At 43.3% G+C, this 142,146-nt stretch overlaps 2 protein-coding genes across 5 annotated transcripts; one reads left to right on the top strand and one right to left on the bottom strand.

Annotated features, from left to right (window-relative positions):
* Positions 1-66,039: 66,039 nt before the first annotated feature.
* Positions 66,040-117,221, bottom strand: LOC147446377 (uncharacterized). Of its 4 annotated transcripts, none has more exons than XM_086525610.1 (11): positions 117,064-117,221; positions 71,637-71,746; positions 71,343-71,492; positions 71,172-71,253; positions 70,989-71,091; positions 70,818-70,928; positions 70,659-70,727; positions 70,177-70,430; positions 66,903-66,975; positions 66,644-66,716; positions 66,040-66,537 (listed from the first exon to the last, which is right to left on the bottom strand). In XM_086525610.1, exons 1-8 carry the CDS (start codon positions 117,161-117,163, stop codon positions 70,286-70,288), a joined length of 870 nt encoding a protein of 289 aa, XP_086381736.1. In that variant the 5' UTR covers positions 117,164-117,221; the 3' UTR covers positions 66,040-66,537; positions 66,644-66,716; positions 66,903-66,975; positions 70,177-70,285. The 4 variants fall into 4 exon arrangements, with proteins under 4 accessions (XP_086381736.1, XP_086381738.1, XP_086381739.1 ...); XM_086525612.1 differs by having other exon boundaries at positions 70,338-70,430; XM_086525613.1 differs by lacking the exon at positions 70,177-70,430.
* Positions 96,789-97,467, top strand: LOC147446378 (uncharacterized). The gene is made up of 4 exons (XM_086526222.1): positions 96,789-96,838; positions 96,935-96,984; positions 97,224-97,283; positions 97,391-97,467. Exons 1-4 carry the CDS (start codon positions 96,789-96,791, stop codon positions 97,465-97,467), a joined length of 237 nt encoding a protein of 78 aa, XP_086382348.1.
* Positions 117,222-142,146: the final 24,925 nt, after the last annotated feature.

The following is a 142,146-nucleotide window of genomic DNA, read 5'->3' as shown; positions in this document are numbered from 1 at the left end:
AGGGAACGCAAACACACGTATTCATCCATTGAAACTCTTGCACATTTGGGTGGAGCACGCAAACGACGAGTGACAGCCACAAGGTGATTTGGTCTTTACTTGCATGATGCACTCTTACTTATTTTCTAACATTTATTTTTTATTGGTTGCTAGAAACTTCATCCAGGATGCATGAGGTGGAACAAGCCAAGATGATCAAGTCAACCTTCTCACTAGTTGTCTCAATATCCATGATCTGATTTCTATCTTACAATCACCTAGAGGTAACACATTAAGAATGCAGTCACCAAGGACCTTATGTGTAAATTGACAAGTGTGGTTAGTGATGATGACGTGCAGAAAGCTTGTGATGAGGCTAGAATCAGTACAAAAGCATATCAGGCTATTTTCCAACTTCTAAAGGATGCCCTCAAAGAGCATGGCATTGTGGAAAACCTATTTCCCATTCCTCACAAGGTCAACCTTCTTTGTAAGGAAAAAAAGTAAGAAACAATTCATAAGACCTTCAAAGAAGGGCTTCCCTTACACAATGTGGAACAATAATTTTGTGGACCTTAGAAAACTTCAACAAACCATGCTTAGATTTTACGAGTTACTTGAAGATGGTGACACACTATACTTTTTTATTTTGGTTGTGTTCTTATCATAGAATTTGAAGTATAAGGTCTTGGCACTACTTATTTTGTAGTGCTTGGCACAAAGGTCGCTTTTGTGTTGAAACTCGATGAGTGTCAAATAGTGAAAGGTTGAAGGGTACAGAGGCTAAGTGTCACCCTAATGAATGAGGCCCTTTTGCAAACCAAGCGAAGGGATTTAGTCGAGCCATCTCCCACCCCATATTTTAGCGTGCAATCAGAGAAAGACATTTGGTGGTTGGGTGCTATTGAGGTGCCCAAAGAGACCAATGGAGTACTTTCATGGATTTTTAAGAGAACTCCATGGATCATAGAAGTAATACACTCCCAAATTGCAGGTCAAAAGTTAGAGGTTGAGGGTTTTGGTAGCTATGATGTGGAGTGGCACTTAGGTGGGGACTTGAAGACCATAAAGTGTTTGCGCAAACAAGGGGCTTCTTCTCTCATGCCTTGCCCATTTTTCACTCGAGGGTACAAACCTAACGGAAAAAAATCACACAAGAGCATTGTAAAGGTCGATTTCATGCTTCCTTTGGCAAGGGCATGGAGAACATGCTACATACGGATGTGTGGTTGCCCTGCAAAATATCCAAAATAACACAATAAAAAGCATAAAATAGACTAATCGGCATACCTGGCACTATCACGTGATCGCAAGATACACGAATAGAGAGAGACAGAGAGCGAGAGCGATTGAGGGAGCACGTGCAGGTGCACCTCCTAGAGTGGAGTGCTATGCCGGCATGGCGAGAGAAGGGAGGAGAGATGAGAAGAGAAACACAGACACTGGATGCAATCTCCCCCCGTGCAAGAGTGAGCATTTTCCTCTTGCACGTATTTATTTATAGATTTCTTGAATGCCCAAAATGAGTACAAACTGGCCGGCCGGACATAATTGGCCAAACCTCATAAAGAGCACTTGAATAATCAGATATACATAAAATGTAACATCCTTCTGCATAATCCATTATCTGCTGATGCTTTTACTGTTAGGAAATAAGACGTAGCTAAATAGATATTTGAGTAGATTACTTAATGGAGAGAGATGGATTTCACACACAAGAGATTATAGAGTAGAGAGAGAGAGAGAGTACACATGATATACGTGGTTCACCCAATGTGGGCTACGTCCACGGGAAAGCAGCCACTCAATGGCTTTAGCACTTCAAAACAAGAAGTAGTTTACAAAGGGATTATACCCTTAATGGAGCTCCCGCCTTGCTTCACTCTCACCACCTCACACTCACCTTGTTGCATCAACTTCACACTATGAAATGTGTGTAGAAATGGCCTCCTTTTATAGGCCAACAGGCCTGCCCTCTCTTATGAGAGACAGCCATGTGTAGCCGCCCTTGTGCGAATAAGTCCAAATCGGACCCTCCAATCCGCCCATGTGTGGCCGCCCTTGAGAAGACAAGTCCGCTTTTGAATTCGGCCACCGGCCACTGGCCATTGACTTCCGACCACCGGCCATTGACTACCGGCCACCGGCCAACCGACCGGTTGTTTTCCGACCACTTTTCGGTTGCTGTCCGGCCATAATATTCCAGCGAAAAGAAATATTCCGGCGAGAAAAAAATCTCGGGGGCGGAGGCCCCCGAGGCCTCTAAAGTTGCCCCTTATTCTTGTCTGTGAGAATTTTGGTTTCCGGTGAGTGATTTTCCTTCACGCACGATGGCTTCTCCTCATAATGGGGGCCTTACAAATGTGCGCTTTTACCACAGAAAATTACAAGGGTAAATCAAGCTCCATACTTAACATTTGCCACCTGTCAGCTGCAATAGATAATAAAATATCAATTCTATAACATACCTCTCCATTGAAAAGCAATTGTCCGCAGTTGCGAAAAAATCTGCAAACAATACTTGTAAAAAACAATGATTAGAAATTTGTATCAAATAGTAAGAAATTCATAAAATTAGACAACATTGCTTATGCCTGCCGTCATCCACATACTACCTATTCTAGTGTCCCATTCCACTAGAATAAGCAGTATATATCATACCCTGATGAATCAGGATATCATTGGTCACACTTATCATCAATCTCATAATGTCAAGTCTCATCACATAAAACACTGCGGTGATAAAGTAACCATCTGATACCAATTCCCAACCCAATTCCAATTCCACAGTATAAGTCCAAATCCAAATCACTTTCATTATGTACCCGGGTAACAAAATCATACCAGTTACAGTGGTGGCCAGCCACTGCAGCATGATTTTGTGATCGGTGTTGCCTCATTCGGCAAGTCTACACCAATAAAACGTGTTGCCTAAATCCGCGAGTCTACACTAATGCTGCCTAAATCGACGAATCTGCATTGGATATTGTTTAAAAATCATAAATTTGAAGCTTATCAATGTGCTGCCTAAATTGGCGGATCTGCACCAAGATGAGTATTTACACACTGCCTAAATCGACAAATTTGTGTGTTGGTGACCAACGGACTAGGCTAGACATAAAAAAAAGACAAAACAATTTCTACCCGTGTCACACCACAATGGAGTATAGTTGAGTAGCAGGGTATTTACAAATCGTTTTTCACAAAGTCAAAGCACCGCAGCTCATATGAGTAGTTGCATAACTTAATGCAAAATCGTCTCAATAGAAATTACATGCATTGCAAGCACAAGCCAGAACTTTAGGGATGGTTAATTTTATATGCCTTAAGAAAATGCAAAGAAGCAAAAGATGTTTTCCCTTTCAAATTTTCCAAAGATATTATCTCTATTGCAAACTGCTTGACTATGTGTCCTTAAATATATGAACCAACAAAAAAGATATACGTACCTGGAGGTGGTTTGAAGAAGTAATTAGTATCCAAATCGTCACAAATGCTAAAAAATTTCTTGAAGCAAATGTCAACAGCAAAATTCATCATGTGAGTAATGTTATGCAAGTTAGAACAAACCAAGTACAGATGCCATAAAGTTCAAATCGTACAGATGGGTGTCAGATATCGGTGAGGTGGATTGTATATGTGAGTAAGTTTTCAAACCATTGATTGTTATCACAAGAAAATTAGAAGCTAGTAAAAATTTCACCAGTGGTATTGAAACTACATAAAATAGCAAAACATCGGCTAGATTCCATGCTTTTCTTAAGTAAATCGACAAAGTTGTAACAAGTTCTGGTGTGAATACTTGAAAGTATTTGAGTTTTGACCTAAAAACAAAAGAGATTTAGGCGTGCCCTTATTGTCTGCAGTTAGGAAAAATTAACAACAACTTTGTTCACATTACAAAATAGAGCTACCCAAAGGGATGAACAAACATTGGAGCCTTGCGGATAGGCTGAGATCAATTGTTACACAAATGGGATGCTTACTATGGAGTCATACAAAAGTTCTCTTCTGTCCAAAACATGCAGAGGTGCTATTAACACAACTCAATACATCGATGTTGTAATCTACAGATTGTGCATGCTAAGTGTAAATTCTAAAAATGATGCTCACAATTTGAAACGACATCAACAGAAACAAGTAGCTATATTCAGTCAATATATAGGTGCATTGAGAAAATTGAGCACATTCAGGGCTTATTAGTAGTCTTCTGCATCCTCACCTAAGCAAGCCTATGAAAGTACTTAGAGGGATGAGGACTCAGAAACAAGAACGGGACGGAACTTTCGAGAAGTTTCGGATAAACTAGGACACTCGACACTTACCATGCAACCAAGAGAAGGCTTCACCCATTATGATACATAGCATGAGTAAGTTCTGAGAAGAACTATGTAATGTTAGACACGTGCATGCTCTTTGCCAAGCGTTGTCCAAGCAGTCCTCGGAAAAAACCTGAGTTTAGTAGATCCCACCTTTTATGATGGTGTGAGTTGATATGGGTGACTGAACTTGATGGTTGCATCCCTCTTGGGCCTTGGCATATCAAATCTTCAGTTGAAGCTTGACGACGTTGCTCGCAATTGACACACATACTCTGGATGTGACAAGAACTGCAGACTGCCCAAAGTGGGACCTACGCACTCGAGTAGCATGCTTCCAGAGCCCATTCACAATCGAATCCCCACCTCATGCTCCACTACAGCCCACCTAACGGTGAAACTAACTGGCAGCTATACAGCACATAACATTACCACTACATCGCAGGAGAGGAAGGCAAACTTCACAGTGATGCCTCTTTCCCTTTCCACCTGGAGCTTGTCGCTGCATGGCTGTTTCCTCAAGCCTCCATTTATCTCAGAGAGCTCATGTTTGTGTGTGTGTGTGTGTGTGTGTGTGTAGGGGGGGGGGGGGGGGGGGGGGGGGGGGGGGGGGCGGGTTGGGCACGAGCATGCGTCACCCAAAGTCAATGTGGGTAGCTTATGGCTGCAGGGATTTCGACATCAGGCTGGGCTGTTGTGATGGCTATGTGATAATTGGCGCAGCAAGGGCAACCCACAAAATGTGTGGCGGGTGGAAATGGCCGCAGTAGGTGCGTCTGCAGGTGTTGCAACAGTTTTGACTGCAACCAGGTTGATGATTGTCCTCGCCGCAAAGGTGGCAGCGTAGGAGTTGCGGAAGATCTCGGGGCAGGTACTCTATAGATAGAGAGAGGTAGGCGGTATGCATATTGTGTGAACAGTGGATGCATGGGAAGAGAGGCTCAAGGGGCTGCCAGCTGACGAGAGACGGAGAGAGAGAGAGAGCAACTAACTGGTTGGTTGTCGGCATTGCAGGATGAAGTGGGTGAGGGACGAGTGGATGAGATCAGATGGCAGTATGTAGGTCGTCAATTCCGATGGAAACAGACGTTGGCAGGAATGGGAAAACAACTCGTGGGGGATGAGTGGTAGAGAGAGATCTCGAGGCAGTTACTGTGTAGAGAGAGAGAGAGAGAGAGAGAGAGAGAGAGAGAGAGAGAGAGAGAGAGAGAGAGAGAGAGAGAGAGACAGAGATGCCTGGCCGTCCGACAAAGGCTTGCATGGTGGTAGAGTAGTGCGCAACCAATTTCGGGCAGCCATCTGAAGAGATAGAGAGAGAAAGAGTGAGAGCGCCATTTTCTCTGGTGGCTGATAATAGCGATGAAATATGGGCCGCTCTTTAGCTGGTGCAGTTGGGGACCACTGAAAATCGCTGGTTGTAGATGCGGGGTGAGTGAGGTCAGAGAAGGATTACGACCACAGCCAGTACATGCACGCATGCTGGGAAGCAAGGTGGTGGGCGAGAGTGAGTTGGAACTGCAGAGCAGAAAGGCCGACGACTATGTGTGAAATAGAGAGGTGTTGGGGTATAAAGCCCAATGTGGTCGCCCAGGTAAGTGGGCGGGCCGCTAGGTATGTACACATATTCTTTTGTAAAAACCTAATAAGAACTCACTATGCTCTACACATTACAGTAGAGCGAGTTCACCATATCTTCGTGCTCTTCTTCTCGCACTCTCTCTCGCGTCGCACTTCTGCTCGTACTCCTTCAACTGGTATCAGAGCTCAGATCGAAGCTCGCGGCAGCACTGCAGGAGGCTAGAGTCACTAGCTCAGATTGGAGTGAAATTCGACAGGCGAAGACATGGCCCCAAATCCTTTGGGAAGACCCGTAGGGCTAGGTGTTCTCAGAATTTCATTCTGGGGTCATCTCGGCCACCGTTCGGCTTCGACAAAGGTCTGTGCAGGCCATTTTTGACTACGTGGTCTCGGCGGGTGCAGATCCGACTCTGCAAATTTGGGGTTTTCGGCCTACGACTGCAGGTGCTGAGGATATCGACACTCCCAGAGTGTTGATTTGTGGCTGTCTACACATCGAAGGACGGCTCACAGTTCTTGGAGGCGTGTCACATACGACACGGGCGCATCTACACACAGACTATAGGCGACATCCACTAGTTCATCAGGTAGCTTGTGTTTGCTGCTTGATATTCCAGATCTCATCCTCACATTGCAGGTACTTCCACATGGGATGTACTGTCAGAGATGATGTATGTTTGTTGAGGGTTTGCTGGCTGTGAGTCACGGGCAAACAACCGCCGCAGCGGTTACAGCATATAGTGGGAAATTTGTGGATGTATGACTTTGTGGGAAGTCTATGTACTGTCAGATTTACTGCAGCCTTTGTTGAGGGTCGAGTGAGGTTTTATTGAGCTGGGAGATTCTCGAATGTTGAGATCCTATCGGTGATATAGGTCTTGGAGCGATCCCTCGAGCACCCTTAGATAGGCAGCTAGGATGTATTGACTGTGAGTTAGACAGTTGGGGTTGCATCTTTGCTTTACTGCCATTGAGGCATTGTCACAGTCTATGCTTATAGGATAGTGACAGGACAGTGAGAGACAGTACAGGTGTAGGACCGGTTTACCCGCAGCTTACAGTGTCAGAGAGACAGTGTTTTTTGAGCTGTTTTTTGGTCTGTTTTTTTAGTACACCAGAGCCATTTTACAAAGGAGACTCTGCCAAAATTTATGCAGAATCTGAAGCTTTCTTGGTTCATTTGACAGGTTGGTATTGGTTCAGAGGTCAGTTTACAGAGGAAACTCTGCCGAATTTTTCCCAAGAAAGTAAACCACTGTGAAGCGTAGCTATGGCTGGATCACAAGACACTCCTCTTTACAATATCAAGAAGCTGGATGGAACCAATTTCCCATTGTAGAAGAAGTAGATTTGGCACGTGTTGGTACAAAAGAAGCAGATAAAACCTATAAAGCTCAAGGGGATAAAACCAGAAGATATGGACGAAGATGAATGGAGCGAAATGGATGAATTGGCACTTTCTACCATTATGCTGACTTTGGCAGAAAGCGTTTACTTCAACGTAGCAGACGAGATGTCGGCTTATCAAGCATGGTTAAAGCTAAGTGATCTTTATGAGAAGCAGAGTGCAGCTTCACAGGTATGCTGGCTTAAGAAGCTTGTTGACTTGAAGATGAAAGAAGGGACACCTATGTCCAATCATCTGAATGAATTCAACACAATCTACAGCCAGTTGTCAGCTCAAGGTGTCAAGTTTGATGAACCTGCTAGAGCTATGTTCCTGTTGATCACATTGCCGGAAAGTTGGGACACTTTTCGCATAGCTTTGAGTAATTCTGCACCTCCAGATGGTTTGAACATAGCAGGTGTAGAAGGAATTCTGCTTACTGAAGAAACCAATAGAAAGACAATGGTCAAAGTCAAAGGAACAGCCTTAGTTGTCAGAGGAAGGACCAAAGAAAAGTACAAAGGTGGAAAGAGGAATCAGTCTCGTAGCAAGTCCCGCAGTGCTAAAGGCAAGAGTGACATAGAATGCTACCATTGTGGCAAGAAGGGTCACATGAAAAGAGACTGTAGAAAATGGAAAGCAGAAAAAGGCAAAGATAAAGCTGAAGACCATGGTGAGAAGAACAAGTCCTCAGTGAAGATTCAAGAAATAAATGTGACAAACACTGTTGCAGAGGATGACAGTCTAGTGTCAGGAGACATCCACTTTTTGAAGAATACAATGGACTCAGCTCTTCTTACAACATCTGATGGAAATGCACTGAGTGACTGGATTATAGACTCAGGGGCATCACTTCATGTGTCTCCAAACAAGAAGTGGTTTACCTCTTATGTGCCCACTAAAGATCATGTTCAGCTAGGCAATGGGCAGACAAGTGAGATCTTAGGTGTTGGAGATGTTCAATTGAAGTTTCAGAATGGCTCTTCTTTCATGCTGAAGAATGTGAGACATGTTCCTGCAATTACAAAGAGCTTGATCAGCACACGTTTACTTGATGATGCTAGCTACGTCACCACTTTTGGACAGAACATGTGGAAGATATCCAAGGGTTCTATGACAGTAGCACATGGAGTAAAGTCTGGAGGACTTTACATGATTTATGTATCAAATGTCTCTAAAAATGTAATCAATGTAACCGAGCAGCCGAACGTTTCTTTGTGGCATAGCCGGTTAGGACATATGTCCAAGAAGGGAATGGAAATCTTGTCTCGTTCTGGTTATTTGCCTGGCTTTTCATTTAATGATTTTGAATTCTTTGAACATTGTCTGTATGGTAAGCAAACACAGTAGCCACATAAGCATAGAAGCAGTAGAAGAGATACACATTTGGCACTTGTTCATAGTGATTTGTGTGGACCTATGCCTAACCTATCTCTAGGGGGAGCTTCTTACTTTATGACATTTATAGATGATTACTCGAGGAAAGTATGGGTTTACTTTCTCAAGCACAAGGATGAAGCGTTTAGTGTTTTCAAAACGTTTGTGACACTTGTGGAGAATTAGAGTGGCAAGAAGCTTAAATGCTTACGCACTGACAATGGTGGAGAGTATGTTTCAAAGGCCTTTCAGGACTTTTGTGATTCAAAAGGTATAAAACTTGAACTTACTGCTCCTTACAATCCTCCTCAAAATGGTGTTGCTGAGAGGATGAATAGGACCATACAAGAGAAGGTCAGAAGTATGTTGTCTAATGCACAGCTGCCAAATGGGTTTTGGGCTGAAGCTGTATCAACAGCTGTTCATCTTGTAAATAGATCTCCTAGCAAGGTTTTGCAGAAGGATTCAATGCCAGAGATGGTATGGTCAAGCAAGGTGCCCTCATACAAGCATCTCAGAGTCTTTGGCTGTGAGGCATATACTCACGTTGCAAAGGAATTTAGGAACAAACTTGAGCCAAAGAGTAGAAAGTGCATCTTTCTAGGCTATGGTAATTCTGGTGAGATGGGGTACAGACTTTAGGATCCCGAATCCAAAAATGTTATCCGCAGCAATGATGTTCACTTTAATGAAGCCAAATATCATTCTAAACCAGAGAAAGTTGAGGAGATTAGAAGAGTTGTCTTCCAAGAAGATGGACCTGCACGTGCAAGACAAAATGTCAGGGCTCAAGAGGAGCAAGGACAGGATAGATTGGAACCACAGGTTGTGGCTGAGCCTGAGCCACCTATTGTGCGTAGATCTGGACGTGTCACACGACCTCCTGATAGGTTTGTTCCATCTATGAACAATGTCATGTTGAGTGATTGCAATGAGCCTTCATGTTACAAGGAAGCAGTGCAAATGAAGGACTGCGGGAATTGGCAATCGGCCATGCAGTCAGAGATGACAGCTCTGCATAAAAACAAGACATAGAAGCTAGTTAAATTACCACGGGGCAAAAAGGCTCTACCCTGTAAATGGGTTTACAAGGATTAAGATCACCGCTCATGATAGTCAGCCAAAGTACAAAGCAAGGTTTGTTGCCAAGGGCTTTTAGCAAGAACAAGGCATTGATTTTGATGAAGTCTTCTCTCCGGTGGTCAAGATGACTACATTGAGATGCTTTCTTGCATTGGTTGCCATATTAGATTTGGTGTTGCCCCAAATGGATGTCAAGATAGCGTTCTTGCATGGTGATTTAGATGTGGAAATTTACATGCAGCAGCCAGAAGGGTTTGTTGAGAAAGGCAAGGAAGATTGGGTATGCCAGTTGTTAAAGAGTCTTTATGGCTTAAAACAATCACCGAGGGCATGGTACCATAAATTCCACAAGTTTATGCTTTCTCAAGGCTACAAACGTAGTGAGTTCGATCACTGTCTCTATACAAAGAAGGCTAAGGATGGTAGTTGGCTGATCCTTATTTTGTATGTGGATGACATGTTGATTGCTGGCAAGCACTTCGAAGAAATTTCAGCTTTGAAGTCAAAGATGGCAAAATCGTTTGACATGAAAGACATGGGTGAGGCAAGTCATATACTTGGTATGCGCATTGAGAGAGACAGATCAAAAAAGTTGATTTGGTTATCTCAAACAGAGTATATTGACAAGGTTTTGCAACGTTTCAATATGGAGAAGGGAAAGGCACTGAGTGTTCCATTGCCACCATATGTGAAACTTAGCAAACAAGATTTTCCCGTGTCTGAGGAAGAACAGGCTGAAATGGATAAGATTCCATATGCGTCTGCAGTGGGTAGTTTGATGTATGCAATGATTTCTACTCGCCCAGACATTGCATTTGCAGTGGGAGTAGTAAGTCGATACATGTCAAACCCATGCTAAAACATTGGGAGGTAGTGAAAGGAATATTGAGATACCTGAAAGCTACAAAGAGTATGCGTATATGCTATGGGAGTCAGGAGCTAAGTGTAAAGGGTTTTACAGACTCAGATTATGCAGGTGACTTAGACAACCGAAGGTCTACGTCAGGGTATGTCTTTACATTGGCTGGTGGAGCAGTATCATGGAGTTCTAGATTACAAGATTGTGTTACTCAGTCTACTACAGAGGCTGAATATGTTGCAGGATCAGAGGCATGCAAAGAATCAATTTGGCTTAATCGACTAGTAACAGATTTGGGAATCAAAGAAGAGATGCCTGTGTTATATTGTGATAGTCAAAGTGCTATACAATTGGCTCGCAATCCAGTTTATCACTCAAAGATAAAGCATGTGGATGTGAAGTATCATTTCATCAGGGAAATGCTCTAGGATAAGCAACTTCAGCTTGTCAAAGTTCACACCACAGAAAATCCTGCTGATCTACTTACAAAAGGACTTCCCTGAGAGAGCTTTGCGCATTTTCGCAAGCAGTTAGGTGTAGGGTAGTACATCACTTCTCTACATCTCTTGTATATTAGCTTGTATAGTAGCTTCTCTCACACTTAAAGTACCACATTGGACTTTAAGTGGGAGGTTGTTGGGGTATAAAGCCCAATGTGGTCGCCCAGGTAAGTGGGCGGGCCGCCAGGTATGTACACATATTCTTTTGTAAAAACCTAATAAGAAATCACTATGCTCTACACATTACAGTAGAGCGAGTTCACCATATCGTCATGCTCTTCTTCTCGCACTCTCTCTCGCGTCGCACTTCCGCTCGTACTCCTTCAAGAGGGACCGTAGTGGTTGGTGATGAACGTCATCAAAAGAGAGGTTGATGGTGGGGGGTGGCCAGAGAGAGATATTTGGTTGGAGATTGTCGTAAGAGAGAGAGGTAGTTGTGGCATAGTGCTAGTGAAACGCCTTGCATGGGTGCTGGAGAGTCGTTTTCCTTTGCATGCAAATGGGTGGGGCAGATTTGGTGACTGAGAGCGCACACATGTCTGGTTCTTTAACGAGCGTTGAGCCAAAAAGAACATGGGGCTGCATGTGCAACCCTAGTTTATTGTGTGTACCTCAGAGCTTGAGGGTGAGCACTACCTCATCCCAACACCACTGCTCAAAAGGTTGGCGCTATGGGGTGATCCATATTGCACGGCCTTATTGCGGCTATTTTATTGTGGCTCATCTTTGGCAACCAACAATGACAAGGCATGTAACCGGCCTATGGCGTCTGATTGCCGTGTGCGTGTGGTGAGGTGCTCTTCTGCATTTGTGCAGCACGCACAAGTTTTTCCCCAGCATTGCTGCATCGTTGCCCGCCTCTGGATGAACAAAGATGTGAGGTGGTCATCACTTCCATGTCTAGCCTCGGGTTGTGGGAGTGGTGCTCACTCGTCAGCAGTGCAGTCACACGACATGGCTTTGTCAACATAATATCATTTATTCTCTCTCCACTCTGGCTTATCAGTAGCTTTAAAAAATAAATTTTCCCTGTGAAGGGGTTGTTTTTCTATGCCTACTACGATCGTCAACGCTGTGTTGTTCCATGTTTTTAGAGGTCTCTTGGAATTCTGACTTCCCCCTTTGGACGCCCCACTATCGCTATTTTGCAATACATTAAACTTCCTCATCCTCTTCGTCTCGAGTACTAGATAGCTCTTCCATCAAGCCCAAAAGTTAAGCTAGGCCAAATAAACACGCTTAATCCTAATCTCTTCTCTACCACATTCTTCTTACCTATTTCTCATCCTTTGGTGAATAATTCCTCGGAGTATCCCTTCTATAATATACGAGTATCTCTGCCAACATTTCTGATCCCGTAAATTAACTCTCGCACATACTAAAATTAATATAATGCTACAAAGAATATTACAATTAGCACATGATTATCTCCATAATGATAAAATTTCAGGCATATAGATCAAAATTTGAATAACTTATCTGTAAGGTCTAATTGGGATGATCCTTCCTATGGGTGTGAATATCATACCACCAGGAGCGTTTTCTCAAGCTCTAATACCACTGCTACATACGGATGCATGGCTGCCCTACGAAATACCCGAAATAACACAATAAACAGCATAAAACAGACTAATCAGCATACCTGGCACTATCACGTGGTCGCATGATTGCAAGATACACAAACACAGAGATTTTACCAAGGTCTTACCCTTTCTTGGGGTGAAAATAACATCACACATTACATGGTAAGCCATGTTACGTGGTGAACTAATTTTAAGGGTTGGTTTTCATTAAATAATGTGGATTGTTTTCTCATGTGAACAACATATCTTGTTTGCGCATGGTGCATTTTTTATGCACAAATATGGATCGCTTGAAATTTTTAGCACTCAAGGCATGGAGAAGTCCCATTATCAAGCAAGGGGGTGTACTTCAAAAATACTCGACGTGGTGGAATGATGCAATCCAATTATTTGGAGGAGACGTTTAACTGGTTTTTTTGCACAACATTTGCTCTTCGTAAGCTCACAATGGAGCGTGCGCGACAATCCAAGATTGCTATTGAAGTGAAAAACTGGAGTCGTCAACAGCATAGCAACAAGTGGCAAATGTCGCAAGGCCCCGCCAAGCATGCTGCATGGTGCCAATGCAGAGTGCAACAAGGGTCAAAGTGGATTCTGCGCGAGTGACTACACGTAAACGCAGGGTCTAACTCTTAATAACATGTTCATTTTAAAAATAATAGTTTTTTTCCAGAATTAGTGTGAACAAGGCCCTTTTTAAATGGGCCCTTATAAATATTGCATGCTCTCATAAACCAGTCATTTGTTAAGCACATGTGAGCTCTTACCATACCTAATGGTGTGCACCAAACAAACCACAAAAAAGCATCCACATGCCAACAAAAACACCCTCCGAGGATGTGAGAAGCTGGCATGGCTTAAAGGCACAAGAAAACGGCCACGAACACCTGGACGTTCCAAGCACTCTTCTAGCAGTAGGCATGGTAGTAGGGCACAAGAGTCATCAAGGGCTCAAGAATCTTTACGTCCACAAGAAGAAGCACCTAGACGGAGAATGAAGCAACGTGCCCAGCGTTGGAGAGAAGAAGAGGCCCAACAAACACCAGAGTCCAATAGGGAGGAGCCGCCACGCCACAAATCACAAGCAAAACCATCCAGGACTTGGGTGGTCCATACAGACACTGAATCAAAGAGAGAGCCACCATGGCAGTGAGCTGATATACCACGCACACATCGAGTGTCCGTTGGGGGGAAGACACTGCCTCGAGGCCAGGGAGCTCTCCCCACAACACAAGATTGGGAGCCAAGGGAAGGGGATGAATCAAAACAGGCTGCAGATCCAGCTCCTAAGCATGTAATCAAGCGCAAGTCAAAGTTTTTCAAGAAGCCTAAACGCTGCCAGCCAGCAAATGTGCAAGTGCCCCCAAGACAACCTCAGTGGCGTCGAAAAATAACAAGGCCATTTGCAAAAATCCGGCACTATCAAAAGACTATAGAGCTTTTAATTCAAAGCGCCACCTTTGCTCGCACAGTGAAGGAGGTGCTTCAAAGCTATGGAATCAGTATAGAATGCAAGCAATAGTGCTAGAGGCTATTCAAGAAGCTGTAGAGGCCCACATCATTTCGGTGTTGGAAGATACCAACCTATGCGCCATTCATGCAAAGCGAGTGACAATACAACCAATAGATATGCAGCTTGCACGTCGATTGCGACGGGACTTCGAGCATTAGCCGAAGTTATCCCTCTTTTTGTATTGCACACCTTTATCTTTGTAATGATATGACTTTGCAATGACAAAATGATTAACAGTTGTGTTTATTATCCATGTGTTTTGAGTTTATCGCTTCTGAACATGAAGAGTTAAATATAAATCAAATATTAGCTTTTTGGGTATCCTATGGGATAGACAAGCCTAGAAAGTGCAAAAAAAGTTGTGGCCACAAGGGCACACAAATGGCCCATCCATCATTTTTGGATGACCTATTTGCGTGCCCTTGTGGCCACTATTTTTTTTACACTTTCTAGCTTTGTTTACCCCATAGGATACCAAAAAAGTTAATATATAGTGAAACCAAGTGTTTATGAAACATTAAACTAGATTTTTTAACTATCCAATGTAATTGGGCCTTTTGGTGCAGGGAACTATTAGGTAGAGCTGAAGGAGGTGATAGTGTGCTTGAAAACTTAAATTTTCATCAGTTGTCTTACCTTTTATAGTGTCCTTGAGTGCAAACATAGGTTCCATATGCAAAAAAAAGGGTGGCCACAAGGGCACGCAAATTGGCCATCCAAAATAGATGGATGGGCCATTTGCGCGCCCTTGTGGCCGCCCTGTTTTTGCACTTGGTAGGCTTCTCTGCCCCCTAGGATACTTAAAGATATAGATTAAGTGAAAGAAAATGTTTTTGCAACATTACTGTAGAGATACCACTTCTTTTCATTCAGATGTGTTTTATATTGTCCCCAGAATTAAGGTAATTTGAAAGGAGTATCATGTGCATCCAACTTCCGCTGTGTTGTTACTTCAAGCAAAAAAGACACAGCTTATTGAAACATATCACCAATTACAACAATTTTCAAGATTGACAGATCACATTTAGAGAAATGTACAAGATAGAGAGACAATTCAAAACATTTTTTATTACTTCCAATAAGTTGATTTTACATCATACATCTGAGGAGTTCATAATTTTCTTGACCATTTCTTGGCGCCTCTCTTCTGCGTAAGGCAACTCCCCAGTCAAGAGGGACTACGCTATGGCCTTTGGGTCAGTTGAGCCAATGGAAGCATGTATCCCTATTTGGGCAAGCACTTTACCATGGAAGCCAGTGCCAAATGCTGTGCATACAAGGGATCTACGCACTAAGAACACAAGATGCGCAGTTTGAGCAATGGTGCACAAGGAGAAAACCTTGCTCAAAGCTTTCAATGGCCACGTCATAAAATGGCCTTGGGGAGTAAATTCATTATGAACAATGGCAACATCACCAGGGGGGAGTTGTCCTAGGTAATGCACAAGGGAAGACTGAGGTACAAAGCCCATCGTCCTTGCTGCAAAATCATCAACCTCCACTACGTCCTGGAATAAACCAATCAAGGTTAAAAAAAAAGACAATGAAGGATTAAAAAATAACATGAAATTTAGGATAGAGTTTACCTCGTGCTCCTTGTTGTCCTCCTCCCTGTTGCCCTTTCCATCCAAGTCAATGCTCCCATGCACCACAGCTACGACATTTTGTTCATCAGATGGGGGTTTGCGTAGTGGCATAGGCATCCTAGCGGCCTCAACCTTGGCTTGTGTGGCTTGGAATTCTTCCTCAACCACGTGCATCTGCTCTGCTGCTAGGACCTCTGCACACACAACTGCAATAGTGTCAGCAAACAGAGTCCCCAAGTGGCAAGAGCTTGCTTTCAAGGGCATCTGGTGTATTGTTTAAGGAAATTTGGTGCTGTTGCATAGCACGCTCAAGCATTCATCCATGCACATGACAAATGCTTTCTCCAAATCATACATAAACACATACTCCTTCCCATCCACTACCATTGAGGAGAAGTGTCTTATTTCCACCTCTGGGATAGCCTCATCCGTCAATGGTAGTGGAACTATAATGTCACTAGCTGGGCCAACCACAACGATGGATTTCTCTACCACCTCCTTGAGCCCCTTGGGGTACTCGAACTGAAGTGTTTGTCCTTCTGTTGCTGCAAGGTTCATGGGGTCAACCACGTGCTCCTTGGTGTCCTTGATGAAGGACCCAACCTGAATGTGTGGTAAATGGAGCTCCTCCATATCAGGTTCCTCGCTCACCAAGAAGATGAATGTTACCAGCCAAGAAAGGTACTCCACCCCAACTTGCGCTTCTTGAGCGATGACACACCTGAGGCTTGCTCGTCCAAGAAATGGCCTGCGTTGGTGGCAATTTCATTGAACCGTCACAACCGCTTGGAGAATGGGTGATCACCTTTGTGTATGTAGTGCAAAAGATCGCAAGGCACCCAGATCCCTGCATGTGGAGAGATAGATACATAATATTTTATGATGTGCTTCTCCGTGAACGTAGAAACCTCGGTAAATGCATCCATGTGAAGGGAAATTGTTGTGTCCAGGTTAGGGAGACGAGTAAAGATTAGGAGGAGGAGCAGGACCTTGCTTGTTGCTACAATGTAGGTGGGATAAAGTGATAGGAGAAGGTGGTTAACCCTTGCTTGGTGTGGCAATGGAAGGAGAAGGTGGATAACCCTTGCTTGGTGTGGCAATAGAAGGTGGTAGGGGAGGAGAGAGAGGATCTTTCTCGCTGCAGCAATGGAGATGATGTAGAGAGAGAGTGTTGGAGTAGAGGGTGAGTGTGATGGTTGCAACCAAGGAGGGGTTGCAAAAGGGGTTCTAGAGAGAGAAAATCACTTTTTGCCTAAGGACTACTTTTGGGGGGGTTCTGGATAGTAAAAAACGATTTTTCAAAAAATTTTATGAAAATTAAATTTTAGGGTTTTTGGGTGCACTTTTGGACTTTTTGAGGTCAAAAAATGCTTTTTTGTCCATAAAATAGGTTTAGGGGGGTTTTAAGAAGATAAAATTTGAGTTTTGAAAAATTTCAAAAATTTCAAAATTTTGAAACTTTTTCATAATCGGATAAAAAAGGAGGGAAGCTGGAGGTTCCATATGGCTCAACCCCCCCCCCCCCCCCCCCCCACCCAATCCCACCTTCTCACCAGGTAAGAGGCCATTAAGAAGTGTAAGACTACTTTGTCTCCCTACATTTTTGAGGGTATAGAGTGTGTCCACCACTCTCTTCTCATTGGCTGGCCTGTAATTAAGCCAGTAATTAACCTTAATCCCAAAGGGCCCCTAGAGGGTTCATATTTTTCCTAATGGTAACTGTGCTATTGGAGTAGTCCTTCTACATGAGGGGAGGCCAATTGCATTTGAAAGAAAGAAGTTTGATTTAGTGCAGCAGAATTATTCTGCTTATGAACAAGAACTCTACACAATAGTGTCCTCCTTAAAGACATGGTGGCATTATTTGTACGGAGCTCAATTTGAAATTGTGTTTGACTATGAAAGCATAAAATGGTTCACACACCAAACTGAATTGAACGGTCAAAAATCTAGGTGGTTTGAGATTCTTCAAGGAGTATGATGCAAAGCTCCGATATCGTAAAGGCCGATACAATGTGGTGGCTGATTCTCTTAATTGTATGCCTGAGATCAACTCTCTTTTGTTCATGGAACTTAGAAGTGAGTTTTTGGACTCTTTGAAGGGAAAATATGAGCATGCCGATGTTCTCCTCCACACACAGTTCTCCTCCCTTGAGTGATGAACTACAGAGATGGAAGAACTTTTCCATCGATAATGGGTACCTACTCCACAAGGGGAGTGTGTATCGACGGACACGGACATTCGATGCCAGATTCTTTATGTATGTCACGAGAGTCCAAGTGCACGGCACCCCGACATTTAAAAGACTTGCTCTCGCAAGACAACAATTTTACTAGCCAGGTTTACATGGATTTGTTCAAGACTATGTCTTGCATGGCCAAAAATGTCAAGCTAACAAAGCAGAGCGCCTGAAGGCTAGAGGACTCTTTAATCCTTTAGAGATTCCCAACGGTAAATGGGAAAGTATCTTATGGATTTCATCGTGGGTTTACCTACCACTATACAAGGCCTTGACTTGGTATTGGTGGTCATAGACCGGTTGACTAAACTATGCAAGTTTACTCCAACCAAGTGGACAATAAAGACTCCAGAATTAGCTACGTTATTTGTGGAAAATCTGTACAAGTTTGATGGATTTCCAAGTAACATTGCGAGTGATTGTGATCCCAAGTTTAACAGTCATTTTTGGAGGGCTATATTTAAACAATTGGGTACATAACTCAACCTCAGTACAACAGATCATCCAGAAATAGATGGTCAAACTAAATGAGTTAACCAAGTGTGTTGATGACTATGGATAACACACTAGAAGAGCCCAATTTTTATAATACTTATTTTCACAAACTGGTTGTAATTATTTTGGGACTTGATTGAGTTTCCAAATTGTAATTTAGTAAGTATGCGGAATCTCTAACCCCATAATAGATGGTAGGATGTGATCTTGGTGAGTTAGAACCTCCAAGGCTGCGATATAAAAGCCAATTTTTGTAAACCTAATACAACTTTCTTGAATGAATCAACTTTGGAGCTCAACTAAGTATACGTGACAGCGTGTTGTGTGTTGAGAGAGAGTGAGGTCTTGTCATAAAATCTAATATCTAACCAACCCAAATGATTTTCTCATATTAAAATGATCATTTAATGTGGGAGAATAAACAAGAACAAGGGTTAAGATATAGACAGGTGCTTATAGATTTATCTCAACACAGGGCCAATGGTAAAGGGGACCAAATGAGAGATAGCCTATCAAAGAGCAAGGCTAACCAATGGAGCATAAGACCTTAGGGTTAGCTTCATTGAAGACCTCAATAGTTAGTGTAAAAGTCCTTTGACCTTAGGTAATCTAGGGCTAAGATTGAGGTGGGAACCCGAACCAAGCTTAAGGAGCTTGAGGTGCTTGATGACTGAGGTGCTTGAGATTCTTGAGGTGCTTCACATGCCTGAGAGGCTAGGGCTGTACTTGAGGTGAGAACCCAACCCAACCTTAAAGTGCTTAAGGACCAAGCTTGTAGTGGGAACTAGGTCTAAGCTTGAGGGACTTGAGGTGTCAAAAGTCAAATATTCAATCCCTACAAGGAGGGGAAGCGCCCTACATGAGAGGGGATGAGAGAGAACACACATGCACTCACACAAGGCATGCCTCATACAAAGAAAGAAAAGGGGACAATTGTGAAGTTCCTCCTCATGTTGCCCTCATGGTGTGCCTGAAGCCTATTGGTTGGCCACCTAAGGGGTCCAATGATAATTTAGGAGATTTAGTTAATTATCTTTTCATTTATTAAGTCCTCTCTCTCAAAGGGGAAAGGGGAACACTTGTCCCAAGGATACCCTTGTTGCCCTTGTTGCTTGTAATGCCTCCTGCTTGTGATTGGCTAGGCCTGTAGGGGTCCAATGAGATTCAAGCATGAGCTACAAGGACGGGTTGACCAAAGAAATCTAGGGGTTTCTTAGGGGATATACTCTCCCACACACACTCACAAACACTCTCATTATACAATGTGCAAAGTGCAAGAGCTCCGTCTCCTTCTCCAAGCAAGTAGAGGTTGAGAGCCTACACCAACACTCTTGGCTATGGAGTGCAAATCTAACCAAGAGCCATGCTTCAATGCTTAAGATTTCCGTCTTCTCCATCTTCACTACTATGCTATTATATATGCTAGCAAGAAGAGTTATGATAAGCGAGGAACTGATTCTTTCTCCTATGAAATGTTTCTTCTTCCTCTTCCCTACCCTCATTCCCTCGTAGCTTTCTCCACTTTCGAAGGTGTTCGAGGTCTTGGGATCGAGGCTTGGAATAGTTAAAGATTTCTTCAAAGTTTTTTCTATGCTTGTGATGCATGAAGCTTTCCATATTCATTGCATCACCTCGGTCACAAGGAAAACAAAGATTGTATTGTAACAAGTCTCTTTTAATGGGAGAAATCATAATACAAATGCCTATTGGAGGGGGGAACGGCACCACATAAATCCAATCCTCAACTGTTGTCATGTTGTCTAAATTCTCTCTTGCAAAATTATTGTTCATGCCAAGTTAACTAATGCTATGACTATGTCGTAATCTTCAATTATGTTCACCCGCTATGCTCACAAAATAATCTCCAAAAATATTCTCATAAAATTCCGCTACTCTCAAGTTAAATAGGTCAATTCCATTACATTGGTATCAGAGCATTTGGTTTCTCTTTTCTTGTTGTTAATTATATTAGGGTAAGTGGAACTAGGATCTACGATCGGTTTTGTTGAGCCCACTATGCGGGATATGGTGCACAACTCGGGAGCTTTGGACTTAATAATGGAGTCTTTTTAGACTTGCCTATGGCTTTACCATTACTGAGCCATAAGAAGTCCCAAAGGAGCTATCCCTTGGCAACTCTACTATGTTAGACCTACTCCACTACTCTCTATAATTAACCACTTTGAGATGTGAGTGTAGATACTTAAGAGACAATTTTCAAAGGCTAAGAGGAGTGGTAACTAAAGTTTTGAATTGCCAAAGCATACACTAAGTACATACATAGATTTATTAACTTGGCTGACAATAATCAATAGAGTAGAATGAACATTGATAGCTTTGATTTTGCACATGAAGTTGCTGATGATGATGCCCCCATGTTTGTCAATTATCTCGTTGCTAGGTTGCAGCAAGCTATGGGCAACCCTGCTTTGCAAGCTAAAGTTACTCCACAACTTAGTGCTTATGGAATTTTCCTTACTCTCCAAGAGGAGAGAGAGCTTAGGAGGCCTCTTGAAGAGACCCCCAAAAGAAGACTCTCTACCATGGGAGAGGAGGAATCCAAAGAGCAAGACTGCAATGAAATTTTAAGTTCCTTTGAAGATGTGGATCCACAAAGATGGCGGTCTAGACGATCCCCCACTCCTCCCAAGAGAAAAATATCAACACACAGTCCTTCTCCTCATCATTCCGAAAAGGAAGAGAGGAAACAAAGGAAGAAAAAGGCTAGGAAGAGGTCACCCTCTTCTCCTTATTCTTCACCTTCCTCCTCTTCCGATGAAAGCTATGGCTATTCTCCTAGAGAATACAGGAGGGGAGCACATCACAAATCATACCCTGCATGGGAAAGGTCATAAAAGCTAAATAAGTTCAAGGAGAAGGAAAGAGTATCTCTTTTCTCACCTATGATGACGCCTTTGGTGCTACCGACAAAGTGTTGGCGTTCATTCAGCAATTTGATGCGAACTTTGGAGACGAGGGCTTCACGGAGTCCTCCAAGCTACACCATGCAGCTATGCACTTCCAAAAATCAGCTCGTCAATGGTGGGATAGCCTTCATGGCAATGGCGAAGCCCCAAAGACATGGAAAACTCTACAAGTTTCCATCATGAAGAAATTCCTTGCAAGTGATGCAAAGGACAAAGTGCTTACCGAATGGCGTAGCTTGAAGCTTCTCTCTCATGAGTCTATCCACAAGTATGTAGACAAGTTTTGGGATTTACATCACAAGGCCACTATCTTTCAAAAGATAGACTTTTCTGTGAGCAAAGGTAGCAATTGTATGCGGGATTACTTGAAGAGATGGAGGAATACATCAACTCAACAGCCTGGTTCTATTAGCGAAGTAATCCATCATACCATGGTTGCTTCAAGAATCAAGCCCATGGAAAACAAAGACAAAAATGATGCAAAGGGGAAAACCAATGTTCAAAATTCTTCTCAAGGCACTTCCAACAACAACAACAACAAAAATCGGTCCAAGAAGAAGGGAGTTTACAAAGGCAAAAACAAAGTCTCTCCTGAAGAGCTTGAAGCTTTTTGCAAGGACCATAAGTGTTTCAAGTGTGGGGAGCAAGGACATGGCTATCATTCTTGCCCCAAGAAGAATGCTCACAATGAGACTCCTAGGCCTTCCACTATTGAAGCTCCAAAAGAGGATGCTCATTGCAAAGGATCATCACTTTCCTATGTTTGGGGAAAGGTAAGAGATCATGATGCCTTCATCTTGTTTGACCCTGGCTCTACTCACAACTTCATATCAACGGTGCTAGCCACCAAGTTGGGCATTCAAGCTTTCAAGATGGGAGATATGGTAATGGCTGACACAGATTTCAAGGGACAACAAGCCTCCATTACTCCCTTGATGGGGAAGTTGAGGCTTCATGTCCAAAGCTATGTCGACAAAGAAGACTTTTTCATCTCTCTTCTCCAACATGAGGATGCTATCCTAAGGGTGCCATGGTTTGATTACATGGCTGCCAATATGAAGTTCCTTGAAAGGAGAATCTATTTCACCTACAAGGGAAAGAACATGTATATAGATGCTAGTGAGCGTGGCCACACTATTCCACTTGTAAATCCTCCTAATTTTGATACGTCAATGAAGAGCTCAGTTTCTGCGTACATGATTTTTGTCAAAGAGTCTCTAAAAGATTCTAATGTTTCATCAAATGTAAATGGTAGGAATCAAGAAGAGTTAGACTTGTCTAATGTAAGGTGCAGTGGAATGAATGTTGAACTTTGCTCAAGAAGAGTGCTCCGAACTATGCTCAAGGTTCCTTTTACTTACTGAAGGGAGAGCCTTCCGTTCCTTTAGTGAGAGAGTGCAATGGACACAATCAAAGTGAATGAGACTGTGAATTAAGGTGCATGAGACTGAGAGATAGAGAATATGACACCAAAGATGTTGTCAAACCCTCCTCCGAAGGCCCCACTGTCTATGGCGGGAGCGGTCTACTTATGATTGCACAAATCTCTACAATGCTTGGACTTGTCGACGATGTCGATGGATGATGAGGACGGCGACGAGACGATTGAAATTTGAAACTGCTAAGGGCTAAAATCTGCAAATCTTTATCTGCTGAATTCTGACTCTATGTCGGTGAGGATGTCGATGGTGGCGATGCAACAATGACGCAGTGGAAACGCAGATGCTGAAATCTGTGTTTTTCGGGCGAATCTACAAACTACGCAGGATCTGATCGTGCGGCGAGGATCTGCTGTGGGAAGGTGAGATCTGCGAGGTTCGAGGGTTCTACTACAAAATCTGACTGCTGCTGAAAACTAAAAATGCTGATGTATCTTAAAGTTTCGTCATAATGGAACTGCAAAACGTCGAGATGTCAGAGTGATTAAAAAACGCTAGGGCTGATCTTCGTCTTGCTATGGAGAATCTGCTAGCATTGGGGAGTCTACTTGATCTGTTATAACTAGAACTCTGCAAGAGCAAAAATGTTGGCTAACCTGGTCCACAAACCATAGCCTTCTGCTGTGATGCAAAAACGCTAGGCCTCTTGGGGGTTCTGTTGAGAAGTTGCATGTTGAGCGAGTGCTCCTGCTACCTCTTCTGCCAGAAAGTGCTAGCACTAGGTTTCTTAGCAAAATTTCCCTACCTAGTTTCCAACAAAAGTCATTTAATAAATAAGTGAAAAATATCAAAAATAGGAAAAATAGGTTTAATGCACTGGAAAATTCCCCTGATGGATTCTAATGGATTCTGATGGGAATGCTGATGATCATGCTATGTGCAACCAGAGCATATGCATCTACTCTAAGTGTCTGGTCATGCACGGTTTGCAAACAGACTCACAAAAGTGCCAGATCACTTCCTATTCTAGATTGACTTGACTGAACTTGAACCCTGGTCATGCTGTAGCTTTTCCATAGACACATAGGGTTGGATGTGTCACGTGAAATCCCCTCCTTTTCAAAGTGATGTACTGGTACCGAACTGTATGGTGTCGAGGGAGATTGCCAACAACATCCGAAATCCTCGAAAGGGCTCTTGGCCTGTTCACTCTGAGGTGTGGGTCGTGTGATACTTAAACTTCCTAAAGGTCTGCAACGCTTGCTTCTTTGAGGCATGCCAAAAGTGACACAAAGTCTTCTGTGGCTCCTTCACTGCTTCAATGTTTGTCCATAGTCATGCGTCTACCTTCTTCAAGAATCTTCGTCGCTGAAAATTCCTGAAACCACTTTCAACACAAAAACATGAACATGCCCATTCTATGTAAAGTGACTGGAAAAATACTACTCTTCTGTAGAGCCTGTGCATGCAATGTAGATGAACATAGAGACGGACTTCCAAACCGTTCATCAAACACACACAAACAATAAGATCTAATCTTGTCTTTCTGATCTGAATCAATCAACTGTGGCAAATCACAATGGAAATGCCTATGCTTGATGCTCAACCTTTCTTGTACTCTTTCTATTACTGTGTCATGCCAAGGAAGAGACATGGAATGTGACTTCCTTGAATGCATACTTTTCAGCTTTTCATGAACAATCCGCATCCATCCGTGCTCATCCATGAATGAAACATGCTCAAAGTACAATATGCCATGCCTAGGAAAAGGGATCACATAAAGACGTTGACTAAAATACAGGAAATGATCACGAATGAAACACTTGAACAATGCATGCTGACTAATCATGCGAACACATAATACTTCATGTAAGGGTTCTTTGGACCTAGGCTTAGAGCCAAGATTGGTTTGTCGTGTTTGATCGAATCTGCTGGGGGGGTGCTATGGACCTTTACTCAAAAGCCAAGATCAATTTTTCATGATCAATCAAATCTGCAATGAGGTTAGCTTCACTAGAAAAAGTATCGACTAACACATCATCCTTGTAAACAATCACATCATCTTCATATAAATCATCATGCTTGTGAGAAATCACATCTTGATCATTATGAAAATCATCATGCTCATCATTATCATGCAATTCATCATGCTTGTCATTATCATTCAAATCATCATGTTTGTCATTATCATTCAAATCATCATGAAAATCATGTGTGTCACGCTTTGGATAAGAAGAGACTGAGAGAGTCTTCTTTTCCCGAATCTCTTGAATCTGTGCCTGCAACTTGAGAAAAGAATCAGAACAAGGTGGCTTTCCTTTCGTTGTGCTCATGCTCTATGGCTACCATTCTTTCTTCGTGTTCATGATCGATGGCTGCCCTTATTTCTGTGGATTCACGATCTATGGATGCCATTCTTTCTGCGTTTCTTGCTTTGCATTCTAACTCCATGTCCATCATCCTCTTGTCGAAAGCCTGCAGAGGAGTTAGTGCAATCCTTGTTGTAGATGGGGAAGGGTCAGAAAAACCTTCTGGTGAGGAAAACTCTTCTTCGCCACTCCCATGCTCACCACCTCCAAGAAAAATATCCATTCCGCTTTGAGTGATGACCGTCCGCTAAAGACTTGGGTTCTTGAGGGTCTTGAGGTTCTTCGTTCGCTTGCAATCTGTGTTAGAGAAGGATATTCTCTTCACCCGAGTTCTTTTCTTTTCCATGGGTGCACCCCTTGGCGGCCTTGCGCTCACACCAAGTTTGCTTTTTTCCACCTCACGTCGATTGGCCGGCTTCTAGGTGCACGGTCCACTCTCAATGAGTGAAAAGAGGCACAAGGGGAGGCTCGACAAGCCCTTCTTTCTTGGGTTTCCTGACACTCTTCAAAAACACGATTAGGAATCGACACGCCCAAGTGAACTTGGGTTCGTGCGACCGCAACAAGCAAAAAAAATTATGTGGTTCTTGTGGTTCTTTCCTTGAGTGATACAGAACATTGCCAAAGCTCTGATATCAATGTAAGGTGCAACGGAATGAGTGTTGAACTTTGCTCAAGATGAGTGCTTTGAACTGTGCTCAAGGTTCCTTTTACTTACGGAAGGGAGAGCCTTCCGTTTCTTTAGTGAGAGAGTGCAATGGACACAAACAAAGTGAATGACACTGTGAATGAAGGTGCATGAGACTGAGAGATAGAGAGCGAAGAGAATACAACACCGAAGGCCCCACTCTCTATGGCGAGAGCAGTCTACTTATGATTGCACAAATCTCTAGAATGCTTGGACTTGCCGACGATGTCGATGACGATGAGGACGACAATGAGATGGCTGAAATCTGAAACTGCTAAGGGCTGATATTTGCAAATCTTTATCTGCTGAATTCTGACTCTATGTCGGTGACGATGTTGATTGCGGTGAGAATCTGCTATGGGAAGGTGAGATCTATGAGGTTTAGGGGTTCTAATGCGGGATCTGACTACTGAAAACTGAAAACACTAATGTATGTTGAGGTTTCGTCGCGATGGAGCTGCAAAACGCCAAGACGTCAGGCTGATCCAAAAACGCTTGGGCTGATCTTTGTCTTGCTATGGAGAATCTCCTAACGCTGGGGAGTCTGCTTGATGTGCTATCGCTAGAACTCTACAAGAGCAAAAATGCTGGTTGATCTGGTTCAAAAATTCCAGCCTTCAGCTGTGATGAAAAAACGTTAGGCCTCTTGGGGGTCTGCTGAGAAGTTTCCTGTTGAGCAAGTGCTCCTGCTGCCTCTTCTGCCAGAAAGTGCTAGCGCTAGGTTTCTTGATATACTTGCTTAGCAAAATTGCCCTACCTAGTTTCCAACAAAAGTCACTTAATAAATAAGTGAAAAATGTCAAAAATAGGGAAAATAGGTTTAATGCACTGGAAAATTTCCCTGATGGATTCTGATGGGAATGCTGATGATCATGATGTGTGCAACCGGAGGATATGCATCTACTTTAAGTGTCTGGTCATGCACGATCTGCGAACAGACTCACAAAAGTGCCAGATTACTTCCTATTCTAGACTGACTTAACTGAACTGAACCCTGGTCATGTTGTAGCTTGTCCACGGACTCCAAGATGTGTTCATCAATGATATCCCTATGGACTTACCTCCAAAATGAGGGGATGATGACCATCGCATTGAGCTTCTTCTAGGAAGCTCGCCGTTGAATAAGCCTCCTTATCAAGTCTCACAACCTCAACAAGATGAGATCATGAGGCAAGTACACTAATTGGTAGACAAAGGGATGGTGAGGCCTAGTTCCTTTTTTGTTCTCCAGTCCTTTTAGTGCAAAATAAAGATGGTACATACCATATGTGTGTTGACTATCGAGCACTAAACCATATCACTATCAAAAACAGATTTCCCGTGCCTCGGGTAGAAGGTCTGTTTGATAAGCTACAAGGCTCTACCTACTTCAGTAGGGTTGACCTTAAAAGTGGCTATTATCAAATAAGGATAGTGGATGAAGATATCCTAAAGACCACGTTTCGTACAACGTTTGGTCTTTATGAATATCTAGTCATGCCTTTTGGCTTGACTAATGCACCAACTATGTTCAATCATCTAATGGAGAAAATTTTTAGACCTTATCGTAAATTCATTGGAGTGTTCTTTGATGGTATCATCATCTACTCCAAGTCTTGGAGGAACATAAGCAACATCTCCAAGTGATTTTTCAAGCATTGAGGGAGAACAAGCTTTTTCTCAACCAAAAGAAAAGCGAATTCTTCCTTCAAGAGATTCAATACGTAGGTCATATTATCTCTCAAGATGGTATCCATATGGATCCATCAAAGTTAGAGGTAATAAAAGCATGGCCTAATCCAAGGAATATACATGAGCTAAGAAGCTTTATCGGTATGTGTGCATACTTATAGACCCTTTATAGAAAAATTCTTTTAAATAGTAAGACCACTACATGACTTAACTAAGAAGAATGTTAAGTATGTATGGACTACTAAGGAGCAAAATGGTTTTAATAAGCTCAAGGAGAAACTTACCTCCCAACCAGTCCTCATGCTTTCGTATCTCTCAAAGCCATTTGAGGTCCAATGTGATTCTTGTGGTGATTGCCTTGGAGAATTTTTGCTTCAAGAAGGGCATGTCATAGCATATGAGAGCCAAAGGCTCAATACAGATGAACGAGTCTTGGGCATTTCTGAGAAAGAGATTTTAGTTGTTCTACATATCCTAAACACATGGAAGCACTACCTATTGGGGACTCCATTTATTCTACGAACCGACCACCAAAGTCTCAAGTATTTCATGACGCAAACCAAGATTTCCAGCAAACAAATGAGGTGGGCAAATTTTCTTTCACAATTTAATTTTCATATTGCTTACATAGCTAGTAAGCACAATCAAGTGGCCAATGCACTTTCACGATGACCAAAAATTAATGCGGTGTCTATAGCTACTCATAATTATCTATCTTCTATGATAGATGAGTATGCTATTGACCCTGACTTTAGAGACATAATGTCATCCCTTGCTTTGGGAAAGAAATAGGAACCATTCGCCTTGCAGGATGGTTATCTTCTCCACGGTGATAGGCTATATGTTACACATTCCCTTCGTTTGAGAAAGCTGTGTATGAATCCCATGCTCCTCCCTACGCAGGGCATAGAGGTCTTCAACCTACTCTTCGAGGAGTAGAGACGTATTTTTATTGGCCTATCATAAAAATGGACACACAAGAGTATGTTTCAAAATGTGTAGTATGCCAAAAGACCAAATATGATAGAGGGAAGCAACCTGGATTACTCCAGCCATTGCCTATCCCAAATTCACCATGGGAGAGTATATCCATGGATTTCATCTTTGGATTGCCCAAGTCTATCCATGGGAATACCGGAATATGGACAATAGTTGATAGGTTTAGCAAGCACGCACACTTTATTCCTGTCAAAAAGACTATTAAGGCACACCAAATGGCAACTCTCTTCATATCACAGAGTTTCAAACACCATGGGTTACCAACATCCATCGTGCTAGATAGAGATCCCAGAATGACCAATAATTTTTGGAAAGGTCTCTTTGAAAATCTAGGAGCAAGATTGAATTTCTCTTCGGCCTATCACCCACAAAGGGATGGCCGAAGTGAGATAGCCAATCTTACGATTTGCTCAAGAGTTATGTTACAGAAGTAGATCAACGCTCACAATGAGAAAAATACTTACCTCTTGTAGACTATGCCTACAATAATACTGTACATACATCTACAAGAAAAGAATCTTTTGAGATCATTGAGGGAAGACCTAAAATTCCCTTTTAGTCAAAGTACATGGGAAGATCTTTGCCGCGGATGAATATAGCCGTGACCTACAAGAATGTTTTCAAAAGATTAAGGAGGCTATATCCATATCTCAACAAAGGCAGAAAGCTACTATTGACAAGCACAAAAGGGCCTTAAGATTCAAACAAAATGATTGGGTCTTGCTTAAAATTCCTAAGGCTCGATTAAGGAAAACCACGGGCAAAAATCCTACAGGCCATCAAAAGTATTATGCTAAGCTAGTGAAAAGATACTATGGTCCTTTCCAAATCTTGAAGCCCATCAATGAGAGGGCTTACCAATTCAAGTTGCCCAACCATTGGCTCATACACAATGCTTTTCATGTGAGCCTGCTTGAGCCCTACAAAGGAGAGCCACCAAGTGAACCAATTATTGAAGACCCTCCCGAAGTTGAAGGCCAAGAAGAGGTGCTACAACCGGAAGCTATCCTTCGGCATGAAGACAAGGTACTACGACGTGGTAAGATTATCTGATGGTATCTTATTAAGTTCAAATATTATCCTTTTACAGATGCTAGATGGATGCAAGGAATACAACTTAAGGATAGTATGAATTGTGTCAATGCTTACAATACTACATTAGAGTAAGCAAATGTACAAATTTCTTTTAAATGACCCATGTTTTTGTCATATAAGATTAGTTCTCTTTTTAACTGTGCACAAATTTAAATAGTATGCATGCTTAGAATCATGTTTGTGATGACGACGTCTCTCAAACACCAAGTAGAATTTGTTGCTCTACTTTGGGAGAATAAAATGGACTAAAGAGCAGACATTCTTGTGGCATCTATGTCTCCCAAGCACCAAATGGGATTAGTCATCCATCTTGGAAAGATGTCGTAGGGTAAAAAGGGATCCTCTACCCGCTAAGTAAGATTGACCGATGACTAAGGATTTATCTCTTCTCCCTTATAGTCGAGGACGACTATGATTTCAAGAGAGAGGTAATGCCATCAAATCTAATATCTAACCAACCCAAATGCTTTTCTCATATTAAACTAATCCTTCAATGTGGGAGAATAAACGAGAACAAGGGTTAAGATATAGACATGTGCTTATAGATCTATCTCAACACGGGTCCAATGGTAAAGGGGCCCAAATGAGAGATGGTCTATCAAAGAGAAAGGCTAACCAATGGAGCAGAAGACCTTAGGGTTAGCTTCATTGAAGACCTCCAATAGTTAGTGTGAAAGTCCTTTGACCTTAAGTAATCTAGGGCTAAGCTTGAGGTGGGAACCCGACCCAAGCTTAAGGTGCTTGAGATGCTTGAGGTGCTTGACATGCTTGAGATGCGAGGGCTGTACTTGAGGTGAGAACCCAGCCCAACCTTAAAGTGCTTAAGGACGAAGCTTGTAGTGGGAACTAGGTCTAAGCTTGAGGGGCTTGAGGTGTCAAAAGTCAAATATTCAATCCCTACAAGGAGGGGGCAAGCCCTACATGAGGGAGGATGAGAGAGAATACACACACACACACACACACACACACACACACAAGGCATGCCTAGTACAAAGAAAGCAAAGGGGACCACTGTCAATTTTCTCCTCATGTTGCCCTCACGGTGTGCCTAAAGCCTATTGGTTGGCCACCCAAGGGGTCCAATGATGATTTAGGATATTTAATTAATTATATTTTCATTTATGAAGTCCTCTCTCTCAAAGGGGAAAGGGGGACACATATCCTAAGGCTACCCTTGTTGCTTGTAGTGTCTCCTGCTTTTGATTGGCTAGGCCTGGAGGGGTCCAATGAGCTTCAAGCTTGAGCTACAAGGGGGGGTCAACCAAAATAAGCTAGGGGGTTGCTTAGGGGGTATACTCTCCCACACACACTCTCATTATGCAATGTGCAAAGTGCAAGAGCTCCCTCTTCTTCTCCAAGCAAGTAGAGGTTGAGAGCCTATGTTAACAAAGTCAACGTTAGTTGATAGAAGCTGCTAAAGACCGAAGACATATAGATGCACATTGAAGATCAACAGAAAGAAGCAGTAAATATTGGAGTTACACATTTTTCACGTTTTCCTAAAATGGTCACGTATTGTAAATTTCCGATTTATTTCAAGTCATTGTAATATTTTAATGTGTTACGGGCTCAATGGGAGTTCCAAGCTATAAGGAACAAGTCAGAGTAGTGTGTATAGGTAGCAGATTCAGTAAGTGATGGAGCCCTAAAGGCCTTGGTTGCCCGGACATTGCATATTTTTACCATAGGTATACAAGGCAGTGTGTAAAAGAAATTAGGGTTCTCAAGCTCATTTGTTGAGAGCACTCTTTGGTGAGAGCTCTTGAGGTGTGTGGCCATGAAGTCCTGAGCTTCTCCTTGGTCATGTGACTTGGTTAACACCAATCAATGCTTAATTCTCTTTCACTATGCCTCTCTCATGCTTCTTATGATTACCTATGATGCTTTGATTAGCTATATCTTAATCGATTAGTAGTTAATCCCTCTCTAATCTTGTGTGATTGCCCTCTCTTACTTGTGTGTGCATGTAGGTTTGATTAGAGTGTGGTGCTCAATAGATCTATGTGTGTGTGTGCTTGCGATTAGTGTGTTGCATGATAGGATTAGTATTGTGTGCGTCTTGCAATCGTTAGTGTATGTGATTGGGTTGATTGGAGGTGAAGGGAAATGGATGTGGAGATTGCCCTTCATTGTGGCTTAGCTCCTCCATAGACCGAGAAGCTCACCTCGTAGAGTCAACCATTCGTATTTCCATGATTAGCTCACTAATCATGTGAGTGTTTCCATGCCCTAGCTGGGTAGCTCATCCCTCTGGATTGATAATTTTGTTGGTCATTGGAGCTATGTAACGATGGAACCCCCACTTGTGTGTTTATGTTTTTTTGGATTTTGGATGTGTGTGCATTAAGCAATGTGTTCATAATTCCCCTAATTTGTCACCGTATCTTGCCAATTGTGTGTTTACACACTCTAATTTCACACTAAATCCTTGCTAATTTCACTAATTTTTCTAACTTACACCCTAGTTTGCTACGAAGGATTGGAGATTTCAACTGTCAATTGATCTTCCTTGGAAAGGTAATCAAGGTGGTATTCTCAACCTCCCTAGAATCTAAAGATTTGTAGAATTGCGTAGAGACTCCACCATGATGCAATGTAATGTTGATGCTATGTTATTGCAATGCAATGTTGATGCTATGATGCTATGAAAATTTCTAGATTGTTCGTTTTCATGCCGTCGTGATGCCGAAATTTTCTAGATTTGGTGGCGTATGAAATTGACGAGTTTCAATTGCTAATTGGTGAATGTGCTTTTCTAATTGGGTGCCTAATTGAGTTAATTGCATGTTTAAATGGTCAATTGCAAGTGTGTGTGCACTAAAATCAAGTGTGTGTGCATCCTAATTGAGTGTGTATGCCTAATTTTAGGTGTGTGCACTATTTTTTCCTTGATTGTGCACCTAAAAATCAATGTGTGCTTAATGATTTTTCAAATGTGATGATTGATTTTTGTTTTGCTCATGCCCAACTAGAGGTTTGTAAAATCACATTGCAATTTCGTCAAGATTAACCCTTTTGTGTGCGCACCTAAAGATTGGTTAAAACTGCCAATTTTATAAGTGTGTGTGCCTAAAAAATGCTTAATGTGCATGATTAATTCAATGTTTTGATTGCATATTTGATGTGTGTAATGGTTAATTGCTATGTTTTGTAACTCAAAATAGGAATATACACACTCCAAATGCGTCAAATTTTGACCTAATTGTGCCGGTTTAGTTGTCTAGTTTTGATTTTTTTAATCAAATTATTTGGTGATTGAATTGATGTCATTATTGTGATTTTATTTGGCTGCACTATTCCCCTATGTATGGAGAATTTTTAGATTTTTTGGAGTATTTTTTGGATAATTTTTATAATTTTTTGTTAATTTTTGCTTAATTCCATAAAAAATAGATATCTTGCATTCTTTACGAGCTGTTTTCTGTGCGTATTTACGGCTTCATTTTGAGCGTATTTGTGCCCTCTGTGGTCGAGTTTTGAGTGTTTCGTTATTTTCGGGAGCCAGGTTGATGATTGTGTCGTAAATTATATTTTTGATAAAAACTGTTATTTTTGGTGTGCTTATGCGTGTCGAGAATGTTTGATTGCGATTGTCGATGATTTTCTAAGATTTCTAGAATTTTTGGGTAAATTTTAATGTTTTCGGCTAATTTTCGGCCTAATTTTTGCATTTTTGGACGATTGAATAATTAAAAAAAACCCGGTTTTGAGCTCGATGCCTTTGCCTTGCGGTGCATTAACTTCCTTATCGGATAGATCTTTATGGTCTCTTGGGATAGTTTCCTACGACGCTGAAATAATCTTCTTCGTTTTGGTTGGAAGGCCCCACATCGTCTTCACTACTCATAATGAATGTAAAAACCTCATAACCTCAACATAAATTTAATCTTCTATTGGTATCCTCCATCTTTTATCTCTCTCTCTCTCTCTCTCTCTCTCTCTCTCCTGCCCACCCTCTCCCAAGAGATTATTAACCTTCTCTCTCCTCCCCACTCTCTCTCTCTCTCTTCTCTCACTCTCCCCACCCCACTCACGATTATTTACACTCTCTCATCCCCCCCTCTGTCTTCTCTCACTCTCTCTCCAACGTGTACCTACTCTCTCTCTAACTTCTTGCCCTCACTCTCCTAGTCTCCCGCTGCAGCATTTGTCGTATACCCTTCCCCTTGCTCTCTCTTATCTCTCTCCACTGCCACCTCGTGCAGCCGCCACATCACCCATGCGCACTCTCTCTCTCTCTCTCTCTCTCTCTCTCTCTCTCTCTCTCTCTCTCTCTCTCTCTCGTTCACAGTGTGCCCCGCCATCTCCGTCATTACAGTAGGTCAACCTTTCCCCGTTTTGCGTGCCAGGTGTGGTGCCCTGCGCTCATTGCCTGCAGGCCCTGCCTCATTTTGTACTGCCCGTCGTTAACACTCTCTCTCTCGCTTTACTCTCTCCCCTCCGTCTTTTACTGGGCGCCAAGCTGCCAGCGCGTGGTCATGACTCGTCTCTCTCTCTCTCGCAGACCACTGCCGCCGCGCCAGGTTTGCTCGTACTGCGCGCCACATCAGCACCGTCGTCTTCTCTCACTCCCGCTCAGGACGCGCTAATACTGACCATATTCGCCTCTGTCGGCTGACAGTACTGCGCACCCTGCTTGACCTAGGTAAACTTTTAATTATTATTTATAAAAAAGAAAAAGAAAAAAAAAGGGTATTCTTCAAAGCAAAAAAGAATATAAAAATTAAATAAATCACACAAATTTTTTAATAATAATAATAATAAAATGCATAAAAATAAAAAAACATAAAAATAATTTAAAAATTCAAAATCCAATAAAATATTAAAAAGGATTAAAAAATAACAAGAGAACAAAAACTCATAAAATTTTTATTTTTTAAATAAAACAAAAAATTGATAAAAATTAAAAAATTGATAGATAAATCACCAAAAAACATGTAAAAAATAAAAACCTCATAGAAAATCCATAAAAATAAAAAAATAATAGATAATTCACAAAAATATAGAATACTTAAAAAAAGCTAAGAAAATCTATTAAAAAATCATACATTGCTCAAAAAAATCACCAGAAAATAAAAAAATCATAAAATCTTTAAAAAAATTCGTTAAAATTACAAAATTCACAAAAAAATTACAAAATTCCAAAAATTTCTAAAATTATGAGGAAAAATAATAAACAATCTAACCTATCAAAAAATCATTAAAAATACTATTTTTTAACAAAAAAAAAATTTCATAGAAAATTAAGAAAAATAAAAAGAAAGTTGTTGAAAGTGTCCAAAAAGGTTAGAAAGAGCCAGAATAGAATAAAAGAAAAATTGGAAGAGTCGCACACCCAGCGAACATCATAAAAGCACACATTGCAAAGCAAATCAGATAAGTAGAAAAAAAACCCGAGCAAAATGACTTACTCGAAGCAGTTGAGCGTTAGTCAAAATTCAAAAATTTGGCAGGTTAGAAATTGGCAAGTGCAAGTGAGTGCATTGCAAAATTGAGATTCTAGTCGAATGAACAGGGACACAAATCCCGATGGATTGTAGATTAGGCTATTCAGAGCGCATATTTTCATCATCTCAAAGGTCGAAATCAATTCTAGCACTGTCGTGTTAGAGTTAATCAACTCTTGTGAGTCTCAAGAGCAGTCAACTGCAAAAGTGCTTTGGCTAAAGTAGTTGAATCAAAACCAGGCATCAAAAATTTTGCTAATCAATACCAAAATCTGCTAAGAGATAGCTTTTACAGAACCAGTCAACATGGACTCAAGTTGAGCTCAGAATTCAAGTACAGCAGAGCTAGCTAGTAGCAGTGGCAACACATGCACAAATGCAACAGAGCAGATTTTAGAGCTATATGCCTACAATGGAGATAAAGTCTTATATGCATATTCAAAAGGTCATAGGTATCTTATGAGCAGTAAAAGCAGCCCATGAGCCAAGATCCTATTGATCATAGTAAAGCCAGATTCAGAGAACTCCCAGATGTTCACAGACTTCGATGGAGCCAGGTATTACAAGCTTAAAGATGAAGTGCAGATAGAAGTTCAAAAAGTCAACCCAAGTGTTTATTCAAAAATCTGTACAAGTCCGCAAAGCATCCATTTAGTGTATATGCAATCAGGATCATTGTACATGGATTACAATGGTCACATCTATAATTGAGAACCAGAATTGCAAGATCCAACAGATCAAACAATAGGAGCCGGTCTAATTGAAAAACCACGTCGAAGACGATACAAAAGTCAAGATGGAGCAGTCTACAGCCTGATGCTTAGTGTTTTAAAAGAAGGCGACAACTTGGCAAGCATAGAAGTAGAAACCTCTCAGCTAGAGCTTGACATGACAGAACCAATTGAAATACCACCAGTCATGGCATATTGCTCAGATTGTGGTCGAAAAGGTGGATATGTTTCTGAAGATTTTCCAAGAAATCTAGACAACAAGGACATATCAACTGCCAAGCAAGGTACAAAGAAAATTGGAAAGGCAAATCTCGATGTAAGTGCATTTAACTCGTCACATTTAATGCAATCACATGATTATGCATTACCATTAGAAGCACCAATGAAGGCACTGTAAATTCAAAATTAGCATAAAGATGCACAGACACCTGAAAAGCGTAAAATTGATTCTTTGAACAACAAATTCCTGCATGAATTTAGTCAAGGTGTCCAGATATCACCGAAGGTTGAAAAGATTGTTAGGTTTGCAAATGGTTCTGCATCCACTTCCACAAGTGTGCAATCATTCACAAGTCTAAGGGACACATCAAACAAAATGATGTTAGCTTTATATGGCACACATAATTCATATGCACACTATCTAGAAAAAAAAGGAAAATTGTACAAAAAGGATCAACCAGTGTTTGAACGACCCACATACCAACTCATACAAGTGCGTCCAATGATAGATCAGAAAGGATGGTTCATTTCAGAGGAAAGAATCTATATAGCCCATCCTCTCTAGAGCTGAAGGATATTACCCGAGTGAACCCAAAAATCTGTTCAGAGCCAAACTCTCCTCCATTGGAAATAAATCTTTGATGTTGTGACCAAACGAGCATATACTTTGATCAAAAGAGTCGCAGATACAGACAAGATTCTAGCATCTATGATGCCTTGGGTCTTGAAACCACAAAAGCTCATATCATAGGAGACCCATGGGATAGACAATATCAAGGCAAAGATAATGCTATCTATAGCTTGACTTGGGAAATAATTTGTCATGTTTCACGGAGATACAAAGAAAACTATGTAGAAGGTTTATTGATGCCAAATGTCAACAATGCTAACCAAAGTGTACCTTCACAGTCCCAGAAGGTGAGACTAAACCAGAGCCAAACAGTTTTGAACTCTTACAATGAAGCAGGATATAGTGATCACCCTAGGAAGGGGGGAGCTATAAATCCATCAAGATCATCTTATGTACCAGGAAATGCTACACCAGTTAGAAGCCCTAGGGCTTCTAGCCAACATACCTCTTCAAAGCAGAAACCATTGAAAGGTCATATGGTTGTTGGAAGTTTCCAATTGACCCAGATCCCATCAGAGTCTATTAATAAATACCTCTACGAAGATCATCAAGGACAAAAGTTTCAACTGATGTCCACAAGTCATAGTCAAAAATCGACAAATCCAATAGTGCTCAAACAGTTGCATGTGATCAAGCTCACATATGCATAACAAGATGCATAGGGTAGCGAATATCAGCAAGATCAAAATCTTGTACAAACCCCTATGGATGGCCCAATTGAAGTCAAATACTATCTGAAGATGATGCAAAGACTCAAGCTGCCAGAACAGGTGACAAAAAAATCAAAGTCAATAGAAGCTAAAGTCAAGAAACCTACACAAAGGTCACCACCAAAATCTCCACAAAAGAGATAGATTCTACCTAAAAGTACGATGGATCTTTTAAGGTCAAAGGTTACTCAGATTCAGACAGACAATTCTCAATAGTCATAACCAAAAGGTGCAATATTACAGGCAATGGAGTCAACTTTGATTGAAGCAGGTGGTCAAAGCAAAGAAACAGCAGATAAAGCTCAACAAAAGGACACAACAATGGCAGTCAATACAGAAAGAAATCCTAAGACGATCAAGTGCAACATTGTTGGTGAAAACAAAGAAAGGCTGTCAAGAGAAGTAAAGCTTGATTTTCAACTAGACAAGAACCTCATGTCTTTTCACACTTGGAAAAGATGTGGCCAACCACAGCCGGAAGATGCTCCTGAATTTGTGAGCATATCAGGAAACAAACCAGTAGAATGCTAGGAAATCATCTTCACCACCATTGAAATAAGTTCACAGATCATCATAGCTCAATTCGATGCAATCACAGAAAGGATATGCCAGAAGACGACATCATAATCGGAATGCCAATGGCCCAGAAGATGTTAGAGATGCAGAATGCAAACAAGATGTATTCTTTAGAGACAACAAAGAATGAAGACCAAGACTGGTCACCCGCGGACGACAGCACAAAGTCCTCGATCACAGTTAAAGTGGAGACTAATATCAAAGCAGATCTTATTGAAGAGGATTCATCTCCATCGATTAGAACTTCAAAAGAGCTTAAAGCAAATAAAAAAATAGCAAGTGCAGATCAAACAGAACAAAGACCAACCACGGAAGCTATTGAGCAGAGAATGCCACCAAAGCTAGAATTTAAGAAGAATGAGGTTGCAAAAAACCAGGAAGCAATAGGAGGTCCAAAGATCAATCAGACATTGCCAGTCAAATCTACCAATGTAAGTCTCAAGCCACCTTCCATAAAGACACGGCTAGATGAAGATGAATCCACAACAAAAGCAAGACAAAGATCTTCAATAGAACCAACAATGAGAATAGTTGTAGTTCTCAGCAATACAAAAGGAGCAAGTGTCAGATGCAATGCTCTATTGGATAAAGAAGCAAAGTGCAATATGGTTGTGAACAACATCCAAAGCATTCTAGAGATTATTCAAGACAAGCCACATAATAGGGAAATCATGGGTAAGGCTACAAGTAAAAAAGAAATGGTTGTTACCCTTAGCATCCAAAATAATGAAGAGCAGGTAAAGTTTCAGGTAAAGCCTTTAAAGGACATGCATGCAGATGTCATCCTTGGACATTATCGGTTAGACCAACTTACAAGGCCTACAAAGAAGATACAATGCTAATACTTTCTTTTCCAAGTGGTAGCCAGCAACAGTTACAAGTACCATTAATGCTGGAATCAAAGTTGCAAGAGTCACAAGAATCAAAGACAAATCTTACAGAAAAAGGTAAAGCCAAAATGGAATTTCCACCGACTAGCAAAGAAGGTGTAACCGCATATGCCTCTACATCAAAGAACCCTCATGGATCAGCTTCTTCAAGCACGTCAGGCTTTCAAAATTTCAAGTCAATTGCTGACCCAATTGAAGCCTCTAAGGAGACACCCAAAAAATCAAAGGTATATCAGCCAAAGTACTCAAGTAAGCAAAGGAAACTCAAGCAAGTGTTTGTTCCGAGCAGTTTAGTCAAAGTTAATGATCCGGTTTGGATTCAAGATAAGAACTCAACACAGAAAAACAAACACATGGGATGGATATCATCACAATGGAGCTTGAAAGCACATGAGTACTATGGAGGTAACATGCAGATATGGGTACCAAAATCGCAGGTTAGAGCATATGAAGTAATGTCAAGTTCCTCCCATGAAAGAAGACCCACAAGGTATCAACCTCGACAATATCCTAAGATACCTAAGAAGTAGGTATACAACTAAACAACATTGAAAGATGCTAAAGTCTATCACAATTCTCAAGGGGACATAGAACAGAGACAAATCTTAAATAATTTTCCTCTTAGACAAGGATTCTATACAGGTTATAAAAAGATTTGGCTACCAGTCAACCACAAGCCAGCTGCAATTACACCAGGCCTGCATGAAGATCTCAAGAACTCAACAAGACCTAGAGCTCAACAAAGTCAACAAATGAGATACAAAGGTCATCAAGAGATTTGGATTCCTAAGTCTTCTAATGCTCCTAGTCAAAAGCCAGATGCCGACAATAGATGACGACAATAAACAAAGGCCTACAACAACATCAAAGACTCCTATCTATAGGCCTAGTTGGAGAATCAAACAAGTAATCAAGTCTTCATAGTCAAAGAAGGACAATCCAACCAACGTGAATGCAGATTCAAAGATGATAAAACAGGTATGGCAAAATAAACCTTCAATGCCAACTTGGTCGTTCACTAATCCTCTTTCTGAGGATTCAAGCTTACTTTTACCTGAAGAAATGTTCGTAGTAAGCACAAGAATGTAAAAATTCAAGTCGCTAGGGTGCAGAAAACACTCTTTGGCATAGTCACAGTCAGGCTGCTGAGCCATAAAATGAGCAAAGCATTAGTCCCAAAGCTTCAAGTCGTATTAAACTCTGTGCTAAGAGTCGTAGTTATTAGGCTTATGCTCGAGCTGTGAGAGTTGAACATATCTAAATTCATGTCGCTGATGCTGGATGAGATGAGCATAAGAGTCAAAGTCTATTAGCTAACAAATGGTGGAGTGTCCTAGAGTCCAACACTCACGCATAGTACATAGTAAGATGAGAGTACATATCCTCGTCAACACAAACCATTCTTAAAGGGGTGCCAACATGCAAAGCCATGTCATATGCTTTATAGCTACCATCTTTCTAAAGAACCCCTCAAAATCTTTCTCACACAACATATGATTTTCTATGCATTTTTGTGTATGCATAAATAGGATGTCCCATCATTGGACATATGCATTAGACACTCTTTTTTGCTTCCACCTATGCACCTTGAGTGGAATACAATAGACAAACCAATGTTCCATCATGCTACCCTCTCATATTTGCTACCTTTTTAATTCCATATCTATCAACAAATAATTTCTTGCATACTTTATTAATATTTCCAATGCTAATAAGTACCCCAATAATGCACGTATCCCAAAAGCACTTTTTTTTCACTGGGTTTTTTCCCTTTGGTCATCCAGGTATTAGACCCTAATTTAGAACCTCGTCATTTTACTTTCCTTCTACATACTTTTCATAAATAAATAACAGCCTCATCATTATGCTATTACAACGGACAAATGCAAGATTATTACTCACATCAGACATATTCAGACCAATGAACATGCTGCAACAAATTGGGCCTCATCAACAAATTCAACGACAAATGAAGACAATCAACCCATCAACAACCAATCAAAAACCTTCCACAGCCTCCACGGACACTTTTCAACAGTGCCCAATGACGGGCACTAAAATCGAAAGGGGAGAATATTCTGAGTCAATGTCAATTAACAGAAGCTGCTTAGGACCGAAGATAGACGGATACACATCAAAGATCGATAGAAAGAAGCAGTAACGATTGGAGTTACACATTTTTCACGTTCTCCTAAAATGGTCACGTATTGTAAATTCTTGATTTATTTCAAGCCATTGTAATATTTTAATGGGTTACGGGCTCATTGGGAGTTCCAAGATGTAAAGAACAGGTCAGTTAGTGTGCCTATGTAGTCGATTCAATAAATGGTGGAGCTCTAAAGTCTTGGGCACCCGGACATTGCATATTTTTACCCTAGATATATAAGGCAGTGTGTAAAAGAAATTAGGGTTCTCCAGCTCATTTGTTGAGAGCACTCTTTGGTGAGAGCTCTTGAGGTGTGTGGATATGGAGTCCTTGAGCTTCTCCTTGCTCATGTGACTTGGTTGACACTAATCGATGCTTAATTCTCTTTTACTATGCCTCTCTCATGCTTCTTATGATTTCCTATGATGCTTGATTAACTAGATCTTAACCAATTAGTGGTTAATCCCTCTCTAATCTTATGTGATTGCCCTCTCTTGCTTGTGTGTGCATGTAGGTTTGATTGGAGTGTGGTGCTTGATAGATCTATGTGTGTGTGCTTACGATTAGTGCGTTGCATGATAGATCTATGTGTGTGTGTCTGCTTGCGATTAGTGTGTTGTATGATAGATCTATGTGTGTGTGCTTGCGATTAGTGTGTTGCATGATACGATTAGTGTTGTGTGCGTCTTGCAATCGCTAATGTGTGTGATTGGGTTGATTGGAGGTGAAGGGAAGTGGATGTGGAGATTGCCCTTCATTGTGGCTTAGCTCCTCCATAGGCCAAGAAGCTCACCTCATAGAGTCAACCATTCATGTTTCCATGATTAGCTCACTAATTGTGTGAGTGTTTCCATGCCCTAGCTAGGTAGCTCATCCCTCCGGATCGATAATTTTGTTGGTCATTGGAGCTATGCAACAATGGAACCCCCAACAGCCTACACCGACACTCTTGGCTATGGAGTGCAAATCCAACCAAGAACCATGCTTCAATGCTTAAGTTTGACATCTTCTCCATCTTCATTACTATGCTATTATGTATGCTAGCAAGAAGAGTAATTATAAGTGAGGAACTAATTCTTTCTCCTATCAAATGTTTCTTCTTCCTCTTTCCTACCCTCATTCCTTGCTAGCTCTCTCCACCTTTGAAGGTGTTTGAGGTCTTGGGACTGAGGCTTGGGATGGTTAAAGCTTTCTTCAAAGTTTATGTTACGCTTGTGATGCATGAAGCTTTCCATCTTCATTGCATCACCTAGGTCACAAGGAACACAAATATTGTATTGTAACTAGTCTCTCTTAATGGGAGAAATCACAATACAAATGCCTATTGGAGGGGAGACCGGCTCCACATAAATCCGGTCCTCAACTGCTGTCATGTTCTCTAAATTCTTTCTCTTGCAAAATAATTGTTGATGCCAAGTTAACTAATTGCTATGACTATGTTGTTATCCTCAATTATGTTCACCCGCTATGCTCACAAAGTAATCTCTCAAAATTATTCTCATTAAATTCCACTACTCTCTAGTTAAATAGGCCAATTCCATTATAGGTCTTCTTCTTCTCCCCATGCACCCTGTGGTGTCTACATTGCAAAGGCAACTTCACCATTGTGTTAGCAAGGGTGAGAGATACACTCCAACGGCAAGCTTGTGCGATTTTGGTCTTTTTGCGAAGAGCTCTTCCACGAGATTTGATGTGAGTTTTCTCTCCAACCATGCATCTGTTTAGTGATTGCTATATGTTACTGTGAAAATGATGGGATGAGCTACGTCTTAGACCTAAGGATGTCGAGAATCAATGACCTATAAATTTCGGCATATCTTTATATACGATTTCTACACCGGGTGTGTATGAGTAGTAAGCTGGGCTAGAGACCAGGGCTAGAGACCATAGGATGGTGTCCTCTAGGTGTGCAGAGTCTAACCCTTGAGTTTTGTGACAATTTGATGACATTAGCTTGCATTTTGGTGAGCATTGATTTCATAAGAAAGGTAGTGGTTGCGTGTTCTTAATGTGTTTCAATTGATTTCCTTTGGTAGTGATTGTCTTAGAAGGTCGAGTAGGTGATTGACAAGCGTCTATTTGTTTCCATGCACCTATGGGTCAAGCTTCATCCTTGGTTGACATCTTGTTGTTTAGCCTAGTTCTCACTTTGCTAGCAATTTCAAGTAGCATGAACCAGGCAAAGATCCACTAGCATCAATTATAGAGGACAGTAGTGATACTGACACCTTTTTGGAGCATCTTTTTACCTCATGGCTGACCAGAACATCATTGTTAACCAATAGAACCAAGCAAAAAGAGGTAACACCTCTAGGAATCCCACTCAGACCACAAGATATACAACCATTTACTTAGAAGGACCAAATGACCATGGAGGTCTGGTATACGCCAATGCAAGGGGACGTAAAAACATATGCATAGAGGAAAAACCACCCAATGGATTGGAAGCCCTTCTAGTGTACAATGGCGGGGACAGATTCCCTAATGATGAGGGAATGCATTACCTCATTGTTAAGGACCCAAAGAACTATAACAAATACGGGGACAATGTTGCAAAAGGGAAGATGGTTTCTGAGATGACAAAAATGCCTCCTTAGATAGATCTTCCTAATGCCATCATGGTGTTTGACAAGAAGGTGACTAAAGTAGTGACAAACCGAGGAGTGGTAGGAATTTAGGAGTACACGTATGGTAGGGCCAAAACATATTTCAAGTGTTTAGCACCCTATACTTTTGAGTTAAGCATGAAAAAGACTTTATACTTGTTTTCATTTGAATTAGGTGAAGGGAGTCTCATAATATATGGCAACAAGTATGGACGGGAGTATGCGGCGGATAGAAAAAGTGAAAGTAGTGAGAATGATAGGCACTGGAATAATTCAACAGATCCAGTTGCAACTCAAGGCCCAAATTGTAACCCTAGCAAGTCTACAAATCCCTTTGAGGAAGTGGAAGATAAGACCAGGTTTACATCTAGTCAAGCTAGAGTGGTTGAAATGCCAATTTTTCCTTCATATTTGAACCCAAACTCTAAAACTTTGCAATCCTGGTTGCATCCCATAATGACAAAGGAACATGAACTCTATAGAGGAGAAGTCCCTATCACAACATGACCATATGTAAGCCCCATAGTGTCACCAATGCCCACTAATTATTCTTACTCTTATCCCAAGGAGGGTAAAGGACGGACGACAATGCCGACCACAACAGGATTCCCCTATATGGAAAGGATGAAGATGCAAAGAATATTTGCATAGTGGAACCACCTATTTGATAGAACCTATATAGGACACGGGGTTGGAAGCAACATTTGAGGCCATATCAAGACATGAACAAGGACTTGTAAGAGGAGGGGGACGAGGAGATTCTACATTAAGGCTTGTAGACCATAAACGTATTAGACCCTCTCAAGTTCATAAATGGGTTAATAAGAAATATTCGGGGGAAAGAGACCCTAGAGACCACGTGGAAACATTATTGAGAGTGATCCGAGTAGAAGAGGTTAGGGACTTTGATACCCAGTTTGCTCTATTTGGACTCACATTAGAGGAAGACACCGCCATCTAGTTTGATTCTATTGAAAGACGGGATTTTGATACTATCCAAGAAGTATTTGATAAATTTGTAAGGGAATTCTCTCAAAGAGGGATAGCTCACAATACGGTCTCACAAATCCATAAGTTCAAGCAGAAAGAGGGAGAAGCTGTTAGGAAAACAGCCTTATAATTAAAATGATACGCAAAATAGTTCCCGGTGGAAGAATTACCCACTCAATCCAGACTCATGTTGATATTCATCCAAGGATTGAGAAGTGCAGATATTCAACAGGGTTTGCATATGAAGAAGAGCTCAACTTTGAATGAGTTGACCAAGGAAGCTCTATACTTAGTAGACAATTGTGTAATCTACAAGGAAGGTGACTACAAGACTTAGATGATGATTTGTCATCACAACAGAGTGGAACTAGGTCCGTACAGAAAAATGAAGCAATGGGGAGTCAAGAATGACTCATCGTAGAAATTCTCAAAAGAATAAGCCCATTTGCAAAGCCACATGCTAAGCAAGAAAATGATGTGTCGTTGAGAAAAAATGGACCAATCATGCAACGGGGGAGTGTTACTTTGACAAGGGATATGTAAGAGAGAGACAATATGTCCCTTCAACCCAAGTAGCACCTCATCAAGGACCACCAATGCCTAGGTATACATCAGGGAGTTTGTCTGGACCTGTAGGGGTTGAGCAGGCACAACCAGTCTTGGGGCAACAACCACCCCTGGGTGGAGCGATACCAGTGGGTGTAAGGTATACGCCTACCATAGAGGAACCATAGGAACAAGTATTAGTGTTGTACCTACATATTATGAAGAGCCGAGTGGATATGTGGTGAGCCAAGTATACTATCCACCTGAAGGAACGAGAGCACCAGAACCATGGAGCATGAGTGGAAATGTTGGACCACCAACTGCCACACAGGTTGTAGGTGAAAGCGAATATAACTTAGATGAGAGAACTTACATGTTCATCACACATGGAGGATTAGTGGAACCAAGGCCTGCTTATCAACAAATGAGGAGACCAGGGAGGACCTCAACCACCAAAAGGATTGTGCTACAAGTGTGGTGGGGACCACTGGTCAAGAGATTGTCCCCATCAGGAATAATCAGAGTAAATGCATATTGCACTGAGTGTAGATTCACTCATCTGATTCCTAATTGCCCAAAGAGTCCTAACAAGGAATCAAAGGTAACCTTGAACATACTAGGAGTTCTGCCATCTAGTAGTGGGTCAAAAAACAAAAAAGTGATACCCATACAGGTTGTCACAAGAGCACAACCATAGAGGGAAAGAGAAGAATCATTGATTGAAGAACCCCAAACGAATACGCCTAGTGTCGAGAGGAAAAGTCAACAAAACACGTGGAAGGCTAGGGAAATATGTATGAAGACCTTGAAGGAACGTGAGCAGATAGCCCCCCTAACGTAAGAGTTAAAAAGAACCAATGACAAATTAGAGAGATTGGAGAGTCAATAATCCAGAAGTAGGAATTCCAGAGACCAGATAATCCAACAAGATAAAGAAATAAAGGAGTGCAAGGTCGTGAGGATGAGTGCTAGTTGAGAAAGTGAATGAGCACCTCGACGCACTTATGAAAGCCTATGAAGCGTGACTTCACACGAGCCAGAATTAGGAACACAAATGGATAACTTATCCCTTAGTAGAATTGGAAAAACAAAAATTGGTGATGTGTCAAAAGATGATGCAGACTTCCCAAACTCAGTTGGAACCACCTAAAGGTAAACCAAAGACAGGGGTAGAAGTTCTATTTCTAGCACCAATCACTCCATAGCGGCATGAAACAAAAAAAGCAGATAAGGAACCCCCAATTGAATTAGAAAAGCCTACAATAGTGATGAATACCACAGATCCAATGTCTGAGGGATTCCATTCTACGATACCTAAGGCCTATAGAGAGGACCACGACTTAGACGAGATTTGGAGACAGATAAGGGAAGCAAATGAAGCAGCGGGCCTGAGTCAAAGAGTTAATCAAATCAGTACAGGGAGGGATGCATTTCTTCCACCAATAGAGGAATTTGAATCAGGGCCCCAAGTGGATGTGGATATTCTCTTATTGGAGAGATATAGGATCCGTAAGATCTTTAGAGAGTCAACCTCAATCTTTGAAAACCCTACCTTCATACATGGGTTAGTACGAAGCAAGGTTTGATGTGAAGGCTCTGCCAACACAAAGACTTTCTTCCAAAAAGATGATGGACTCAAAAGGGCTGATAGACATATTATCCACACCAGTGACTTGCACCATCACGTTAGCCGAGCTTCTTAGGATAAGACCAAACATGTGGGCAATTGTTGGAAAATGCTTAGAGAAGTTTGGAGCCAAGGACCCAGATTCAATGATTCAAGAAGGGATTTGAGAACTAGAAAAACCTCAATTGAACACAAGACCTGTGCCCTTAAACAAGGTTGGAGAGTATTGCGAGGGTGAAGATGGCAATACTATGCTTCCAATGGAATTCTAAAGTGTAAATACAATGAAAATTCTTGATAGTGGAGTTGATGTTGCTGTTGCCATCAAGGAGATTTGAAAAAAATGGGGGAAACCGGCCTTAAAAGCTACCAGGATGAAATTGCAAACTAGACAATGGATATACCAAGAGACCCCTGGGGCTTCTAGAGAAAGTGATTGTGAATTCTTGTGGCATTGAGTATGAGCATACTTTTGCTATAGTGGATTTTGGGAAGAAGAACAATTTATGACATCATACATGGACGACCCTGCATGAGTCAACTCAAAAGGGTTCAAGATTGGGGGCATGATCACATATACCTAAGGCACATGGAAACCATGAGATGCATAAATCTAAAAAACCCCAACTACAGAGACGTGAACCGAACACCAACGAAAGAATTTGATTCAACTACATTAGGAGGGTCTGAACTTCTAGCTTGGTTAGGAAAGCCTAAAGAGCTATGGATGTGCGGCACATCAAATTGTGGAGCTTGCAGTGAGAAGATTTTATATTGGAAAGAGCACTTGAGGATAAGGAATACATTCCTGATCCTTTTCTAGAAGAGGTCCTTGAGCCATTGGAGTGGACCCAAATGTAGGGTTAAGGTGGATAGGTTAGTGTGCCATTCATGCTTATGTCATGCGTTGGAGAGGTTAGTGTAGAGTTTGCTAGAGAGAGACTGTTGCACAATACAATAGGGTATATTGCAAATGATAAAGGGGTTACAATTATTCAACAAAATGTGCCTCCATATAGTCTTATACAAATAGACAACCTTTTGACACGTTGCATAAGAGGTGGTTGCCTATGCACAAATACAAGTGGTGGTACTTTACCCAAAGGATGAAAGAGGTTCTTCACATGGCTTGACACACAAGGCTTTTCTAGGTGGAAGAGACTGTTCACACAAGAGATGCAACAAAACCTCGCATCCCAACAATCCTACCCTATGTGGGTTTTGGTTGCATATCACTCACACAAGCATGTGCCTCAAAACACACTAGGGTGAGGCACACAATTCACAAGCCTCCCCTTGAACACAAAGTTGCCTTCCCTAGACACAATGGGTGTAGGCAAACAAAACATCACAGTGTAGGCACACACAAGCCTTGCCTGGCACAAATAGAGGGTAAGGTACAATTGAGAGAATGCTCACAGTACATCATCATAAACCAAGCCAACATTGTTGTCGTTATCTTCGTCAAAATTTTCAAAGGTGGCAAGGTTTATTTTTGCTTTTGTTTGATCTTTGAAATGCTCTTTGTGATTGGTAACCTATGAATGATTTGTTGTTGAGTCTGCAATACTTTGTAGCATGGTTGTTTTTGCCACAAATGCGACAAGGGTTGATTTCATAGCAATCCTTTGAAAGGTGATTTGTTCAGCCAATGTATGTGCACTTTAGATTGCTTCTGTGATTGCGGTTGGATGAGACCCTGTAAGCACCACTTGACTGTTGTTGACTGCCTTTGAGTTTCTTTTCGTGCTCTTGATGAGATTTTATTACATTTAGCAATTTAAGGGAATTTTGGCCAAATCTGCATCTGGTACTGCTTTGAGAAGCACACCAATTTGGTCTTCATTATCTACAGGGCATTTAATATATTTCAACTGTGTACAAATACTTTTGAGCCTATTGACTAAAGATGACACATCTTCCCCAAGCTCCATAAGTAATCCATAAAGTTGCATTTTTAATGCAATTTTGGAATGCTTGGCAATAGCACCAAAATGTTGCTCTAAAGTTATCCATGCATCGTGTGCAGTGGTGCAATCATCTAAATAATTCACAAAGTTGTCATCAAGCGAAGTGAGTAAAATGTTGAGAGCTTTCTTATCTTTAGCTGAAAACTATGCTAAGCTTTGTCGTGTTTTGATTGTGTCATTACCACTTACCGGCTTAACAATAGACCATAATTGCTTTTGCGTAAAGTAGCCCTTGGTTTTTGCTTGCCACGTGTGGAAGCCATGGCCATTGAATTTGTCGATCCCCTTTTTTCCCATGGTGGTGCACTCCCGTGTGTGGTGAGAGGAAGGTCAGATTATTGGGCAGAGTCTAATCCTTGTGAGCAATTAATTTCAATGATTATCAGTTTGATTGTGAAGTCACTCTCCAATATCATGGAGTACCTCTTCACAAATTGACAATGTTGAAACCTAGGATCTGCAAATCAAAGTGATGTTAATCTTGTATGTGCTCATTGTAAAACAATCTAGCCTTTAAGTGCTTTGTGTAAAGATCTTGTTGATAGTTGTGTGCATTAATCAAGTGATTAGAGAGTGCTCTAGATTTGAAGATTGCCCGTTTGAAGATTATGGTGAGCTCAAAAAAAGCTCCATTGATAATGGCAATTGGGGGCTTTAAATGCTTGAAAAGTTTGAGAGAGAGGATGGCTCGTTAGGCTTTCAAGGTGCACTTTGGTGGGGAGTAGCTGACACAACCCTAGCTTGGTCTTGATTCCTTTGTGGAAAGGGGTCCTTGTGTTGAGGCTAGCTGGTCAGGCACCTCCGGGTAGCAAGGCAGAGTCGAGCAGCGCGCGGGTAGCACGGGCGATGATCCGGGCACATGCGGGCCGGTGGCCTGTCGGTTGGTGGCCAGTGGATTTGGGCACAAGTCAAAAGCAGGCAGACAAAAACATTGGGCGCCACCGGCTGGCAGTGATTGGCCGCAAAAAATAGATAATTCCGTTTGGTCATTTTGGTCCGTTCATACCCAAAAAAGGGCAAAAAACCAAAAAATTTCTTGCTTTTGAAATCCGCCTAACTGGGCCACCTTTGACCAGGGTTGGGGCACCTCGTTGCCATAGTTGGCTTGTTTAGGGGTGGCTCCCACACTGCTTTGTCCTTATAGCCACAGACACACACACACACACACACACAGCTAACAATGCAATTGAGGGAGCTACTGTCCTCTGTTTTCTCAGCTTGATGGCTCAAAATGAAGCTGAAAACAGAGAGCTTCGTAGATATGTTCTAGTGTAGTAGGATAGGGATTTTTTATTATGTGTAAAATTTTAAAAAAAACATACGAAAAGAAGCAAAATTAGGCTAAAGTAAATGCTAATTAAGCATAAAATTCTACCATAATTTCTCATGTAAGGGTAGTGGCCCAAGGTATACACCAAGAACATGCCCAAAAACAAGAGAAATTAGCAAATAGATTAGTGCTATTGCTATTATGTAATGCATGGGAGGTATGATTAGCAACTGCAATGTCTTAGAGAAAGAGATAGATTGCCCCAACCGCTGACACACATCACATTGTTGCACATAATTTCTCGCATCTGGAAACAATGTGGGCCACCATAATCCTGATTGGAGAACCTTTTGAGCTGTGATTAATGTTGCAAAGTGACCTCCCGCAATACAAGTATGAACTTCCTGTAACACTGTTGTCTGCTCCTATGATAGCACACATCTGAGTAATACATCTGCCACCATACGATAATAGAGATTTTCCATAATGATCTCCAAATTACTCCTTCTAATAACCATACGTTTCCTCTGATGGCTGGACAAGAAGGAAGGCATTTCACCGCTGTCGAGAAAATGAAACATCTCCTCATACCATGTCCGAACCGCCTCTCCTCCGAACCGCCTCTCCTCCGACGTCTTCCTACAATTGGAACCACAGGGTCAGACGGACCCTGCGACCTAGTGCGCATGCATATTCATCGCAGGTCGTCCATCACGCATCGTGGTCGCCATATGTAATGGCTATTGCCCGCACAGGAGCAATAGGCATTACGGGAATAATTACCCGCAACTACATTATATGAACATCAAAATATAGAATGGCAATAGAAGGAAGTACACAGTACGTAAGCACAAAACACCTCTTGCTTCATTCATGTGTGATCCAGACACAGAGTTACAACAGTAGATGCCATGAATATCATAGAGATTGGTTGAGTTACATCAAAAGATAGGTATGCCCCTCCATATACAACCGCTGCTCCAGCGCAGATCGGGAACGGTGCACACACTCCTGTCCCATGACATCCTGTGAAGAATTGCCGCTACGGCCGCCGCATACCGCACGACTCCTAATCCGCAGTGTCCAGACCTCCGCAGGACCGCATGTGCGGCTAATGCCCTAATACTTGGCACGCACGGTGGATTGCGCGAACCCGCACTCAGCCCCTCCGTTGGAAGGTTTCGGTTGTTGATCTTCAACCTGCTCTGGTGAAGAGGAAATATCAATGTAGCCAAAGCCTCTAAAATCTATAGTATGTGCCCGATAGACCTCATCCAAAAGATGTGGATCTATCTCAATATGTTCCGGCCAAGGAGACCGAGGAATAAACTGCGTTGGCAAAGAAATAGATTGAGGTGCCTGTGGCAAAAGAGCAAGAGGCATATGTAAAGGATAATAGCGAGAAAGGTATCTATTAAGAGCAGACCAAAATGGAGGGCAAGGTGGTAGACTGAGAGAAAAAGAATGAGCCAAGGTCTCCACCCAAAAAGAGACCCTGCGCCGCTCCTTACGAAATCGACGAATCATTTTCTGCAAACGAGATACATGAGCCTAAGCTTCAACACAATCCTCGGTAGCTTGTGCCCAATCAGCAACATCAAAACCCTTGGGAACAACACTCTTACCTCTGTTAGTGTTGGATGACTCGGGTTGTTGCACCACAACCTGCTGAGTGGGTGGTTGTGCTCTCACCTTAACAGCTAAGCGTGTGCTCCAGCTTTGTAGTTGATTATCCAAAAAAACACGGAGATCCTCTTGCATCTCCACTGCCAACGCATCCAAATCATTCATATTGATCATTACATCACCAGGGTGCGAGGCTAAGTATGAGGCTAGGCTATGATGCGTTCTCAACTGAAGAAGTTATTGTTGAATAGAGGCCATAAACGCGGCATTAGCCCCTCGTAACATCTGTATTTCTGCACCTTGCTGGCGAGTTGTTGCAAACAGCTCTGCATTCTGAGTAGACAACTCGGAAATGCAAGTCTGCGAGGCCGCTACCTGCGCTTCTAGCTCATTTACTCTTTCCTCTGTGGCGGGGGTTGGCCAGGCCGCACGAATAGACTCCCCAAGTCTGCTCAAAAAAGTGCCGCATGCTTGTATTTGGTCAGCAGGGGTTGCTGCCGTAGCCTCCCAGGGTAGCGCTGCGGGAAGAGTACCTCCCGTTGAGGCAGCCGCATTGGTAGTGCCAAAAGTTTCCGGTTGAGAGGGAAGATCCGCAACCGGAGAGCCCGTCCTCAGCGGAGTAGCACTGCCCACTCTCTCCTGCATTCGGCGGCGCCAGCGAGCCACCGCAGAATCCTCCGGAACAGGAGATGCAGTCGCCGGAGGTGGTGTAGAAAATTGATGTTCCTCCCTACCGCACTTGCGGTTTGCTGATCCTGCACCTGCAGTGGCCATCTCATGGGCTCCAGAGGATACCACTGCTATCGAGGGACCTGGCAAATCCCCAGTGCCAACATTCTCCTGCTCTGTTTCCCCCTCAGCAAGCACTGTCAAACTTTGCGTTTGCGACAGAGGAGCAACAATCCCTTGGACCACCAATCGATCATCTTCAAAGTGGCAGAGAGGACACAGGGCAAGAGAAAAAACTTCTCTTAAGGGAAAAATCAATGTGAGCAGTTGGCCAACTTTTGTATTGGTTGGGGTATTTCGCCCCAACTGTGCAATCACTCTTTGTCACTCTGCCAACAGTCTTTCTCTGACAACCGCTGCCCAAGCTACTGGCCCAAAGTTGGCCGAATGCAAAACATTTCTTGCTCGGGTCGAAATGGTATAGGTTTTGGCTTGTAGCCAAATCGCCTCGAGAAACCATCGATACACGTCCCTGGTTGCTACATCTGACAACCCTGAAAGCTTATATTCCTCTTTTACTTTCAATCCAAACTCCTGCTCAACATCTGCAGCAAGGATCACATGAGAGACGCGCACCACGCCATTGTTGGGCAAACAGCAACACCTGGAGATCCTTTATGCTGTCAACTGAATCTGTTGATTATTCAGCACCACAATATCGCCAGCAGCCAGTTGCTCAATCAAACCTGCTGCCTGCGGGTGAACTGGTATCCCTTGCCAATCCAAGTTGGCGAACACACATAGCCGCAAGTCTTGCAGCCATGCGTCCACTCGTCGAAGCGCTAGCTGCTGTACAGGAGTGAAACGGATACATTGCAGGAGGGAAGCTGTCCTGGCGACGATGAGATGAAGGAGCAGAGAAGATAGAACTAAGAGCGCGCGACACACTAAACCGGAGAAACACAGTAAGAATCGTCTGCATGTAGTAACCCTCTCACAATGAGTTCCCAAAATAGGGCGATTCACGGTGTCGCAACCATCATAGTTCCTTTCTCGCTTTCCAAAATTGCATGCAAAAGAATCCCCAATCATGATTAGGGCGGCTTTCGGCTCTTGTACCACAGCAAAGGGACACTGAATCGGGGTAGGTGAAACATAATGGCGCAGTCTGAAACCATTGACCGGCACATAAATAACCTCCCCCCGTAAATCTGCCAAATCAGAAGAGATGGGTCCGCATGCTTGAAAAATCCAGAATGGTCCTGACCACCGTAATTTAAGCTTCCCCGGCATCTTCCCGAGGCGGGAATTAAAGACAAGGACCAGCTGTCCCCGAACAAATTTCCGTGCTTTCGGGCGATCCAACCATTTTTTCCGCCTAGACTGCAGATCTTGCAGCACCGCAAAGCTATTCAACCGCTCTTCATCCAGTTTCTACAAAACATCCAATCGATAAATAACAGAATCCTCCGGAAGAAGTCAATCCACAATTAGCATCCACAGACTCGGAATCACATGCTCCACTGGGGTGATTGCGTCCATGCCAAATGCCAACTTAAAAGGAGTCAATCCTGTTGCCACTTTATAAGCTGTCCGATAGGCCCATAAGGCGGAAGGAAGTTTCACATCCCAATGTGTTATTCACTAACTTTGTTAGAATCCGAATCAATTGCTTATTAGTTGATTCGGCTTGCCCATTCGCCTGAGGATAATATGGAGAAGATTTCCTGTGTAATACAAAATAAAACAGTAGCATTCTCTCCATCACCTTATTCAAAAAATGACTTCCCATGTCACTAACGAGCTCAATAGGGCAACCATATCTAGAAAACATATCCTTATATAAGCATCCAGCCCACAGAAACTGCAGTATTATCTCTCAAAGGCCATGCCTCCACCCATTTGGTAGCGTAATCTGTGGCTGTCAAAATATACTTATTACCTCTGTGAGCTGCCACTGGTTTAAACGGACCAACAAAATCCAAACCCCACTTTTGAAAAGGCTCCAAGGGCAGAACTGGCTGAAAAGGCATTCTAGACCGTTTGGTAGGTTGCCCCAATCACTGACACGCATCACACTGTTGCACATAATTTCTCGAATCTTGAAACAATGTGGGCCACCATAATCCTGATTGGAGAACCTTTCGAGTTGTGATTAATGCTACAAAGTAACCTCCCGCAATACCAGTATGGACTTCCTGTAATACTGTTGTCTGCTCCTATGATAGCACACATCTGAGTAATACATCTTCCACCGTACGATAATAGAGCTTTCCCATAATCATCTCAAAATTCCTGCTTCTAATAGCCATACGTTTCCTCTGATGGCTGGACAAGAAGGAAGGCATTTCACCGCTGTCGAGAAAATGAAACATCTCCTCATACCATGCTATTGAAAGTACCATTGGGGTGAAATAGGGATTTCCATTGTCTCCCACTCTCTTTGGGATTTACATCAATGAGCTCTCGAAGTATGTGGATACATATGGTGATGCAGGATCCAGCCTGCCACGGGTGATGATACCGCTTCTTTTGTATGCAGACGATGTGGTGTTGATTTCGGACTCTCTAGAGAGGCTACAGAGACAGTTGGATGCTCTCTAGAGATTTTTTGCAGATAGGGACTTGACAATGAACCTTGGGAAAAACAAGGTTATGGTGTTCAACACCACACAGGCATGGGTCACTCAAGCAGAGCATCAGTTCATATTTAGTGACGAGGTGGTGGAGCAGGTACGGTCTTATATATACTTGGGAGTGACTTTTACAGGTCCGCGCTTCTCACTGAAGCAAGCAGCAGATGCTGGGTTGGACAGAGGCTTCGCAGCTTTGGAGATGCTTGAGAGGCCCCATGTACAGTTTCAGGAGCCGTTCACGAAGCTTTGGTTGTTCGAGTCGTTGGTCACCTCGGTATTGTTGTATGGATCCATGGTGTGGGGGCCTAGCCTCAATACAGAGGAGTGGAGACGGATGGAGAGACAATTAGTTATGATGATTGCACAGATGATCCGGTGCAAGGCATCAGTACCACATGCTATTGTCAAAGCGGAGATGGTAGCATCCTCCATAGTGACAGAGGCCCTATTTCAGAGTGTGAGAGGCCTACATCGCATATGGGAGCTCGACCCAGGAAAATATTTGAGATTGGCACTAGATTCCTCCAAACAGTTAGCACAGGATGGGGTTCATGATTGTTGGTATACACAAATGCAAACATGGTTTGGGAGACATGGACTACATATGTATTATGGATGCACTTCCACCCGTCCAATATAGCTTGGACTGCCCGCATCTCTAGCTCACGCGCACTGAGCGCAATCAGGTGATCAGATCAGATATTGTGCAGTTGGAGACAAAGAGGACCTGGCAACGACCTCCAGAGCCACTAGGCACGAAGATGGCCCATTACAGGGAACACTTCTTGCATGTTTCGTCAGAGGGATTTGTGACTCGGCCAGCATACATGGATATACATCTCTCACATGGTCTGCGCAGTGCCATTGGACAGATTCGTACCTCCTCCCATCAGCTGCGCATCAAGACAGGCAGATACATGCAGATAGCCCGAACAGACAGGACATGTCAGCTATACCACTAGGAGGTGGAATCTGAGTAGCATTACATTTGCCGCTACACAGTCTATTACGAGATCAGGGGGAGATACCAGTGCCTTTTCAGAGAGGGCTTTGGACCATTACGCCGGGTGATGGATTATGAGGACCAGAGATCCTCGGACTCTTCTTACTGGAGCTGAGGAGGCACATGGACAGACTATTACAAGACAGTTCTCCACCCGTAGATCGACAATGCACCATGCGTGATTTCTTCAAGAGAGATGGAGAGGACCTTGGGACACAGACTCTGTCTATGGATACAGCCACACCCCCCAGGACCACGTCCATCGAGGCCTAGAGGAGTCCGTCTTGATCAGGCCACTATACAGTATCATACTTGCCGCCCTAGGCCACCCGATCGTACTCGCCGCCCTCGACCACCCGGTCCACGGCCTAGACCCTGCCATTTGCACCAGATTAGATCCATCATCGCTCGACATCGGAGACGAGTGCCACCTTTCAACGGCCTCTCTATACTGGATCTACCCATCCGGGATATCCTCGGATAGAGGACAAGGAGATAGAGTGGATGGTCAGATTTGGATGGGATCAGTCATGTATTTGTACATATTTTCAATTCTAGCTTTGTAGACTCAAACATCACTATGGTGTTGAGTAGATCTTATTTCTCATTTCAATCGATGAGAGATGTATTACCAGATGTATAGTTTTTGTCTCATGGACCATTTTGGCTCTTTTGAGACTCTCTCTCTCTCTCTCTCTCTCTCTCTCTCTCTCTCTCTCTCTCTCTCTCGTTTGAAGGCTACGCAGAGGCATGGCGAGGCCTACTATAGCCTGCTGACGCCTGTCAAAGCTTGCATTGAGGCCTTCATCACTGCTAAAGGCCTACCCGGACTGTTGAAGGCCTACCGAATGCTGCAAGCTATCAAAGGCCTACCGAGCCTGCCGACACGTGAGCCTACCGCGCCTGTCGAAGAAGGTGTTACCGAGAACGGCCAGAACGTCCCCAAATTCAATCGGAACGCCGTCCCAAGGCCTCCAGTTCCCGTTTCCCGTTCCCGATTATCACGTGAAAGGCCCATTACCGAGAACCACCATTCCGACCCCCCAAGTCGACCGGAACACTATTTTGGGCCCTCTCGTCCCCGTTCCCCGTTCCCGTTCCCAGTAACTATGGTCGAAGGCTATAGAGGCCTGTCGAGGCCTATTGACGTGAGCTGCAACCTACTAGAGCCCTACAGGTGCATCAGCTGCAACTTGTTGAATGCTGCAAGTTGCGTTGGGGCCTGCCAAAGGCTTGCTGGCGTGACTTCCAACCTTTAATACAAGGCATACCAAAGACTTCTGGTTTTTTTCGTTTCAGCACTAGGGAAAAGCTTTATCAAGAGAAGCCCTTATTATTAGCACTAGCAGCTTGCTTTGATTTGTACATTATTTTATGAGGAATTCTTTCCGGTCTTGGGAATTAATCATGTTCTATGCTTGGTTGGATGAATTGACAGGAGGTGAGATTGGAGAATGATGTAGCCCGTTCGACCTCCTGGTTATTGTTGATTGAAGAAGCGCTACATGGAGTCTTTAACGTCTGTAAGTTAGTGAACTATTTAGTGCTTTTTGACCTTTATGTTTTTTTACATGGTGGAACATACGCTTCTTGAACCGTAAATTGATTGGTTTTTTATGTAGTTGAGGGAATTTGATGAACGAATAGGCAATTATATCTTCTCTCAAGAAACGAGCACGCGAGGTTGCAGGCGAGCCGTGGAAGGTAAGACCCTCAGTAACTGCAAAAGAGAGAAGAAGATACAAAGCGCAGAAGCTTGTTAAGTTCTTTGAGTTGAGTGTAACGGCATCTGTCGGAGGGCCGACATTGACGTTACGCTGCTTCCAAAAGTGAACGAGTTCTTAGAGAACAAATAAATTTCATGTATTTGCACTGTTGAAAGGAGGGAGACTATGTATCATCTACACTTTCAAATGGTCATCCATGTTATGGTGTTCTCTATCATCAGTGTCAACAAGACGTTGAAAGCTTACTTAAGATGGGATACTCCTTTGCCATAGGTCGGAACATTCTTTTGTTGAGCATTGAAACAGAGAATATGCATGCATTTCATAGTTTGATAGGGTATTGTTTAAAAGTCCTAGATAAACCTCAATATAGTGCACAATATCACACCGGATGATATAAATAAAGGTGTTGAGATTATGCACAATATAGAACAGGTGAGCTGAAAAATAGAGTGTCCCTGATGCAAACTAACATTTTTGACCCTACGCTAATATTCTGGAAATTTAATGTCCATCATCCTTGTGAAAATGATTTCTTGAGTACTATCCTTAAGATGGTACAAACAAGAAAATATTATCCGTGATTTTCGTGGATAACATTGCATCAAGGATGTGGAATGCCTTTGCTTAAAATAAATGCACTTTAGGAATGTATAATTCATCTCCACATGGCTACGTACTAAGATATAGTGGACATTTTTGTGATGGACGAAAAACATATAATTCCTTGAATTGAATGATTCTAATCTAAGTGGCAAGAAGAAGTGGAGAGGTAAATTTGCTTATCCCTTCATTATGGACCGTATATTTGTTTATGATATTACATGTATAGAAAAAACACTACAAACGTGACTGCAAAAGTAGCTCCACTTACTGTTGCAGAGAATGAAGTAGTGTATGGACAGAGAGAGGTCACCACTATTGATGACAACAAAGATGAGCGAAAGGTTTCTAAGGAGGGAGATGTAACAAATGATTTAGTAGAAATAAAGTACATTCCTCTTCTAGAGAAGGAGGAACCTTCCATATATGCTTCTTAAAAATGTTTGTGTTGTAAGTAGTCAAAGACTTGTTGTTGAAATATGTCATTAGAATCTTGTTATGCTTCTCTGTCACAAAGTGATGATGTGGCGGACAGCAAAAACCCTAATTTCTGCCAAAAACCCTAATTTCCGGAAATCGCGGAGGCAAAAAAAAACCTTTTTTTAAAAAAAAATGATGAGCGACGCGAATTTTGGTTTTTTTATAAAAAAAGAGAAAAGACTCTCTAAGAGAGAGAGAGAGAGAGAGAGAGAGAGAACTGATGCTTTTTATTTTAAAAGCTTTTGGGGCTCTGCTTTTGGGCATCCCTTGTACCTTTAAATTAGTGGTGAGGGCCTCACTTCTCAGAGCATCTCGACGCAGAGTCTGAGAGTGAAACCCTAACCGCTCTCTTGTACTTTGATGATTGATTAATACAAAAAGAAATACTGAAAGGGGCGCCAGTCTTTGGGGCCAATATCTCTAGGCACGGAACTCTGCCGGGCCAGTGCAAATCTATTGTGATCTGTGAATTGTTTTGAAGTGGTTATTTGGTGCTGTCGCGGTTGATTCTTGACTTGGAGTGTCCAAGTCTGTTACAATGGTATCAGAGCACGGCCGATTTCTCTTCTACGAGAAATCCGATCCCCGAAAAAAAAATTCCGCGACACCTATGGCTACATGCAATGATCAGTCGACTCCCTCTGCATCTGGAGATGCGGGCTGGGATCACAACGAAGATTCCGGCAGAGAGTATGGACCGCCTTGGCCTACTTAGGCGGAGCGGCGAGAGATGGAGCATCGCCAGTTGATTGGCGATGCAACAAAGATGATGCTCAATTTTGCCAAGGACCCGAAGATGGCAAAATATATGAACCAGACCTCTTTGGAAGAGGTACAGATGGAGTGGCAAAGAACCACAACACCACTCCCGAAACCCGCTCTCAAGAAATCTTCTGTCTCCAAGAAATATACGGAGAAGGAACTGGAGAACGTGGTTGATGCATGGATTGCTCAGTTTTTCGACGTGCAAAAGAAAGGCAAAAAGCACGGCAAAAAGCAGAAGAAAGGCACTGACTTCCCGGGATATTTGGGTCGTCGGTCGACATTTGACAAGGCAAAGAAACAAAAGAAGCATGTTCGATTTGAAGGAGTACCCAGTTCTTCTTCTTCTGACAGTTCTTCTAGCTCTTCAGATTCGAGCGAAGAAGACAGAAAAGGTAAAAGTGAAGCAAGAAACAAAGCTTCGGAAAGGGCAAGAAGAAGGCTACATCTCGCCCAGAGACTGACAGTTCTACTGAGGACTCATCTACAGACAGCTCAGATTCCGATGACGGAAAGTTTTATGCGAACAAGAAGAATTTTTACAAAGCCAACCAGTATGACTTTCTCGAAGATAAAAGCAAGAAAGTCCGAGAGTTTAAGGAAGGTGGCCACTCGATCAAGTTTGATACTTTTCAGGATACTCAGATGCTTCGAAGGCTTTGTCTTTTATACAGCAGTTTGACATCGCTTTCGCGGGAGGACCCTATTCAGAGCACTCCAAGATTCGGAGAGCTACCTCTTACCTTAAGGGGAATGCTCGTACTTGGTGGTCCACGTTTCTTTTAACAAGAGTGCGGCATTTAAATGGCTGAAATTTAAGAAGCTTTTTATTTCTTCTTGGTTGACGCAAGAATATGAACGAGATGTACGAGCTGCTTGGAACCATCTTCGGATGACCAAGAAAGATACAATCAATGCGTATTGTGAAAGATTCAGGAGCTCTTTTCTACCCGCCTCTTCATTCAAGAAGATCTCGTTCAGAGAACAGATTAAGCGGTTTACCTTGGGTCTACCTACAGAGATCCAAGATCACTGCTTGGAACAGAAGTCAGCTTCTATTCAGGAGTTGATGAGTCATGCGAAGCGGGGCTTTGCCATTCACTCTGGCAGTCTGACCTACCCCACAGATGAGGCCATGACACAACGAGCCGAACAGACTTCTGGGAATGAAGTAGAAAGAAAAAGAGCAACCCAGAGAAAAATGATGCACGACCCAAGCTTACTCCCGAGGAGAGAGCTCGCTTCATCAGAGAGGGGAAGTGCTTTGGATGCGGGGAACATGGACATATCTCCACGAAGTGCTCTAAAAAGGCACAGAAAGAACAGAATGATAAGAACGACGACACGCCTGAGAGTTCGAGAGCAGCTGAGGAATGTGGCAAAAAAGGCAGATAGAAAAGCAAAACTGGTACCACATGGCGTGGGACCTGCACCAAATCTAATGATGAAAGTACAAACTTTGCCGCTTTTGGGGCAAAGTGCAGGATCAGGAAGCTCTTTTGAAGGAGCCAAGGCCAACTTCTTTTCACTTGGAATTGGCAGCTCGATTTGGAATTACGCCCGACACACTGACGCCACAGGCAGAGGTTGTTCGACTGGCACCCGGATGGGATATTGCCATTACACCGAGCATTGGCAAACTTTGTTTGCAATGACAGGGGTGTTCAGGGCACGCGAGTGACGTTCTACTCAGGATCCCTTGGTACCACAAGAACTACGCCGTGGTTGACTACCAGGCCGAGAAAGCGACTTTGATAAATGAAGGGCTTAGAGATTGTACTTGATGAACTTCTATTTCTTACTCATTCTTTTGGAAGAGACCTGAACGATGGATAAAGGTTGAATATGTTTTGACCTGATCAAAAGAACGCCAAGATTTTTCTCCACACTCATGCCGATTGCTTTTCAGAGGGCCTGAAGATCAAACCATTGATCTGATACCTGGAAGCACGCCACCGAATCGGCCACCTTACCGTGTGAGCCGATTACAGAATGAAAAGATTATGAGCCCAGTGAAAGACCCCTTGGAAAAGGGTCTTGTCCAGTCTAGTACTTCACCGTATTGCTCTCCAGTGTTGTTGGTTTTGAAGAAAGACGGATCATGGAGAATGTGCATCGATTATAGCACTCTCAACAAAATCACCATCAAGAACAGATTTCCGATTCCTAGGATCGATGATATACTCGACAGGTTACAGGGATCCTCGTGCTTTAGCAGAATTGACTTGAAGAGTGGATATCATCAGATCAAGATAGCGCCAGGAGATGTCTACAAGACAGCTTTTCGGACGACTTTTGGGTTATTTGAGTTTTTGGTGATGCCTTTTGGCTTAACCAATGCTCCTGCGACATTTAACCGGATGATGGACAGGATTTTTCGAGAGTACAGGCTATTTGTTGGCACTTTCTTTGACGACATCATTGTTTTCTCCAAGAATGAGGTAGAACACAGAGATCATCTGCTTCAAGTCTTTCAGGCATTACGAGATCACACGTTAGTGATTAATGCAAAGAAAAGTGAATTTTTCCTACCAGAGATACACTTTTTGGGACACATTCTGTCAGCAGCAGGAGTGCAAATGGACCTGGCCAAGATAGAGACTATCCGTGATTGGCCCGATTTGAGGAATGTCCATGAAGTTAGAAGCTTCTTGGGACTGTGTTCGTACTACAGGCGGTTCATACGAAAGTTTGCAGAGGTTGCTTCCCCTTTGCATACCTTGACATAGAAAGGAGTACCTTTCTCGTGGGGACCCACAGAGGTGACTGCCTTTCAGACACTGAAAGAGAAATTGACTACGGGACCTATTTTGACTTTGTCGTACTTGCAGAAGTCATTTGAAGTATATTGTGATGCTTGTGGTTGTAGTATGGGTGCGGTCTTGCTGCAAGAAGGCCATGTCATAGCTTATGAGAGCCGTTTGTTCTCTAGGCCGGAGATAACAGCACAGATTTATAAGAAAGAGCTTTTGGTGGTTATCCATGCTCTTACTCAGTGGCGGCATTACCTACTCGGAGCAGATTTCACTGTCTTTACAGACCATCAGAGTTGGCGCTACTTCTTGTCACAGAAGCAGCTTTCGGAAAAGCAGATGCGGTGGGCGAACATCTTGTCACAGTTTCACTTCCAGACTGTCCATGTGCAGGGACAGAAGAATGTGGTGGCAGATGCTTTGTCTCAGAAACCATTGGTTCTGGCTGTTTCCGCGATACATCATAGGAGCTTCGAGGATATGGTCGATCAGTATGCCACAGATACAGATTTTGCAAATATTTTCACACGGATACGGGATGGGGAGACAATAGCTGGATACTCCCTTCGGGAAGGCTACTTGATGAAAAAAGACTATGTTGTGCGTTACACAACCGTTGAGGGATAAGGTTATGACTGAATGCCACTGTCCACCTTTTACGGGTCACCGCGGCATTGCTACCACCATGAAGGGGGTAGAGAGATACTTCTTTGGGCCGAGACTCAAAAAGGATGTGGAAAAGTTTGTGCGCAGTTGCTTGGTATGCCAGAAGGTCAAGTTTGACAGGCATAAGGCACGGGGATTGTTACAGCCTTTACCCATACCCACCCACCCCTGGGAAAGTATTGCAATGGATTTCCTTTTTTATCTCCCAAGAACACAGAATGATCACGATGATTTTTCGATTACATGGCACGTCTGAGACGATTGTCTCCGACAGAGACCCCAGATTTATGAGTTTGTTTTGGAAGGCAATTTGGGAGAACATTGGCACGTGGTTGCAGTTCTCGTCATCGTTCCACTTGCAGACTGACGGGCAATTTGAGATTGCCAATTCAGTGATTTTAGATTTATTGAAGTCTTGTATCTCGGATCAGAAGACTCAATGGGAAAAGAACTTACCTTTGGTGGAATTTGCCTACAATAACACGATACACTCTTCGACGGGGAAGACGCCATGTGAGATTGTTGAAAGTGCTGCGAAGGTTCCATCCTTCCTGAGCACGAAAGATTAGATATTTGAAGCGGATGAATATTCGCGAGATTTAGATATGGCTATTGCCAAGGTTCGCGAGACTTTGCAGAAGTCTCAAGAACGACAAAAAAAGGTAGCGGATCGCCATCGTCACGACTTGAAATTGAAGGAGGATGATTGGGTGCTCTTACTTTTGAGAAGGCACGCCTAAGAAAGAAAAGGGAAAGGAGAGGCTTTTTCCAAAGCTTAGTATGTGATACTACGGACCTTTCCAGATCACTGACAAGATAAATGATGTCTCCTTCCGATTGAAACTGCCAGATGCTTGGAGGATTCATAATGCATTGCATGTGAGTCTCTTGAACCCTGTTAAGGCTGATGTGCTTGATGATGGGGAGCCTGATGAGCAACCCGAAGTGGAAGAAAACGAGATCCTTGTTCCTGAACATATTTTGGCACATAATGATACGAAGAAAGGTAAAGTCCGAAGGCGGTTCTTGGTTAAGTTCAAGAACTTTCCTGTATTTGATGCGAAGTGGATGGAGGAGGAGGACCTAGCAAATACTCCTCGGATTGTGAAACTTTATCTCGATGCTTTGGTTTAGCATAGTCTACTCCAAACGGAACCCAGAACTCAGCTTGGTCGAAGATCTGGTGCATTGGGATGCACAAGAGAGGAGTTACTCCGCTCCTTTGTCAACAGATGCCTCGATTTTGATACTAAAGTCACTGATGTCTCTTTGAGCTTCAGGGATACTGAGAGATGACAGTATTCTGCTGGATGACTTTATGAAATGGAATTCCTGATAATGATACTGATTTGTTCTTGACTTCTTGTGAGTGCAGGAACTGATAGACGAAATGACTACAGCATTTTGGTCTGATTGATCTCGAATAGACATGGTTGCAATAGGGGTTAGTCAATCGGACATCGTTGAGGTCCCGATTGGACCTAGATGTGATTGCTAGCTACATTGCCGATAAATCATGGTCTAAGATCCGAATGAATGCTGAATGTCATGTGATGTCCTGTGATGTCGTGTGATGTGACTGTCGATTTTGTACATGTGCTAGATGTGTGTTTCTAGTACGTAGATACTAACAGTCAGTGTCTGCTAAGACGGTTTATGGCTTTTGTTGGTTTTACAGGCGTAATCGCGGTCGATTACAATGCTTTCAAGAGGGGGGTATGTCACAAAAGTGATGACGTGGTGGACAACAGAAACCCTAATTTCTGCCTAAAAATCGTGGAGGCAAAAAAAAACCTTTTTAAAAAAAAATGATGAGCGACGCGAATTTTGGTTTTTTTATAAAAAAAGAGAAAAGACTCTCTAAGAGAGAGAGAGAGAGAGAGAACTGATGCTTTTTATTTTAAAAGCTTTTGGGGCTCTGCTTTTGGGCATCCCTTGTACCTTTAAATTAGTGGTGAGGGCCTCACTTCTCAGAGCATCTGGACGCAGAGTCTGAGAGTGAAACCCTAACCGCTCTCTTGTACTTTGATGATTGATTAATACAAAAAGAAATACCGAAAGGGGCGCTAGTCTTTGGGGCCAATATCTCTAGGCACGAAACTTCGCCGGGCCAGTGCAAATCTATTGTGATCTGTGAATTGTTCTGAAGTGGTTATTTGGTGCTGTCGCGGTTGATTCTTGACTTGGAGTGTCCAAGTATGTTACATTCTCTCTTTTGTGCAAGTGCATCATGACGAGCATGGACGCTAACAATGACAACACCACTCAAGCTCATGTGAATGATCCAGCTTTGGATAGGCTACAACAAATCTTATTTTACGCACGCCATCTACAAGAGCTTAGAGTGGCGTCGTCATTGTTAGTGTCCATGCTCGTCATGATCCACCTGTACAAAACAAATATAATCATGACAAAACTCCGATGACATATTCCAACAGCAAAGGCCTTTGATTACTTACAATGCAAACAAATTTAAGAGGCATATATGGAAAATTCATTTTTCTCTACAAGAGGAATGTAATCCATCCCTACTAAATTATTTACTACATCTCTTTCCTTAAAACCTCCCGCTCGTCATCGTTGTCAGCAACACTGATAACCTCTCTCTGTCTATACACTACTTTGTTTATAAATGAAAATTCTTTCACAATCACATTTGCAATGTTTTCCCTATACATATAATGTCATAAACAAATGCACAACACATAAAGAAGAGAACAAGTAAACTCTCAACAATTTACCTCTTCACTTCTTGCCACTTAAATTGATACCATTTAATTCGAAAAGATATATATCCTTCATTCATCACGAAAATGTCCACTATATCTTGGTACGTAACCGTATGGATAATTGATACATTTTCAAAAAGCATTTATTTAAGCAACACCATTTCACGTGCCTAATGCGGTGTTATCCACGAGAACGACGGATCGTATTTTTCTATTTATATCATCTTAAGGATAGTACTCACGAAGTCATTTCCACAAGAATGACGGACATTGACTATTTAGAACATTAGCATACGGTCAAAAACATAAGTATGCGTCAGGGGTACCCTATCTTTCAGCTCATCCATCCCATATTGTGCATAAATCTACACACCTTTATTGATATTATCAGGTATGATATCGTGAACTATATTATTATACTAAGGTTTATTTAAGTCTTTCAAACAATACCCTATCATACCATGAAATGTATGCATATTCTTTTGCTTCAATGCTCGACAAAGAATGTTCTCACCTACGAGCGAAGCAACATCCCAATTTAAATAAGCGTTCAACTTCTTGTTGACACTGATGATGGAGAATACCATAACATGGATGACCATTTGAAAGTACAGATGGTACACAGTCTCTCCCTTCTCGACCAAGCGCATACTTGAAATACATTTCTTCTCTAGGAACTCCTTCACTTTGGAAGCAACGTAACGTCAATGTCCGCCCCTCCGACAGACGCCATTACACTCAACTCGAACAACCTACCAGGCTTCTACGCTTCACGTCTTCTTCTCTCTTCTGCAGTTACTCGGGGTCTTTCCCTTCGACGATTCGACGGCTCGCTTGCAACCTCACGTACTCGCTTCTTGAGAGAAGACATAATTGCCCCCTTGCCAACCAAATTCTCTACAAGTATATTGAAAACCCATCAACCTACGGTTCAAGAAGCGTATGCTTCACCATTTTAAAAAAACGTAAAGATCAAAAAACACTAAATAGTTTATTAACTTACAAACATTAACAACTACATGTGGCGCTTCTTCAGTCAACAGCAATCGGGAGGTCGGATCCTCCACCCTCGCCTCCTGTCAACCCATCCAACCAAGCATAGAACGTGAGTTATAGTAAATACCCCACAATCCAATGTACAACGGCAACCAAATTCTCTACGAGTACATTGAAATCCCATTAACCTACAGTTCAAGAAGCGTATGCTTCACCATTTAAAAAAAAGTAAAGATCAAAAAACACTAAATAGTTTGTCAACTTACAAACATTAACAACTACGTGTGGCGCTTCTTCAGTCAACAGCAACCAGAAGGTCGGATCCTCCACCCTCGCCTCCTGTCAACCCATCCAACCAAGCATAGAACGTGAGTTATAGTAAATACCCCACAATACAATGTACAAATCGAAGCAAGCTACTAGTGCTAATAATAAGGGCTTCTCCTAATAAAGCTTTTCCATATTGAAACGAGAAAAACCAAAAGCCTTTGGTATGCCTTGTAATAAAGGTTGCAGATCACGCCAACAAGCCTATAGCATGCCTTCAATAGGCCTTAGTGCAGCCTACAACATTCAACAACAATCTTCAGCTGATGCGTCCGCAGTCCTTTGGCAGGGTGCAACTCACCCGACAGGCCTTCCACATGCCTCTGCAACCTTCGACAGCCCTCGGCACTCGGCAAGCTCATGCATTGATAGGCTCAGCAGGCCTTCGACAGCCCTAAACAATTTTCAACAGCCTGCAACATTCGGCAAGCCTTCAATGGTCTAAACAAGCCTTCAGCAGTGTTGAAGGTCTCAACGCAAGCTTCAGCAAGCCTCGCCTTGTCTCTACGCAGCCATCAAACGATGGGACAAAGAGAGAGAGAGAGAGAGAGAGAGAGAGAGAGAGAGAGAGAAAAGAAAGGAAGAAAGATTTTTTAACGTCCATAAAGAGGCCGAAGTCGGCCTATGAGACAAATCAAAGTACATGAGGTGGGTGTGCTCTGTGTATCCATAAAGGATAAAAGGGTACAAAAGTAAAAGTAAGCTATCCTGTGTAATGTCTGGGGGGAGGTGATACAAAGAGGGTGGGGGGTGGAGCTCCAAAAACTGGGGGAGAGATACAATCCTATATGCTGGGGTAAATACAATCATGAGATGCTATCCTATCTCTAGCTCCATCCAGTCCCATAATCAGGGTGTAATACATGATGCATGGGTGGGTAGGGTGCGGACAATCTGCGTAAGATGGCGGCTGGATCTGCAAAAGCCCGAGTACGTCGCTCCTCCAAGGATCTGTAGTAGTGCTCCTGGATCTCTTGGATCTCTCTCTGGTGTAAGCGGGGTGCCCTACGTCCATGTGTGCGTGGGCGTCTGCGAGCTCGGACCTCCTCAGCCTGCTGTAGAGTCACTCCTCTCTGGATGGTCGAAAGTGATGGTGCTTCTATGGAATCTACCAATGGTGCCAGTGAAAGTCACCCCTAGGTATACATATGAATCAACCACATCGACCTGTCCGCCTGCTGCTGTGAGTATTGCTCTGCTCCGCATTGTCCTGGAGGTGTGAAAGATCATGACCTTGGTCTTGCCAAGGTTCACTGTGAGCCCTTGATGTGTGCAAAAATCATCCAAGGCTCGTAGGTGGCTCTGTAGTCCCTCTTGTGTCTCAGAAACTAGAATGATATCATCAGCATAAAGCATAATATGTATTGGTGTACCTGCCAGGTCTGCCCCTCTTGCTCGTAGAATGTAATCTGATATCTCGTCGATGTAGAGACCAGATAGAGTCGGGGAGAGGGGACACCCTTGCTTCACACCAATAGTGCTAGCAATGGAATCCAGTAATCCATCTGGGCAACGCACTCTATCAGAGACCTGTGCGTATAAAGAGTGAATGGCCAATATCATCTCAGATGGTATCTATAGCTCCTGAAGGCGCTGGAAGAGTCTCTCTCTAGGGATAGTGTCAAAAGCCTTGCGGAAATCCACAAAGCAACAGTAGAGTCTCCTCTTTCGTGCTTTCGCTCCATCGATCAGGTAGCGAAGCACGAAAATGTGGTCGGTAGTCGAGAAAGTGCGTCGAAAGCCTGCCTGTCCTGGCGCTCGTATCCCTGATGCCTCTGCGTGTGTGCTAAGCTCTGCCTCAAGAACAGCCCCATATAGTTTGGCAGTGTGTAGCCGATCATGATAGTCCTGTAGTTCCCTAGATCCAGGGTGTCGCCAGACTTGTGGATAGGCACGATGGTGTGCATAGTCCACTCCTCTGGTAATCCCTTAACCAAGGCACGGTTGAAGAGACGTGCTATCAAGAGGGAAAGAGTGTCTGCTGCATATATCAGGTGCTCACTCTGTAGTCCAGTGTGATCTGCTGATCGGCCATGCTGAAGGCGTCGGATGGCCCTCTCCACCATGCTAGATGTGAAGAAAGTCGAGGTGGTAGGTCGAGGATCAGATGGCTCTGGGATCAGTGGCTGCCTAGGTATCTGGTACAAGCGCTCGGCATAATCATGCCAAATCTGGGGGTCCTCCAGGGGGGTGGTGAGGCGTGCCTCTCTCAAAATCCACCATGCTGTGGCGCAGTCTGTACTCATAAGCAGGTGGTATAGCTCAAGCTCTTGTGCCTCCTCGAAGGCCCGCCGTTTACAGCGTGTGATGGCCTTCATCTGTCGTCTGACCTCGCTCTCAGTAATCTCCTCTAAAGCTCGTCGAGCCCGTAGCTGTCTGTACAGATCTCTGCACTCCCCGTCATACCAGCGATTCTGGGGCATCGACCCAGAGGGGGGGGGGGTCGGCCACTATGAGTAGTGTGTGGAAAGCAGCTGAGGGCTGAGGTGTGTAGAACTGCTGAGAGCTGGCTAGTGAGTGTAGAGAGTGGTGTGTCTGGATCGAGAGTGTAGATCCCCTCATATACATGTGATGAGTAAATGTGGGCTAGCATGTGTGAAGTGTATAGTGGTGTGGCGTGGATGTAGGTGGTGTATGTGTGATGGGTGAGCCAGTGAGAGAGAGGGCGAGATATGCCTGGTCAGCCCCAATAGGCAATGGTGGGATGGAGAGAGAGAGAGAGAGAGAGAGAGAGATTGCCTTCAGAAACAACGCAAGGTTGCTGCTTCACACAGACATAGAAAGAGAGAAGAGGGACTGTACCTAAGCGCCAATATGCAACACCCGCATGTACACTGGCTGGTGCGTGCGCTCCACATGCAAATTGGCCGCACACGAGCAGTGTGTTCCACACTTTCTTTTCCCGGGACATCTTTTGAGATACCCCACAAAGGCTTATTTGTTTTACCTACTAAGAGAGATGTCTACAATAGGGTTTCCATACATGAGCTATAATCTAGGTAGGGGGCATGTTCACTCCTTGGGGAGTGCAGTGCAGAACCTTGCAATAAATGCTTTTCCACCTCTCCAAACTGCTCACTTTGCCAATCTTCCTTGCTTTTACTTTGCACAGTTGTCAACTCATTGATTATCCATACTTCTTGTCCCATCAAATGATTGTTATTATTTTATCAATGCTACTTTGTCAACTGTATCCATGCATGTGATTTTTACCTCTTACCTTCCTCTGTCAGCGTAGGGGTCCACAAATACCACGTCGCCAAATTAAGCTTCAAGGCTAAATTGGATAAAACCTCTACCCTTCGTAGAAATTAGATTGCCCCTACAAAACCACTGTTGGGCAGATTTGTGAGACGACTTGCAACTCTACAGACCTCCAAAACCGTGAATTCTGTACTTTTGCTTGCAATGAGCTAGCCCACTCTTCAGCCACTTTATGACCATTCAACTCGCTAGGCATTGTGAAGCTGTATACAACAGGTTAAATGTAAATCAGACAAATTAAACCAACTAGAAAATTTAGCAATGAGCAAACACAGCATGTCGACTCGATGCCTTTCTGGTTGAATAGAAATAAAAATCGGTCCCTTTTTTATCACTGAATCTACTTGACAACGTGTAAAGTTATTGTACATTGAAAGTCCTTAGCATCAACATGGTTTGTGTGTATAATAACTACATCAAGAGAGGACAACCTTGTGAGTGAATGCATTGCAGAGCTCCCTTCCAGGCCTTGCTCTTCAGAGATTTGGAAAACTAGAGAGCTACAGCGCAGTAAAAATTACTTTTTAGACAAAGAAAGGTGGAAGAGGTTGTGGGCCACAATTCAAAAATGTAGAAAAAAAAAAATAGACCTTTGAATCAATATCTTGAACTGAAGCAGTGCGCTTACTGATAATGCACGTACAGCTTTGGACACATTTTCTCTCTTGAAGAAATATATGACAGGATATCCTAAAATCCACCTGCAAAAATTATTCATTAGTTCTTTCAAAACCCAGACATTCTGAACTGTGCATTCTTACCCATTGAGGGTAGGCAAGGGGGCCTCACAGCATAATTCGGAGCTGCCCAAGTCAATAAGTCCAGAAGTTGGAGATGATGGATGACCAGAGATGCTTGTAGAAGCTTGACACATGGTTTACATAACCTACATAAGTTTATACATAATCAGCCATAGAAAGACGAAAATATTGATGTCATTGTACCAGTTGATGCTTTTGAGAGGAAACAGGTTGTAAAGGACGCAAATTCATTCAAGGCTTCATCTTTCTCAGATGACAAGGCAAACTGCAAATGAAACACATCTTAAGCATACGGGCAATTCATAAAAGTTGTGTATATAAAAAACTAAGCAAAAGGCAATGGGCCACTCTCACCCTTATTACACTGTCGTCCAAAACAATGAAATCAAGTTTGATAGAGCGGTTTAGGGTTTCATTCATTAGCAGAGTCAAGTTCTCAATGTGGATCAGATACACCACATCATCCAAGCACATGACTTTTAGAGAAGATATAAGCATGACCTCCTGCAGCCAAGAGCCAAGAAATATGTTTTTTAAGATCTAGTCATAGCTCTTCCCCCTCAGCCTAACTGATGTGATTGAAAAGAGGTCCAGCAATTTCAAAACCTAGAATGTTCAATGAATTAATTGCTTGCAACAACAGTGAACCTGTGCAAGAAGTTCCAATAGTCCACATAACTGAGCTTGCAACTTAGGAATTCCCAGAGCATAATCCACCATTACTGCTGGACGCAAACCTGTGCAAAGGGCAGCAATATCTGCAGATAAAAAATAAATGTCATATCTCCTAAGAAATCTCCACATATGAGAATTCATACAGATATAGGATAAAGTAGAAAGTGATAATCACGAGAAAAGCTAGAGAGAGACAATGGGCTTCCAAAATAAACTTCAAACTTTCGCTCTTTTATCTCTAAAGATGTGCATTGTGCATGAGAATTGATATAACCACTGAGGAGCATGCCACACACAAAATTATCAAATTAAATGGAAACTAGTATTTAGTGCAACTACTCAAAAGAGTTAAAGGTCTACAGTGCAGATGCTTTTCACTTGAATCCCAGGTTTTTTGCTTATTCTTGCATAAGCTTGGTCCGTTGGCTGTGAATTTTCTGGCAGGTTTAGAGTCAGCATCTTGGTGACAAGATAAAAACGAGATCTTAAATTATGTCCGTCTGATCGGTCACAATCTATCTTTCTGCATCTGGCTAGAAGTTCTGAGATGATGTTACACGCTAAAATTGTAGTTGAAGGTAAGAATCTTCCCAAGCCGCATTGTGACTTTTCTCTAAACAATGGCTGATTCTCTCTCTGAACCTGGGAAACCTAATTTTTCTCTCTAGATTGTTAGTTCTCTCTATCTACACATTAAGCGACGATTTCTCTCTGAAACAGAGCTGATTATCTCTCACTTGCTTTTTGAAGTGCTTGCTTTTGCTTACTTGAAAAGCGTCGCTTTTTGCTTTTCTAAAAAAGCACTTGTTTTGTTTTTGGAAGAAATTTGCATTTATAAGTGTATGAAAATGTATCAAAAAGAAAAAAGAAAGCTTTCTTCAAACACGTCACTTTTTTCTTTCCTTTAAAAGCGCTCGTTTTGTTTATAATTTCTTGAAACTATTTGCATTTATGGGAGTGTGTGCTTTATCTCTAACTTTCTTTTTCCACTTCAAGGAGGTATAAAGGGCACATGCTTCAACATACACAGGTAAAGAAATATAAATATTGTGGATTGGACTACATGCGCACATACTCTCGGAGAAGGATTCTTCACTTGAGAGCTGTTTCTTTTTGCTAAGATACATAAACACCCAAACTGGGCGCTGTGTCTTGTGCAAGAAGATCCCATTCCTCTCTCTCTCTCTCTCTCTCTCTCTCTCTCTCTCAAAATTATGCCCAAAATTTTGCAAAATTATGCCCAAAACGGAAGGGGGAAATCAGCCCTCGATGTTAAAGGAGCTCGAAGATATTAAGGAGCAGGTGAAAACTCTGTGCAAAGGGGAAGAACTAAACTCGAAAGAGGCTTCCTCATGGGCGGAGCGCCTTTCTAAAACACAGGATAAAGTTGACGAAGCAGAAAAATGGATTGAAGGTGCAAAGAAAGGGAAGGCTCGGATGCCAGAAGCCGCACAGACTTCTACCATCATCAATATGACCATTGAGGAGGAACAGAAGAGGACTAGAGCCCTCCATGTGCGTATTACTGGTATCAAAGACACCGAGAATGTAGAAGACGAAGTGAAGGAACTCTTGCAGCGCATGGGCATCCCGGAACCTATGCACACAGGTGCTTGGAGAGTAGGAAAGAAGGGAGTGGATGAGAAGGGAAACGTCAAAGAGAAAGCACTTATTTTGCGTTTCCCGACTTTGGAAACAAGGAAGGAATTCCTGAAGAAGAGACCAGCACTTAAGAAAACTGGAATATTTATGGGGGATGACCTTAATTTAGCACAAATAGCACATATGCAAGAGTTGATGCCAGAGATCAAGGCAGCAAGGGAGAAGGGAAAAATTGCCTTTTATAGAGGAGGCAAAGTAGTGGTTTTGGAAAAACGCACAGCATGACGATGCGAGACATATGGGACCACACTCCGGATGGCGGTATGGAATTGTAATGGATCATATAGGCTGGATGTGGGTGCCTTTGAGGATAGCTTCAGAGATAGAGACATTGTCTTTTACTCAGAGACACATCAAAATCTGGACAGTCGATGCCAAATGTGACTGGTTATTTATGGGAGACAGCTTGTCGGCCAGACGCTAGATCCCAGCATGGGAGTCGAGGTTCAGGAGGGGTAGCAGTCTTATTCAAGGAGGAGTTGCAGCCGCTATTACAGATTGTCCGGAGAGATGACCAGGCGAGATACATGTGGGTGAGACTAAGAGCTGAGACAGGCAGATTCTTATACATTGCTATATGTTACTTTCCCCCTAGCACATCAGTCTATACCTCACCTAGAGGGCAATCCCCTTTCTCTATACTTGATGATGACATATGGGAGTTCTCTAGAGATGGAGATATCATTCTCTTGGGAGACTTTAATGCCAGGACGGCTGTCACGAGGACGTAGCAGTTATTAACCATGTCACAGAGATGTGGCAACTGCTAACCTTGGTTGTTGGTTTCTTTCCAATGGGGTTTATTTTATTTGTTTTGAGACCCTCTTTTTGAAGTAGCAAACGGTCGGACATTGTATGGCCAATGTGAACGGTACATTCACCCGCAGACGGGAAGTGGTCGGCACTGGAATTCGTATGGTAAGAGGATGTCTAGGCTTAGAGCAAGATCATATAGGTCCCCCCGTCGCACTTAGCAAGTTGGTGGATACTAGGAAGTGAACTCAATTAAGGCGTAAAGTCAAGGTGGGACTACCAACAAAAAGTATCCGACAGTTGGGCCACATTGCACTTTTGGATGCAGTCCCAATGAGGATAGATGGTCAGAAGACCACTGGGAGCCCAACGGAAGCATCTCCTAAAATTTAGGGAACTGCTATTTTGGGCCGTGAAATGTGTTCGCGTCATTACCTCCGGTATGACTAGGGGAACATTTTACAACTTTGCCACGAAGTCAACTAGGCAACCGGTCAGGATATTTTTAAGCGGCGAACCCGAAACAGGCAAATGCTTGTAAATGCGCCAAGTGTCGAATTTTCATGCACTTTCCTCTTGCAGAAGAAGTGGCGTTGAATTTTATGCTGGGAGAGGCCTCATTTCAGCTTTTGTCACAGGTTAAAAGCTATGGAGTGCTTCCTTTCCCTCTTATGTACAGTGCGGTGCCAGGAGTGATGCCCTGCACGCTACGCACTGCCCTCTCTCTCCCCTACGAGTAGTATGTTATGCCCCACTAGTGGGCTTTTCATTTGACCAATGTACAGTTATGTGGGTTCATGCGTGATTGCCGAGGCAAGAGCCTCTTGCACAGGTACTGGATTAGCTAGCGGCTAATCCCCCGCAGGTACAGGCGGAGAGGTTTCACGCCAGAAATCTCGTCCGATTCAAAGGGCAAGCAGCCCTACAGGTGCGGGAGCCCCGCTCGAGGTCTTGCTACGGATGCGACCGGCACGCGAAACGGAGCCCAAAACAGGGAATTACAGCCTGCTGTGTATTTTTGCAGGTTTAGGGTTTCGGCCCTAAATGGACCCTAATACCCCCAGGAGGTTCGGGGACGCAAGGGGACCGCTGTACAGGTGAACTGGCGCATTTTTGGGGCAGAAAACAGAGAATTCAGCGTGCTGCAGATTCTCGCCAGGTTTTGCAAAGTGTCCGTATGCGTCGAGAGAGTCACCTATTGCGTGGGAATACTGACTGTGAAGCGTCCTAGTACAGTTATGCTGCCGAAATCGGGCCAGAACAGGTGTTTCTTAGCCTAGATTGTGCGGGGCAGCTTGTGGGAGATCACAGGTTTTATTCCCTTTGATAAAGAATAAAGAAATACCGAAAGGGGCGCCAATTTTGGGGCCTACAGGTTGTCGGTGTCTGCTCGAGGCATTCTAGCTTCCGAGCCGTGAGTGTATTCAAGTGTTAATTCCCGTCGCAGGTTCTCTTTGCAAAGTGCTCTGTGTGTGTGTCTAAAGTAAAGTAAAGAATTTTGGGTGAAAGCCAACGCCTCCCGCCCTACGGGCCGGTTTCAACAGCCAACTCCCAAACGGTATTTTATGATACCTCGGAGGAGATGCTTAGAGAGATGGATATATCGGAGATGGGACTTGATAGACACTCACAGGATAGAGAGCACACAGAGTATGGGAGATACCTCATGGAGATGACGACTACGCATGGTCTGGCCATACTTAATGGTCTAGAGATTTTTCCTTCGTCTGGGGGATTCACATGCTTTCCACACAGACATGGGGCCAGTACGGTGGACTATGTCATGACTTCACCGAGCTTCATCTCTAATATTCAGGATCTCAGTGTGGGTCTTAGGCCTGTTGGAGTAGCAGTGGACCATGCTCTCCTGACTTTTTCAGTCTCTTTCCAGTATAGTGCCTCTCAGACACCACGGAGGATTGCACACACACGGTATACTTTTACACCAGAGACGGATTCAGTTTATGTGGAAGAAATTTACAGATGCATGTGGGCAGCCGAGCCTGTATATACAGTGGAAGAGATCACCACTTTATTGACGGAGATCTTGCATGGGGTTGCAGCAGAGGCATACCCACACACTCAACCAGATCAGAGAAGACATTCTGGGAACATGCCTCAGAATAGTTGGTATGATGAGGAATGCAGAGAGATGAGAGTTCAGATTTAGAGCGAGCTTATACTTGGAGTCATTACATATAGACAGTCTCGGATTGCCCTTCGGTGCTTAGTGCGACGGAAGAAGCGGGCCTTTTTAGCCCAGATGGAATGTGATTTGTATCAACTCTTTTTGAGCCGAGATTCAGGTAAGGCCTGGCGTCTCTTCCATGAGCACTCACCTCCTCCAGTGATTACCTCTCCCGAGATTTGGGGTCAGTATGCATCATCATTATATACAGTACCTGGGCAACCACCATTACCAGACCCTCTAGAACCATGTCCAGCCACTAGTACCTTCTTTACCACTAAGATGGTGAAGAACGCCATTGACAGGATGAGGACTAGGAGAGCATATGATCATGATGGTTTGGTGGCAGAGCACTTGATACATGCTAGAGATTTACTGTCAGAGGTTCTTACGCGGTTGTTTAACCGTGTCATGTGTGAGGGACTACCAGAGTCCTGGAGATTATCTACTATTGTACCTCTCTTCAAGGCAGGGGACCCCACTGTGCCAGTGAACTACCGTACTATTATGATAGGGCACACATTGGCACGGTTGTATGCATCCATTCTTGAACAACAACTGAGTAAATGGGCAGAAAATGAGGGCATACGAGCAGTAGGACAAGCTGGATTCAGGAGGGGTTTCTCCACTTTGGACCATATTCTTACACTCAGAGCCATTATTGAGGAGGGTCGGGCACATGGGAGATGGATGTATTGTTGCTTTGTGGACTTCCGCAAAGCATTTGACACAGTGCCGAGGGCCAGATTGATGCACAGGCTACTGAAGTTGGGAGTACCCACAGTGATCATACGGGGGATCATGGCTTTATACGGCTCAGTGACTGGCCAGGTACGCACTCTTGAGGGGATTTCTGACATTGTTCATTCCACTATTGGAGTGAAGCAAGGGTGTCCTTTGTCCCCTACACTTTTTGGTATGTATGTAGATGAGGTCTCTGACTACATTGACAGAGAGGGTGACAGAGCCGCTCAGCTAGCAGGGACATGGATTCCTTTATTATTATATGCTGATGATATTGTGTTGATATCAGAGTCGCCAGAGGGCATGCAGAGACAGTTAGATGCATTGCAACTTTGCAAAGGATAGTGGACTGTCTGTGAACCTTGGTAAAACCAAGGTTATGGTGTTTAACACCACACCACAGTGGGTCAAGAGATCGGCACCTACACTCGTATATGGTCAGGACACTGTGGAGTACACAAATGAATATACATATCTGGGGGTGGTATTCACGGGACCGAGGTTTACTCTGAGGAGAGCAGCAGAGACTAGACTGTCCAGAGCCTATGCGGCATTGGGAGGGCTAGAGAGAATGTGTTCGCAGGTTCAGTTTCAAGAACCACGAACAAAGCTATGGCTCTTTGATACTTTGGTTGCTTCAGCTATGCTTTATGGGGTCCAAGTTTGGGGACCATCTGTGAATCATGACAGTTGGAGGAACATGGAGAGACCCTTGGTATTTATGATATCCCGGATGATTAGAGCCAAGACCTCCGTACCGCATGCGATTATTCGAGCGGAGGTAGCCGCCCCTCCTATTGAGATTGAGGCTCTTACTAGATCAGTGTCCTTTATGCACAGTCTATGGGATACACATAGAGGCAGATATACTAGATTGGCTCTTGAGTTTTCTAGACAGTTAGCGATGCAAGGAGATGCATCATGTTGGTATGCGCAGATGACCTCATGGTTTCAGAGGCATGGTCTCAGCATGGATAGATTGCCTCCTTTTCAGTATTCCCTAGATGCACCCTCCCTGCCAGTCACACGGACGGAGATCACTAGACTCATTCGGCAGGATCTAATACAATTGGACACCAGGAGGACATGGGTAGAGCCGATGCAGGAGTTGGGCACGAAGATGGCTTTTTACAAAGAGCACCTTCTCCAACTTTCGAGAGATGGGTTTGTGACTCGTCCGAGCTACATGGACACTCATTTGTCTCATGGTCTGCGATGTGCTATTGGTCAGATTCGCACATCCTCATACCAGCTGGAGACTGAGACGGGTAGATTCAGAGGGATACCACCGGAGTCTAGGATATGTCAACTATGCGGTAGAGAGCCAGAGACAGAGCTACACTACATATGCCACTGCACTGTGTATTATGAGATACGAGGGCGCTTCCATTGCTTATTCAGGGAGGGTTTTGGACCCCTAGATAGAGTCATGAGGTATCAGGATCAGAGATGCCTTGGCTTATATCTACTTGAGCTACACCGACATAGAGATAGTCTGTTGAGGAGACATGGAGCACGACAGTCGCAGAGACAGATCACAGACTTCTTTGGATCGAGGGAGCCAAGAGACCAACCACCAGCACAGGGTTGTACCCGCATTCATACGAGAGGCACCCTCATTGACAGGGCGACTGAGCTCGGGAGATCGAGACGACCACGACCGAGACACAGGAGCACACTCCATCGACGGAGACTCCAACAGAGGATCATAGGCATTCTAGCACGACACCCAGATTGTCATTGAGGGCCTATTTTACATTTTCACATTTCACATTTCACACTCATTTTCAGTTTTCATTTTTACTTTCAATACTTTTTGTACTTGTACTTCAGACGTTGTATTAGATTCACCACTTTGTATCTGATGGTCTCATAGGTCATTTTGGCCTTTTGAAGACGTTAATATATCATTTCATTTCTCTCTCTCTCTCTATACCAGCAGACCAACCTTTCTCGCGCTTGACCAGCAGAGCACCCCCCCCCCCCCCCCCCCCCCTCTCTTCTCGCGTGCCTGACTAGCAGAGCCCCCTCCGATACGCTTAACCAGCAGTGGCCTGCCAGCAAGGCAGAGCAGTCTACAGACCTCTTTCTCGCGTAAATGCAGGACCAGCAGTAGCAAAGATTGAAGCCTTCTGCACGTAGGTAACCAGCAGGGCACTCTCTCTACACTCTCGCGGGGTAAACAGAGAACAGTGAGAGCAGTGGCCAGTGGATAGTGCAAGCCGCAGTACACAGTGAACAGTGATAATATAATTTGCAACGAAATCACCTGCAAAAAGGGTGTGAAGTGTAAGCGTAATGTGGAAAATGCCACCGTATGCGTAGTGTAGAGCAAAATGTATGCATATTGCGATAACCGCTATTGTATGCATATTGTGGTCTAGAAGAATTGCATAGAGTGGTTCAAAGAAATTGTAAAACAAGTACATAGACATGAGGAAAAAAAGCGACAAGGAGGACCCCTTTGAGGATGCCATACAAAAATGCAAAGAGGAAATGGAGTTGACCATCAAAAGAAATAACCGCAGCCTCCTAGGAACGATAAAGACACTTGAGGAGCGGGTGACGGCCCAGGATGAGGAGATCGCACGTCTCAAAGGAGCTTCAAGAAGTGCGCTCGCAAACTACACTTGAAAAAGGGGAACTTCAACCATCATTATCGGAAGAGATTAACACCATAAAAAAGCAAGTGCGGGTCATCAAAGAAGGGGAGGAGCAAAAGAAAGAAATGACAACATCTTGGGTGAACATCATCACGAAAACTCAAAAGAAAGTGGATGAAGCCGAGAAATGGATTGAGGTTGCCAAGAAAGAGAAAGGTAAGGAAGCTCCTTGTACATACTACACCCACTCTTATTAACATGACCCTCGACGAGGAACAAAGGAGGAGGATGCGGGCTCTACATATGAGAGTGACCGGCCTCAAGGACATAAACAATGTGGAAAAAGAGGTCACAAACTCACATCCATGATGGGGGTGGACAAGCCTTCACACACAAAGGCATGAAGAGTGTGCAAGAAGGGTGATGGCCCAGGAGAATCTTCTAAGGAGAGAGCTCTCATACTACGCTTCCCCTCCTTGGACGAGAAAAACAAATTTTTGAGAAAGAGACCTACTCTCAAGAAGACAACATTTTCTCGGTGATGATCTCACTCTCTCACAGCTTGTGCACATGAGAGAGGTAATGCCAGAGATTTAAGGCGGCAAGGGAGAATGGAAAGATGGCCTTTTACAGAGAAGGTCGGGTGGTGATTGTAGAGCGGCACTCTACATGATGGTGTGAGACCTATGGGACCACAATGAAGATGGCGACTTGGGATTGGAATGGACCTATGAGGTTGGACGTTGGTGCCTTTGAGGACAGTTTCACAGACAGGGACATTGTTTTCTTCTCGGAGACTCATCAAGCCGCTGGACAGTTTATGCCACATGGGTGGGACACAAATGGGAGACAGCCCACACGACAGTTGCGAGATCTAAGCATGGGAGTAGTGTCACCGAATTGGAAGCGTACTGATAGAATAGATAAGCAATACTTTAGACAAAGAGAAGAGAAAGAAAGAGAAGGGACACCGAAATGGCACTGGGGACAGGAAGATGGGCCAGTCCCCACCCTTGGGGTATCTTTACTACGAGGAAGTTCTTTTGTATAAACACAATGTAACAGACTTGGACACTCCAAGTCAAGAATCAATCATAACAGCACCAAATAACCACTTCAAAACAGTTCACAGTTCACAGTTGATTCGACACTGGCCCGACAGAGTTCCGTGCCTAGAGACATTGGCCCCAAAGACTGGCACCCCTTTCGGTATTTCTTTATGTATTAATCTGTGTTCAAAGTACAAGAGTGCGGGCAGGCGCTCACACTCAGACTCTGCGTCCAGATGCTCTAAGAAGTGAGGACCTACCCCACTTATTTATAGGTACAAGGGATGCCCAAAGCAGAGCCCCAAAAGAAGCTGTCAATTTTAAAAGCTTGGGTATTTTTTTTAAAAGTCCTCATAAAATAAAGCAAAGCTTTTAATTTTAAACTCTAACTCTCTCTCTATCTCTTGCGTAGCCAAAAGCAAAAGCTACCACAACTCTGTCCGTGATTTCCGTTGACCTCCGTACAGCCTGCCACGTGGCAGCTCCCGAAACACCGCCTTTTCCGGCCAGTCAGCCACGTCAGCAACAGAGTGTACGTATGTGTGTTGTGGCACGCCACGTCACCAGTTTGTGACATACCCCCCTCTTGAAAGCATTGTAATTGCCCTCGATTACGCCTGCAAAACAGACAAAAGCCATAAACTGTCTTAGCAGACACTGACTGTTAGTACCGACACACTAGGAACACACATCTAGCACATGTACCAATTGACAGTCACATCACACAACATCACAGGACATCACTAGACATCATAAGACATCACATGATATTCAACATTCATTCGGATCTTAGACCATGATTTATTGACAATGTAGCTAGCAATCGCATCTAGATCCAATCGGGACCTCATCAATGTCCGATTGACTAACCCCTATTGCAACCATGTCTATTCGAGATCAATTAGACCAAAATGTTGCCGTCATTTCGTCTATCAGTTCCTACACTTAAAAGAAGTCAAGAACAAATCAGTATCATAATCAGGAATTCCATTTCATAAAGTCATACAACAGAATACTATCAGCTTTCAGGATCCCTCAAGCTCAAAGAGACATCAGTGACTTTAGTATCAAAATCGAGGCATCTGTTGACAAAGGAGCGGAGTAACTCCCCTCTTGTGCATCCCACTGCACCAGATCTCCGGCCAAGCTGAATTCTGGGTTCCATTTGGAGTAGACTATGCTAAACCAAAAGCCTCGAGGTAAAGGTTCACAATCTAAGGAGTATCTGCCAGGTCCTCCACCTCCATCCACTTCGCATCTAATGCAGGATAGTTCTTGAACTTAACCAAGAACCGCCTTCGGACTTTACCTTTATTCTTCGTATCCTTATTTGCCAAAATCTGTTCATGAACAAGGATTTCCTCGTTTTCTTCCACTTCGGGTTGCTCATCAGGCACATCACCTTTAAAAGGTTTCAAAAGACTCACATGAAATGCATTGTGAATCTTCCAAGTATCAGGCAGTTTCAGTCGGAAGGAGACATCATCTTTTCAGTGATCTGGAAAGGTCCATAGTATCGCATACTAAGCTTTGAAAAAAGCCTCTCCTTTCCCTTTTTCTTTCTCAAGCGTGCCTTCTCAAAACGTAAAAGCACCCAATCATCCTCCTTCAATTTCAAGTCGCGACGATGGCGATCCGCTGCCTTTTTCTGTCGTTCTTCAGACTACTGCAAAGTCTTGCGAACCTTGGCGAAAGCCGTATCTAAGTCTCGCGTATATTCATCCGCTTCAAAAATCTTATCTTTCGTGCTTAGGAAGGATGGAACCTTCGCAGCTCCTTCAATAATCTCAAATGGCGCCTTCCCTGTCGAAGAGTGTATTGTGTTATTGTAGGCAAATTCCACCAAACGTAAATACTTTTCCCATTGAGTCTTCTGATCTGAGATATAAGACTTCAATAAATCTAGAACCACTGAATTGGCATTCTTAGATTGCCCATCAGTCTGCGGGTGGAACGATGATGAGAACTGCAACCGCGTGCCAATGTTCTCCCAAATTGCCTTCCAAAACAAACTCGTAAATCTGGGGTCTCTGTCAGAGACAATCGTCTCGGGCATGCCATGTAATCTCAAGATCTGAGCCACAAACAGTCCCACTAAGTGATCCGGCTTGACTGTTCTTTTCCCTAGAATGAAATGAGCCTGTTTGCTAAATCTGTCAAGAACAGTCCAGATACCATCGTGACCACTCTATGTTCTCGGGAGATCAGAAATGAAATCCATTGCAATACTTTCCCAGGGGCGGGTGGGTATGGGTAAAGGCTGTAACAATCCCTATGCTTTATGCCTGTCAAACTTGACCTTCTGGCATACTAAGCAACTGCGCACAAACTCTTCCACATCCCTTTTGAGACTCGGCCAAAAGAAGTATCTCTCTACCCCTTTCATGGTGGTAGCAAAGCCGCGGTGACCCGTAAAAGGTGGACAGTGGCATTCAGTCATAACCTTTTCCTTCAACGGCTATGTAACGCACAACATAGTTTTTCTCATCAAGTACCCATCCCGAATGGAGTATCCCACGACTGTCTCCCCATCTCATATCCGTGTGAAAACGTCTGCAAAATCTGTATCTGTGGCATACTGGTCGACCATATCCTCGAAGCTCCTATGGTGTATCGCAGAAATAGCCTGAACCAATGGCTTTCGAGACAAAGCATCTGCCACCACATTCTTCTGTCCCTGCACATGGATAATCTAGAAGTGGAACTGTGACAAGATGTTCGTCCACCGCATCTGCTTTTCCCAAAGCTGCTTCTGTGACAAGAAGCATCTTTTCCCAAAGCTGCTTCTATGACAAGAAGTAGCGAGAACTCTGATGGTCTGTAAAGACCGTAAAATCCGCTCCGAGTAGGTAATGCCGCCACTGAGTAAGAGCATGGATAACTGCCAAAAGCTCTTTCTCATAAATCTATGTTGTCATCTCCGCCTTGAGAACAAGCCACTCTCATAAGCAATGACATGGCCTTCTTGCATTAAGACCGCACCCAGACTACGACCACAAGCATCACAATATACCTCAAATGACTTCTGCAAGTCTGGCAAAATCAAAATTGGTCCTATAGTCAATTTCTCTTTCAACGTTTGAAAGGCCATCACCTCTGTGGATCCCCACAAAAAAGGGACTCCTTTCTGTGTCAAGATATGCAAAGGGGAAGCAATCTCTGCAAACTTTCGAATGTACAACCTGTAGTACGAACACAATCCCAAGAAGCTCCTAATTTCATGGACATTCTTCAAATCGGGCCATTTACCTATAGTCTCGATCTTGGCCGGATCCATTTGCACTCCTACTGCTGCGACAATGTGTCTCAAAAAGTGTATCTCTGGTAGAAAAAAATCACTTTTCTTTGCATTAATCACTAACTTGTGATCTCGTAATGCCTGAAAGACCTGAAGCAGATGATCTCTGTGGTCTGCCTCATTCTTGGAGAAAACAATGATATCATCAAAGAAAGTGCCAACACATAGCCTGTACTCTCGAAAAATCATGTCCATCATCCGGTTAAATGTCGCAGGAGCATTGGTTAAGCCAAAAGGCATCACCAGAAACTCAAATAACCCAAAAGTCGTCTGAAAAGCTGTCTTGTAGACGTCTTCCGGCACGATCCTGATCTGATGATATCCACTCTTCATATCAATCCTGCTAAAGCACAAGGATCCCTGTAATCTGTCGAGTATTTCATTGATCCTAGGAATCGGAAATCTGTTCTTGATGGTGATTTTGTTGAGAGCTCTATAATCGATGCACATTCTCCAAGATCCGTCTTTCTTCAAAACCAACAACACTGGAGAGCAATACGGTGAAGTACTAGGCTGAATAAGACCTTTTTCCAAGAGGTCTTTCACTTGGTTCATAATCTCTTCATTCTGTGCTCGGCTCACACGATAAGGTGGCCGGTTTGGCGGTGTGCTTCCAGGTATCAGATCAATGGTATGATCTTCAGGACGAGCAGGTGGTAATTCGCCCGGTAGGCCCTCTGAGAAGCAATCGGCGTGAAACTGGAGAAAGTCTTGGCATTCTTTATCAAGTTTGGACATATTTGTCCTATCCTTATCGCTGTATTCTTTGATAAAGATCGAGTAAACAAACAGACTGGATTTCATTAATTTAGAAACGGCCGAAGCCGATACAATAGGGACAAACTCGCCCTTCAGTTTAATATCAAGTACAATGGTTCTGCCCTTCTCTGTAGTCAATGTCGCTTTCCTCGCCCGATAATCGACCACGGCGTTGTTCTTGTGGTACCAGGGAATCCCTAAGAGAACATCACAACCTTCCAAAGGCATTATGAAAAAGTCTTCATGCCCCAAATATCCCTGACAATGCAACCGAAGTTTGCCAATGACAGGTGTAATGGCTACATCCCCGCCGAGCGCCGCTAGAACAGCCTCCGCAAGTGGTCCCATCCGATCCGGAGTGATCTCGAGCCGCGCTGCCAATTCCGGTGAAATGAATTTGGCCTTGGCTTCATCAAAGAAGAGCAGGGCCTCTTGATCTTTCACTTTGTCCCAAGCTCGACAAAGTTCTGTACTTTCGTCCATGGTGTTGGGATCGGTACCCACACAATTTGGTACCAGTCCTGTTTTCATCTTGCCTTTTCTTCCACGTTCCTCAGCTGCTCTCGAACTCTCAGGCCTGTTGTCGTCCTTATCATTCTGTTCTTTCTGTGCCTTTTTAAGGCTCTTCGCGAAGATATGTCCATGTTCCTCGCATCCAAAGCACTTCCCCTCCCTGATGAAGTGAGCTCTCTCCTGAGAAGTAAGCTTGGGTCGTGCATCCTTCTTCTCTGGGTTGCGTTTTCTCTTTCTACTTTCATTCCTAGAAGGCAGTTCGTCTCGTTGTGTCATGACGTCATCGGTGGGGTAGGAAAGATTGCCAGAGTGGATGGCAAAGCCCCGCTTCGCATGACTCATCAACTCCTAATAGAAGCTGACTTCTGTTCCAAGCAGTGATCTCGGATCTCTATAGGTAAACCCAGGGTGAACCGCTCAATCTGTTCTCTGAACAAAATATTCTTGAATGAAGAGACGGGTAGAAAAGAGCTCCAAAATCTCTCACAGTAAGCATCCACTGTATCTCTCTTGGTCATCCGAAGATGGCTCCAAGCAGCTCGTATATCACGTTCATACTCTTGCGTCAGCCAAAGAAGAAATAAAAAGCTTCTTAAATTTCAGCCATTTAACTGGCGCAGTCTTGTTTAAAAGAAGCGTGGACCACCAAGTTCGAGCATTCCCCTTAAAGTAAGAGGCAGCTCTCCGAATCTTGGAGTGCTCTGAGTAGCGTCCTCCTGCGAAAGCGATGTCAAACTGTTGAATAAAAGACAAAGCCTTCGAAGCATCTTTGTATCCTGAAAAAGTGTCAAATTTGATGGACTGTCCACCTTCCTTAAACTCACGGACTTTCTTGCTTTTATCTTCCAGAAAGTCATACTGGTTCAAGCATAATTGTTTCCGTACGTACGTCCGGCTGCCTTCCGTACCGTACGGTACTTCCGTACGGAATCCGTACGTACCGTACGATTCCGTACGTGCATGGCTTTTTAAAAAAAAAATTCGGCCGTCGGTTGCTTATCCGCCTGGTCGAACTCTTTGGGCGAGCCTTTTTATAAGCCAACCTATCTTATTACCACATTACAGAGTAGCAGAAGTTAGAACTCAGTCTCAGGAGTCTGCACAGTGTCTGCACAGAGACAAAGGAAGTGTGGAACGCCGCCGATAAGGTTCTCCCTCCCTCCCTCCCTTTGTGTTTGGAGTCAGCAAGCCTGAAGGAGGCACTCTAGAGTCGTGACCTCGCGAAAGATTGTAAGTTTTGTATTCAACTTTGAAGTTTGTGTTAATTGTGTTGCAGAGTTATCATGCCTCGTCGACCTAATCCTCTTTGGGCCGAGCACACCAATGTCCTGAGAGTTGTCAACACAGGAGGCCAAGCAGGTTCAGGGACTCGCACTTGGGTGTGCAAGTACTGCGGAGAGCAGATGACCAGTACAATTACCAGGGTTTTGAAGCACCTCACTGGTATTGGCACCACTGGACATTGTGGGGGTTGCGAGACTATCCCGCAAGCATTGAGGGATGCCTTGATTTTGGAGCATTTTCCTCCAGGATCTACTGCATCATCACAGTCAGGGGGAGCACGTGCAGCAGCAACAGCAGCAGAGGATGCCTTGCAAGATGCATTACTTGGAGATATTGGCGGCTCTGCGTCTGCAGCGCCATCATTTGCAGGCACTAGTAGAAAGAGAGCTCGTGTTTCACAGGCTGAGGATGAGGGTGCTAGTGCTTCAGCAGCAAGTGCAGGTGGGGTTGAGGGAGTACGTGGCCCAAGGCAAACCACATTGCCATCACGTGTACACAGTGATTCATGGGTAAAAGAGCAACAGAAAGTTGCAAAGATGGAGATTGCGCGGACTCTCATAGAGTGCAACATTGCATTCAATGTGTTGAAGACTGATCAATGGAAGAGGATGGTGAGAGCTATTTCACAGGTTGGTGCTACAAATTCCTGGAATGGTCTTGACTACCAAAAGATGCGCACTACCATGCTTGACGACCAAAAAGAGATCATAGACCGAGCATTGACTCCAGTGAAGGTTGGGTGGCAACAATTTGGATGCACTATTCTTTCTGATGGGTGGAGTGACACGCGGAGGCGCCACATTATCAATATCCTTGTTTCCTCCTGCTTGGGCACATACTTCTTACGAGCCGTGGATGCAGGGAAAGCTGGAGAACGCATTTCTGCGGACTTCATCTTCAAACATATTCGCCAGGCCATCAAGGAGGTTGGGGAGAAGAACGTCGTGCAGGTAGATACTGATTCCTGACCATGTGGCATGCACATTTGAATTTTGCATACATTGTCCAACGTAATAATGTCCACACTTCATTTAATATCTTGTCATGACTCATTGTAGGTGGTCACTGATAATGCCTCCAATTGCAAGGCCATGGGGGATATGGTGGAGGCTAAGTTCAAGCACATTGTGTGGACACCATGCACTGCACATTGCCTAGACCTTCTCATGGAGGACATAGGCAAACTTCCCTGGGTGCAGCCTACAATGTCTGATGCGTCTAAGCTTACCACTTTTTTCCGCAAAAAACACCAGGCCTTGGCAATCTTCAGGAGCCAAGGCATCGTAGACATGGTGCGTCCCTCGAAGACCAGATTTGCATACATGTATCTGGTGCTTCAGAGGCTGTTCAGATTGAGAGATTGTCAACAATGTGTGACTACTATCTATCCTTTTTGTTGATTTCTTTCTTATTATCTATTTACTTTCACTTTTTAGAAACACCCCTCGGGAAATCTAACTGCCCTGCATTGCATAGCTAGTGTGGAACTGTTCAGAGGGAGTCCAGGCCTGAGGGCAAGAGAGCACTAAGGTTGGACAAGGACTATGGTTAGCCAAGTGGGGTCATTGACTAGCCAAAGTGGAATCCTTTGCTACAGAGGCTACATTTCAGTTTTGGATGTGGCCGCAGTGTACAAAGAGGGTCGGATGACCTAGAAAGATACAATGGCAGCATATCCTAAAATTTAGGGAACTGCTATTTTGGGACTTGAAAATGTGTTGGCGTCATTACCTCCGGAATGACAAGGGGAACATTTTCTTACTCTGCGGTGAAGTCAACTGGGCAACCGGTTGGGATATTTTTAGACAGCAACCCCGAAACGGGAAAATGCTTATAAATGTGCCAAGTGGCACCTTCTGGTGCACTTGCCTCATGCAACAAGAAGTGGCGCTGAATTTAGGAGGGGGAGAGCCTCATTTTCAGTTTTTTGTCACAGGTTGAGAGCTATGGAGTGCTTGCTTTCCCTCTTATGCACAGTGCGGTGCCACGAGTGATGCCCTGCACGCTACATACTGCCCTCTCTCTCCCCTTTGGCAGTATGTTATGCCCCTCTAGTGGGCTCTTCATTTGACCAATGTACAGTTGTGTGGGTTCATGCACGATTGCCGAGGCAAGAGCCTCTTGTACAGGTACTGGATTAGCTAGCGGCTAATCCCCCCGCAGGTACAGGTGAATTCGGAGAGGTTTCACGCCAGAAATCTCGTCTGATTCAAAGGGCAAGTAGCCCTACAGGTGCAGGAGCTCGAGGACTTGCTACGGATGTGACCGGCACGCGAAACGGAGCCCGAAACAGTGAATTACAGCCTGCTGTGTATTTTTGCAGGTTTAGGGTTTTGGCCCTAAACGGACCCTAATACCCCCAGGAGGTTCGGGGACGCAAGGGGACCGCTGTACAGGTGATCTGGCGCATTTTCAGGGCTGAAATCAGAGAATTCAGCGTGCTGCAGATTCTCGCCAGGTTTTGCAAAGTGCCCGTATGCGTCGGGAAAGTCAGTCGATGTGTGGGAATACTAACTGTGAAGGGTCCTAGTACAGTTATGCTGCCGAAATCAGGCCGGAACAGTTGAAATTCAGCCAAATTTGTGCGGGGCAGCTTGTAGGGATCCACAGCATTTATTCCCTCTTTTAAAGAATAAAGAAATACCGAAAGGGACGCCTAAGTTAGGGGCCAATCTGGTGTCGGTCTTCTCATACAGGTGCATTCTAGCATCTGTATCCCATTCCCCTCTCTTGTGTCACTATAGCGCAGGTATAATAGACGACTAATAATGGGTGAAAGCTAAATCAAGGTTTGAAGTAAAGTCTACCGCCCTTTTTGGATTGAACAGGCCGGTTTCATGGTTCCATCGATGGGATTAAATCACTTTTTCCCATAGAAGTGAGCCTTGGTCAGTTTTGGGCTTGAAGACACAGGGGATCATAGACCAGACACAGGGAATTGCAATTATGGCTGACAGACCAGATGATGTGACTGAAGAGGTTTCCTCTTCACAGGGTCAACAGATACATGAAGTGGGTGAGTCCTCAAGACCACCACAGACAGATGACGATATATTCAAGACCCAGTTGGCTACTGCTGTGGCTATGTTCACACAAGTAATGCAGAATCCGAGGTTTTTAGCCTTTCTGCAACCTCATGTTCCGTCTCAGCAAGTTGGGTCACTGGATCATATTCAAAAGCCTGTTAAGGCTCGAGCACAGGTGATTCATACCGCACAGTCAATGGAAACACGTGTACACTTGACGGAGAACATGCAGTCCCCACAACCTATGCCTAAGGTGCAAGAACAGGTGGCTGAGATGCCAGTCTTTCAAGCTGTACCAGTTCAGCCCGCCACCTTTCAGCAGCCTATAGCTAGTTCTAATGGGCAGGGAAGCAACCTACAGGCTATGCAACAGGTCTTCCCACCACCTTCAGTACACCCTGGCTATTTTGGAGGTGGATCGGTATTCCAGAGCATGGCTGGTCATGCACCTGGAAATCAGTTTTACACGCCAAGAACAGTGTTCGGGGGTGCTCAAACGATGATGCCTAACCCCATGTACAGTGTCATGGGTATGCAACCAGGGTTTCAGAGCACTCAGGGCCAATTCGGGATGCCACAGGCAAATTTTGGTATGGCTGGAATTACAAATCAGCAGCCAAATATGGCGTTTCCAGGTCAAGTTAATAGCGGCCAAGGAACACAGATGAACCCTAATAGTGTTCCCATGTTTCAGTCACTTCCATATGACAATTTAACGCCGCTGGAGAGGCCAACTCCGTACAAAGAAGGTGGCAAAGGTGTGTCATTCACGACCTTTACAGGGTTTGATGACAGGAAGAAGGCTCTCTCATTCCTCCAGCAGTTTGACAAGGCCTATGCAAGGGAAAACTTTACAGAGGCTTCAAAGGTCCGCAAGGCAGCCACTTTCTTGACAGGGAATGCGGGACAATGGTGGACAACTTTATTGCTTCAAGGGCAAGCTCCGTCCACAGGGATTTACTTCAAGCAGATCTTTGCAGCAGCATGGTTATCTGATGACTTTGAAACAGATGTCATGACAGAATGGCACCAGCTAAATGCTGCCACTTGCAGAAATCTGGATGATTACAATCGGAAGTTTTGGAAAGCTCTACTTCCAATAACTTCCTATAGGTTTGTGCCATTGACAGAACAGATTGAAAAATACTGTTGTGGCCTACCAAAAGGATTGAGAAAGTACTGCACGAAGACAAAAGTCACTACTTTGACGCAGCTCATTGAGGTAGCAAACACTGGCAATGGTTTGCTCAAGGGAGAAGATTGTGAATTTAACACTGGCGTCAAGGCAGGATCAGGCAAGAAAAATTCAGCCAAGAAGCACGTTCCCAATGAGGCTCCTAAAGGCACTCAGGAGTCAGCCAACGCAGGGAAAGACAAAGCTACGGCTGAATCAAAAAAGGGGCCAGCAAAGAAATGGAAAAGACGTTTTCCTCACAAGTCAGAAGAGCAAAAGAAGGTCCTGAGGACAGAGAACAAATGCTTTATATGTGAGCAGCCTGGCCACATTGCTTACAATTGTCCTACAAAGAAAAGGCCAGCTGATTCTGATGACAAGGAAGACAAGAAAGGAAAGAAGCCCATGGCTGGTCTAGTGCCAGATATGGTGGGCGACAAGCCAAATTCAGATGCAAGTGAGCTTTGCAGAGCATGGGGAAAGGTCAGGGATCAAACAGTGCTTATCTTTTTTGATCCAGGTGCCAAAGCCAACTTTATTTCCCCAGAATTGGCTTCGAAGTTGGGAATCAAACCTGAAGAGATGGGGTATACAGCAGAGGCAGGTTTGGCATGTCCTAGCCATACAGAGGCTGTGACACCCATCATCGGAAAGTTGCGCCTACATATCCAGTCCTATGTAGATGCTGAAGAATTTTACATCATGCCACTGGACAGATGTGATGTGTTGCTAGGTATTCCTTGGTTGTTTCATGTACAGGGAATCATGGATGCCTACAACAAAAAGATCATTGTACAGAGCAGGGGAAAGACTCACATTCTGGATGTAAAGCTTAAAGGGGAGTCTATTCCCACTGTATCAGCTTCTGCTATTACTTCTGTAATGAAAAAGCATCTTTCTGCGTACTTGGTTTTTGCACGTGAAGTGTCAGATTGTGATGAATCAAATTTATCTGTGCTAGATAAAGAAAGGTCAATGTTTTTACAACAGTATAGTGACTGTTTTTCCGATTCATTACCGTCTCAATTACCGCCAGAGAGACCCGAGGACCATGCGATAGATTTGGTGCCAGGCAGTAGCCCACCAAATAAGCCTCCGTACAGGGTTAGTGCGGCTCAGCAGAAAGAGATAATGGGTCAAGTACAGGAGTTGTTAGAAAAGGGGCTGATTCAGCCCAGTTCATCTCCATTCTGTTCTCCAGTGTTGTTGGTGCAGAAAAAGGATGGCTCATGGCGTATGTGCATAGACTACCGTGCACTGAACAAGAATACCATCAAGAATAGGTTCCCTATACCTAGAATTGATGATATTATGGACAAATTAGAAGGAGCAGCTATGTTTAGCAGGATAGATCTAAAGAGTGGGTACCATCAGATCCGCATTAGATCAGAGGATGTGCACAAGACTGCTTTTAGAACGACGTTTGGCCTTTACGAATTTTTAATGATGCCCTTTGGTCTCACAAATGCTCCTGCTACGTTCAATAGGATGATGGACAGAATTTTCCGTCCACACCAGCAGTTTGTTGGTACATTCTTTGATGACATGATAGTCTACTCAAAGAATGAAGAGGAGCATAGGCATCACTTGGCCATTGTGTTCAAAGAGCTACGCAGTCATAGGTTGCTCATCAATGCAAAGAAAAGTGAGTTTTTTCTGAAAGAGATTCACTTTCTGAGACACATTGTCTCAAAGGATGGTGTCAGAATGGATCCTGCAAAAGTTGAAGCGATCAAGTCATGGCCAAATTTGAAGACGGTGCATGATGTCCGAAGCTTCTTGGGACTATGCTCCTATTACAGAAGGTTTATCCGTAATTTCGCTGAGATTGCTTCACCTTTACATGCTCTTCAAAAGAAGGCAATCACCTTTAGATGGACACAGAAAGAGATTTCAGCTTTTAATCTCTTAAAGGAAAAGATGACTTCGGATCCAGTCATTGTGTTGCCAGATCTTAGGAAGTCATTTGTGGTCCAGTGTGACGCCTGCGGTAGTAGCATTGGTGCAGTGCTAATGCAAGATGGCAGGGTAGTAGCCTATGAGAGCAGAATTTTGCAAGGGCCAGAGATGACCATGCAGGTCTATGAGAAAGAGTTACTGGCTGTGATTCATGCGCTCTTAAGTTGGAAACACTACCTGCTAGGTGCAGACTTTGTTGTCCAAACGGATCATCAGACCTTGCGATACTTCTTGACACAGACAAAGTTATCTAAGAAGCATATGCGATGGGCAAATATCTTGTCCATGTTCCATTTTCAGATTGTGCATGTGGAAGGCAAGAAGAATGTTGTGGCTGATGCCTTGTCAAGGAAGCCACAAATTTCAGCTGTGTCGATTCCTTATCATCATGAACTTGATGATATGAGAGAACAGTATGCAAATGATGAAGATTTTGCAAGGGTCTTCGAGCAACTAATGGATGGACAACGTCATGAACACTATCTTCTTAAAGACGGGTTCATGATGATGCATGGCAGATTGTGTGTCACAAAGCCATTGCGACGCAAAGTTATGGAAGAGAGTCATGTCCCACCGTATGCAGGGCATCGTGGTATCGATGCTAGAGTTAAAGCGGTTGAGACATTCTTCTATTGGCCTACATTGAGAAGGGATGTGGATGCCTTTGTGCGAGAATGCCTAATATGCCAAAAGGTCAAGTTTGACAGGCAAAAGGCACCAGGGTTATTGCAACCACTACCTATTCCAGATAAACCATGGGAAAGTATTGCTATGGATTTTATCTTTGATCTTCCGAGAACGCAAACAAGAAATGATGGTATTTGGACCATTATTTGCAGATTCAGCAAACAGGCTCATTTTATTCCTGTCAGGAAGAAGATAAAGCCAGATCAGATGGCACGCTTGTTTATGAGCAATATTTTCAAGTATCATGGCATGCCACAGTCGATTGTTAGCGACCGTGATCCACGCATGACAAGTTTGTTTTGGAGAGGCTTGTTTGAGAATATGGGCACCACGCTCAAATTCTCTTCGTCATTTCATCCTCAAACAGATGGGCAGTCAAAAGAGGCAAATTCTACTGTCCTAGATCTGCTAAAGTGCTATGTGTCAGAGCATAAAGGAAAGTGGGAGCAGTATTTGCCATTGGTGGAGTATGCATACAATAATACAGTGCATTCATCAACTGGCAAGGCACCTTTTGAGATAGTTGAAGGTGGCAAGAAAGTTCCTCCCATACTGCATACAAAGGACAAGATATTTGAAGCAGATAAATATGTTCAGGACATGGATGAAATGTACAAGAAGGTCAAAGTGGCCTTAGAAAGGACTCAGGCAAAGCAAAAGAAAGCAGCTGATCGTCACCGTCGTGAAGTGGTATATTCACTTGGTGATTGGGTGCTTTTACGCTTTGAAAAGGCAAGGTTAAAGAAGATGAAGGGCAAGGAAAGACTGTTTCCAAAGCTCAGCATGCGTTACTATGGGCCTTTTCAAGTGTGCGACATAATCAATGATGTTGCATATAGGCTGAAATTGCCTGACAGTTGGAAGATTCACAATGCGTTTCATGTGAGTCTTCTCAGACCCTATGTGGGTGATGTGCCAGAAGATATGCCAGCTGAAGATCAGCCGGAAGTCGAGGAACTTGACGAGATCTTGATCCTTGAACAGATTTTGGCACACAAAGAAAGGAAAATGAAAGGCAAGATTGCTAGGCGTTACTTGGTAAAGTTCAGAAACTATCCACCAATGGATGCTAAGTGGATGGAAGAAGGTGAACTTGCAGAGTCACCAACTGTGCTATCACTTTACCTGGAAGCCTTCGATTTGCAACCTACCTTGACCCCTTGAGTTTCAAAGCTAAATGGATTGTCAGTGTGACAATGGCTTCTGAAACAAATGATGTACATGGTATTTAAAGTGAGCTCAAATCAAATACCTGTTACATGAATGTTAGAGCTGTACAGATTGTCAGTTTGGCAATTGCTCTTATGGAATGTCCAAAAGTTTGGTTAGTGCTATAGAAGTGAGTATTTCTTGTCAGTTTGTCAAGGATACAGTGATTGCTTCTATTGAAGAGTACATGTGTAACTGCATTCTTAAACTGTCGGTTTGGGTATGCTCGAAAGTGTTACGGGATCCAACGTGTACTATAAGACAGTGGCAAAATGTGCAGCTACCATTTTGTCATTGGAAAGTTAGTGACTCAAAGCAATGGCAGAGTGCGAAGCTACCACTATGTCATTGGGACACGGTTCACACGCAGGCAATACATGAGTCGACGAGATGTTGAATACACCAGGGTTGACAATGAGCATGTATGTGTCGTATATGTGTCGACAGGTGTTGAATACATCAGTGTTGACAGTAAGCATGTACGACATAGATGCAAACGAGGACGTTTGAGATTTCAAGAGGGGGGTATGTCACCAATGTGTCACTACTATCTATCCTTTTTGTTGATTTCTTTCTTATTATCTATTTACTTTCACTTTTTGGAAACACCCCTCGGGAAATCTAACTGCCCTGCATTGCATAGCTAGTGTGGAACTGTTCAGAGGGAGTCCAGGCTTGAGGGCAAGAGAGCACTAAGGTTGGACAAGGACTATGGTTAGCCAAGTGGGGTCATTGACTAGCCAAAGTGGAATCCTTTGCTACAGAGGCTACATTTCAGTTCTGGATGTCGCCGCAGTGTACAAAGAGGGTCGGATGACCTAGAAAGATACAATGGCAGCATCTCCTAAAATTTAGGGAACTGCTATTTTGGGACTTGAAAATGTGTTGGCGTCATTACCTTCGGAATGACAAGGGGAACATTTTCTTACTCTGCCGTGAAGTCAACTGGGCAACCGGTTGGGATATTTTTAGACGGCAACCCCGAAACGGGAAAATGCTTATAAATGTGCCAAGTGGCACCTTCTGGTGCACTTGCCTCATGCAACAAGAAGTGGCGCTGAATTTAGGAGGGGGAGAGCCTCATTTTCAGTTTTTTGTCACAGGTTGAGAGCTATGGAGTGCTTGCTTTCCCTCTTATGCACAGTGCGGTGCCACGAGTGATGCCCTGCACGCTACGCACTGCCCTCTCTCTCCCCTTTGGCAGTATGTTATGCCCCTCTAGTGGACTCTTCATTTGACCAATGTACAGTTGTGTGGGTTCATGCGCGATTGCCGAGGCAAGAGCCTCTTGTACAGGTACTGGATTAGCTAGCGGCTAATCCCCCCGCAGGTACAGGTGAATTCGGAGAGGTTTCACGCCAGAAATCTCGTCTGATTCAAAGGGCAAGTAGCCCTACAGGTGCAGGAGCTCGAGGACTTGCTACGGATGCGACCGGCACGCGAAACGGAGCCCGAAACAGTGAATTACAGCCTGCTGTGTATTTTTGCAGGTTTAGGGTTTTGGCCCTAAACGGACCCTAATACCCCCAGGAGGTTCGGGGACGCAAGGGGACCGCTGTACAGGTGATCTGGCGCATTTTCAGGGCTGAAATCAGAGAATTCAGCGTGCTGCAGATTCTCGCCAGGTTTTGCAAAGTGCCCGTATGCATCGGGAAAGTCAGTCGATGTGTGGGAATACTAACTATGAAGGGTCCTAGTACAGTTATGCTGCCGAAATCAGGCCGGAACAGTTGAAATTCAGCCAAATTTGTGCGGGGCAGCTTGTAGGGATCCACAGCATTTATTCCCTCTTTTAAAGAATAAAGAAATACCGAAAGGGGCGCCTAAGTTAGGGGCCAATCTGGTGTCGGTCTTCTCATACAGGTGCATTCTAGCATCTGTATCCCATTCCCCTCTCTTGTGTCGCTATAGCGCGGGTATAATAGACGACTAATAATGGGTGAAAGCTAAATCAAGGTTTGAAGTAAAGTCTACCGCCCTTTTTGGATTGAACAGGCCGGTTTCAAAGATCCACTGTTGCAGACACTTGTGGATCCAAAGTGGAGATTGATGCACCACGCTCAGTCAGAGGCGACCAAGTACATTCAAAGAAAGGTTCTTGATGAGACCTTCTGGACACAGGTGCAGTCCTTGGCAGTGGCTCTACAGCCATTTTATGTACTACTACGGGTCACAAACATGGAGGGCTCTACACTTGGGTTGGTGTATCATCTGTTTATGCAGATGAAGAGACACATTTTTGAATGTACCTCATTGACACAGGATCGGTAAGTACAAACTACAAAGTGCTCTAATGTCCTCATGTGACATGTCTATTTATAATTTTTCAAAACACATACTTACTGTGACTATTTTGTTTGCAGTCGTGATGATATTTTGGCTATTGTAGAGACTCGATGGCAGTTAATGCGTCGTCCCATCCATGGGATGGCTGCAGTTCTCCATCCTCTCTACAAGAGCCAAGAATTGTTTGAGGAGGCTTCATTGCTCACACTACGCTCTGAATATCTGAACATTATATACGATGAGGATGAGCAATTGATTCTGGATTCAGAGATGAGTAGCTACATGAACAGTTTAGGACCCACCTTTGTGCGGTCCGTAGCATTGAGAAAGGAAGCTACCAAGCTTCCTTTAACATGGTAGCAGAAGAACTATGGACGCCATGGCCTTCCCAAGTTGTGCCACCTTGCATTGCGCATCCTTTCTCAGGTGAATACTAAAGTCTAAATTATAATTTATATTTATGGCATGATGAATCTATATTGTCACACGTGACACTTGTGACCCATGAGTGTTCGCTATTTGAATTGCTGTAGGATTGCTCAACTGGGGCATGCGAGCGCAACTGGAGTGCATACTCTCTTATTCACACGAAGATCCGCAATCGTCTTAGCACCAAGCAGTTAGAGAGATTGGTTTATTGCCGTGCTAACATGCGGCTTGTGCGCAGCTTTCATGCCTTGGGGACACCCAAGCAGGTGAGATTTACATGCACATTTATGAAAACAAGTCAATGATCAAAAGACAGTGTTGAATCATGGACTATGTTTTGTCTTGTCATTGTAGGTGGATCCCACAGAGTTGAAGATGGTGGCAGATCCTACTGCGGAGGAGGTCGATGCACGGATTAGAGATGAGCAGGAGGAGATCCTTCGAGAGTTTCACACGGAGCTAGAGAGCGTGGATCGTCGGGTCACTAGATCTCGCTCTCGAGCTTACAGTATTCCTCTTCGCATTGCTGCTGCAGATCCAGAGGTTGCACACAGAGAGAGCATTCGCAGAGGAAAGTTACCCGTTCGGCCTGCTCGTAAACGAGCCAATGAGGCTATTCGACTCATCCACACCCAGAGTTCAAAGGCTGATGATCCAGATGAGCGCGATGCACCCCTAGCATCTGTGCCAGAGGAGAGAGAGCCCGATTATGATGATGAGGGCAATGTCTTGACAGATGGAGACATGCTCTCTGAGTCTTCATCAGCCTCTGATGATGATTTTGAGTAGTAGTGATTGCCCAGTGCTTTGGGTCTTGGGACTTGGACATTTGTCATAACTCATTTATGCTTTTTATTTTGTTGCTTGAGCCACCCAGACTCTTCATTGAGTGACTATGTTATTTTTGTATCAGGATTCAGCATTCAGTTATGTACTTTTGACTTACACTATGCCATGTGGTCTGGACTCGATTCTAGCGGTTACTTAACTTGTGGGGTGATTTTAAGTGTTTTTGGAAAGTTGTGACTATGTTTAAGTATTGTGCAGTGTTTTTAAACTAGATAGGTTGTATATAAATTTGAAATTCTCTGTATTTTTAGCTTTTAAAAAATATACCACGAATTTTACGTACCTTATGGCCCAATCCATACGATACAATGTACAATACATACCGAACACGTACCGAATACTACATACCTTACAACCTTGACTGCACTGGAACCAACAGTTCATCCTTGCCTTCTTTTCGTCACGACAAAATCGCCCTTGTCTGCTTTGTACTTCTTCTTTGCGATGAGATTCCCTTCTAGGTTGGGAGTTTGGGCTCCCTTTTATAGGCCCTGGGGAGAGGATGGGTGATGACTAAAATAGAGAGAGAGAGAGAGAGAGGGGGGGGGGGGGGGGGTTTCTTTTTACTTGCGCAAAAAGCTGCTCTTTTTTTTAATTAAAAAAACAACTTTTGTTGTCTCTCTCCTCTCTACGTTTTTTGCTTTTTCCCTTTTTCTTAAAAACTAAAGTTAGTGGCTAGGGTTAGGATGAGGGTAGGGTTAGGGTTTCCTGCCGAGTTGAGGATTAGGATTTCAGCTGTGATTATGGTTAGGGTTTGCTACTGAAAATAGGGTTAAGGTTTTTGCTGCTCAAAATTAGGGTTAGGGTTTTTGCTTCTGAAAATTAGGGTTAGGGTTTTTTGCTGATAATTAAGTTTAGGGTTTTTGCTGCTGAAAATTAGGGTTAGGGTTTCCAACTGAAACCTTAACTTTGTAACATCCCTCCGACTTCAAAACGATTGACCTCAACTGTAGGTTCATATATAAAACATACAAAGTTACATGTTTCAAGCAGATCGCTATCCAGGCGTCCCCGGAATGCAAAAAGACATCCATATGGCAAACAATAATGCACTTTGGAATAATTTCCTTTGCTTCGGAATAGTCTCCTTTACTTCGGAATGATTTACTTTGCTTCGGAATAGTCTCCTTTACTTCGGAATAATTTCCTTTACTTCTTTAGAGTAAAAATTACTCGTACTTAGAATCCGACTTCAATTGTGTCTTTGAGACTTAACGCGTTAACTGAGAGCTTAAACAAGCTAATTGGACTATATCTTTCAATAGTTTCTTGCACTATATCTTTCAATAGTCGCTTGCACTATATCTTTCAATAGGCTACTGGCTTGCACTATTGTACAGAAGATTCCCAACATAATGCTCGTCCCATACTTTACGAGGTATTGGGAACATCTGCTTCCAAATGGACATTTGGCCAAAGAATAAACTTGCATTATCATCACGGTAAGCTATTCTTACATTCAGATGAATTTGTCTTGCTATCCTTTCCGATAGACAGCTAGAACACAATTCTATAATGCTTCTTCAATATCTCTGAAAGGAAACAAAAGAAGAAAGAAAAATTCTTTATATCAACAATTAGTATCATAACAAAGGTCTGGTTAACCCTCTGACTTCTAGTTTGAAGTATTGAGTTGTAAAACTTCTTCATAACTAGTAATGAACTTAGGATACGCTTGTAGACCTACCCGAGTAATGCATTGAGCATTGGTCGAGGCAAGGTAGGATCCGTACGTACGTACCTTACCGTACGGTACGGTACCGTACCGTACGGATCCGTACTGTACAATCATTTTTTTGTTGGGGAAAAAACCACAGCGGGTCTGCAAAATTGAGTTCGCCCATCAATTTTTTGTGTGCAAATTGGCAAATCATGATCAATGTGAACTTACAAGTTCTCTACAGTAACTAGTTTGTTGTGAAACTGCAAATTTTGGGTTGTGTATATTTGAGTTGTATCTGTTCTTGTCACTTCAATGTTGATTCATTGAACGTCGAGCAAGGAGTCGCGACTTGCTTCTGGTATTTGTATGAAACCTTTCCCTTGGTTTGTAGAATAGTGAACTAACATGCTTGAAGTGATACTTGTGAAATTTTTATCAAGTATGGACCGTATTATAGGTTTTTGGCTTTTAGAAAAAAAAACATACGAATTTTACATACCTGACAACTCTCCATTCGGTACTACGTACAAGACGTACCGAATACGTACCGTACCTTATGTACCTTACCACCTTGGGTCGAGGAGTACCAATCTGTCTTGGAACTAAAAATTCTTCCTGTTCCTTCTTTCAAATCTTCAAGAAATCCTGTTCTCGTATCAGAAACTGAGTCCAACTTGAGGGTATGGCGACCCATTGGATTGAATCCGACTTGAAGCTTTATTCTGTGCTTCTTCTTCTTAGCCAAAGATTCTCATCTTATAGGCATCTATTCTCCATTCTAAACTTGAGAGCCTCCTACTCTCGAGTCTGAGACTGAGCCCATTCTAAGGGTGTGGCAACCCTTTGGGCTGATCTGGCTCTGATCACTTAGAGCAATTCTTCTTGAGCAAAGGCCTAAGCCTTCTACTACTCCTTCCATTGGCATTCCTACAAGAAAAACACATAGAACAAGAAATTAAAACAAGAAAACATCACTTGACTTATCAAAGAGACTGAAAAGCTGCTCGCAATTTGGAAAGCAACTTCGGACCTCAGAAGAACAGCACTAGCTTTCTAATAGCAATCCTTTCGGAAAGCATACTTAAACCGGCCTGTTTACTTTAAAAAGGGCGGTAGACTTTACTTTAACCTTGATTTAGCTTTCACCCATTTACGTCGTCTATTTTACCTGTACTTTATTGACACGAGAGGGGAATGGGATACAGATGCTAGAGTGCATCTATATGCGAATCAGACACCAGATTGGCCCCTAACAAGCGGCTCTCATAAGCAATGACTAGGCCTTCTTGCATTAAGACCGCACCCAGACTACGACCACAAGCATCACAATATACTTCAAATGATTTCTGCAAGTCCAGCAAAATCAAAACTGGTCCCGTAGTCATTTTGTCTTTCAATGTCTGAAAGGCAGTCACCTCTGTGGATCCCCACAAGAAAGGAACTCGTTTCAATGTCAATATATGCAAAGGGGAAGCAATCTTTGCAAACTTTCAAACGTACCGCCTGTAGTATGAACATAATCCCAAGAAGCTTCTAACTTCATGGACATTCTTCAAGTCGGGCCAATTGCGTATAGCTTCTATCTTGGCCGGATCCATTTGCACTCCTGCTGCTGAGACAATGTGTCCCAAAAATTGTATCTCTGGTAGGAAGAATTCCATAGTTACCCGGAACGGGAATGGGAAACGGGAACGGGAGGGTCCGGAACGTTTCCGGAACGACAGGAGGACGGAACGGCAGAACGGGAACGGGGCCCGGAACGGTACCCCTTAAATATGCTTAAATTAGGCATTTAAGGGTGATTCTTGAACCTGATTAACTCAGACTCCAATTAGTTTCTATCTAGTTGTTCATATGTACTACTTAAACATGCATTTAAGTTTCCAATGTCGCTTAAGGCTTAAGCACATGCACATTGCAATTGTGCGCACTGCAACTAAGTTGCACAATGCAAACACATTAGTAACCTGTCATGACTCAACTTACAAGTTACAAGTGACAACATTGGACTTGAGAACTTGGCCTTCTTGAGAGCTTGAGAAGAAGTGTGAAAAAGCTCTCATTTTATAGGAGGTTGGAGACCCCCCCTTCCCCCCCCCCCTCTCTCTAGAAGCTTCTCCTCTTGAGGCCCCTCTAGAAGCTTCTCCTCTTGAGGCACTTGGCTCACGACACAAGGAGAGAGCCCAAAAAAAAAAATCAAATTTTTTTGACTTGGCCGGACGCCCGCGTTCCTGACCCCCTTCCGCCGGCGTTCCGGTTGCTGTTCCGTTGACAGGGTGGGCAAGGAACGTTCCATGTTCCCGTTTCCGTTCCGACAATTTGACCACCATGGGAACGCGTTCTGAGAACGTTTAGGGCACGTTCTACCCGTTCCCGGTAACTATGAAGAATTCACTTTTCTTTGCATCAATCACTAACTTGTGATGTCGTAATGCCTGAAAGACCTGAAGAAGGTGATCTCTGAGGTCCGTCTCATTCTTGGAGAAAACAATGATATCATCAAAGAAAGTGCCAACAAATAGCCTGTACTCTCAAAAAATCTTGTCCATCATCTAGTTAAATGTCGCAGGAGCATTGGTTAAGCCAAAAGGCATCACCAAAAACTCAAATAACCCAAAAGTCGTCCGAAAAGCTGTCTTGTGGACGTCTCCCGGCGCTATCTTGATCTGATGATATCCACTTTTCATATCAATCCTGCAAAAGCACGAGGATCCCTGTAGTCTGTCGAGTATATCATCAATCCGAGGAATCGGAAATCTGTTCTTGATGGTGATTTTGTTGAGAGCTCTATAATCGATGCACATTCTCCAAGATCCGTCTTTCTTCAGAATCAACAACACTAGAGAGCAATACGGTGAAGAACTCGACTGAATAAGACCCTTTTCCAAGAGGTCTTTCACTTGGTTCATAATCTCTTCATTCTGTGCTCGGCTCACACAATAAGGTGGCCGGTTTGGCGATGTGCTTCCAGGTATCAGATCAATGGAATGATCTTCAGGACGAGCAGGTCGTAACTCGTCTGGTAGGCCCTCTGAGAAGCAATCGGCGTGAGAGTGGCGAAAATCTTGGCATTCTTGATCAAGTTTAGACATATTTGTCCTATCCTTTTCGTTGAATTCTTTGATAAAGATCGAGTAAACAAACAGACTGGATTTAATTAATTTAGAAACGGCCGAAGCCGATACAATAGGGACAGACTCGCCCTTCAGTTTAATATCAAGTACAATGGTTCCGCCCTTCTCTGTAGTCAATGTCGCTTTGTTCTTGTGGTACCAAGGAATCCCTAAGAGAACATCACAACCTTCCAAAGGCATTATGTAAAAGTCCTCATGCCCCAAATACCCCTGACAATGCAACCGAAGTTTGCCAATGACAGGTGTAATGGCTACGTCCCTGCCGGGTGCCGCTAGAACTGCCTCCGTAGGTGGTCCCATCCGATCGGGAGTGATCTCAAGCCGTGCCGCCAATTCCGATGAAATGAAGTTGGCCTTGGCTCCTCCATCAAAGAAGATCAGGGCCTCTTGGTCTTTCACTTTGCCCCAAGCTCGGCAAAGTTCTGTACTTTCGTCCATGGTGTTGGGATCGGTACCCACACAATCTGGAACCAGTCCTGTTTTCATCTTGCCTTTTCTTTCACGTTCCTCAGCTGCTCTCGAACTCTCTGGCCTGTCGTCGTCCTTATCATTCTGTCCTTTTGGTGCCTTTTTAGAGCACTTCGCGGAGATATGTCCACGTTCCCCGCATCCAAAGCACTTCCCCTCCCTGATGAAGCGAGCTCTCTCCTGAGGAGTAAGCTTGGGTCGTGTATCCTTCTTCTCTGGGTTGCGCTTTCTCTTTATGCTTTCATTCCCAGAAATCTGTTCGTCTCGTTGTGTCATGACCTCATCGGTGGGGTAGGTCAAACTGCCAGAGTGAATGGCAAAGCCCCGCTTCGCATGACTCATCAACTCTTGAATAGAAGGTGACTTTTGTTCCAAGCAGTGATCTCGGATCTCTGTAGGTAGACCCAAGGTGAACCGCTCAATCTGTTCTCTGAATAAAATTTTCTTGAACGAAGAAGCTGGTAGAAAAGCGCTCCAGAATCTCACAGTAAGCATCCACTGTATCTCTCTTGGTCATTCGAAGATGGTTCCAAGCAGCTCGTATATCACGTTCATACTCTTGTGTCAGCCAAGCAGAAATAAAAAGCTTCTTAAATTTCAGTCATTTAACTGGCACAGTCTTGTTTAGAAGAAGTGTGGACCACCATGTGCGAGCATTCCCCTTAAAATAAGAGGCAGCTCTCCGAATCTTGGAGTGCTCTGAGTAGCGTTCTCCCGCGAAAGCGATGTCAAACTGCTGAATAAAAGACAAAGCCTTCGAAGCATCTTTGTATCATGAAAAAGTGTCAACCTTTATCGACTGTCCACCTTCTTTAAACTCGCGGACTTTCTTGCTTTTATCTTCCAGAAAGTCATATTGATTGGCTTTGTAGAAATTCTTCTTGTTCGCATAAAATTTCCCGTCTTCAGAGTCTGAACTATTTGTAGACGTGTCCTCTGTAGAACTATCATCCATTGGGCGAGATTTAGACTTCTTTGCCTTTTTCTTGTCCTTTCTGAAACGTTGTTTCTTGCTTCGCTTTTTGCCTTTTCTGTCTTCTTCGCTTGAGTCAGAAGAAGAAGAAGAAGAACTGGGAACTTCTTCAAATCGAACACGCTTTTTGTGTTTCTTTGCTTTGTCAAATGTCACTGACGACCCAAATAACCGGGGAAATCAATGCCTTTCTTCCGCTTTTTGCCGTGCTTTTTGCCTTTCTTCTGCGCGTCAAAAAGCTGAGCAATTCGTGCATCAACCACCTCTTCTAATTCCTTCTCTGAATATTGCTTCTTGATAGCGGGTTTCGGGGGTGAGGTTGTGGTTTTCTTCCACTGTGCATGCACATCCTGAAAAGAAGTCTTTGTCATATATTTTGCCAATTTCGGGTCCTTCGCAAAATTGAGCATCATGTTCGTTGCATCGCCGATCAATTTGTGACGCTCCATCTCGCGTTGCTCGGCCTGAGTAGACCGAGGCAGGCCATACTCGTTGCCGGAATCTTCGTTGTCGTCCCTGCCTACATCTCCGGATGTAGAGGGATTCGATTGATCCTCACCTGAAGCCATAGGTGCCGCGGAAAAATTTGGGGATCGGATTTCCCGTAGAAGAGAAATCAGTCGTGCTCTAATACCACTGTAACAGACTTGGACACTCCAAATCAAGAATCGACCACAACAGCACCAAATAACCACTTCAAGACAGATCACAGTTCACAGTTGATTCGACACTAACCAGGCGGAGTTCCGAGCCTAGAGTTATTGGCCCCAAAGACTAGCGCCCCTTTCGGTATTTCTTTCTTTATTGATCCGTGTTCAAAGTACAAGAGTGCGGGTAGGTGCCCACTCTCAGACTCTGCGTCTAGATGCTCTGAGAAGTGTGGCCCCTAGCCCACTATTATATAGGTACAAGGGTGCCCAAAAGCAGAGCCCCAAAAGCTACAACTTATAAGCTCCTAAAAATAAAGCAACTGGCCAATAAGTCAGCCAGCGTAGATTTTAAAACACCCAGCGTAGATTCTTCTCAAGCCCCGAGCGTAGATTTTACTGAAGGCCAGCGAAATTGCCACATCATCAACATCCGTACACTTCCGTAAATCGTGTCGGAATTCACAGGTCTGTCCGTACTGGCCTGCCACATCAGCCATCAGTTGCTGCAGAGGGTGTGTGCGTGCACTCGGCTGCCACGTCACCATTTTGTGACACGGTGGGACATGACTCTTCCATAACTTTTGCGTCGCAATGGCCTTGTGACACACAATCTGCCATGCATCATCATAAAGCCATTCTTGAGAAGGTAGTGTTCATGACGCTGTCCATCCATTAACTGCTCAAAGATCCTTGCAAAATCTTCATCATTTGCAAACTGTTTCCTCATATCATCAAGCTCATGATGATAAGGAATTGACACAGCTGAAATTTGTGGCTTCCATGACAAGGCATCAGCCACAACATTCTTTTTTCCTTCCACATGCATAATCTGAAAATGAAACATGGACAAGATGTTTGCCCATCGCATATGCTTTTTAGATAACTTTGCCTGTGTCAAGAAGTATCGCAAGGTCTGATGGTCCGTTTGGACAACGAAATCTGCACCTAGCAGGTAGTGTTTCCAACTTAAGAGTGCATGAATCACGGCCGATAGTTCCTTTTCAAAGACTTGCATAGTCTTTTTTGCCCTTGCAAGATTCAGCTCTCATAGGCTACTACCCTGCCATCTTGCATTAGTACTGCACCAATGCTACTGCGCCACAGGCGTCACACTGGACCACAAATGACTTACTGAGATCTGGCAACACAATGACTGGATCTAAAGTCATCTTTTCCTTTAAGAGATTAAAAGCTGAAATCTCTTTTTGTGTCCATCTGAAGGTGACCCCTTTCTTTTGTAGAGCATGTAAAGGTGAAGCAATCTCAACGAAATTTTGGATGAACCTTCTGTAATAGGAGCATAGTCCCAAAAAGCTTCGGACATCATGCACCGTCTTCAGATCTGGCCATGACTTGATTGCTTCAACCTTAGCATGATTCATTCTGACACCATCCTTTGAGACTATGTGTCCGAGAAAGTGAATCTCTTCCAGAAAGAATTCACTTTTCTTCACATTGATGAGCAACCTATGACTGCATAGCTCTTTGAACACAATGGCCAAGTGATGCCATGCTCCTCTTCATTCTTTGAATAGACTATCATGTCGTCAAAGAATGTACCAACAAACTGCTGGTGTGGAAGGAAAATTGTGTCCATCATCCTATTGAATGTAGCAGGAGCATTTGTGAGACCGAAGGGCATCACTAAGAATTCGTAGAGGCCAAACGTCGTTCTAAAAGCAGTCTTGTGCATCCTCTAATCTAATGCGGATCTGATGGTACCCACTCTTTAGATCGATCCTGCTAAACATAGCTGCTCCCTCGAACTTGTCCAGAATATCATCAATTCTAGGTATAGGAAACCTATTCTTGATGGTATTCTTGTTCAGTGCACGATAGTCGATGCACATACGCCATGAGCCATCCTTTTTTTGCACCAACAGCACTAGAGAACAAGATGGAGATGAACTGGGCTGAATCAGCCCTTTCTCTAACAGCTCCTCAATCTAGCTCATAATCTCTTTCTGCTGAGCCGCACTAACCTTGTACGGAGGCCTATTTGGTGGGCTACAGTCTACTGCCTAGCACCAAATCTATCGCATGGTCCTCGGGTCTCTCTGGCGGTAACTGAGACGGTAATGAATCGAAAAAGCAATCACTGTACTGTTGTAAAAACATAGACCTTTCTTTATCTAACACAAATAAATTTGATTCATCACAATTTGACACTTCACGTGCAAAAACCAAGTACGCAGAAAGATGCTTTTTCATTACAGAAGTAATTGTAGAAGCTGATACAGTGGGAATAGACTCCCCTTTAAGCTTTACATCTAGTATGTGAGTCTTTCCCTTGCTCTGTACAGTGATCTTTTTGTTGTAGGCATCCATGATTCCCTACACACGAAACAACCAAGGAATGCCCAGCAACACATCACATCCATCTAGTGGCATGATGTAAAATTCTTCGGTATCTACATAGGACTGGATATGTAGACGCAGCTTTCCAATGATGGGAGTCACAGCCTCTATATGGCCAGGACGTGCCAAACCTGCCTCTGCTGTATACCCCATCTCTTCATATCTGATTCCCAACTTTGAAGCCAATTCTGGGGAGATAAAGTTGGCTTTGGCACCTGGATCGGAGAAGATAAGCACTGTTTGATCTGACCTTTCCCCATGCTCTGCAAAGCTCACTTGCATCTGAATTTGGCTTGTCGTCCACCATATCTGGCACTAGACCAGCCATGGGTTTCTTTCCATTCCTGTCCTCCTTGTCTTCAGAATCTGCTGGTCTTTTCCTTTGAGGACAAAATGGAGCAATGTGGCCAGGCTGCTCACAGATAAAGCATTTGTTCTCTAACCTCAGGACCTACTTTTGCTCTTCAGACTTGCGACCAAATTGTCTTTTCCATTTCTTTGCTGGTCCCTTCGCTGGTTCAGCCTTGGCTTTGCCTTTCCATGCTTTGGCCGGCTCCTGAGTCACTTTAGAAACCTCATTGAGAACGTACTTCTTCGCTGAATTTTTCTTGGCTGATCCCTCCTTTACGCCAGTGTTGAATTCACAATCCTCTCCCTTGAGCAAACCATTGCCAGTGTTTGCTACCTCAATGAGCTACGTCAAAGTAGTGACTTTGGTCTTCGTGCAGTACTTTCTCAATCCTTTAGGTAGGCCACAACAATATTTTTCAATATGTTCTGTGAGTGGCACAAACCTATAGGAAGTTACTGGAAGTAGAGCTTTCCAAAACTTCCCACTGTAGTCATCCAGATTTCTGCAACTAGCAGCATTAAGCTGGTGCCACTCTGTCATGACATCTGCTTCTAAGTCATCAGATAACCAGGCTGATGCAAAAATCTGCTTGAAGTAAATCCATGTGGACGGAGCTTGCCCTTGTAGCAATAAAGTAGTCCACCATTGTCCCGCATTCCCTGTCAAGAAAGTCGCTGCCTTGCAGACCTTAGAAGCCTCTGTAAAGTTTCCTCCTGCATAGGCCTTAGCAAACTGCTCTTTTCCTCCTGCATAGGCCTTATCAAACTGCTGGAGGAATGAGAGAGCCTTCTTCCTGTCATCAAACCCAGTAAAGGTCATGAATGTCACACCTTTGCCACCTTCTTTGTATGGAGTTGGCTTCTCCAGCGGCGTTAAGTTGTCATATGGAAGTGACTGAAACATGGAAACACTGTTAAGGTTCATCTGTGTTCCTTGGCCGCTATTAAGTTGACCTGGAGATGCCACAAATGGCTCCTGATTTGTAATTCCAGCTATACCAAAATCATTCCAAATTGGCCCTGTGTACTTTGAAACCCAGGTTGCATGCCAATACTACCATACATGGGGTTAGGCATCATCGTTTGAGTACCCCCGAACACTGCTCTTGGCGTGTAAAACTGATTTCCAGGCGCATGACCAGCCATGCTCTGGAACACAGATCCACCTCCAAAGTACCCAGGATGTACTGATGGTGGTGGAGAGACTTGTTGCATAACCTGTAGGTTGCTTCCCTGCCCATTAGAGCCAGCAATAGGCTGCTGAAAGGTGGCTGGCTGAAATGGTACAGCTTGAAAGACTGGCGTTTCAGCCACCTGTTCCTGGGTATTAGACCTAGGCTTTGGAGACTGCATGGTCTCCGACAAGTGTACAGGTGTTTCCATTGATTCTGCAATATGAATCACCTGTGGTTGAGCCTTAACAGGCTTTTGAATATGATCCAGTGACCCAACTTGCTGAAACGGAAGAGGAGGTTGCAGAAAGGCTAAAAACCTCGGCTTTTGCATTACCTGTGTGAACATGGTCATAGCAGTAACCAACTGGGTCCTAAATATGTCATCATCTGTCTGTGGTGGTCTAGAAGACTCACCCACTTCATGCGTCTGTTGGCCCTAAGAAGAGGAAACCTCTTTAGTAACATCATCTGGCCTATCAGCCATGACTGCAAATCCCTGTGTCTGATCTGTAACCAACTCACCAAGGCTCACTTCTATGGGAAAAAGTGATTTAATCCCGTCGATGGAACCATGAAACCAGCCTGTTTACTTTAAAAAGGGCGGTAGACTTTACTTTAACCTTGATTTAGCTTTCACCCATTTAAGTCGTCTATTTTACCTGTACTTTATTGACACAAGAGAGGGGAATGGGAATCAGATGCTAGAGTGCATCTGTATACGAATCAGACACGAGATTGGCCCCTAAATAGGCGCCCCTTTCGGTATTTCTTTATTCTTTACAGTTAAGGATAGTACAAAAAGTGCTTTGAAAGCACTTGACTTGTATCCCGTAGTTTCTATCATGTTTGAGAGAATTTGGGCAACATAACGGCACAGAACCCTGCCCAAATCAATCTGAAGTAGAGGATCTCAAGGAGAACACTGTCCTTGTTCTTAATCTACCAAAAACTGTCCAAAACAGTTGATAACCAGCCTCTGTAATTTCTGGTTATTGGCTGGTTTTTCTCTGTTTTCAGCTCCCCGTAGCCCCAGCACTGTCCCCTGTACCTTGGGGTAGTTGCCCCTTGAATCTGGAAAGTTTTAGGGCACCAAAACAGTCCCAAATCAGCAAAAATCAGCAACCCGGCTACGCTGAAATTACACCTGTTTGGTGAGGTATTTAGCCTCACCGGTTCCTGCTTTTGGTGTAGCAAGTTAGCTACACCTGTTCCTGCTCAAGAGGCTCTTGCCTCAACACAAAAGCATGAACCCACAACTGTATACATTGGTCAAATGAATAGCCCACTAGTGGGGCATCACATCTGCACGTAGGGAGAGAGAGTAGTGTACTGTGCACAAGGTGTGAATTCTTGTGCTAACACTATACATGAGGGGTAAGCAAGCTTTCCATAGCTCTTAACCTGTGACAGCCTTCACAAATCAGCCCAAATCGAGCGCCCCCTTCTCCCCAGAGTGGAAACTCAGCCTGTGAGTGCCAAGTGTCACTCGTGTGCATTTTCCCGCTTTAGACCCTCGGGTCTAAAAAGATCTCAACTATGGCCCCAGTTGACTTGGCCACAAAGTACCAAAATGATCCCCTTGTCATACTGCACGTAATAACACGAAGACATTTTGTCGTCCAAAGATAGCAATCCCTAAAATTTAGGAGATGCTGCCATCGTATCTTTCTAGGTCATCTGACCCTCTTTGTACACTGCAGCCACACCCAAAACTGAAATGTAGCCGATGTAGCAAAGGATTCCGCTTTGGCTAACCAGTGACCCCACTTTGGCTAACCATAGTCCTTGTCCAACCTTAGTGCTCTCTTGCCCTCAGGCCTGGACTCTCTCTGAATAGTTCCACACTAGCTATGCAATGCAGGGCAATTAGATTTTCAGAGGGGTGCTTCCAAAAAGTGAAAATAAATAAATAATAAGAAAGAAATCAACAAAAAGGATAGATAGTAGTCACATGCTGGTGACACATACTGCAAGGAAACTCCTGCCTGACGATCCCACACACCGTAGAGGTGAGTTCTCTAAAGGATTCTTCTCTTTACTAAGCCCCGTGTTCAACGTCTATGGGCTGGAAACTGAGAAAACAGCAGCTTAGCGCAATGGATATGTCTTCTAAGAACACTTCTTCGCAAAGGATTTCGCCTACATGGTCTGTTCTCCTTCTGGAGTGCTTGGGCCAGCCATCTATGAACTTTGGAGCGTCTTCTTCGGGATGAAACTTGTCTCCTTTAACTAGGCAGCAGCCAATACAATTTAAGGTGCGCAGCTTATGATCCTTGAGTCAGCAGCTTTGAGCTTGAAAGATGTACTTGTCTTATCTTCCATAATCTTGCTCATCCGAAAACAGGATGGAAAGAGTATAATTACCCTCTGACTTCAAAGCTTGAGCAAGGTTAAAGCATCAATGCTTTGTCGTGTCCTTAGACTGATCGTTCAGTCGTTCTTACTTAGCACGATACGTGCTAGTCTCCATCTTCTTGGAAACTCCAAGAAAGTGTAAACTTGCAACAATTGCTGGTAATCATCTGTAATATGTGGGAAGCATGATCTATATAGAACATTTGTTTGCTATGCACAGCCCATGTGAATATTGTAGCTATTGATGCCAATGGGTTTGTCAAAACTTGGGAGGCCACTTACTATATTCACATTTTGCATATTTTCAAATGTTGGCAAGGTTGTCTTTTTGTTAAAGACCACAAGATTGGTCCATCTTTTGCCATTCCATTCCCTTGCTTTGACAATTTACATGCCTCGACTATAATATCTATAGTTATCTTGATTTCCATTGCATTTCCATTCATTGCTATTGTAACAAACTGCTGACGTGTCAAAGCCTAAAGAATGGAGCCAACTTACAGATGCCGGCCGAGGGGCCTAAACCCTAAGAAGCAGTAGAAGAAGTGTCACAGAGTGAGGACGTGGTAACCCTAATTGCTGAAACCCTAATTCTGGAAACCCTAACCCTAAAACCTGCAAACCCTAATTTCTACCAGAAACCCTAACTGTTGAACCCTAATTCTGGAAACCCTAACCCTAAAACCTGCAAACCCTAATTATGGAAACCCTAACCCTAAAACCTGCAAACCCTAATTCTAGAAACCCTAAGAAGAACAAGCAACAAAAGAAGTCCTACCAACTTATGGGGACCCCATCCGATGGGGCCCCAAGTGACATAAAGGCATTAAAAATAAAGCAAAACACACTCAAAAGACTTTGCACATCAAAATATGATGATGTGGCACCTGTACGGACGTCTCGGAATTCGCGGCGGATTTTTAGGGAAATCCCGAAATTTTAGGAAAGTGATTTTTTGGAGTCAGCTTTTCATATTTGATGCTTTTAGGCTTTGGGCCTTTAAATATGAGCCTTGGGGGCCCTCTCTGGCACTCTTCAGCGCGCAGATTGCAGAGGAGGTGCTCCCCGGCTGTTGTACTTTGCGAATCAGCAATAATATAAAGAAATACCGAAAGGGGCGCCAAGGTTTGGGGCCAATACTCTCTGGGGTGGAATTCCGCCACTCCGTGTCACGTGTCGTCTCTCTCTCCATTTCAGTTCAGTTGTTATTTGAAGTGCTTAAAGTTGTTCAGTCTGTTCTTTTCTATTGGCACGTGGTGCCCGCATTTGTGACAGTGGTATCAGAGCATCAGGCGTGTGCTTTTCTGAAAGCATACCGGTCCTACAAAAGAGCACACAGAACTATTGGAATTGAATTATATTTGAGGTATCAGCCACTCCCACCCTTACTTCATCGCGCATCGGGCGCGCTCCCGTCTTCACCGCTCATGTCTTACATGGCATAAGCCATGCAAGAGAAGGATCCAGATTTGTTTCAAGTCACTGTTTTTCTCAGAAGCAGTGCCATGCAGATGTTGATGTCTATAGCTACCAAGCAGCATACTCCAAGTACTTGGCAAGCTTTCAAGAAAATTTTTGCCGGAAGTTATATGGTTTCTGACATCTTCCTTCGGAGTGCAACTTCTGGCAGAGTGGGGTATCCTGAAATGCTTGCCATGGAAACCCTAGCAGATTATAAATTGAAATTTCTCGACATCTCTCAGTAGATGTCTCTTCACGAGCAGATGACCTTGGAGGTTCAGTGTGATTGCTATCTCTTGGGACTACCATCGCCGCCAAAGAAACACTGTCTGTCCAAGAGCTAATGGACCATGTTGTGCTCGGCTACGACCTCATGGAGGGAACCTAACCCTAATTTTTGGTGCAGGTTTCAAGATGGAAAGTCAGTTGACTTTTCGAGCTCGATTGATGTCGAGATTGCTTTCTAAGTTTAAGTTCTGTTTGATCTTGTTTGGTGATCCTGTTTGGACTTTGTTTGAAATGGATGCTATCTGCTTTAAACCTGTCTTGGTGCCGATTTGAAATGTTTGACTTTGGTTTCAATGCCGGTTTCATTGATTGGTGATTTTTACTCCCGAGTGGAGGAGTGAGAAATACTGTCTTGATATTGTTTGAACCTCGGAACGACGCAGGCCGATGCCTGGGGAGCGTTTCGTTGTATGCTTGAACCTCCGAGCGACGCAGACTGCGGTCTGGGGAGCATTTGGTTGTACAGTCCTCTGAGCTCATGGCCCGGACCTTCTTAGGTTATTTGCGGGGGGAGTGACGAGGTAGTCGTTGAGTAGCTTCATACCGCAGACCGTTTGTCTCGGAGGAGTGCTCAGCGGCGCTGTTTGTTGTGTCTTGTAACATGCATATGTGAGCATTTGTGTTGCATTGTGATGTGTCAATTACTGAATATTCCTAATTGGATGAGATTGCCTGGGTATGTAATTTTAGTGCATCAAGACACCCGAGGAAGATCAATACGGTCTGGGTGTGATGGCTAATTTTACTACGCCGGAATATCAAGAGTTCCGATCTGGACGAAAGGAGAAGCTAACTCCTTGATCAAAACAGCCGAAGGAGAAGCTAACTCCTTGATCAAAAGAGCGAAAAGGAGAAGCTAACTCCTTGATCAAAACAGCCGAAAGGAGAAGCTAACTCCTTGATCAAAACAGCCGAATGGAGAAGCTAACTCCTTAATAAAAAGAGCAAATTGATTGTCCCTCCGAATGTCCCTCGGAAATTTTTGAGCTAACTTGAGTTGTTTTGCAGATATGCCGTAATCGCGGACGATTACTCTCTTTCAAGAAGGGGAGATGTAACAAACTGCTGACGTGTCAAAGACTAAAGAATGGAGCCAACTTACAGATGCCAGCCGAGGGGCCTAAACCCTAAGAAGCAGTAGAAGAAGTGTCACAGAGTGAGGACGTGGTAACCCTAATTGCTGAAACCCTAATTGTTGAAACCCTAATTCTGGAAACCCTAACCCTAAAACCTGCAAACCCTAATTTCTGCCAGAAACCCTAACTGATGAACCCTAATTCTGGAAACCCTAACCCTAAAACCTGCAAACCCTAAGAAGAACAAGCAACAAAAGAAGTCCTACCAACTTATGGGGACCCCGTCCGATGGGGCCCCAAGTGACATAAAGGCATTAAAAATAAAGCAAAACACACTCAAAAGACTTTGCACATCAAAATATGATGATGTGGCACCTGTACGGACGTCCCGGAATTCGCGGCGGATTTTTAGGGAAATCCCGAAATTTTAGGAAAGTGATTTTTTGGAGTCAGCTTTTCATATTTGATGCTTTTAGGCTTTGGGCCTTTAAATATGAGCCTTGGGGGCCCTCTCTGGCACTCTTCAGCGCGCAGATTGCAGAGGAGGTGCTCCCCGACTGTTGTACTTTGCGAATCAGCAATAATATAAAGAAATACCGAAAGGGGCGCCAAGGTTTGGGGCCAATACTCTCTGGGGTGGAATTCCGCCACTCCGTCTCGCGTGTCGTCTCTCTCTCCATTTCAGTTCAGTTGTTATTTGAAGTGCTTAAAGTTGTTCAGTCTGTTCTTTTCTATTGGCACGTGGTGCCCGCATTTGTGACAGCTATAACTATGCAAGTGCCATCTTCTTGGATGCTCTCTACCAACTCATGTACTCTCTAAATGTTTGTGGTGATTGGAGGAACCATCAAAAAATTATACAACATCACTTGTTGTTGAAGCAGTTGACCAACACACGCCAAATGCGTGTGGTGGGCATGGCTTGAGGGCGGGCAAGGGGGGGGGGGGGGGGGGGGGGGAAGAGGCGGCTGTCTAGCAATTGTGTACAATGATGATGCATACTTGCCCCATACCCCATATCTCTGTATAAGTAATGGCCGGAGGAGGGGAGTGCTCATGGAAGAGTCGACATGCCTCCCTTGAGGCCTGACTCAAGAATAGCTGATACAGATCCTACTCTAGTTGAGCCAAAAAAGCCCTCTTCTTCCGTCACACCAAGCATCGGAAGGAACTTTGTGACTATTTGTGAGTAATGTTCCCCAAAAGCACCTCCCTTTGAACTTGCGGCACTTCTCGTCGTACCAACTGTTCTGGGACATGCTGCCAACAGGTCATCTCTGCTCAGGCTCGGTGTGTGGATATGCCTCTATTGCTGCATCATGCAATGTCTACGTCAGTACAGAGGTGAGCTCCTCTAAAGGTGGCCCCGACTCCTCAGTGCATAGGCGCCTGTAAATCCCATCTATGGAGAGAGAGAGAGAGAGAGAGAGAGAGAGAGATGAAATGAAATGAAATCTTGACGTATTCAAAAGGCCAAAATGACCTATCAGGCCAATCTGTTACAAAATAGTTAATCTGATACCATGTTTGGGTACAAAAAGAACTAGAACAAATTTCAAAAGATACTTTTACTACAGACTGGAACTGTATGGATGATGTGACAGCTCATACAATAGGTATTGAGTATACTAGATGTGACAATGTGCGAAACAATGATAGAATGGGAGGAGAATTGGTGAGTATCCATCCTCATCTGCACTCTGGATGTCCAGAGTATGGCTCGAATCCTCTACTGTAGTCTCCGTCGATGCTGTGTAGCTCCTCTCCTCAGTCGTGGTGGTTTGAATCTCCGTAGCTCCAATGCTCGGTCGATGAGTGTGCGGTAGTGGTCAAATGGGTGTGGGCTGAGCTCTGCAGTGAAAGGATTGGGACCCTAATCAGTGTGTGGTCTTCTCTCTCCCTCTTCTCTCATCTCTAAAGGAACTCTCTCTAAAAGGAATCAAAGAACTAAGAAGAAGCATAACCAAGCAAGGAAGGGGTCATTGGATTCGTGCGATATCAAAATATCTTTATCAAGTTTTATCCACTGCGTCCCACAGTTCTTCGCTACGAAAAGGCAACAGTGACAGATTACCTTCGCAACAAAAGCTACATGGGAAATTTTTTATGTGAAAAAGAATCTTTCTACATTGATACAAAAAGTTGGGTAACAAATTTGAAGCTTCATTAATTTTTAGCACCAGCTTTTTACGGGATATATAATTGAAGTTTTTAAAGCTTCATCTCCTTTTGATAGCATATGCTTGTGGGTCTCAGTGCCATCGAGCTCGTTGTTTCAAAATTTCTTATGGTAGACCACAAGTCCTTGCAGTGCAAGTGCATGCCTTCTAGTTGGAGTTGATCCAAGCTCTTCGTGGTGAGTATGACAGAATACAAGGTCCAAAATCTTTCTTCATCTAGGACCATGGTAACCACTAGCGCTACAGACCACCCATGTGGCTCCCCCCCTCGCCCCCCCCCCCTCTTCAATTTTATGATCTAGCGATTATACATATACTCTTCATTATTCAAGTGTCTCTCGCTTTCCACCCGTGTGGCTCCCCTCCCTCCTCCGCCCCCCCCGCCCCCCAATTTTATGATCTAGCAATTATACATATACTCTTCATTATTCAAGTGTCTCTCTCTTTCTTTTCTTTAGTGTGTCTGCTTGCAAGGGGAGATGTAGCCTAGTGGCCTAGTAGGCAACTTCAAACAAAAGGATCTTCTTTGTGCCAACCCAACCAAAAAAAAGTTACATTCTATCTCAAGCTTGTTCCTTCAGTATCACCAGTGCTAACCAAACCAAAAAGAAAAAGGCTTCGTTCCATCTCAAGCGTCTTTCCTTAATATCTCCACTGCTTAAAGAATGTCAATTTGGTTCTCTAATGGAATAGCCACAGATATGCATCAAGCACATCTCCCCTCTCTCCCTCTCTCTCTCTCTCTCTCAAAAAATGATCCCACGACTAATTATACACGCAAATCAATAGCATGTACCTAGAGCAAGACGATGGCGCGCAGCTGCTTTGAGTCGCAAACGTAAACGAGAGAGACAAACCAGCAGAAGCCCGCCGTCCCATTCGAATGTTGTCTCCATGGTGAGAGAGGGCGAGACTAATTCTCTCTCAATTTTGCATGTAATGGCTCCCCAAGAAAATCAAAGAGATGAATCCTAGAAATCTTTTAAACTTGCAAATCAAATTCCCCAAAAAAATAAACTAGAGTGCTTAGTTAGCCTGCATGACTGCAAGGGCACTATTGTAATTACTATTTTCTTCTCATCGAAGCAGTGAACAAGAGTATACATCAGTAAACAAGAACATAGAAGTGAAAGGAGAGAGAGAGAGAGAGAGAGAGAGAGAGAGAGAGAGACACGTGCGTGCGCTTATTATTTGTTTTCCAGAATGTTTTTACCCTAAGTGAGTAAAAGTCACTGATACATACAAAATTGTATTTACTATTTGTTCTCATGGAAGCATTGAACAAGAGTATACATCTGTAAAGAAGAACATAGAAATGAAAGGTGTGTGTGTGTGTGTGTGTGTGTGTGTGTGTGTGTGTGTGAGTGAGAGAGAGAGAGAGAGCGCTTATTATTTGTTCTGCACAAATCTTGTTACCCTAAGTGAGTATAAGTCACTGAAACGATTTGATGTAGAGAGTATGAAAAAAAAATGTTGATGAATTAAGAATGGAACTAAGCAAGAGAGCGTTGGGAAGACCTTGAAATGTAGCAGGCAATGACTGCTTTACTATGCAATGGACAAAACTTTTGTGGAGAAGAGGAGGAGGACAAGGTAACTACACATATCAATGGGAGTTTTTGATGTAGGAACAGAGGGCTATATCAGTAAGATGCTCTTCAAAGTTGCACGTGTGGTTAGCTGGTTGTCAGGAAAGTAGCATGAAATGAATTGTTTAGCTCACTGAAGGTGGTTGGGGACCACATTAGAGTAATTTATTTCTATAGTCTCGAGTAGGCGAGCACATCCGCAATCTGTATGAACAACATACAATGGTGTTTTGTGGAGCAACTAGCCAGTACGGCGATGTCGATGTGGTGATTTGTCGACCAAGTGTATTCCAAGTGATGTAATGTGGATGCCATGGGGTAGGTGGTTGAACTAGCCATGGAATGAACTCACTCATTTATGCATGTAGTGTCTGAGCACCTGCTCTTGAAAATTTGGGTAAAGGCAGAATTGCAACTTATACATTGCAGTCTCAAATTCTATCTGCTGCTCAATCAGGTCAGTTGGAATTGGCCTACCCATTCTGAACGGAAAAAGAAAAAGCATGAAAAAAACTCAACCACCTGCTATATACTTTAGAAGTCTCATGCTTTGGTGATTTCCTAAGAGGTCTCACAATATCAAGTTGTTTGGGTGCTCTGTTTGATTTAATGTTAAGCTTTGAAAATTTTGATTTAACATTTGTGGCATCTTATGTTATTTCATGAGGACATAATGTTGCAATAACTTGGTCGTGAGTACTGTCAATGATGCTCTTAGCAATATCGGCAAGGTTAATAGGACATTACAAAATCATAACTGGTCGTAGCAACAATTAGCACATCGGCAAGTTGTAGGCAAAGGTATGAAAACTAAAGGGATGATGGATCGAGGGACTACTAGATGCAGTTGAGGTATCTCCGGTCAGGCCCTCTAGTTATTTAACTGCTCATATAGCTCGAACGTCCTGATCTCGACAGCCTCCTTTCCCAGCTAGCCTGTCGGCCAGCTTAGTACTGCGTTGGGCGAGATGATCATGTGGTTGCCGCTAATTAGCGTGCATCATTGTCAATGTCACTAGCAGCGAGTAGCACCTGTATCAGATACATCAGATAAGCTTTCCATCATCATCAGATACGTCTCTGCACTATCAGCTCCAGCAAGTAATTTGATCACTATTGATCAAGGCCCAGCCATAAAGACCCGCCGGAATCAGAAGGTGAATAAGCACAGCTCTGACAAGCGACTGTCCAATACTGCTCCGACCGCGGCCAATATACCACCAGTTGCAGTCAACAACCGTAGTTCGCGTGTCCACGACCAAATCAATGCCAAGACTATTGGTCGGATAGCTGCAGCAGCTCCTGCACGTGGAGTATTCCAATATTGGGTGGTCGCATGACCCGCGCTCAGCTCTGCAAAACAGTACTACAACATCACAACAAGCAGCGGCCGCGCATGCATGGCACAGGCATGCAAAGCCAAACTACAGGGGAGGCATCCAACAAGGGAGGCATCGGTATCTGCACGGCGTCGAAGGAGCATATTGTGAAGCACAACAATGAAAAAGGCAGCATTTATAATACCACAAAGGCAGTGCGTCTACCGAATGCTTAACGTACTCCTCCGATGCAAGTTGGCGGACGCCATCCTCTCCTGCTGCATATCGTGTGTCAAGTAGCAGTAGCAAGAGCATCTGCTGGGCCTCCGCCAGCTAAAGTAGCTGGTATTCATCGCGACGATCTTATTGCTGCACCTAAACCTAAATCCGAGAGAGAGATCATGATGGGTTATAGTGCTCAGCAACAGTATGAGCTGGCGGCCATGCAGATCAGGACTCCCTTGGTTGTAACCAAAGAAGCACAGGAATGGTCGCCCTTAGAGACAGCATGCAGCAGTATTGATAGTACGAGGTTGTCCATGGTCACCATATCCAATCTGGAGATAATAGGATCTCTTGGCGAGGGAGGCTAAGGGCAAGTATTCAAAGTCAGAAGGAATCATCAAAGTAACAGCAGGGGGCGGCGAGTTAGAGCGGTGACCTTGCGGGGCAGAGCATATCATGGCCAGCGAGATCTTGGTCAAAGAGCTTTCTGCTCATGAAACGCACCGCAAGCACCAGCTTCGGCTGCCTAGGGTAGAGATCCGCATCATGCGGCGCTTATCCACTCACGCGATCGCAGCAGTAATGCCGATAGTGAGGCTGCGTAGGGTGCATCTGACAGATAGCGATGAGAGCTGGCCCTGTGTAGCGATGGATTTGTGCAAAGGTGAAACGCCACTTGACATGATGAATGGGAGGAGGAGGCAAGGGGGTGCTAGTGGTGAAGGCCATGGTCATCGCTCTAAGGTTCTGCCACCCACGAGGAGAACGGAGTGTTGCATTTGGATGTGAAGCCAAATAACATTCTGCTGCAGAGGAGAGGGAGGCTGGAGACGGCTAAGCTGGCGGACTTCGGCCTGGCGAGAGAGCTGTGTGCGCTTCAGGGAACCTGCAAACTGCTTGTGGAGAAGATTGAATTGCTGTTGAGAGCAAAAGATGCTACTAGCTTCATAGCCTTCTCTCTCTCTCTCTCAAATAGTGGCCAGAGACAAAACTGCTTGTGGAGAAGATCGAATTGCTTCTGAGAGAATGCTTTTTTTATTTTATTAACTCGATAGTTAGTAGCTTTGGATGGCGTAGTTTTTTTAAAGAGATTTTCAGCCACATGGGTTAATGAGAGAGCAGCATTGAGATTTTGGCTGCTACGCTAACGAAGTAAGAGGAGAGGGAGGCTGGAGATGGCTAAGCTGGCGAACTTCGGCCTGGCGAGAGAGCTGCCTACGCTTCAGGGAACCTGCAAACTGCTTGTGGAGAAGATCGAATTGCTGCTGAGAGCAAAAGATGCTACTAGCTTCATAGCCTTCTCTCTCTCTCTCTCTCTCTCTCTCTCTCTCTCTCTCTCTCTCTCTCTCTCTCTCTCTCTCTCTCTCTCTCTCTCAAACAGTGGCCAGAGACAAACCTGCTTGTGGAGAAGATCGAATTGCTGCTGAGAGAATGATTTTTTTATTTTATTAACTCGACAGTTGGTAGCTTTGGACGACGTAGTCTTTTTTAGAGATTTTCAGCCACGTGGGTTAATGAGAGAGCAGCATTGAGATTTTGGCTGCTACGCTAACGAAGTAAAGAGATGATATCCTGCAAATCAAATTCCTATGGAGTTAGGTTTAAGCCAATCACTAGTGGCTTCTATCATGTCCTCGTCCATCTCAATAAAGGTTGCTATCTTCTAGTGTTTGTCACCAAATTTCATTTTTGGTCTAAGTAAATGCATTTTCTCTCTCTAGAATTGACCATTCTAGTGAGAGAAAATCAAAATAGTAAAAGGACCAACCATGTATAAAGGGCAAGAGAGTTTCAAAAGATTTATGCATTTTTCAAAAGTGCCATTGGAGTTCGTTAAGGGTTCCAACATGATTTTTCGGACTAAAAGTATTTATTTAATAATATCCAAAACGTTTTCGAAACCCTCCGAAATTAAGCTACAAGGTTGCCCGATCGCATCAGATACAGGGATTATGGGCTGGGACCAAATGGGTCGAGTGGGGCTCAAGGCAAGAGGAGGAGGTTGTGTGGGCGGTCGGACAAAGTCTGAACCCCTCAAAAATGCGCCATCTCTCCAGAGCCCCACATCTAGGATGATCCAGGCCCTCCCTTTTGTCCTAAAGCTAGGGCAGAAAGCCCCCCTTTGCTCCAACTTGCTCCCCAAGGCAAAGAGGTCGATTTTGGCTGATCCAGAGCTGATTTGTGCTCACTTCTCCTCTCTCTCAAGCTCCCACAGAAGCTCTGCTTCATCTCCTTCTTTCATGTTTATGCATGCTTACATATGATGCTTGATTATTACTAATTAATCATCAGCATGTTACTATTTGTTACTCATCCATACTTATTTCTGCCCTGTATTTTGCTTATTCCTCGCAGATCTTATCATCCGAGTGATGTTTAAGGTTTTGGGAATAAGTTCTCTGAGAATTGCGGTGCAGATCAAGCTTAATCACTATACTGGCAATTTCAAGAGCAGTTATCTCTAGAGTCTGTTTTATTAAAAGAGTGATTAGCAATTGTATTAGATTAAGATTCCTCTAATTTGGGGAATTTATTAATACAAAGTCCTTTTGGAGGGGGGATTGGCTCCAAAAAGTCCAACCCTCAACTGGTGTTGTCTCTCTCTCTGTCTCTTTCCTTAGCATTTTTCAGTTCATGCATGTGTGATGATTGTTGAATCTAAATTGAAGTGTGTGTCTCGCATTCTTCATTAATGTTTTAAATTTTAATGTGTATGCATACCAAATGTGCACTGTAATGGAATTGGACTAATTACTTAGATTGTAGCGGAAAATGAATAACATAGTAGGAACTTCTTTGAACATAATCTTTTGTGTAGATAAGAGAGAGTGCTTGGATGGAGAGAGAGCAACACTAAACACATTTCCTAGCTAACATGGCATGAACAATAACTTCAAAGAGAGAGAGAATTAGAGCAATTGACAACATTTGAGGACCGGATTTACTTGGAGCCGGTCCCCCCTCCAAAAGGCTTTTGTATTATAGTTTCTCCCATCAAGAGAGACTTGGTACAATACAAAATGATGTGTTTCTTGAGACCTTCTTTGGTGGTATGAATATGGAAGCTTCATACACCAAGCACATATGCTAATAACACTTTGCCAACACTTAAAAGAACTTGAACCGAAGCCCTCTATCCCAAGACCTCAAACACCATGAAAGGTGAGGAGAGCTGGCAGGGATTGAGGTAGAGGAGAGAAGGAGAAGTATTTCTACAAGAAAGCTTTCATTCTCCTTACATAATCACTCATAGATAGCATAGATTAGCTTACATAGAGGTAGAGAAGATGTTAGCATGCATTGAGCTTGGCTCTTGGTTGGATTTGCATCCATAGCCAAGAGGTGTTGATGTAGGCCTTCTTCTCCAAGCTTGAGGGGAGAGAAGCTTTGTGGTTTGCTACACACAATAATGAGCCAAGAAGGGGGCGTGGGATTTTTGTGTGAGAAGGGGGAATTCGATTTGGGCCACTTACACTAGCTGAGTGCTCATTGATGCTTTTGGGGCTAGCCAATGGTTGGCCTTGGTCTTTTGAAGCAACATGGCTAGTCTTGTGACAAGTATCCTTCATATCCCTATTTACCAAGCTTCAAACCATTTAAATTGATTTATCTAATCCCTCATTGGACCCCTTGGTCAATTGGCCAATAGGAATTAAGCTAGCCCATGGGCTACTTAATTCTCATTGGACCCCTTGGTAGGCCATCCAATAGGAATAAAGCAAGAGCAAAACCTTAATCTAGAATTGAAATTGCCTTTTCTAACAAAATATATGGTTAATTGAATTATCTAAATGCTCATTGGACCCTTTATGTGGCTGGCCAATGAGAATTAAGCATGCATTGGCTAAGGTGTTGACATGTGTCCTTATGGTCCTTGGGGGTGGTATGGCCTAGTGAGAGAGAGAGACCCCTCTTCTCCCTCATCCCCTATCTAAAGGGCTCGCCCCCTCTCTTGTAGGATCCTTTGTTGACTTTGGAGGCTCAAGCACCTTACCTAGGGTGCTTAGTCAATAAGCCCCTTAGCATGGGTTCTCACCCAGAAACTAGACAATGCATTTTTGATGTCCTAGGCCTAAAGACTTGTTACACTAACCCTTGGAGGCTTTAATGAAGCAAACCCTAAGGTTTTAATGCTCATTATGTGAACTTGCCCTTTTATAGGGTATCTCCATCTGGACCCTTGATGAACAGAAACTGTCCCCCTTTTGGTCCCATTTTGAGATGGTCCTAAAGCACTTCTTGTACCTAGCTCTTGGATAGATTATCTCCCTTTTAGCCCCGTCATAGAGATGCCATCATCTCTCATCTAGGCCTTAGTGAAGATAGTCATAAAAGCACATATCTATATGCTAGCTCTTGTTCCCCTTTTATCTCCCCATATTAAATGATCAGTTTAACATGAGAAAATCATTTGGTGGAGTTAGATATTAGATTTTATGACATTACCTCTCTCTTGAAATCATAGTCGTCCTCGACTATGAGCTAGGGGAGGTAAAGCATAGTCATTAGTCCATTTGTCTTAGCGAGTAGAGGATCCCTTTTGACCCTACGACATCTTTCCAGAATGGATGACTAGTCCATTTGGTGCTTGAGAGACACCATCTGCCGCAAGCATGTCTACTCCTTAGTCCATATCACACTTCCTAAGTAGATTGACAAGCTCTACTTGGTGTTTGGGAGACGTATCGCCACAAACATGATCCTAAGCATGCATACTTCATTATAATAAAAACAAGAAAGAGAGTCTTATAAGACAAAAACTTTGTACATTAAATACATTTACATTTACATTTGCTTACTCAAGTGAGTCATTAGAAGCATTGACAAGGTGCATCTATCCTTTAGCTGAGTTCCTTGCATCCATCTAGCATCTTCAAAAGGATAATTTTTAATTTTAATAAGATATTGTCGGATAGTCTTACCATGCCTTAGTACCTTGTCTTCATGTCTCAAAATAGACTCGGGCTGAAGTACCTCTTCTTGATATTCCACTTCAGGAGGGTCTTCCATTATGGCTTCAATTGGTGGCTCTCCTTTGTAAGGCTTAAGTAGGCTTACATGAAAGGCATTATGGATAAGCCAGTGGTTGGGCAACTTTAATTGATAAGCCATCTCATTGATTGGCTTAAGAATTTGAAAGGGACCATAGTACCTTTTTGCTAGCTTAGCATAGTACTTTTGGTGTCCCGTAGGATTCTTGCCCGAAGTATGCCTTAAACGAGCCTTTGGGAATTTAAGCAAGGCCCAATCATTTTCCTTAAAAGCTAGGGCTCTTCTGTGCTTATTAGCAGCATCCTTTTGCTTTTGCTGGGAGATGGATATAGCTTCTTTAATCTTTTGAAAAGATTCTTTTAGATCACGGCTGTACTCATCTGCGGCGAAGATCTTCCCATGTACTTTAAGTAGCAAGGGACTTTTAGGTCTTCCCTCTATCACCTCAAAAGGTGCTTTCCCTGTAGAGGTATGTACAATGTTATTATAAGCATACTCTACTAGAGGTAGGTACTCCTCCCATTGAGAGCGTTGATCTACTTCCGTTACATAGGACTTTAGTAGATCAAGAATCGTTAGATTGGCTATTTCACTTTGGCCATCCGTTTGTGGGTGATAGGCCGAAGAGAAATTCAATCTAGTGCCCAGATTCTCAAAGAGACCCTTCTAGAAATTACTGGTCATTCTAGGATCTCTATCCGACACAATGGATGTTGGCAAGCCATGGTACTTGAAAATTTGTGATATGAAAAGAGTTGCCATTTGGTGTGCCTTAATAGTCTTTTTGACAGGTATAAAGTTAGCTTGTTTGCTAAACCTGTCGACTATTGTCCATATTCCCGTATTCCCATGAATAGACTTAGGCAATCCAAAGATAAAATCCATGGATATGCTCTCCCATGGTGAATCAGGGATAGGCAATGGCCGAAGCAATCCAGGTTGCTTCCCTCCGTCAAACTTTGTCTTTTGACATATCACACATTTTGAGACATAATCTGGAATGTCTCTTTTCATGGTAGGCCAATAGAAATATGTTTCTATTGCCTTTAATGTAGTTTGAATCCCTCTATGTCCCGCATAAGGAGGAGCATGTGATTCATACATTACTTTCTCACGGAGTGAGTGTGTAATACATAACCTATTTCCATAGAGAAGGTAACCATCTTCTAGGGTAAATGGTTCCTCTTTCTTCCCTAGTGCAATGACTGAGATTACATCTTTGAAATCTGGATCAATTGCATACTCATATATCATAGAAGATAGATCATTGTGAGTAGCTATTGATACAGCATTTACCTTTGCCCGTCTCGAGAGAGCATCGGCCACCTGATTATGCTTGCCAGCAATGTGAGCAATATGAAAATTAAAACGTGAAAGAAAATTTGCCCACCTCATTTGCTTGTCGGAGAGCTTGGTCTGCGTCATGAAATACTTGAGGCTTTGATGATCCGTTCGTAGGATGAATGGAGTCCCCAAGAGGTAATGCTTCCATGAGTCTAGGGCATGAAGAACAGCTAAAAGCTCCTTTTCATAAATTCCCAAAACTTGCTCATCTGAGCTGAGTCTACGACTCTCATATGCTATGGCATGCCCTTCTTGAAGCAAAACAGCTCCAAGGCAATCACCACAAGCATCACATTGGACCTCAAATGGCTTTGAGAGATCTGGCAATACAAGCACGGGTTGAGAGGTAAGCTTTTGATTTAGCTTATCAAAAGCTTCTTGTTGCCTTTCAGTCCATACATACTTAACGTTCTTCTTGGTTAAGTCATGTAATGAAGCAGCAATCAAAGAGAATTTTTCTATGAAGCGTCTATAGTATGCACACATACCTATAAAGCTTCTTAGTTCATGTAAATTCCTTGGATTAGGCCATTCTTTTATTACCTCCAACTTTGAGGGATCCATACGGATGCTGTTGGGTTAAAGGCCCGTGTGCCCGGCTGCCCGTTGTTCAGCCGCCCATGTACAACCATTCATTTACTCATTCATAATAACTATACTCATAACTACACATTGTAGTGTGAGTACCGCCCCGCCACACACTGTGTCTATCTCCTTCTTCGTGCTGGCTCTCTGTGTGTGTGCTCTCTGATCCCAACAAGTGGTATCAGAGCTTGGTAGTGAGAGCATTGAGAGCTTCATCATCATTGTTGAGTGTGTTGAAACTTGCTGCTGTTTCATTGCCGTTTTTCGGTTTCGCGCACGCGCGCATTTCTAAAGAGCAGAAGGTTTTTCTGAGCTTGGCATTGGAAGGTTCAGCACTCCGCGAGTATTTTCATCAGACGTCCTGGGGTTTAACCCCCCTTTCAAAGCCATTCGTGCCATCAGAAATCCCATCCGAGCTACAGACTAGGAGCTGCGTTTTTCAGCTCTCTTTGGTAGTTTTCTGCTGCCAGAGCTTCCATAGCCATTACAGGTGCCATTGTTGTAGTGTCTTCCACTTACGTGAGCCCACAGCTCATTTGAGAGTGTGTAGCCTCTTCTTGGAGTGGCCTCATACACACAGATAGAGTGGGAGTTTGGCGACATGTCTTCTTCGACTACAGGTGCAGGTACAGGTACAGGTACGGGTACAGGTACAGGTTACAGGTTACAGGGAGCTTTGGATACAGGTTTCTTCTGTGGTTACAAAACATGTATTTTGACTGTGGGATAGCCATGCATATGGTTGTGGTTTGAGTGGGAGCTTCTACTCTTCTGGGCAGTCTGTTTATGCGTGTTCTTGAGCTACAGGTTGACATCATCTATGTATGTTGATGGATGTGGATATGGCAGTTTGACAGACACTCTTTATGCATGATATTGTGGAGATTTGGTTCACTTATACATAGAGCGGGTTTGCTCTTGCTTGCAGTGTTGCGGTTTGAGTACGGATAGGTACTTGGTTGACAGTAGAGATTGGACTTCGTTGAGCTTGTGCATTGGTTATATGCTCACTTGGATCCATTTATGCTCACGGATTTGTGTAAGCTTGGTCAGCTTATGTCTCTATTGTGGTTATTTAGACATGGAGTATGTTTATGCCTCTATGACAACTCATTGTTGATGCATTTTGTGGCACGGTTTGCCTAGGCCGGTTGAGTTACAGGTGTCACGGGTTTATGCATTTGTTTGTGGATTTCTACGTACGTTTTTTTGACCATATTATGGGCTGATTTATACTCTATGCGTTTGCTCTTTGATTGAGCAGCAGGTGTTGTCAGATTTGCAACACTACTTTGTTGTGGCAGTCTGTTGGTTGGTTACAGGTTTCTCATTGTTGCATTCTTGTTGTAATGGGCACTAAAGAGGACACAGTTTTCAATATTGAGAAGTTGGATGGTGCTAACTTCTCATATTGGAAAGATCAGATTTGGGATGTCTTGGTGCAGAAGAAACAGATTCGACCTCTAAAGTTGCAGGGAGTTAAGCCAGAGAACATGGAGAGGGATGATTGGGAGGAGTTGGATGAGATGTGCAGGTCTACCATTAGGCTTTCCCTTTCAAAGTCTGTTTATTACAATGTGAAAGATGCACGGGGTGGAGCTTATGAGCTATGGCAGCGGATTTGCGATATGTATGATAAGCATTCGACTGCTTCTATGGTGTATTGGCTTAAAAAGCTTATTGATTTGCGAATGGAGGAAGGTGCTTCCATGAATGCGCATTTGAATGAGTTCAATACAATTTTCAGCCAACTTGCTACGCAGGAAATTACGTTTGAGGACAATGTAAAAGCTATGTTTTTACTTGTCACGTTGCTTGAGTCATGGGACACATTTAGGACAGCCATAAGTAACTCGGTTCCTGCGGATGAATTGACAAGTACTAATGTGGAGTCTAGTCTTCTCACGGAAGAGATTAATCGAAAGAATAATGCAGGTAGTAAGTCTTCTAGTGCAATGGTTGTCAGAGGCAGGACTATGGACAAGTATAAGTCCAACAGGGGTAAATCTAGAAGCAAGTCCCGTGCAGGCACAAGTAAAAAGGATGTGGAATGTTTTCATTGTGGTAAAAAAGGCCATTTCAAAAAGGATTGCTACAAGTGGAAAAGGGAAAATGGAAATGGTAAGAAGAAAGACTATGATGCTAAGGACAAGCCTAAGTCCAATGTCAAGATTGAGGAGTTAAATGCAACACAGGGAGAGTGTAGCTCTCAAGATGACCATGTATGTGCTTCGACTAGTGCTACTAGTGAAGAGCTTGGAGATGTGTTGCTTGCATCCTATTTCGATGACGCTTTTCTTCTCACTCATGAGCGTAGTATGCCTATGGATTGGGTCATTGACAGTGGTGCTTCTTTTCACGTTACGCCTCATAGGTCGTGGTTTCATGACTATGATGCTTCGAGCACAGGTACTGTCAGGATTGCCGATGGGCGTTCTATGCAGATTCATGGCATTGGGGATATTCATTTGGCTATGCCAAACTCTACTACGTTTGTCTTGCAGCGTGTGCGTCATGTGCCGGCTCTTGCAAAAAGCTTGATTAGTGTGGGTCAGTTGGATTCACTTGGTTTCAATGTATCTTTTGGTGATGGAGGTTGGAAGATCACTAAGGGCAGCCTTGTTTTGGTTAAAGGTGCTAAGAGGAATACGTTGTATTCCCTTTGTGTAGCTAGTGTGGCTGATCACATTGTGGGGATCACTGAGCAACCTCCTGCTTCTTTATGGCATCAGCGTTTGGGGCATATGTCACTGAAAGGTTTGAAGTTGTTGGCACGTGCGGATTACATTCCCGTTTCAGATTTTGGTGGTTTTGAGTTTTGTGAGCATTGCCTTTATGGTCGACATGCTCGGTCTTCTCATAAGAAGAGTGTTCCACACAGATCTTTGGAAAAGCTAGCTTTGGTGCATAGTGATGTATGTGGGCCGATGCCCAATGCTTCTCTTGGAGGTGCTATGTACTTTGTTACGTTCATTGATGATGCTAGCAGGAAGGTATGGGCATACCCCATTCGTAAGAAGGATATGGTGTTTGATATATTTAAGCAATGGTTGGCTCTTGTTGAGAACCAATCAGGTTGTAAGTTGAAGTGCTTACGTACGGACAATGGGGGTGAATTTATGTCTCATGCTTTCACAACATTATGTGTTGAGAAGGGTATACGGCACGAGCTTAGTGCTCCCTATACACCTCCTCAAAATGGTGTGGCAGAGCGCATGAATAGGACTATACAGGAAAAAGTCCGTAGTATGCTTTCTATGGCTGGTTTGTCAAATGGATTTTGGGCTGAAGCTGTTGCCACTTCTGTGCATTTGATAAATCGTTCACCTAGTGTTCCTTTGGGCTTCAAAGTGCCTGAAGAGGTATGGACAGGTTTGACACCTTCGTATGGTCACCTTCGTGTTTTTGGCTGTGAAGCTTATGTACATGTACCTAAGGCAAAACGCAGCAAATTGGATCCAAAGAGCAAGAGATGTATCTTCTTGGGTTATGGTAGCTCTGGTGAGATGGGTTATCGATTGTGGGATCCTATTGACAGGAAGATTGTGCGCAGTCATGATGTTGTTTTTCATGAGGACTCTATGTATAGAGCATCACCGCGAACGGTTGAGGTTCGGCGTGTGATATTTGAGGAGGATGGTCATCGGTATGATGGTCCCATGGCTGCTCGTGGGCAGCCCATTGATCCTCAAGTGGCAGATCAGCCCTTGTTGGGAGATCATGTAGATGTGGGACACCCAGATCAGCCCTTGTTGGGAGATCATGTAGATGTGGGACAGCCAGATGCACCTCCTGCACAGTCTTTGAGGCGTTCAGAGCGGCGTGCAAGACAGCCTCAGCGTTTTGTGCCTTCTATGGATTATGTATTGTTGACTGATTGCGGGGAGCCATCATGTTATGATGAGGCCATGTCTAGTGTTGACAAGCTCAAGTGGGAGCAGGCTATGCAGTCAGAGATGGATTCGTTGATCCAAAATGAAACGTGGGAGCTTACTCCTTTGCCAAAGGGTAAGAAGGCAATACCATGCAAGTGGGTTTACAATATAAAATTGTGTTCAATGGATGCAAAGCCTAGGTACAAAGCAAGGCTTGTGGCTAAAGGATTCAAGCAACAGAAGGGCATTGATTTTGACGAGATCTTCTCCCCAGTGGTGAAGATGTCTACTTTGCATATGTTGTTTGCCTTGGTAGCTACAGAAGACATGGAGTTGAAGCAAATGGATGTAAAGACAGCTTTCTTACATCCGGACTTGCACGAGGATTTGTACATGGAGCAACCAAGTGGGTTTGTTATTCATGGCTCAAAGAAGATGGTATGCCGGCTTCTTAAGACCTTGTATGGGCTGAAGCAATCATCTCGTGAATGGTATCGTAAGTTTGATGCATTCATGAGTTCATTGGGCTATGTACGCAGTTATGAGGACCCATGCCTCTATACTCGCAAGGCTGCAGATGGTAGTCTTATTGTTTTGGTTTTGTATGTGGATGACATGCTGATCGCAGGGAAGTGTATTTCTGATGTGGATGCCTTGAAACATAGGCTACATGAGACCTTTTCCATGAAGGATCTTGGGGATGCCATTCATATTTTGGGTATGCGGATCACTCGTGATCGTTCTCGCAAGATGCTCTTTCTTAGTCAGAAAGAGTACATTGACAGGGTGCTTGAGCGTTTTCATCTGGAAGGGGGGAAGGCCATTAGTACCCCGTTGCCTCCATATGTAAAACTCAGCCATGATGACTGTCCTCAGACAGATTTGGAGACTACAGAGATGTCTCATATTCCCTATGCGTTAGCTGTTGGTTCCTTGATGTATGCCATGGTGGCTACGCGTCCAGATCTTGCTCATGCAGTTGGTGTGGTTAGCAGGTACATGTCTAACCCGGGCAAGCGTCATTGGGATGCAGTGAGAGGTATTCTCAGATACTTGAGAGGGACTTTAGAGTTGTCCCTATGTTATGGTGAGAAGGATATGTCTGTTTGATGATATACAGATTCAGACTATGCAGGGTCAGTGGACTCAAGGAAGTCTACTAGCGGCTATGTGTTCACAGTTGCAGGTGGACCGGTTTCGTGGGCATCACGTTTACAGCCATGCGTTGCTTTGAGCACTACAGAGGCTGAATATATGGCTGCCACTGAGGCTGCCAAGGAGGCCGTATGGCTCTCACGACTAGTGGGAGATCTTGGTATGGCTGGTGATGCTCCGATTCTACATTGTGATAGCCAGAGTGCCATAGCATTGGCACGGAATCCTGTCTTCCATGCGAAGACAAAGCACATTGAGGTGAGGCATCACTTCATACGAGAGGTGCTAGAGGACAAGTGCATAGAGCTTGTCAAGGTACACACTGACGATAACCCTGCTGATCTACTCACGAAGTCGTTAGCCTCACAGCGGTTTGCACACTGTAGATCGCTGATGGGTATGGCTTGACTTCTTTTGCTGTACTTTGGCCACTTTAAAGGCACACTACCTTTAAGTGGGAGATTGTTGGGTTAAAGGCCCGTGTGCCCGGCTGCCCATTGTTCAGCCGCCCATGTACAGCCATTCATTTACTCATTCATAATAACTATACTCATAACTACACATTGTAGTGTGAGTACCGCCCCGCCACACACTGTGTCTATCTCCTTCTTCATGCTGGCTCTCTGTGTGTGTGCTCTCCGATCCCAACAGATGCCAGATTGAGAGATAATATGACCTAAATATTGAATTTCTTGTAAGAAAAATTCACTTTTCTTTTGATTAATGAAAAGCTTATTATCTCTCAATGCTTGAAAGATTACCTGAAGATGTTTCTTGTGCTCTTCAATAGACTTGGAGTAGATGATTACATCGTCAAAGAATACTCCAGTGAAGTTGCGGTGTGGTCGAATATTCGCTCCATCATGCGATTGAAGGTTGCTGGAGCATTTGTTAAGCCAAAAGGCATAACAAGATATTCATAAAGACCAAAGGTTGTGCGAAAAGCGGTCTTTAGAATATCTTCATCAACTATCCTTATTTGATGATAGCCACTCTTGAGGTCTATCCTACTAAAGTAGGTCAACCCTTGCAACTTATCAAATAAGTATTCAATGCGAGGCACAAGAAACCTGTTCTTGATAGTAATCCTATTTAGTGCTCTATAGTCGACACACATATGATATGTGTCGTCCTTCTTATGCACTAAAAGAGCTGGTGAGCAAAATGGGGAGGAGCTAGCCCGCACCATTCCTTTCTCAACCAATTCATTTACTTGCCTCATAATCTCCTCTTGTTGAGCCTGTGAGTCTCTATAAGGAGGTTTATTAGGTGGTGCGCTACCTGGAATTAGCTCAATTGCATGGTCATCATCCCCTCATTTTGGAGGTAGCTCTCCAGGGATGTCGTCAATAAAAACATCTTGAAATTGATTAAGGAATTTAGACAACTCTAAATCCTCATGCATTCCACTTTCATTTAATTGTGTTTTATTAACATAACTTAAAGAGTCTTTAACAAAAATCATGTACGCGGAAATTGAACTCTTTATTGACTTCTCAAAAGCTTGGTCATTTACAAGAGGTATGGGGCTACCCGATTCCTGTGCAACTATGTACATATCTTTTTCCCTAAACTTGAAGGAGATCTTCCTTTCAGGGAACTTGATAGAGGCAACAAGGCGGTCAAACCATGGTGCCCCTAAGATTACATCTTCATGTTTAAGAGGAGAGATGAAGAAGTCCTCTTTGTCCACATATCCTTGGATGTGGAGCCTTAGCTTCCCAATTAAGGGAGTAACAGAAACATCTTGGCCAATGAAGGCCCCATCCGCCTTCATAGTATCTCCCATCTCAAACTCTTGTATGCCTAGCTTGGCGGCCAACTCAAGAGAGATGAAGTTGTGAGTTGAGCCAGGGTCAAAGAGAATGAAAGCATCATGCTCTCTAACCTTACCCCAAGCATAGGAGAGAGGTGAACCCTTGCAATGAACATCCTCTTTTGGGGCTTCAATAATTGAAGCTCTAAGTTGTTCATTACGTGCATTCCTTTGAGGGCAAGCTCGATAGGCGTGTCCTTGCTCTCCACACTTAAAGCATCGATTGTCTTTGCGGTAGCGCTCTAGCTCTTCAGGAGTGAGTCTATTCTTTCCTTTGTAGACTCCCTTCTCCTTAGCTTTGTTGTGGCTAGAGTTACCTTTGAAAGAATTTTGAGGTTGATTCTTCCCTTTATGTTCACGCTTCTTCCATGGGCTTAAGATTTCTCTTAGCCCCTTGTTGGAAATTGATTCTTGCGGCAACCATAGTGTGGTGGATGACCGCAGAAATTGATTTTGGCCTTTGTGAATTGACATATTCATTCATGTCTTCGGGGAGGCCCGCACAAATTGTTGCTTTTGCTCCTCAAAGTCTATCTTTTTGTAGACAGTGGCTTTGAGATGTAAATCCCAAAACTTATCTACAGACTTGTGGATAGACTCAAAAGGAGTTAGCTTCAAGCTTCGCCATTCGGTGAGGACTTTATCCCTAGCATTGCTTGAAAGGAATTGCTTCATAATGGAGGCTCTTAGATTTTTCCATGTTCGGGGAGCTTCTCCATTAGCCCGAAGACTAGCCCACCATTGTCTGGCTGATTTTTGGATGTGCATAGCTACATGATATAGCTTTGAGGACTCCGTGAAGCCCTCATCTCCAAAGGCGGCATCAAATTGTTGAATGAATGCCAATACTTTGTCTGTGGCACCAAAGGTACCATCATAGGTAAGGAAAGAGATGCTCTAACCTCCCTCCTTGAACTTTTTGAGCTTATTGGACCTTCTCCAAGCAGCATGTGATCTTCTATGTCCTCTCCTTGGTGATTCCCTTGAGGAATAGCCACCACTTTCATTCGAAGAAGAAGAAGGTGATGAAGATGGAGAAGAGGGTGACCTCTTTCTCTCCTTTTTCTTCTTTGAGTCCTTCTCTTCCTTCTTGGATTCGCGGTGAGGAGGACTATGAGGAGACCTCTTTCTCTTTGTGGGAGAAGGAGATCTTTGTGCTCGACGCCTTCGCGGAGCCACATCTTCTTCCATTGATTCGTCAGGGGATTTGCTTCTTTCCCTCTCCCTTGATGGAGGTTCTTGACGTTGGGCATGGCCCCTTGTCTTTGATGGAATCAAGTAACACATTCTAAAGCTCATCATATGGGTTTTCCCCTTCTCTCGCCATAGAGAGTCCTCTTTTGGAAGTCTCTCCAAGAGACTTCACAGGATCTCTCTCTTCTTGGTGAGTAGGTAGAATCCCGTAGGCGTGAAGTTGTTGTTGAACTTCACCTTGAAGAGCGGGATTTGACATAGCTTGTTGAAGCCTAGTAACAAGATAGTTCACAAGCATTGGAGTGTCATCATTAGCACCTTCACTTGCAAAATCAAAGTTATCAACATTAATTCTACCCTCTTCATTATTGTCAGCCATGTCAACAGAATTTTTGTGTTTACTTTATGAATCTTTTGGCTATTCAAAACATAAGTTGCTACTCCTCTTTGCCTTTGAAAATCAGCACTTAAGCATCTACACCCGCGACACAAATTTAGCTAATTATAGAGAGTAGAGAGGTAGGCCTAACATTGCAGATTTGCCAAGGGATAGCTCCTTTCGGACTTCTTGTAGCTCAATAATGGTAAAGCCAAAGGCAAGTCTAAAAAGACCCCATTATTAAGATCAAATCTCCCGAGGTGTGCACCATACCCACAGAATGGGCTCGTCAAAACCAATAATAGATCCTAGACTCACTTACCCTATATAATCAACAAAACCGACCATTCATAGGCTACTTAAGGACCTCTCTTCTTAAGCAAGAAAAGAGAAACCATAAGCTCTGATACCAATGTAATGGAATTGGCCTAATTACTTAGATTGTAGCGGAAAATGAATAACATAGTAGGCACTTCTTTGAACATAATCCTTTGTGTAGATAAGAGAGAGTGCTTGGATGGAGAGAGAGCAACACTAAACACATTTCCTAGCTAACATGGAATGAACAATAACTTGAAAGAGAGAGAGAATTAGAGCAATTGACAACATTTGAGGACCGGATTTACTTGGATCCGGTCCCCCCTCCAAAAGGCTTTTGTATTATAGTTTCTCCCATCAAGAGAGACTTGGTACAATACAAAATGGTGTGTTTCTTGAGACCTTCTTTGGTGGTATGAAGATGGAAGCTTCATACACCAAGCACATATGCTAATAACACTTTGCCAACACTTAAAAGAACTTGAACCGAAGCCCTCTATCCCAAGACCTCAAACACCATGAAAGGTGAGGAGAGCTGGCAGGGATTGAGGTAGAGGAGAGAAGGAGAAGTATTTCTACAAGAAAGCTTTCATTCTCCTTACATAATCACTCATAGATAGCATAGCTTAGCTTACATAGAGGTAGAGAAGATGTTAGCATGCATTGAGCTTGGCTCTTGGTTGGATTTGCATCCATAGCCAAGAGGTGTTGATGTAGGCCTTCTTCTCCAAGCTTGAGGGGAGAGAAGCTTTGTGGTTTGCTACACACAATAATGAGCCAAGAAGGGGGCGTGGGATTTTTGTGTGAGAAGGGGGAATTCGATTTGGGCCACTTACACTAGCTGAGTGCTCATTGGATGCTTTTGGGGCTAGCCAATCGTTGGCCTTGGTCTTTTGAAGCAACATGGCTAATCTTGTGACAAGTGTCCTTCATACCCCTACTTACCAAGCTTACACTAGCTGAGTGCTCATTGGATGCTTTTGGGGCTAGCCAATGGTTGGCCTTGGTCTTTTGAAGCAACATGGCTAATCTTGTGACAAGTGTCCTTCATACCCCTATTTACCAAGCTTCAAACCATTTAAATTGATTTATCTAATCCCTCATTGGACCCCTTGGTCAATTGGCCAATAGGAATTAAGCTAGCCCATGGGCTACTTAATTCTCATTGGACCCCTTGGTAGGCCATCCAATAGGAATAAAGCAAGAGCAAAACCTTAATCTAGAATTGCAATTGCCTTTCCTAACAAAAGATATGGTTAATTGAATTATCTAAATGCTCATTGGACCCTTTATGTGGCTGGCCAATGAGAATTAAGCATGCATTGGCTAAGGTGTTGACATGTGTCCTTATGGTCCTTGGGGGTGGTATGGCCTAGTGAGAGAGAGAGACCCCTCTTCTCCCTCATCCCCTATCTAAGGGGCTCGCCCCCTCTCTTGTAGGATCCTTTGTTGACTTTGGAGGCTCAAGCACCTTACCTAGGGTGATTAGTCAATAAGCCCCTTAGCATGGGTTCTCACCCAGAAACTAGACAATGCATTTTTGATGTCCTAGGCCTAAAGACTTGTTACACTAACCCTTGGAGGCTTTAATGAAGCAAACCCTAAGGTTTTAATGCTCATTATGTGCACTTGCCCTTTTATAGGGTATCTCCATCTGGACCCTTGATGAACAGAAACTGTCCCCCTTTTGGTCCCATTTTGAGATGGTCCTAAAGCAGTTCTTGTACCTAGCTCTTGGATAGATTATCTCCCTTTGAGCCCCGTCATAGAGATGCCATCATCTCTCATCTAGGCCTTAGTGAAGATAGTCATAAAAGCACATATCTATATTCTAGCTCTTGTTCCCCTTTTATCTCCCCATATTAAATGATCAGTTTAACATGAGAAAATCATTTGGTGGAGTTAGATATTAGATTTTATGACATGCACACTCGTGGCAGAGTCTCTCCCGAGTACCAAGTAGCGTTGCAAACTACTATGGGAAGGTTCTAGGCTAAATGTGGTTGACATACTTGCGGCATATTGTCTCCTAAGTACCCGTAGACACGTCATCTATTGTGGAAAGATGTCAAATGAGCTAAAAGTGGATCTTGAGCCAAAAGCCAATGGACCAAATGTAACACTCTTTCTCTTGAATACAAGCATAATCGAGGACGACTATGATTTCAAGAGCGGGATATGTCACTAAATTTCATTTTTGGTCTAGTTAAATGCATTTTCTCTCTCTAGAATTGGCCATTGAGAGAAAATAAAAATAGTAAAAGGACCAAACATGTATAATGGGCAAGATGATGCATCTGTGAACTAGAGAGTTCTAGGAGATTTATGCATTTTCCAAAAGTGCCATCGTAGTCCGTTAAGGGTTCCAATGGGATTTTTTGGACTAAAAGTATTTAATTAATAATGTTCAAAATGTTCCCGAAACCCTCTGTAATTAAGCTACAAGGTTGCCCGACCGCAATAAATACAGGGATTATGGGCATGGATGGACCAAATGAGTTGAGTGGGACCCAAGGCAAGAGGAGGAGGTTGTGTGGACGGCCGGACAGAGTCTGAACCCCTCAAAATTGTGCCATCTCTCCAGAGTCCCACATCGGGGATGATTAAGGCCCTCCCTTTTGTCCTAAAGCTACGGTAGAAAGTGCCCCCTTTGCTCCAACTTGCTCCCCAAGGCAGAGAGGTCAACTTTGGCTGATCCAGGGCTGATTTGTGCTCACTTCTCCTCTCTCTCAAGCTCCCATGGAAGCTCTGCTTCATCTCCTTCTTCCCCGTTTATCCATGCTTACATATGATGCTTGATTATTACTCATTAATCATCAATAAGTTACTATTTCTTACTCATCAGTACTTCTTTTTTCCCTCTATCTTGCTTATTGCCCGTAAACCTCATCATCCGAGTGATGTTTAAGGTTTTGGGAATGAATTCTCTGAGAATTGTGGTGCAGATCAAGTCTAATCACTATACTGGCAATTTCTAGAGCAGTTATCTCTAGAATCTGTTTAGTTAAAAGAGTGATTAGGAATTGTATTAGATTAAGATTCCTCTAATTTGAGGAATTTATTAACACAAAGTCCTTTTGGAGGGGGGGTTGGGTCCAAAAAGTCTGGCCCTCAACTGGTGTTCTCTCTCTCTCTCTCTCTCTCTCTCCCTCTCCTTAGCATTTTACAGTTCATGCATGTGTGATGATTTGCTGAATCTAAATTGAAGTGTGTGGCTTGCAACAGTTATTCTCTCCTATGCTCAATGTTTTCTACAATTGATTAATTATTTACATTAATTTTCATTTTTTGCTGCACAATAAACCCCAACTCTTTGATAGTGTTTTATCACTATCTACGAGTTTTCAAATTGACCATCTCAAATCAAAACAATCAATTTTGTTTAATGCTAAAAAATGCCCAAAATTTGTATTGCTTTAAGCCTTTATTTCAAAACAAACAAAAACCAATGTGAAAGCATGAGTGTGCACATTTGTGTGTGTGTAAGGGAGAGAAAGAGACAGATAGACATAATGAGAGAGAGAATTTGGTTTAGTAAATGAGGAAGGTTTTTAAAGAGAGAGAGAGAGAGAGAGAGAGAGAGAGAGAGAGAGAGAGCATTCAATTTTTAATGTTGCAAAAGTTCTAACCAGATCAAAAAGAAGAAAAAGAATGTCATTCAAAAATAGGTTATGTAGGTTGTTTTGAGAGAGAGAGAGAGAGAGAGAGAGAGAGAGAGAGAGAGAGAGAGAGAGAGAGAGAGAGAGAGAGAGAGAGAGAGAGAGAGAGAGAGTATACCCAAGGTTTGAGTCAGACTTTGATGCATTGTAGGCTGCAGCAAAAACAATTTAAGAGATAGAGATCATTGAGATAAATAATTCAAATCAAAGTTTTAAAATCTTAGTGTAAGAAAAGTATTTTTAACCTAAAAACGCATATTCCATGCGTTATCATCACCAAATCTCATGCTGCCATGTGGTTTTCCTAGATGTGTTCTTCTAGAATCCGCTCATTTGCCAAGAGGGAAAGGAATAAGAAAGCAACGTATAAAAATTTTGCTATTTTCATCATATGCAAAGTTGCAATTTCTTGGCCGATGCTGTCAACAATGCAAAGTAGCAACTTTTTAAAAAGATGTAGTCAACAATGCTTAATGTAATGGAATTGGGTTAATAACATTAATTATAGCGGAATTAGATTGATAATAGTGAGCATTCCATTAAGGAGATTCCTTATTAAAAGAAAGAGAGTGCTTGATTGGAGATAGCACAAGAAACATCATATCTAGTTAGCTGGGCATGAGTAATAACTTGTAAAAGGGAGAGAAATTGAAAGTGACAATAGCTGGGGACCGGATTTACTAGGAGCCAACCCCCCTCCAAAAGGCTGTTGCATTATAGACTCCTATAAAGGGAGACTTGTTTACAATACACTTTTTGTGTTCCTTAAGACCATTTGGGTGCCATGAAGATGGAAATCTTCATGCACCACAATTATGCTTTGTGTACCAAAAAGAGCTTGGCCTGGCCTCAATCCAAAGACCTTGAACACCTTTAAAGGTGGAGAGAGCTAGCAAGGAGTGAGGAAGATGAGAGAAGAAGGAGTACGTCTATATGAAAGAAGTGTTTGCCTCACATCGAATGACTCATAGAGCATAGCATACTATAGTAATAGAGAAGATGAAGAGATTGAGCATGCTTGTGAGCACTTTCTTGGATTTGCAATCCATGATCAAGTGTTGTTGTTGTAGGCATCTCTATTTCTCACACCTTGAGAAGGAGACTTTTCTTTTTCTTCCTTGTGTAGAATGAGCTTCAATTGTCCAAAGTCCCTACCTCCATCGACTCCTCCTTGAAAAGCAAGCTTGAAGGCTATTAGCTCTTCATAATGGCTAGCCAATGAGTCTCTTTCTTCAAACTAAGCAAGAGGGTTAGCCTTGAAACAAGTGTCCTTCATTCCATGAGAAAAGAAAGAGTTAAATTATTATTGGCTCTCAAAATTATGTTTAGCTAAGTTCTTATCGGCTCTCAAGGTAGGCTAGCCAATAGGATTCAAGAGCTACTTAGTTCTCATGCAACCACTCGTAAGACTATCCAATAGGATTCTAGGAAGGCTTAATTCTTATTGGTTCTTTGTATGGGATATCCAATAAGTTTAAAGCTTATTTATTAAAGCTTCATTCTCATTGATCCTTCATAAGGACCACCCAATAGGATTTAGGCTTCGTTGGGGGCGACACGACTAGGAGCTTGACCTGCGTCCTTTATGCCTTGTGTGCAAGAGTGAGCTCCTAGAGTGAGTGTGCGTGTTGTCCCTCAACATCCCTACAAGGGGGGCTCGCCCAATGCAAGTTGCAACCCACTTCCATGCCCACTTGGCCACTTGCAAGCTTAAGGTGATCTTAGTGCACATTTGGATGGTTAAAATACGTAATGCTTATACCCATTTATTCTAGGCCTAAGGACTTTAACACTAACCCTTGAACTCTTTATTAAAGCTTACCCTAAGGTCATTATTAGGTTTGCATTGCTCTTTGGTAGACTATCTCTCCTTTTGGGCCATTATTGAGAAGACTATCTCTTCTCTTGGTCCCCTACTGAGATAGATCTAGCAACACATATTAACATTCTAATTCTTGTTCCCTTTATCTCCCAAAATTAAATGGCCAATTGAAGATGAGAAAATCATTTTGAAACTTCAGGTATTAGATTTTATGAAACTTAAAATTTGCTAAAAATCGGATTATAAGAGGCCTTGTCAATCTGAGCAGCAAAAAATTAACGTCTTTAGTCAAGGGTTGTTGCAATAAGTAGAAGCATATTTTGAATGCAGTGTTTTGGAATGTTACAAGGGTAGCACAAAGAAACTTTGGGTCATTTTCAAGGATTTGAAATAATGGTTCTTCTCTATATTTGGTCCATGAGAGAACTTGTAAGAGATATACCTAGCAAAGGGCTAAAGGGCTAGCCAAGGAATCTCTTGAAATTTTCCAAAGAATGCAGTAGAAGAAAACATAAACACTTGTATCATTGAGCTTTGTGTAAATAGTAAGCCAAGTGTTCACAAGGGCCAATGCATTTTCATAGGATAAAGTGTGAAATTAAGAGCATTACACTTGTATAGGCATGCTCTATGAGGCTAACGCCTGAATGATTTTATCGTATGATTTTATTTTCTTTTTATGCTTGTAAACAATGCAAAAAAGTGAAGCTTGCAAGGTTTGCCTTTGCATATCAAACTAAAATGAGTATTATGCAATTGACAACATGCTAGAGAAAGCAAAAATTTTGGGTGAGTATCCTCATGCTTGTAATCTACTTGATTTCAAAACATTATTTTGAGCATGCCTCTTCTATTAAAAAAAACGTGTTACAATTGAAGCCATTAAAGTAAGAGCATATTTGATGTTTTTATATGGTCAAATCCAGTTTCTTTATGGTAGGAAAGAGCATTGATGTTTAGTTTGATGAATATACAAACATAAGAAAATACAATCTCATTTTAGAAAACCTTTGAAAAAATGCAACTTTGTTATGAGTGTTAGCTTTGTCATGACTGTGAAGGAAGCTCAAGAAACTCCATCAAGTTAATGTGGGGTCCACACATGAAGATTTGACTTTGTATCAAGCTTTTCATAGGTATTTGGAGGTCAAAGGACACAATAGCCAACTTGGAATGAGGACATTGTCTAATCAATCCTGAGTACAACGGCTCTATCTAAAAACATTGCATCAACCTTGAAGAATGACCAACGAGATTTGTAACAAGAGACAATGAATGTGCTTAAATTCTCATGCTACCATGGGAATGGCACTATTGAAATTTAGGGAGGACTATGCAAACTCCCTCATGTAGGGGAATTTGTATATTTTTTTCTTTTGTAATATTAAAGTGGCACAACACAACAACAATTTCAAATTGAATATAAGAGTTCAAACAATACCTTTTCTAACAATATTTGTAATTTTTTAATGGTGAGGTACACTTTAATATATAAAACACCATGGTTGGATCATATTGTATCAAACTAAGCTAACATGCTTGGACAACTAAGAACTACAAGCTCTCTCTTCCACCTGTAGGCCCATAATAATTTGATTTATAGCCGT

The sequence above is a fragment of the Adiantum capillus-veneris genome, chromosome 12 (genome assembly GCF_014529385.1).
Source record: "Adiantum capillus-veneris isolate H3 chromosome 12, ASM1452938v2, whole genome shotgun sequence".
Classification (NCBI taxonomy): domain Eukaryota; kingdom Viridiplantae; phylum Streptophyta; class Polypodiopsida; order Polypodiales; family Pteridaceae; genus Adiantum; species Adiantum capillus-veneris.
The sequence above is the reverse complement of the archived record's forward strand: the minus strand, read 5'-3'. Positions and strand labels throughout refer to the sequence as shown.

Excerpts from the sequence above, each read along its gene's own strand:
- LOC147446377 (XM_086525610.1), bottom strand. The coding sequence starts at position 117,163 with ATGGAGACAACATTCGAATGGGACGGCGGGCTTCTGCTGGTTTGTCTC. Across the intron at positions 71,747-117,063 it reads GCGCCATCGTCTTGCTCTAG|ATATTGCTGCCCTTTGCACA; the intron begins GTACATGCTATT and ends TTTTATCTGCAG. Across the intron at positions 70,929-70,988 it reads CCCTTGCCTACCCTCAATGG|GTGGATTTTAGGATATCCTG; the intron begins GTAAGAATGCAC and ends TAATTTTTGCAG.
- LOC147446378 (XM_086526222.1), top strand. The coding sequence starts at position 96,789 with ATGCAGATGAAGAGACACATTTTTGAATGTACCTCATTGACACAGGAT. Across the intron at positions 96,839-96,934 it reads ACCTCATTGACACAGGATCG|TCGTGATGATATTTTGGCTA; the intron begins GTAAGTACAAAC and ends TTTTGTTTGCAG. Across the intron at positions 97,284-97,390 it reads CATTGCGCATCCTTTCTCAG|GATTGCTCAACTGGGGCATG; the intron begins GTGAATACTAAA and ends GAATTGCTGTAG.